Source organism: Lissotriton helveticus, chromosome 8 (genome assembly GCF_964261635.1).
Source record: "Lissotriton helveticus chromosome 8, aLisHel1.1, whole genome shotgun sequence".
NCBI classification, from domain to species: Eukaryota; Metazoa; Chordata; class Amphibia; order Caudata; family Salamandridae; genus Lissotriton; species Lissotriton helveticus.
In genome coordinates, this window is record NC_136069.1 from 730,087,041 (window position 1) to 730,231,219 (window position 144,179).

A 144,179-nucleotide genomic window follows, 5' to 3' on the forward strand; every position below is an offset into this window, starting at 1 on the left:
TCCTTTCCTAGCAATAGTTCAAAGATAGATGGGGGTAGATATTCCCAAGTGCACTATTCGTCATATCTGTGGCAGTATCCAGAAGTATTGCCATCTGACTAAAAAGAAAAGCCACCAAATAAAACCAAATATACGGGACCCCTAGTCCTCCTCTTTCTTGCGGTAAAGACAAGAATTTAAGAGATCTTCTTGTTTTCCCATACTGCCAGATACATTTTATAAAAACTGATTCAATAGATTTTACCATGCTTTCCCCCCACCATAACCGGGATCGCACAAAAGAGATATAGGGGCATCCCTGCACACATTTACTAAGCACTACTGCCTGGACAGCCAAGTCCGGAGAGACAGCTTTTTCAGCCGTTCTGTTCTCCAGCTCTTCCTGGTGTGAACGTAGTTCGCAGACCCACCTCCGGAGTTGTTATTGCTGGGGTATCTATTCTAAGGTAAGGAATCTATAAGTAATAGTCTATTTGAGATGAGCAAGTTACTTTACCTTCGGTAACGATGTATCTCTAAGAAAAATAAATTTGTTGTAGATTCATCAACGTCCCACCCATCCTTCCCATTCTGTGAACTGACTTCTAGGGATAGGGACTCCCTTACAGGGCCCTAGGTTTGTGCGCAAGTTGTCAGGGTCTTGCATGGCTCTGCGCTTCTGGTGTGGAATGTCATGTCAGAACTAACATCAGCATGCAGTGATGGCATCTAAGTAAACAACGCAATGTGATCCCGGCGACCAAGACGCCGACGACGGATGCAGAGTCAACCGACGCCACCAACTGACGCGCATGGGTACTGCTAAGATAGAATTTCTCTGGATCCAGTCTGACGTCTGGGGTAATTCTAAGGTAAGGAATCTATAACTAATAAATGACTCTTACAAACACATCGCTATTGAAAATACGATGAATAAATAATTGTGATATCAGCTTTTTGGTGGGTGACATTTTTACATTCAGAGTTATTGCCCTTTCATATTGTTTGTAGTGGGGCCTTTCGTTCTTGTGTCTCATTGTATTATTCCCTGGATTGGAATTGCCCCCAGAACCAGTGTTCTCAGTGTCCCTCTTGCGTTTTTTTCTGAGTTAGGCAAAGGGCAATCAAATAAGCCCCTGACCCTCAAGTCAGGGTCTCACCAGAGGCCAAACATGTAGGGCACAGGATATGGGTCAGGCTCGCTGTCCAACTGCAAAGCCGGTCTCCCGGAGCCCACTTATTTCAAACAATTGCAACCCCATAGTGTGGTGGCCACCACCAGGTCGGTCACCCCAAGGCCTGGACTGACTAACGGCAAAGGATCCAGCCCGCCTCACTGGCCACTAAACGTCGAAGACTGGAGGGCAGATGGATGGGGTTGGGCTCGCTGGCCGAATGCACAGCTGGTCGCCTCAGCTCCGTCTGTGCGTGGCGCAGATCCACTCCAGTCTCCACACACAGCTCGATGGATATCAGGGCCTCTGATGAGGGCCGGCATCTTTCTCTCTGATACCCATGCTGGCGGGGACTCCCCGAGCCAGGAACCTGCGGAATGGAGCACCTCCACTCGGGGGCAGCGAGATCACTCCTCTTTCCCCGCAGGGGAATGCCACAGTTCAACTCAGGCAGCACAGCTGGGGCATTTTTGCCTCTCCTCACCAGGTTAGTCACTGGGAGGAAGCCTACAAGATGGCCGCCCGATAATGGCGTCGCCGGCCTCAGATGACAGAGGCCCCTCCAGGTAACAGTCCGATCGCTTGAGGACACATCCCCACTGATGCCACCACACAGATTGGGTCCCAACGAGATCTGAGAAGGTGGGACCCGCCGGGCGCACAGCAAGCGAGGCCTGTCCGGACCCCGCCACCAGTCCAGCGATCTGCTCAGCTCCAGCCGGGTCTGGCAATCAAGCCCCCCTGAGTGGGGGCGTCGGAAGCCCATCCATGCCCTTGGAATTCAGGCACCACGCCCCGCTCACCAATAATTGTAGGCCAGGGCCCCCACATTGGGGTCCCAGGTCCCCACCAGTCTGGACTCTTCCACAAGCCCCGGGCCAAAGATGGTGAGTGAAGCCGCTCTCCGTGGTTGCCCAATATCTATCAGGCCCCAGCTCGGGCCTGGAAGACAAAGTAGGTTGCAGATAGGGGGTAGATGAGTTGGTGGAGTTTAGGAAGGGGCCCGTGCGTGCTTCCAAGGCCCCGCTGCTGCAAGTTTCTTTAGGTCGGCCGCTGGAGGAAGGAGACACTGTAAGGTGCGTCCTACTCCATCAGAGTCTACCGAAAATACGATGAATAAATAATTGTGATATCAGCTTTTTGGTGGGTGACATTTTTACATTTGGAGCTATTGCCCTTTCAAATTGTTCGTAGTGGGGTCTTTCGTTCTTGTTTCTCATTGTATTATTCCCTGGATTGGAATTGCCCCCAGAACCAGTGTTCTCAGTGTCCCTCTTGCGTTTTTTTCTGAGTTAGGCAAAGGGCAATCAAATAAGCCCCCGACCCTCAAGTCAGGGTCTCACCGGAGGCCAAACATGGAGGGCACAGGATAGGGGTCAGGCTCGCTGTCTGACTGCAAAGCCGGTTTCCCGGAGCCCACTCAGTTCAAACAATTGCAACCCCATAGTGTGGTGGCCACCACCAGGTCGGTCACCCCAAGGCCTGGACTGATTAACGGCAAAGGATCCAGCCCTGCCTCACTGGCCACTAAACGTCGAAGACTGGAGGGCAGATGGATGGGGTTGGGCTCGCTGGCCGAATGCACAGCTGGTCGCCTCAGCTCCGTCTGTGTTTGGCACAGATTCACTCCAGTCTCCAAGGTCCGCTCGATGGACATCAGGGCCTCCGATGAGGGCCAACGTCTTTCTCTCTGATACCCACGCTGGCGGGTACTCCCCGAGGAAGGAAACTGCGGAATGGAGAACCTCCACTCGGGGGGCAGTGGGATTATTCCTCTTTCCCTGCCGGGGGATGCCACAGTTCAACTCAGGCAGCACAGGTGGGGCTTTTTCGCCTCTCCTCACCCGGTTAGTCACGGGGAGGAAGCCTGCAAGATGGCCGCCCAATGATGGCGTCGCCGGCCTCAGATGACAGAGGCCCCTCAAGGTAACAGTCCAATCGCTTGAGGACACATCCTCGCTGATGCTACCACACAGATTGGGTCCCAAAGAGATCCGAGAAGGTGAGGCCCGTCCGGACCCCGCCACCAGTCCAGCGATGTGCTTAGCTCCAGCCGGGTCTGGCAATCAAGCCCCCCCAAGTGGAAGCGTTGGAGGCCCGTCCATGCCCTTGGAATTCAGGCACCACTCCCCGGTCACCAATATCCGTTGGCCAAGGCCCCCGCAATGCGGTCCCAGGTCCCCACCGGTCTGGAGGCTTCCACGAGCCCCGGGCCCAAGATGGTGGGTGAAGCAGCTCTACCCGGTTGCCCACTATGTATCAGCCCCCAGCTCGGGCCTGGAAGACAATGTGAGATGCAGATACGGGGTAGATAGGTTGGTGGAATTTAAGAAGGGGCCCATTTGTGCCCCCAAGGCCCCGCTGCTGCTAGTTTCTTTAGGTTGGCCGCTGGAGGAGGGAGACACTGCAAGGTGCGTCCTATTCCGACGGAGTCTTGGCCACGTCCCACTTGTTTCTAAATGTTTTGTGTTTGATGAAATCATGAAAGACAATGTAAGGATAGACTTCTTAGGGCATAACAATGAGAGCAAATTGCTGTAAATGAGCAAGGAAGCTGCCAGGGTAGTACACGAAGCATATGCAAAAATAGAAAGCGTCAGATAAATGCGGATTTGTTCTAACACGGAGTAGGTGGTTGAAAAAGAAGGTCAGGATGTTGGTGGGACAAGGAGTTAAAGCTGTTAAAGTTGAAGGGATTAAAGATGCATGTGAGAGAATTGATTGAGAATATTAGGCATGTAGCAAGCTGGAAAATGTTTTGGAATTGAGGTAGAAGAAAGAAGGGGTACATGCCATGAATTTCCGAACTGGAGGATGTCTGACCACATGACTCTCTACAAACAACTAATGGCCGAATAAGATTTTCAAAAATCTAAATTTTTCTTTTATCTACAACTTCGACATGCACTAGACAATTACTAGCTGCCAGCAAGGGCTCTTCCGTAGTATAGCCCCCTAGATCCAGGCTTACAATTGTGGCTGTAGAGGGGAAATGCATCTCTGGTTTATATAGCTCTGTGGTGTACAATGGCCCTAAGCTGCTGATCCGATTAAGAGAGTCTTTCATTACGAAAACCTCCTAATTTCTTATTTCTGTCTTTGGTACTCTCTTTAGTATTTCACTCTCATTTATCATTCTATTGGCCTGGCAGTTATGTCAATGAAGAGTTTAGAGCTATTGATGTCCTAAAAACTTAGCGGCATATTATCAAGGTGAAGTTTCGCTGCTTTTTCGGCGAATTGTGCCGAGAAAGCGGCGATACTTCTAGCGCCCTATCAACAAGGGCATGCTAACGCCTGCCTCAAGCCTCATACCACCCCACTTTGCATGTCAGCGATAAACATCGCTAATGACGTGCAAAGTGGGCGTTCCGACATCCAACTACATGTAAAATGTAGTTGGAGGTGGGTACGCATTATTTTCAAGGCGGCCCGTGACAGGCGTTGGGAGACAAAAACCTGCGATAAACTTGTTTATCGCTGGTCTCCCAATGCCTGCTATTTTTGGATCTTAGCCATACTTTGCATGGGGGGGTGGATTGCTATGCTGATTCTACCCCCCATATTCACAAGGTGAACATTAGCGCGTGAAAACATCGCTTGTTTTCATGCGCTAATGTTCACTATCACCGTCTATCGCCGGTTTGGACATCGCCTGTTAGCTGAGCATTGATAATATGCCGCTAACAGGCCGAGGCGAATCGGCGATAGACGGAGATAGGATATTGAGCGATAAACTTATTTATCGCAATTCATAGATAATATGCCCCTTAGCCCTTAGCTTTACAACGTGTGTTAATCATTGGAAATACAGTATGGACAGAGATGAGGATTTTTTCAATGATTATCTAGGCTCTCTAGCTACGTTGTGTTTACAAATAAAGTCAGGGTAGACGGTCTTCAGTACTGAAGTGCTAACAGAGCTAAAAGTACTGAGATAAGGTGTGAATGAGGAGGTACATATCAAAGACTCTGATGTTTGGCTATTGATTCTTGATATGTCTTTGCTACTGATGATGAAGGACACAAAATGAAGGGGCAAAATGAGACATTAACATCAAGTTACTTTATCATTGCAATGCTCTGCCAACAAGTCCAGACTTTAATCTAATCTAGCCATATCTATGGAAATAAATGAGCCGTTTAAAATATAAAATGAGGAATTCCTTACCTGTTATGTCACAATGATGTAACAGTGAAGCTATATTATAATGATGTAGGTTGAGGCCTGACAAAATCTTTAAACCAGAAACAAATTCTGTAGCATGTAACAACTTTGACAAAGATGGCGGCAAAGTCTTGACTACAGCTGCCAATGTTGACACACCAGCACCTTAGCAACCCTGAAGATTCTTTGATGTCACAAAGCCACCTCACTCTGGTAAGAACCAATGATGTCACAATCTGAGAGAGAGATGATAGCAAGGCAACACTGTTCTATTCAGTAAGCTAAGATGTTCCCGGTCTGCAGTGGCACAAAAAGCAGCACTTCCCACCAGCAGCCATTGGAGGAAAGCTAAATTATGTGAACATGTGAGGTGCTAATGAATTTAGCATAACGGTGTGAAACACAGAGGAGGCAAATGTGCCGTAGAACATTTTAATATATTAGAATGTTTCTTCCTTCCATAAGACATCATTTTGTCTTTGGATTGATATCCCAGAAAGTACCAAAAGAATCCCTTTGAAAATAATATATAAGAATAAAGATGCCTTTGTCTATTCCATGCCCCAGAATGGACAGAGAAACTTTTTTCTGTGAATTAATACACCAGACAGATTTGGTTTGTCAGCGGCATTTACACTCTTTTAGTGGGAGCATGGATGGTGAGTTCCTTGTTAGGTTTCCAGTTGCTAGTGGATAAGAATAGAGCTGATGGAACAGAGTAAGGAAGCGAGTGTTCTATGTTGATCCACAATAGGCATCATTCACTACCATTCCATCCATACCGTGACAGGGATATTTCTTTTAGTGGCAGGCTAAACACCCAGATTTTAGGGGAGTTTTAAAGCAGGACCATCTAGGCATTTTCATGAAGTTAACCAAAATTAACTTTTCTGTCTGTCACAATAGGTTGCTTGGACTTCATGAAAGTTGCACAGCTAAGAATAAAGTTAACTGAAGAATATTTATAATGATTTAAGATCCCTTTTTCACTACGACCTTTTTGAACATATGTTTTCTGTAAAGAGTGTTGGGGCTCCAGAAAGGTCTGTGCTTCCCACTGAGCGGTACTGTGCAAAGCTGGATTTCTGTTGCAGTAACGCCCCCACTTGTTGCCAGAACTACTGATGCACTTTGACTTGATGTGCCCTGGGTCCCTGCCAATCAGGTTCCCAGGGCCTATGTTCTTTCTCCAAAACTGTACCAAACCCAATTGGCACCCTGGCCACAGGTCAGCTCCTGGTAAATGGTACCCCAAGTACCCAGGGCAATGTGACCAGGGAAGGTCTCTAAGGGCTGCACCACGTATTGTGCCGCCCTTAGCTGCCCTTTACCTTTACACTCACACACTGCCTTTGCAGGCTACGTGTTTTGGTGCAGAACAAAGTGAAGAGTTGACGTGGCACACATACCTGTGCACCATGCCAACAACCCAATGCCTTGGCATAGATCATCCACCACTCTAGCTGGGTGCACTATACCGGTGGTGAGGGTACAGGTGCATGAGCCTTGTATCCCTACAGTGTCTAAGTCCTTTCTTAGACATTGTAAGTACAGTGCTGCCATTAAGAGTATATGGTACTGGGAAGTTGTCATTACAACCTCGACAGCACCGTAATGGCTACAATGAAAACCGAGAAGTTTGGTACAAAACTCCTCAGGACATTAAACCCACACTGATGTCAGTGTAGAATTCAAAGAAAAATGCACTCAGAGGGCATGTTAAAGATGCCCCCTGAAAAACGACCAGCCTCTGGTAGGTTTTCTGACTGGTACACTCCAGCCTGCCACCACAAGACACGTTTGTGGACCCGTGGGGTGGGAGTCTTCACTCCCTGAGCCCAGAAACAAAGCCTTTCCTGGGTGCAGGTGTTCACACCTCCCCCTGTTCAAGAAGAGCCATCTGTGGCAGGGGAGCTTCAAATGCCTTGCAGCCTTTATAATGCGACCCCCAGCCTCTCCTGCTATCAGGAGCAAGCCCCCTTCCTGTCTCCCCTCCTTTTCGGAGGGAAGACAGGAGGGAAAAATTAGCCAGCCCAGAAGGTGTGCCCACCTCTGCCTACCCCACCCCTCAGGTGGGGGAGGCGAGGTGAAGTCCACTCTTAAGTGCCCACCATCTTGTAGATGGCGGGCACTCCCCAATCAGGATTAGGGATTGTGGTCACTCCCCTATGTGGGGTAGGCACACCAAGGGTGTACCCACTCTAAGGTCAGTAGCCCAATGGCTACTGACCCCGAGACCCCTAAAACGCCCCTAAATACAGTATTTAGGGGGCAGCCCTGAACCAGGAAGGCAGATACCCGCAACCAAAGAAGAACAAGCATTTGCAATGCAATAGGACTCGCATTTACCCAAGACCTATTGCATTGCAAACTGGACTGGGGGGGAGGCAGGGGGCGGGAAGGCACGGCCAGCTGGAGTGCGGGCGGGGGGCAGGAGAGCGAGAAGGAATGGACTGCAGTAGGGGGGGGCATGGAAAGAAAATAGTGCTCACAATCTAAATAACACATACCATTTAACACACAAACTAAAGGGACTAGTAGCCATGGAAGGATATAAATAAGGACATGGCCGTCAAGAGGAGTGACTAACAGCCTATAAACCAATGGGAAGGCAGCGTTTAGAAAGGACAAAGACACAAGCCAATGAAAAAGATGGGCGTGGAAGTGGGCAGAGCTTCCACTCCATACTCCATGCCTCGCAAAGCGAGCAGCACATGCATTCTGCCTCTATAGGCTCGACCTAAAAATGACAAAATAATGAAGCAACAGTATAACACAAGCATTTGCAAAGCAATGGGTCACGCCAGGGCTTTAAGTTGGATGAAAAAACTAGGAGGGTCTCATAAAGAGCGTGGCCAATGTAATTAAGGGTGTGGCTTAAAACACTTAAGCTAAAAGTCTGTGTTTAGCATAGTGGGCCACCCGACTTGTATTTTGCTGTTTCTGTCATTGACGCCAGATATGATACAAGTAACATCATACGTACAAGAAGTCAGGACTATTGGCTTTGTCAATGGTTGTTAGTTGCATAAGATAAATAAGCAGCAACTATGGCTTGTATATACTATTGAAAAAGCTTCCACTTAAAGCTCTGGTTACACCAAGACAATGTTGATGCTCCTAAGTTTTAAAAGGAGAGGGGAAATCCAGAGAGAAAATTACTCTCTTTAAAGGATTTCCCTTCCTCTACAACGCTCACCTGGCATGACGTCATGCCGTACCTTTTCCAATAGTGAGTAGTGTGAGCATGCACTCTGTTGGTTGCACCCCCGATATGGTGTGTGTTCCCCAGGCTCCACTGAATCCTTCTACGTGGAAGGTTATTGAAGGGTTGTCAATAATTCTGCACAATAGTTTATCTTTTTGAAACTCGATATTTATTTACATCTTTGTGAGTAATAACAAGATGGAATAAATATCGAGTTTCAAAAACATAAACTATTGTGCAGAATTATTGACAACCCTTCAATAACCTTCCACGTAGAAGGATTCAGTGGAGCCTGGGGGGGACACCCCATATCGGGGGTGCACCGAACAGAGTTATTTCGTTACACTTTCTATCGGAGAGTGATACTTCGGAGCACCATACAACTATATAAACCAGAAACAATCGCGTAGTGCGCCCTTATTAACCCTTTGCTAGTGTTAGCATGCACACATCATTGTGTCTGCTGTCACTGCAGTCCTGAAAAAAACGGACAGCCTGTGCCAGGGCACAAAAATGAGCCCGATAGAGACCCATTTCGAGGCCCCCTTTAAAAAACTGTTGGTGCTCAGCACCGTTGATACCCGGCCCACTCAAATCTCTGGGTCTCGCCCTTGGGACCTTATATGTATTTAGCTATGCAGCACATTAGCCTGGGTGCTGAAACATCTTTTGTTCTTCAACATGGAGGGAAAGTAAGCACCAAACTGTTTGACACGCCAGGTATGGGAACATATGGAGAGAAATATTGCCTTTCAGCTGAAAATGGTATAGTCCAAAGCATTGTTTTTAATATAAAATCAGGGCCTTCGGTGGTCATATCACTGAAAATTCAAGATTTGAAAAAAATATTGACTACGTGTGCTCGTGTAAGACAATTTCTATGGACTGGAATTTAGAGAATGCTAAATCTGGTTTTTACTGACCTCTGCTGGTCGTTTTTTATCAAGACAGGTAAATAGAGGCAGTTGAACAGAAATAAAAGTCCCTAAGCGTAAGCAGACAAGTTCTAGGGCTGATCTCCAGAGCGCACAAAGCTTATGTAAGTATATAATAACTATATACTAAAGTATATACAAGAGTTCTCAAATGCGTGACCTAAAAAGGACGAAAGAAGACGGCCAGCAGAGGAGACCGCAGAACCCTGGGAGGGCTGACTGCCTTCAACAAAGACCAGATCTCCTGTGAACAGCATCTCTGTTCAAAAGAAAACTCCCAATACAGAGTCTGAGCCTGCTGAAGACAAAGAAACGCAACGCTCGGAACCACCACTGCATCCGTCGCCTACTGCCCAAGTTCGATTGGCCCACCGGTCCCAGCGAGGTCCACCAGCGCTCCAGAGATCACGTCCACATGTTGACCCCTCTAGGACTACCTGTCTTCCCCTACAGCCCCTGCACAGAGACCCCCCAACAGCGAGTGGCCTGTCGAGCTGTTGGTTCCTCCCGGAAGTCTTCCTGGACCGAGCCTGCAGCTGTAAACCAAAACAGAAAGTCCCCATTGAAAACAACAGGGAACCCAAAGCCAAAACAGCACCCTGCACCCAGCCACCCCTGCACCTCTGCGGGTGCACTTTGTATGCTAAACCGGATCCCCCTTTGCCCTGAGCCTAACACCAGGAGCTTTGCTCCCACAACCCAGTGGCCTGCTCGTAAGCACCCACCAACCGGAGGCCCACTTTCCCCCGTTGGATAACATTGGGCGTCATCACTCTGCACCCGGCCGCCCTTGTGCTGCTGAGGGTGTAACAAGAATGCTTTCTTGACCCTGGGGGAACCCTTGTTCTAACCCCAGAAGCTCAACCCCAAAGACCGATTACTTACCTGGTTACTGTTAACTTAATTTCTCTCCTTTTGAAGCAATTGACTGTTTTTCTCTGAAAAATGTTTTAAGCGTGGAGTTGATTTGTATGGAAACCTGAAAAATAACAATTGTGGAAACAGATTTTACTTACCTTTTCTCTAGGAAATGTCCCAGTGTGATATCTAGGCATATCACACTGAGCAGAAAAAGAAATCTAGAAAGTAATCTGTACAGTAATTTCAATACCTTGTCTTACATGTATTTCAAACAATTGCATTTGGACTTGCATTCACTCATAAACACTGCATAATATATTGCAAAGCATGTATTTCACTTACCTGTGTCAGGCTTGGCTTGGTTCTAGAAATAAAATACCTTGATAATATTTGTATACAAACAAAATTGGTCTGAGTTCAGTCTTTGAGTGTGTGACATCATTTGCTCATTGAGTTTGTACAACAAATGCTTAACACTAACCTCTGATAAAGCCTTACTGCTCGCCCATCCTACCACAAATAGAGATTAAGGTGCTATCTACTTTTACCTCTGCCTACCTTTGGGGTTCCACTGGACTTTGTGCACACTACACTTCATTTTGGTATAGTATATAAAGAGCCAGCTTCCTACAGGTACTTTCTGTAGAATAGAGAGTATGAGAATGAGAATGTAAGATTTGAGCCCCAAGACCAGACCCTCACACTTTGAGGCCCTAAATCTTTGGGAGCAGGTTGTCTACAAAAAGAAAAGGAAGAAGCTTTCATCCAAGGTCCTCAAAAAGGCCAACGCGAACCTTCCAGAAGCTAGTTCACACCTAAGTTACACTGAGACAGCTACTTAATCCTGTGTTCAGACCTCAAGACTTGTATTTTTTGTAAACAGATTTTATTGAAGCTTTTGTCAACTATACAGCAGACAACTTTTTGAGGCAACGTCGCCTCATCGGCCTTTTCATAAGTCAGACATCATTACATTTCATCACATATTATAATATAGACAACTGCCATAATCCCAATTCTCCCACACTCCCTACTACATACTTCGGTTCCATTTTACAAGAGATATGTAATGAGGGTAAGCATACCACTTGTCGCCTAGTCTGATGTGAACCCCGAATTGCACACAGTTGGAGAGAGATGCACATACAATGTGGGTCATCATGAATATAGCGATAAGCAAGACTCTCCAGACAGAGGGGGAGTTGGTGTTGGTGAGCCGTCCGGGATGGGGTCTCGTGTATCTCAGTCTGGGTCTCGCAATAACTCCATTAGTATCTCCGAAGCCCTCTCTATTTCAATGGAGCGATTGCTCCTCATGGCCTCCCTAAGTAACCACCCCTTTTTTCTAGCTCCTTTCGCCACCCAGCTATTCTGGGCCCTCCCAGGGCTTTCAAACTTCTCATAATCTCTCGTTTTGCTAGGATGAAAACAAGTCTTGGAATCTGCCTGTTACCTACGCCTTGGTGGTGTGGGGGAAACAGTTTGCTATGCAGTGGCCCATTTTGCAGGGGACCACCCTGGAAATTGTATTCGCTACTACTGCTGTGAGGTCTTCCCAATAGATACCAATGTTGGGCATTCTCAGATCATGTGTTTGAATTCCACTCCCACTGTTCCGCATGTCAGGCAGGCCACCTCCAATGTGTGGAAATATTTGTTGATATGGCCTTGTAACGTATTGTCTGTGTAGAGAAATGTTGCTAATCAATTTAAATCCGTCATTTCTGGAAACGTTTGGTACTCTTGCTAAAATATTACCCCAAACTGTTTCTGTAATGGAGAACCCCAGGCCCTCCTCCCAGTGAGACTTCAAAGTCTTCAGTTTCTGTAGTGTAAACTACTCTATCGCTCTATATAGGCAAGAGACTGTCTTTATAGTGCCCACCAACCTTACCATGTAATAGCAGTGTTTGGTGGTAGGGTTCAGACATTGCTGTTACCAATGCACGCAAATCACACCTGTCTGAAAGAGACTATTAGTAATAGATTCCTTGCCTTAGAAATACCCCCAAAAAGCAAACACAAGAAGATGATGGTCGGAGCGCTGAAACTTTTCAGACACTCAACCCCAGTCACAGATCTGGGTTGAATCCATCACCATTCTTTAGCTCACTTTGCCACCCCAGTTCAGACATAGCTATATGCAAATCAGTCTTGACCCCGTGCCTCATGGGAACAGTCCAGCCTGTACTGTCAAGCCTTGTCTTCCCTGGACCGGAAACAAGCATCCTGGGACCGGTTTCTGGGTGACACCCGTCATCAACCAAGCTAGCTTGAATCCAGTGACAAAGTGAGGAAGGGACCCATGTCTAGGCATACATCAGACTGGATCTGGAGATCTTTTTTCTTAGCAGTACCTCTGTGCTTCTGTAGGTGGCATTGGTCAAATCCTCATCAGTCGGCGGCGTTGTGGTCACCGGGATGACGTCGCGGTTTCTACTTAGATGCTGCCCCTGCGACGTCAGTTCTTTCTTTTTTCGTGCCAGCCAGATCCTGAGAGAGCTTGCCCCTTAGTTGCTTTTTGACTAACTTTTTCTGGTGCATAAGGGAAGTGCAGCCATCGGCCCGGTTTCAAGTCCTGTGACTCCTGTCACAAGTAGATGTCGGTCACCGATCCACACCTTGGGTGCCGTTGGTGCCTGGAGCACGACAGCGGCCCTAATTCGTTCTCCGACTGCCGGCCCTGAAGCAGAAGTCGCTGCGGGAGCAGTCCTGAAAGCTTTTGGAGGTCCTGCAGTCTGCTCCGCGCTGCTCGAGGCCCCAGTCAAGGGGAAGGTTGCGGGACCGGCCGCTGAGCCATCACCGCTCGTTATCGAAGTCTTCACAACCTTGGGTAAGCAAAAGCATCGATGATTTTTGCCTTCTACCTGTCCATCGGCCGACGCGACACTGGACCCGGAGAGTCATCACTCTCGAACTCCTTCCTCGGAGCGTGTTGGGACGGCTGCAAGATTCCCTTCCATTCCCGTAGCATCCCCTGCCCAGCTTTGTCAATTTTACGAAACGATGCACAGCATCTTAGGTCAGCTCGACACTGCATGCAGGCACAGCTTTGGGCCCTACGGACTCGGTTGGGTGCCCTGAGCCTTCGATGCCAGTGGCTCTCGCCCGGCTCCGCAGGGCCCCAAGGATTAAGGGCTGGTTCCAGATTGGTGCTGGTCAACCTCATGGTACCTACCCTGGCGCCAATTTCAGTGGAAACGCCCCGACGCCGGTTTTGTCCCAAACCGGCGTTGACTCAAGCTTCACCTCCTACGGGGATACGGTGCTGGTGGCGCCGGAGGGTACTTTTGTACCACTGTTCATCCCTGGCGTTCCCTACCACCCTGACTGGTAGCCATAGGAGGGTGAGGAGGACTGGGAGGGGTCATTGACCCTCGAGCAGACCAACTTGAGGAGCTGAACTGGAGAGAGGAGTTGGGTGATGCCAGTGATCTGGATACCTCCCCAGACCTTGGTATGCTTTCTCCCTCGACTGTGGCTATGGAGTAGAGAGCCTCCTATGCTGTTGTGTTGCGTAGGGTGGCTAATTCCCTGGGCCTCGAGCTTCCTACGGTGGCTGTCAGGACTAACTTCATGACTGAGGTGCTTCAGCTCGCAGCAGCCTCTTCATAGCCCCTGCTGCCTATTAATGAGGCCCTCACTGATGTCCTTCGGGGCACTTGGTCCAAGCCCAACACAGGGGCACCTGTGGACAGGATGATTGCCCAACTCCACCGCCTGACCCGGGTGAACCCTTTTCCTCTCTCATCACCCTACCCCTGAGAGCTTGGTGGTCCTAGGCTCGTCCTCAAGAGGTACATTCCTCTCTGCTCCACCAGATAGAGAATCCAAGATGCTGGACCATCTTGGGAAGAAGATGTTTCTTCCGCCAGCTTAGAACTGCAGTTGGTGAACACTGCATGTCTTTTGAGCCGCTACAAACAAACTGTGTGAGATAGAGTTGTGCAAGTACTGCCGCAGTGCCAGGAGGAGTCTTGGGCTGTGCTCCCCCACTCTGGTGCTGAGGGTAGAGGCGCAGCAAAGTGTACCGTCCGGTGTGGGCTGGATACCGCCAACTCACTAGGTAGAAAGGTTTTCCACGTCAGTAGCCCTGAGGCCCTATGCCTGGCTGAGAATGTTTGGCTTCCCTGGGAAAAGTCTAATCTAGTCTTTTGGACATGTCCTTTGATGGCCGTCGCTCGAGCGTTTCAAGGACTCTAGGGCTACGGTCAGATCCTTGGGCCTCGCAGCATCTTCTCACCTCATGCCGTGCCCTTTTGTCTGTACGGAAGGGGTACCCCACCATGTTCCACCCAAAGCCACAGTGCAGTGGAAGCTACCCAGCCTAACAGTGGCCCGGGACGACGTGGGACCCAGTGTCGAAGGTCTGGGAGCCAGGGGGTGGGCCAATTAACCAATGCCCTTTTGCAGCAGCCTTCAAACCTTTCTAGTCTGACCTTTCAGGGCCACCAGTTGCCAGTGGGTGGCATGATCCGCCATTAACTCCCCCACTGACACTACATCACGGTGGACGTGTGGGTTTTGCAGATAGTCCGAAGGGGCTACTCCCTCCCCTTTGAGAATCCTCCTCCCTCCATGCCACCAACACTCTATCGCATGGCGGAGGATCATTTGGCCCTTCTCCGCTAGTAAGTTGCGGCTGTCTTGGCCAAGGGAGCTATCGAACAGGTCCCTGTGCCAGAAGTAGGTTGTGGTTGCTCCCACTACTTCCTGGTACGCAGGAAGGAAAAGGGCCTCCATCTTATCTGAGACCTCAGGGACGTCATCCGCTTCCTCCAGAAGGAGAAGTTCAAAATGTTAACCTTTGCTCAGGTCTTGTCTGCCCTCGACCCTGGAGACTGGATGGTAGCATTGGACTTGCAAGATGCTTACTTTCACATCAATTTCAGTTTACTTTGCTCCCCTTTGGCCTTACCAGTGCCCCTCGGTGTTTCCAGAAGTGAGGGCGGTGGTTGCAGCTTTTCTGCGTAGATCAGGTGTTCCAGTCTTCCCTGTCTTGACGACTGGCTGTTGACGGTGGGCTCGCCCGAAGCTGTCGTCTCCCACTTCCAGACTACGCCGGACTTCCTGGACTCCCTGGGGTTCACTATCAACTTGCCGAAGTCTCACCGGATTCCCTCTCAGAATCTCCTTTTCATTGGAGCAGTTCTGGATACAGCGCAGTTTCGGGCTTATCCTCCCGAGCAGCGAGTCACGGATATTCGTGCTATGATACTGATGTTTAAGCCTCTATCCTGGATTTCGGTGAGAATGATCCTAAGGTTGCTGAGCCTCATGGTCTCCTGCATCCTTCTGGAAGATCATGCCAGATGGCATATGCGGGCTCAGCAGTGGGACCTGAAGTTCCAGTGGGTGCAGCATCAGGGGAATCTTTCCGATGTCATCCAGATCTCTGATGGGACTGCAAGTCAGTTGCAGTGGTTGCTCACGAACCAGAATTGGCTCAACGGCAGATCCCTCTCCCTTCCCCAACCAGAATCCACAGTAATGATGATGCATCACTCCTGGGATGGGGCAGCCACATGGGAGATGCGGAGATCAGAGGCCGCTGGTCTCCGGTGGAGTCCAGAGTCCACAACAACCTTTTGAAGCTCCGGACGATTCATCTTGCAGTGAAAGCATTCCTTCCTTCTGTCAAAGGAAGAGTAGAGCATGTGTTCACGGACAACACCACTTCCTTGTGGCCACTGCAACAAACAAGGCACGGTGTGGTCATGGACCCTATGTCAAGAGGCTCTTCACCTTTGGACATGGCTGGAACATCAGGGCATGTCCTAGGTGGTACAACACCTGGCAGGTTCCCTGACTGCCAGGGCGGACAAACTCAGCCGCCGGTGCATCATGGATCATGAATCGCTCCTTCACTCGGAGGTGGTGCGAGTTCTCTTTCGGCGGTGGGGAGAGCCTTGGGTAGATCTATTCACCACTGAAGAGAACACGCAGTGCGAGCAGTTCTGCGCGTTAGAGTTTCCAAGGCAGCACTCGCTCAGCGACCGTTGGTCTTAAAAAAAAAAAAAAAAAAATGAGTGGAATTGCGGCCTCCTGTACGCCTTTCCGCCTATACCACTTCTATCCAGAGTGCTGAAGAAGATCAAGTGCGACCGGGCCCGTCATTCTTGTGGCTCCGGACTGGGTACGAAGAGTCTGGTACCCCAAGCTCTTGAGCATGGCCATCGATCCTCCGATCAGACTTCCTCTTCAGGAGTATCTTCTGTCGCAGCAGCAGGGGACAGTCCTCCACCCTAACCTGTCCAGCCTCTACCTCCTTGAGTGGAGATTGGGCGGCGACAGCTGACAGCTTTCGACCTTCCTCCTGAAGTCTGTAATGTTATCTTGGCAGCCAGGTGTCCCTCCATTAAAACAGTTTACGCCTGTAGATGGAACTAATTTGTGGCATGGTGCACAGCAAAGGCTGTTGATCCCTTTTCTGCCCCTCTTTCATTCTTTCTTTGGCCCAGCAGGGCTCTGCTCTGGGCACTCCTAGAGGCTATCTTTTGGCCTTTTTGGCTTTTCTTCGCCTTTCTGATAAGCCTTCTATTTTCAAGTCCCCTATTGTTAACAGATTTCTGAAAGGCATTACTCATCTCTTTCCTCCTTCTCCTTTCGTAATGCCCCAGTGGAACTTGAATCTTGTCCTTACTCATCTTATGTGTGCTCCCTTTGAAGCATTTCATAATTGTCCTTTTCGTCTCCTTACTTTAAAGACTGCTTTTTTGCTTGCCATAACCTCTGCTCGCAGGTTGAGTGAGCTTTAAGCTTTATGTTGCAAACCACCCTTTCTTGCTGTCCATCCGGACAAAGTGGTTCTTTGCACTAGGCCCTCTTTTCTGCCCAAAGTGGTAACCTCTTTCCACATAGGTCAGACCATCACATGACCACCTTCTTCCCACCTCCGCAGCCTTCCAAAAAGGTGGAGAGACTCCACAATCTGGACCCAAAACGTGTGCTGTGTTGCTGTATTTCCACCTTGACCACACTAAAGACTTCTTGGTGGACGATCAGCTTTTTGTGGGTTATGTGGGCACCGAGAAAGGTTGGGCAGTGCATAAACGTACCATCTCTCTCTGCATTCAGATATATTATTCTTTGGCTAAAAAGGACCCTCCCGTAGGCCTCGCGCCCACTCTACCAGGGCGACGGCAGCGACTACTGCTTTGGGACATGGAGTTCCGCTGGTTGACATCTGCCAGGCAACCACAGGGGCATCCCTGCACACATTCACTAAGCACTGCTGCCTGGACAGCCAAGTCCGGAGAGACAGCTTTTTCAGCCATTCTGTTCTCCAGCTCTTCCTGGTGTGAACTTAGTTCGCAAACCTCTTCTGGGGTTGTTATTGCTGGGGTATCTATTCTAAGGTAAGGAATCTATAACTAATAGTCTCTTTCAGATGAGCAAGTTACTTACCTTTGGTAACGATGTATCTCTAAGAAAAATACATTAGTTGTAGATTCCTTACCGTCCTACCCACCCTTCCCTTTCTGCAAACTGACTTCTAGGGATAGGGACTCCCTTACAGGGCCCTAGGTTTGTGCGCAAGTGGTCAGGGTCTTGCATGGCATTGCGCTTCTGGTGTGGAAAGTCATGTCAGAACTTACACCAGCATGAAGTGGTGACATCTAAGTGGACAATGCAATGTGATACCGGCGACCACGATGCCTACAACGGATGCAGAGTCAACCGACGCCACCAACTGACGCTCATGGGTACTGCTAAGATAGAATTTCTCTGGATACAGTCTGACGTCTGGGGTAATTCTAAGGTAAGGAATCTATAACTAATAAATGTCTCTTACAAACACATCGCTACCGAAAATACGATGAATAAATATTTGTGATATCAGCTTTTTGGTGGGTGACATTTTTACATTTGGAGCTATTGCCCTTTCATATTGTTTGTAGTGGGGTATTTGGTTCTTGTTTCTCATTGTATTATTCCCTGGATTGGAATTGCCCCCAGACCAGTGTTCCCAGGGTCCCTCTTGCGTTTTTTCTGAGTTAGGCAAAGGGCACTCAAATAAGACCCCAACCCTCAAGTCAGGGTCTCACCGGAGGCCAAACTCTGAGGGCACAGGATAGGCGTCAGGCTCGCTGTCTGACTGCAAAGCCGGTCTCCCGGAGTCCCGTTAGATCAAACAATTGCAACCCCATAGCATGGTGGCCCAACCAGGTCGGTCACCCAAAGGCCTGGACAGATTAACGGCAAAGGATCCACCCCGCCTCACTGGCCACTGAACGTCGAAGACTGGAGGGCAGATGGATGGGGTTGGGCTCGCTGGCCGAATGCACAGCTGGTCGCCTCAGCTCAGTCTGTGGGTGGCGCAGATCCACTCCAGTCTCGACACACAGCTCGATGGATATCAGGGCCTCTGATGAGGGCCGGCGTCTTTCTCTCCGATACCCATGCTGGCGGGGACTCCCCGAGCCAGGTACCTGCGGAATGGAGCACCTCCACTCGGGGGTAGCGGGATCACTCCTCTTTCCCCACCGGGGAATGCCACAGTTCAACTCAGGCAGCACAGGTGGGGCATTTTTGCCTCTCCTCAACAGGTTAGTCACTGGGAGGAAGCCTACAAGATGGCCGCCCAATGATGGCGTCGCCGGCCTCAGATGACAGAGGCCCCTCCAGGTAACAGTCCAATCGCTTGAAGACACATCCCCGCTGATGCCACCACACAGATTGGGTCCCAAAGAGATCTGAGAAGGTGGGACCCGCCGGGCGCACAGCAGGCGAGGCCTGTCCGGACCCCGCCACCAGTCCAGCGTTCTGCTCAGCTCCAGCCGGGTCTGGCAATCAAGCCCCCCTGAGTGGGGGCAGCGGAAGCCCGTCCATGCCCTTGGAATTCAGGCACCACTACCCGGTCACTAATAATTGTTGGCCAGGACCCCACGTTGGGGTCCCAGGTCCCCACCGGTCTGGACTCTTCCACAAGCCCCGGGCCAAAGATGGTGAGTGAAGCCGCTCTCCGTGGTTGCCCACTATGTATCAGGCCCCAGCTCGAGCCTGGAAGACAAAGTGGGTTGCAGATAGGGGGTAGATGGGTTAGTGGAGTTTAGGAAGGGGCCCATTTGTGCTCCCAAGGCCCCGCTGCTGCTAATTTCTTTAGGTCAGCCGCTGGAGGAAGGAGACACTGCAAGGTGCGTCCTACTCCATCGTAGTCTTGGCCACGCCCCACTTGTTTCTAAATTTTTTGAGTTTGAGGAAATCATGAAAGAAAGGGATGGACTTCTTAGGGCATAACAATGAGAGCAAATTGCTTTACATGAGCAAGGGAGCAGCCAGGGTACACAAAGCATATGCAAAAATAGAAGGTGTCAGATTAATGCGGATTTGTTCTAACACAGAGTAGGTAGTTGAGAAAGAATGTCGGGATGTTGGTGGGGACAAGGAGTTAAAGCTGTTAAAGTTGAAGGGATTAAAGATGCATGTAAGAGAATTGATAGAGAATATTAGGCATAGTGCGAGCTGGGAAATGTTTTAGATTTGAGGTAGAAGAAAGAAGTGGTACCTGCCATGAATTTCCGAACTGTAAGATGTCTGACCACATGACCCTCTACGAACAACTAATGGCCGAATATTATTTGCAAAAATCATAATTTTTCTTTTATCTTCAACTTTGATATGCTGTGGTAAATAAATAATTAAATACCTGATCTATTTTTCGGAATAATTAATTAACAGATAGCTCGATAAATAAGAGTCAGGATTCGAGGTATCTTGAGTTTGCAGGTTTTAATACAGCATAAAGGACAGCAACAGGACAACCTGCATGGGAATAGGATGGCAGGGCCCGGCAGCTGCCGGGGCAGGATCTGGGATGAGCGCGCTAACTTTAATAACAGTACATAACATATATATACTAAAACAATTGCATTAGAGTTCATACAGTAGGCGTAGCAGTGGGCGTAGTTAGTAGCAGTCGCGAAAGATAAGGCATAAAGTGGGTGTAACAAGAGGCGTGTACATAGACATGTGATGTGAACGTAACAGAATATGTCATAAAAGGGGCGGAAACATGGAGGGGGCTACCTAAGGAGCCGGAACCTCTGACCTAGTGGTGCGCGCAAGCTGGCAATGACGTGTCACTAGGAGGAACTGGGGGCTATGACTTCTGTGCTAGAAGAAGAGACTATAGTCTGGAAAGTCAGAGCGACATGTACCTAAACACTATCTAGTATCTGATGTTTAGAGAACATGTTGATAGAATCCAAAAGTTATCAGGGTAAAGGCTAACAGATTCTAAGACTGGTGCATGCATTATTCTACATGTAGTGCGTGTTGAGGAATATTAAATGACCATTAATACAGTATTTCTCTTACATGGAGACGTAAAGGCTAGACCATGACGGAAACTATTGATGCGATTCAGTAGCTTAGGAATGCAGAGAAGGAGAGCTGGACTGATAACTAGAATCATAACATACTCTTGGCAGACTAAGAGGCAGAGCCAGGCCGAGCCGGGCACTGTGAGGCAGGAAGTAAGTGAAGGGTCAGGGATACAGGTGGGGGCTGTATCGTTCCTCAGCGAGGGTTCAGGAGACAGGAGCTGAATCTGAGTCCGGGCCCTTTTGAGACCTAGAAACGGGGACTTTCAATGAATTAACGTGCACACTGTGAAACGTGGCAACGTAGCTTTACATAGGCTTAATACTCGTAGCTTTCACGAGAACTGGAAACTGGCATACTAGAGTTGGACACAACTGTAATTGCGTCTTTAATCGATCATAAGGGAATACATGCATATCGATCATGCACATATAACATAAGATGGGGAACACGTAGGGACACAGAACATGGCAAAATTTACTTTTCCACATTCCCTCCTTGTCACTACGTTTCCATCAGGAAACATCAATATTCATGATACCATCTATCATTTCATACAGTATCATTTGCTCGTCTCGAATTGTCTTGGAACGGGATTTAGGACAAGGACTTGGAATACAGGATGTAGCACAAATGCCGCAAATCGCAGGGCCACATTGTAAACAGAGGCAGCAACTGAATATGATCGCTACTGCAATACCTAGGAATGACAATACTTTCCATCCCCAGGCAGATAGGATACTCCAGAACCAACCGGACCATGTCCAGGTGCCTGGATTTTGGTGTAACTGATGGGCAATTTTATGAAGTCTGGTTATAGCTGAATAAACAGACGGCGCGTTATTAGGAATGAAAATGCAGCAACTAGATCCGATGACTCTACATGCTCCTCCTCTATCGGCCAGTATGACGTCAAGAACGAGACGATTTTGGAGCACGACAAACCTCATAGCAGATTGCTCTTCGGTTAAGTTACCTAAAGCGGAGGCAGTCTCATTCACTACTGCTTCAAGGGTTCTGGTTAACCTACGTATTAGCTTACTATTCTGGATAGGGCCTATAAAGAAGAAGAATCCTTTATTGAAATCTGTATATTGTTCTAGAGCAGTTTCAGTTTGATCGACAATCGGGGACTCGATCTCCCTTCTATGTCTAATGTGTACCAGATGTGTGTTTCTATGATAATCGGATGGGGCTAGGAAAACTGGTGGCAGTAGGAAAGCAATGTAACATGTTCCATCCCAATCGAGGGGCAGACGAACATATGCGGTCTGACCACAAACAAAATAAGAATGACGTGAGGCTTTGAAAATAGATTTCCCACTGTCACTATACTCGACAGTAGTAGTACAATCACTATGTCCTACATGTGCGGAACCATTCTTTCGGACACATAATTCGCCTTTGACTGGTAGTACTGAAATAGCAGGTAAATCTGGAGTAGGATCAGACTGAACATTCAGGACCATAAAATTCGAAGAATAATTACCTAAATTATAAACTTCATTTTCTAGATCTAACCCTGTTCTATGGGGAAGACCTTGCTTGTCTGGAAAACATGTACTATTCAGAAGGGACATATCATTTGGAGATGACGTTAACATGGACCATGCTCCACACGAACCATTATGTGAAAACGGATAAGGAAACAGTGGCAGAACTCCCTTCGGTGTCTGGAAAGGGGGGAGTCGACCACACACCCAACAATTAGTGGCATTGCTGGTCTGGTGTGAATAGTGTAACATTCTTATAAATGTATTATTTCTCATAGCAAGACGATAGGACAACTCGTGAGGAGGCAGATCACTAAATGTGTGCTCTACTGTAGCATTAGAAAACTTATTTACATGAGAAATTGGGAAACATAAATGCAATGCATAACTGGTGCAGGTAACCATCAAACTCAAAAATAGAAGAAAACATAAAATAACGATACATCTGATAGAGTTTTGACTAACTCTCTCACTATGGGGGTCTATCTCATACATGTCAGATACCTGTCTAACCGTTTCACCCGAGGGGGACTTAGACAATTAAACTGGCTGACTTATTTTACTAGACCGGAGTTTCTTTTTATACTCCTGCTGCGGAGTTTCCTCTAACAGGGGAGGCTTGGAATCAAAGTTTGTAGCGGGACAGTCCTTGAGAATAGGGCAGTTTTTAGAGTTCTGGCAGTCCTTGAAAATGTTCTCTGTAAACTCTTTCTTTCGAAGTCCATGAAATTTCTTGACGTGAGACAGGTGCACCCAGCCTTTGCGGCCTTCCAACTTCACGGCCGTGCGGGTGGTCAGAAGGACTAACTTCGGTTCCTTCCAGCGAGGCTCCAGCAGACTTGAACGATCGAAATTCCGGACAAGCACTAGACTTCCTGGAACGATTTCATGCGGTTTCACCTCGGTATTGTCTGGAAATGCAGCAGCAACCTGTGAACGACAAGAGTGTAGGGCAGACATCAAGGAAGCTAGGTAATCTGTCAGCATATTACTGGAAACATCTGTAATACTGCGGGGTCTAGGTGTACCCCACATGTTCGGGGGTCGGCCGAATATGACCTCATAAGGAGACAGACCTGATCTGGAATGTGCGACCATGCGCATATAGAATAGGGCGACTGGCAGAGCTACTAGCCAGTCTACACCTTTCTCTTTACAAATTTTGGCAATACGGATTTTCAAGGTTTGATTATGTCTCTCTACGAGACCGGCTGCTTCAGGATGGCGTACACAATGGAACTTCCACTGGTACCCTAACAGAAGGGAAACATGCTTCATGAGTTCAGATGAGAATGGCTGGCCGTTGTCTGAATACACGACCCTAGGGAGTCCATAACGAGGGAAAAATTCACGAACCAGCTGCTTGGCAGTGGTCGCGGCTGTGTAATCTGGAACTGGATATGCTTCTGTCCACCTGGACAAAGCGCATACAACTACAAGGACATACTTGAAACCTCGACATCGCTCCATCTGAATATAATCCATCTGGAGGACTTCAAAAGGGTGGTCAGGAGGCTGGAATCCACCTTGTTCCACCGGGACACTTTTACCTGGATTGAACTGGCAACATATCATACAGGTACGGACTTTCTGCTTGGCTGCAGCTCGTAAATGCTTGTTGACCAAAGGTTCTGGACACTGTCTAACATAGCTTTTTCTCCTAAATGTGCAGGACTATGTGCGGTGTTAATAATGACTTGAACCATTGAGTCGGGGAGAAACCATGTGGCTTTTCCCTTCGTCAACCATCCCTGATCTGTCTGGACCCCTCCTTGTTCGGACCATTTCTTGATTTCTTCAGGAGTAGCATGTAACTGTATGTCTATGATATCTTGTGTAGGGTCCTTAACTGTCATACATGTAGTCGGATCTGGAGTGTGTGTCTGTGTCATATTAACTGGAATGTCTGGAGTCTGAGCTGTGAGCTTGGCTGTTCGATCTGCTAGATCATTACCTTGGGAAATAATGTCAGTAACTTTCGCATGTGCCTTGCACTTCATGATAGCGATAGCTGTCGGTAAATGTATTGCATCTAACAGAGCTTGAATGAGGAGACCATGCTGAATCCTGGTTCCATGAGAAGTCATAAAACCTCTTTCTTGCCAGAGCACTCCAAAGTCGTGTACGACTCCGAATGCATAACGTGAATCTGTGTATATGTTAACTTTCAGGTTCTTAGCACGTATGCAGGCTTGGGTCAGAGCGACTAGCTCTGCTGCTTGAGCGGACAGGGTGTCAATACGGTGTGTCTCTATAACTTCAGTGTCAGTAGTCACTGCATACGCGGCTACTAGTTCTCCTGTACTAGTTCTCATACATGAACCATCCACATAAAGTGTCAGGTCGGGATCTGGTAATGGAATATCTGTCAGGTCTTGTCTTGGCTTTGTCATAGTGTTAACTACTTCCACACAGTCATGTGTGGCAGGATTTGAAGTAACTGACGGTAACAGTGTAGCAGGATTTAGAACGTTGCAGCGTCTGATTTCTATGTGTGGCTGGAACAGTGTCAATTCATAACCTGTTAAACGTGCAATTGTCAAGTGCTGAGTCTGTGTTCGGTTTAAAAGAACTTCCACGGAGTGTGGAACTTGTACTGTCAGGGAATGTCCTAACACTATGGAATCACTTTGTCTGATAGCTAGTGCTGTGGCTGCACCTGACTTGAGGCACGCAGGCAGAGCCTGGGCTACTGGATCTAGTGTGCTTGAAAAATAAGCACAAGGCTTGTATTGTCCTGCTTGATCTTGTGTGAGAACAGATAATGCTGTACCTTCACGTTCTGTGACAAAAAGTGTAAAAGGCTTACTGTAGTTCGGTGTAGCTAGAACAGGAGCTTGGCATAAGGCTTTCTTTAATTCATTAAAAGCAAGTGTATGTTCAGATGTCCAAGGGAGGACAGTCGATACGGCTGCCTCCTGTGTCGTTAACTGTATCAGTGGCTTGGCTAGAAATGCATACTGAGGAATCCATTGTCTGCAATAAGAAGTGAGGCCGATAAAAGCTCGTACCTCCTTCTGGGTCTTGGGCTGAGGAAGACTCGCTATTAACTGGATACGGTCAGGCGTCAACTGCCTACCCCCCTTGGACAGTAAGTGGCCTAAGTAAATCACTTGCTGGACACAGAATTGAAGCTTCGAAGGGGACACCTTGTGCCCCATCTCGGCTAGGAAATACAGAACTGTAAGTGATGCTTGCTCGCAGTCACGTTCAGAACGGGCTGTGATCAGTAGATCATCGACATATTGGAGCAGGGCAGTGTCAGTTGGCATATGAATATTGTCTAGTTGTCTTTTAAGCGCTTGACTGTAAATACTAGGACTTTCTGTGAAGCCTTGAGGGGCTCGTGTGAATTTATAGCTCCTTCCATTTAAACAGAATCCGAAAAGGAACTGGCTGTCTGGATGAATGGGGACACTGAAAAATGCGTTCTTGAGGTCTATGACAGTGAAAAATGTAGCCTCAGAATCAATGGCTGTCAATAGGGAAGAAATATCTGGAACAACTGGGTACTGGGGAATGATACATTTATTAAGCTCTCGAAGGTCAATCACTAATCGATATACTGGAGGTGCATTTGGATCAGTACGTTTCATGACTGGAATAATAGGAGAATTACATACATTGGAGTCAGTTTCTACAACCACTCCTTGAGCAATGAGCTCGTCAATAATTTTGGATAAGGCTGCTACAGCCTCAGGTGGCAATCTGTACTGTCGGATTCGTGGTAACACTACGCCTGGTTTGAGAGTCACACGATGGGGTGTGATTTGCATAAAACCAACATCAGTTGGGCCTTGCGCCCATAGATGCTGGGGGACATTCAGTAATCTTGGATCAAAATCACGTAATACATAGTGACCCTTAAAGTCACGTAAAAACAAACGTATTCCTTCTGGGGAGCAGCAAATAACTGCACCTAATTCTTTCAGTGTCTTAATGCCTAACAAATTTTCTGGACATGATTTCGTAAGCAACAGGTCAGTAGTTCGGGACAATGGACCTACTTCTAGAGTAACTGGTTTGGAAATCTCGTTAACTATTGGCTTTCCTGAAAATCCAAGGGAAACATTTCTAGAGCCTGAGAGCGGAGCCCCTGGAACCTCGTCATGACTGATAGTAGTCCTACTTGCCCCTGTATCAATCAAAAACTTTCTGTCTTTCCCTAATACTTGACTGTGTACATAAGGACCCTCTTGATCTACAGGAATCTCGATGAGAGGCAAGCCTACCTCCCTCTCTAGGCTGTTTCATGAATACGGCTGATACTCTGGATACTCGGACTGTGCATACTGGTACATCTGCTGTGTAACATGCTGTGTTGCAGCTATAGGCTGCGGTGCTGGAACTGTCTGTGGTGCATTCTGTGGCTGAGAAGTCTGTGAAACCTGTTCTTGTCTAGGCGGACGTGGTCTTTCTTTAGTCTTACCAGTGGCTATATTGTGTTTCAGAACTGCACACTCGTTTATAAAATGACCTGGCTGTTTACAATAATTGCATGTCCCTTTAACGGGAGCTGCAGGATGACTGGCTTGATTCGTACCCCTCTTCTGACTGTCTTGAGGAACAGATTGTGCAACGAATACTTTCATTTTCGTGTCTTTCATACGTTTTCTTTCGTGATCTTGCTCTTCTCTGATTCTATTCTGGTGATACTGGAGCATCTGAAGCATTTGTGACGGAGTATTAGCTTGCCAGGTACTTTCGACTTTCAAAACTCGATTTTTAACTTGTGGACTTGAATTCTCGACTAGTTTAGTAACAAAAAGATGAGGGTATGACTCACTACTCGTCTTCAAACCACTGTTAATACTAAAACATTTCTCGAATCTAGAATAAAAATCACTAGTATCTTCGTCTTGTTTCTGTTTACAGGCTGAGATTGCATCCCAGTCCTCCTTTTTCGTGGCTAGTAACCTAGGCAAAACTTGTATCAATAACTCTGGTAATTCTTTACATTTCTCTCCTAGACCGGTACCTGGTACACGTGTATTTTCTTCAGCTTCTAGAGCTGCCCAATCCATCTTCTTCTCTCCCACCTCCCATTCTTTTTCTTTGAGTTTTTCATATATGCCCGCAGGCAACAGGACTTTTAACATTTTAATTATATCTGGATACGTGTATTCTCCCATACGGAGCATGTCTTTTAATTCACGATGGAACCCTGCTGGATCTTTGTCGTGACAGGGAATTAACTTTTTCATCTCTAAGAGTTCCATCTTTGTGATAGGGGTATAAACAAATACTCGTTGCATTTCACCATCTGGTGTCCTAACTGGATGTACTTCTCGTAACGGATGCTGTCTATCTATGTAAAACGGTTTATTTTCTGGAGGTGAGACGTGAACAAAATGCGGGTTCAGAAACGTTCTATATTTGTGGCGCTGTTCTAGAATGACACTAATTAAATCGGTACCTAGACCTCTCCATCTATACTGGAGTAACTCGTTCAGAACATCATGTAACGGACCTGGATCAGAATGTTGACCCTCATACAATGTAATGAGGTGCTGGATCATATACATACCCACCAGTCGCTGCTCGGCTGGGGGCAATTTCAGAAACATTTGTGCCACTATTTCGTCTGGAAAAGTGGTAGAATCAGTAGCCCATCGGACTGCTGATCGGGCTAGTTCTTGTTCATGCATGGTACTAAGTTCACTATAACCGATTCGTGATTTCAGAATGTGATCGGTAGCTTGAAATACTTGCTCTAGAGAACCTTGTTCTGGTGCTGGAGGAGGAACAGTTTTCTTGTAGTCTAGACGTGAATGTCGGTCGGAAAGTCTAGTTCTACCTACATACGCTATTCTGGAAGGATTCTCGTCGTCTACCTCTTCAGTAGAAGAGTCATTTTCTTTCTCGCTTACTTGTGCTGTTTTGCGTTGTTCGTGTAACCTAATTATTTCTTTACGAATTTTCTTGTACATACTTTCTATACTACTGATTGTCTTGTGTTTACCCTCGGCTATATTATCACTCCACCTTGTCAGAATTTTCATTTCGTTCGGATCTTTAGTCAGGGAATCTTGTTCCCTTATTAAACAATTGATCAGAAACTTTAATAGCATAAACTGGATCTCAGATTTCCTTAAAGACATGATTTCGCCAATACTTTCTGGGTCCTCTCCTGTACGGATGAAGCGATACATTCTGTCTAGATCTTCTTTCATATTCGGTAGGGTGGCCAAATACTCGGTCACCCGTCTTACACGTATTGAATATATAACCATACTATTCTCGCCTGGGACTGGATCATAACAGCATTCAGTAAGAGCTTGCCTGATTTCTGCGACGGACTGATATTTGGGCGTACGCTGTAACGCACGTTCATGTAACTCGACTAACGCTAAACGTTTATTTGGCGGCGGGGTACCAGGAGGACCTCCTCCCGCGGCCCCTAAACTGGAATCGTCGACTGATACTCTTCGTGCTGGCAAAGTGATCAATGTAGCGGGTACTTGTAATGTGGGCTGGACCGGGGGTACCGTAACAGGTACTGCAACAGGTGCCCCGGTGACTGGAGGAGCAGGATTTACATTACTTACAGGAGCTGGCGGAACAGGGTTTGCATATTCTGGGACTGTGTCGTCCAAATAGGACGAGAGAAAAATATCGGCTGCGGTCGGTTTGTGACGTAGCTTGGTCGGAACTAAGGGTGGCGGAAAATTACTGGATGCCTCCGGGGTTGCTTTTGGCAAGCCCTCGGCAAGAAGAGGATACATACCCTTAATGAGGGCATTTCTCTGTCTGTCTGACTGTTCAGCTTTAACTCGTTCACCTATTTCGATTAATTCCCTTTCTTGGGCTCTTTCTAAGGATTCTCTACCTAATTCTGACTTCCTGATTTCTTTTTCGGTTCTTTTATGAGATTCTTTGCGCCATAACTCGATGGCATCTTTCTGTGACTGTCTGGCTTTCTTTTTCCATAATGCTTCCTCTACTCGCATGATGCACTCGGCATCCCATGTACCTGATACAGGCCATCTATACTTTTCCTCTAACTGTTTGGTGTACTCCACCCATAAATCTAGATACAATATGGCACTTATGCCATGCTTTTGATACATAAAATGAACTGGACTGTCCCGAGGCGGGACAGGAACTGCCTCTTCTAACAGACCTTTTTTAGTTTTTAACTGACGTAACTTGGAAAACAGAGGCATGGCTGAACTGGAGTCTAGATACAATACAATACACAATGAACACGATGATTACTAAAAACACCACATTCATACCAACACATTGAAAACACATTGAAGGACATTTAAAATAACAGTTCAGACAAAATACTACCTGAAATACTGAAGACAGAACACATGAATTTCTCGAGAACAGAACTGACTAGAACAGAAACTAGAATGACTAGATGTACTGCTAAAACAGCACGAAACTTACCGGTCCCATAAAGAGACACGTCAGGACCCGCGTCCACCTAGGTGAACACTTCGTGTTGGATCTGTGTACCCAAACCCACGGACCAGAGACAAATTAATTGACCCTGTCTAGATACTACCCCAGCAACGGTACTCACCGGACAGCAAGAACGGAAGGCCTCGGACTGGACTGGACTGCTACGACGACGGACTACGAACTTCGGACTTCTGTTACGGGTGGACCTCCGGATACCTCGGACCTTGGACTCTTGGCTTGGGCTCTGGTCGGGACTCGCCGCGTTCCTCCACCGCCTCGTCTGGATGCTGGACCGCAACCTCCGTCTCCTCCGTGGGCCTGAGGGATACTTGAAGCAGAAATATCTGCACGTGCACGGTATGGTTCCGTCACGGCTGCAGAGGGTCAGGGGGCCTGTGTGGCTTCTCCGGCGCGTGGGGAAAGGGCAAGTGCCTGTTCGGGCGCCATTATGTGGTAAATAAATAATTAAATACCTGATCTATTTTTCGGAATAATTAATTAACAGATAGCTCAATAAATAAGAGTCAGGATTCGAGGTATCTTGAGTTTGCAGGTTTTAATACAGCATAAAGGACAGCAACAGGACAACCTGCATGGGAATAGGATGGCAGGGCCCGGCAGCTGCCGGGGCAGGATCTGGGATGAGCGCGCTAACTTTAATAACAGTACATAACATATATATACTAAAACAATTGCATTAGAGTTCATACAGTAGGCGTAGCAGTGGGCGTAGTTAGTAGCAGTCGCGAAAGATAAGGCATAAAGTGGGTGTAACAAGAGGCGTGTACATAGACATGTGATGTGAACGTAACAGAATATGTCATAAAAGGGGCGGAAACATGGAGGGGGCTACCTAAGGAGCCGGAACCTCTGACCTAGTGGTGCGCGCAAGCTGGCAATGACGTGTCACTAGGAGGAACTGGGGGCTATGACTTCTGTGCTAGAAGAAGAGACTATAGTCTGGAAAGTCAGAGCGACATGTACCTAAACACTATCTAGTATCTGATGTTTAGAGAACATGTTGATAGAATCCAAAAGTTATCAGGGTAAAGGCTAACAGATTCTAAGACTGGTGCATGCATTATTCTACATGTAGTGCGTGTTGAGGAATATTAAATGACCATTAATACAGTATTTCTCTTACATGGAGACGTAAAGGCTAGACCATGACGGAAACTATTGATGCGATTCAGTAGCTTAGGAATGCAGAGAAGGAGAGCTGGACTGATAACTAGAATCATAACATACTCTTGGCAGACTAAGAGGCAGAGCCAGGCCGAGCCGGGCACTGTGAGGCAGGAAGTAAGTGAAGGGTCAGGGATACAGGTGGGGGCTGTATCGTTCCTCAGCGAGGGTTCAGGAGACAGGAGCTGAATCTGAGTCCGGGCCCTTTTGAGACCTAGAAACGGGGACTTTCAATGAATTAACGTGCACACTGTGAAACGTGGCAACGTAGCTTTACATAGGCTTAATACTCGTAGCTTTCACGAGAACTGGAAACTGGCATACTAGAGTTGGACACAACTGTAATTGCGTCTTTAATCGATCATAAGGGAATACATGCATATCGATCATGCACATATAACATAAGATGGGGAACACGTAGGGACACAGAACATGGCAAAATTTACTTTTCCACAATGCACTAGACAATTACTAGCTGCCAGCCTGGGCACTTCCGTAGTGTAGCCCCCTAGGGCCAGGCTTACAATTGTGATGTAGAGGGGAAATGCATCTCTGGTTTATATAGGTCTGTGCTGTACAATGTCCCTAAGCCACTGATCAGATTAAGTGAGTCTTTCATTACGAAATCTTCCTAATTTCTTATTTCTGTCTTTGGCACTCTCTTTAGTATTTCACTCTCATTTCTCATTCTATTGGCCTGGCAATTATGTCAATGAAGAGTTTAGAGCTATTGTTGTCCTAAAAACGTAGCCCTTAGCTTTACAACGCGTGTTAATCATTGGAAACACAGTATGGACAGAGATGAGGATTTTTATGTGATTATCTAGGCTCTCTAGCTACGTTGTGTTTACAAGTCAAGTCAAGGTAGAAAGTCTTCAGTACTAAAGTGGTAACAGAGCTAAAAGTACTGAGATAAGGTGTGAATGAGACGGAACATATCAAAGACTCTGATGTTTGGCTTTTGATTCTTGATATGTGTTCGCTTCTGATGATGAAGGACACAAAATGAAGGGGCAAAATGAGACATTAACATCAAGTTACTTTATCACTGCAATGCTCTGCCAACAAGTCCAGACTTTACTCTAATCTAGCCATATGTATGGGAATAAATAAGCCATTTAAAATATAAAATGAGGAATTCCTTACCTGTCATGTCACAAAGATGTAACAGTGAAGAAATATTATAATGATGTAGGTTGAGGCCTGACAAAATCTCTAAACCAGAAACAAATTCTGTAGCATGTAACAACTTTGACAAAGATGGCAGCAAAGTCTTGACTACAGCTGCCAATGTTGACACACCGGCGCCTTAGCGACCGTGAAGATTCTTTGATGTCACAAAGCCATCTCACTCTGGTAAGAACCAATGATGTCACAGTCTGAAGATGGATGGTAGTAAGGCAACACTGTTCTATTCAGGAAGCTAAGATGTTGCTGGTCTGCAGTGGCACAAAAAGCAGCACTTCCCACCATCAGCCATTCGTGGAATGATAAATTATGTGAACATGTGAGGGGCTAGAGGATTTACAATAAGGGTGTGAAACACAGAGGAGGCAACTGTGCCTTAGAACATTTTAATATATTAGAATTTTCTTTCTTCCATACAGCATACTTTTGTCTTTGGATTGGTACCCCTGAAAGTACAAAAAGAATCCCTTTGAAAATAATATATAAGAATAAAGATGCCTTTGTCTATTCCACGCCCCAGAATGGAGAGAGAGACGTTTTTCTGTGAATTAATACACCAGACAGATTTGGTTTGTCAGGGGAATTTACTGCATTTATGTAATATTCTTTAAGTGGGAGCATGGATGGTCTGTTCCTTGTTAGGTTTCCAGTTGCTAGTGGATAAGAATACAGCTGATGGAAGAGGGTAAGGAAGCGAGTGCTCTATCTTGAACCACAATAGGCATCATTCACACCATTCCATATCTACCGTGACAGGGATATTTCTTGTAGTGGCAGGCTAAACTCCCAGCTTTAAGGGGAGTTTTAAAGCAGGGCCATCTAGGCATTTTCATGAAGTTAACTCAAACTAACTTTTCTGTCTGTCACAATATGTTGCTTGGACTTCATGAAAGTTGCACAGCTAAGAAAAAAGTTAACTGAAGGATATTTATAATGATCTATGATCCCTTTTTTACTATGAAGTTTTTGAACATATGTTTTCTGGAAAGAGTGTTGGGGCTCCAGAAAGGTATTTGCTTCCCGCTGAGCGCTACTGTGAGAAGCTGTTGCAGTAACGCCCCCACTTGTTGCCAGAACTACTGATGCACTTTGACTTGATGTGCCCCGGGTCCCTGCCAATCAGGTTCACAGGGCCTGTGTTCTTTCTCCAAAACTGTACCAAACCCAACTGACACCCTGGCCACAGGTCAGCTCCTGGTAAATAGTACCCCAAGTACCCAGGGCAATGTGACCAGGGAAGGTCTCTAAGGGCTGCACCACATATTGTGCCACCCTTAGAGGCCCTTTACCTTTACACTCACACACTGCCTTTGCAAGCTGCGTGTTTTGGTGCAAAACAAAGTGAAGAGTCAACATGGCACACATCCCTGTGTGCCATGCCTACAACCCACTGCCTTGGCATAGATCATCACATAACATAACAGGTGTATTTGTAAAGCACACAATTACCCAAAGGTGTCCTGGGGCTGAATAATAGATGTTTATTGTTACCCAACTCAATGGTAGTCATTTTATCGACCTCAAATGGATGAAAGGCTGAGTGGACCCGCCGGGATTTGATCCTGTGACCATGAGGTCGAACACAGGCCCTTGCAGTGGCTGCTTGAGTCCACTGAGCCACCAGACTAGTCCACTGAGCCACCACTCTAGCTGGGTGCACTATACCAGTGGTGAGGGTACAGGTGCATGAGCCCTGTATCCCTACAGTGTCTAAGTCCTTTCTTAGACAGTGTAAGTACAGTGCTGCCAATAAGAGTATATGGTACTGGGAGGTTGTCATTACAACCTTCACAGCACCGTAATGGCTTCAATGAAAACCAAGAAGTTTGGTATAAAAACTCCTCAGGACAATAAACCCACACTGATGTCAGTGTTGAATTCAAAGAAAAATGCACTCAACGGGCATGTTAAAGATGCCCCCTGAAAAACAACCAGCCTCTGGTGGGTTTCCTGACTGGTACACTCCAGCCTGCCACCACAAGACACGTTTGTGAACCCGTGGGGTGGGAGCCTTTGCTCCCCGAGCCCAGAAGCAATGATTTTCTTGGGTGCAGGTGTTCACACCTCCCCCAGTCCAGGAAGAGCCATCTGTGGCAGGGAAGCTTCAAAGCACTTGCAGCCTTTGTAATGAGACCCCCAGCCTCTCCTGCTATCAGGAGCAGGCCCCCTTCAGGTCTCCCCTCCTTTTCGGCGGGAAGACAGGAGGGAAAAATTAGCCAGCCCAGGACGTGTGCTCACCTCTGCCAACCCCACCCCTCAGGTGGGGGAGGCGAGGTGAAGTCCACTCTTAAGTGCCCACCATCTTGCAGATGGCAGGCACTCCCCAATCAGGATTAGGGATTGTGGTCACTCCCCCATGTGGGGTAGGCACATCAAGGGGGTACCCACCCTAAGGTCAGTAACCCAATGGCTACTGACCCCAAGACCCCTAAAAGCCCCTAAATACAGTATTTAGGGGGCAGCCCTGAACCAAGAAAGCAGATTCCCGCAACCTAAGAAGAACAAGCATTTGCAATGCAATAGTACTCGCATTCACCCAAGACCTATTGCATTGCAAACTGGAGTGGGTGGGAGGAGGGGGGGCGGGAAGGCACGGCCAGCGGGAGTGCGGGCGGAGGGCAGGTGAGCGGAAATGAATGGACTGCAGTAGGAGGGGAGAGCATGGAAAGAAAATAGTGCTCACAATCTTAATAACACATACCATTTAACACACAAAGTAAAGGGACCAGTAGCCATGGAAGGATATAAATGAGGACTAGCCGTCATGAGGAGGGACTAACAACCTATAAACCTATCGGAAGGCAGCATTTAGAAAGGACAAAGGCACAAGCCAATGAAAAAGATGGGCGTGGAAGTAGGCAGAGCATCCACTCCATACTCCATGCCTCGCAAAGCGAGTAGCACATGCTTTCTGCCGCTATAGGCTCGACCTAAAAATGACAAAATAATGAAGCAACAGAATAACACAAGCATTTGCAATGCAATCGCTCGCGCCAGATCTTTAAGTTGGACTAAAATACCAGGAGGGTCTCATAAAGGGGCGTGGCCAATGTAATTAAGGGTGTGGCTTAAAACACGTCAGCTAAAAGTCTGTGTTTAGCATAGTGGGCCACCGACTTGTATTTTGCTGTTTCTGTCATTTCCGCCAGATATGATACAAGTAACATCATACCTACAAGAAGTCAGGACTATTGGCTTTGTCAATGGTTGTTAGTTGCATAAGATACATAAGCAGCAACTATGGCTTGTATATAATATTGAAAAAGCTTCCACTTAAAGCCCTGGTGACACCACGACAATGTTGCTGCTCCTGAGTTTCAAAAGGAGAGGGCAAATCCAGAGAGAAAATGAGTCTCTTTAAAGGATTTCCCTTCCTTTACAACGCTCACCTGGCATGACGTAATGCCGTAACTTTTCCACTAGTGAGCAGTGTGAGTATGCCCACGTCATTGTGCCTGCTGTCACTTCAGTCCTCAAAAAAACGGACAGCCTGTGCCAGGGCACAAAAACGAGCCCGATAGAGACCCATTTCGAGGCCCCCTTTAAAAAACTGCTGGTGCTCAGCACCGGTGATACCAGGCCCACTTAAATCTCCGGGTCTCGCCTTTGGGTCCTTATATATATTTAGCTATGCAGCACATTAGCCTGGGTGCTGAAACATATATTGTTCTTCAACATGGAGGGAAAGTAAGCACCAAACTGTTTGACACGCCAGGTACGGGAACATATGGAGAGAAATATTGCCTTTCAGCGGAAAATGGTATAGTCCAAAGCATTGTTTTTAATATAAAATCAGGACCTTCTGTGGTCATTGTGAGAAGTTGGCCTGATAGGTGATGTTTCCAATTCTGGAACCACCTGTTATTAGACCAAACAATCCCTTATGGTGTCTGGTTGTAAGTCAACCTTATTAGACAAGCTATCCTAGGGGTAGCATGGACTAAGCAGCCTAAAGGCTTAACTTAAGAGGTCGTGTTAAGCGAGCTGTTTTACCACATACAATCCTGTAATATCAAATGAAAGGACACCACACAAGTATATATTATAAAAATATATGTGTTTATTACAAAAAACAATCCCCAGTACTCTTTATGAATAAAGGGGCACAAGCGTTAAATCAAAAGCACAGTTTAAACATACAAAGTTGCACAAATATGGATGAGGGCGAGGGGCCACTCAGACCATATACTAAACAAGTGATATAAGAGATACCAATCGAGCAGTGGTTAGGCCTAGGGCCTAGGGAATCGCTGGGAGCAGTCGGGACAAGCAGTGCTGAAGTCGGGAAAGGCCCACGGGATTCGGGTGCAGTGCAGAAAGCGCACGCATGCACCAATGTTAACCAATGATGCGTAAAAGTTGTAAAGTTAAAGTTTAAGGACACTTCCGCTGAACCTAGAGGAACAAAACTTAAGACACAGACCCTAGAGATGTGCACCAGTGTGGGAACACCGGCGGAGCAAAGTTACCTCACCCACAGGAAGCGGGTGCACAGGGTCGAAGTTGAGTCGGGTTTCGTCACGCAGGCTCTTGGTGCTTGAAGCTGAAAGGGCTGCAGGCGGGGTGAAAGAGAAGTGTCCGGTGGAGTCCAAGGGTGGACTCAAGTCGAAAAGTACCTGAAAGCAGAGGGGACAGAGTCTGGGTCACTCAGCAGTGACCAGGGTGGAACCAGGACGGAACCAGGCAATGTCGGGCGCAATCAGGTGGTCGTCGAGGAGCTTCTCTCCGCTGTCACGTGGGCTCTGGGGCATCTACGACGTCCAGGAGCAGGTCACGATCTGTCCCACGCAGGCTCTCGCCGTCGGCGCTGTCGGCTTCAAGATTGGAGCAAACAACACTTGGCAAAAGCAATCCACGCGGAACCGGGAGATTGCTTCTCACTCGAACCAGGAGGGTCAGAGTGGGGGCTCCTTTTCAGGGGAGCTGGTGCAAATCTGGAGCAACCAGAATCGCAGGTCGAATTTCAAGTTTCGTCGGCACAGGGGCCACAAGCCGGCTGGCAAGTGACCGGGCCAACGCGTTGAGCTACAAGAAGCAGAAGGGCCCCACGCAGCACTCGTCGAGTGTGGAGGGCTGAACTTCGGTGCAAGTGTGGCTCGGGGTTGGGGCTTCTCAAACCCCGGTGTACAGCTTCGAGGGTCACTCGTGGGCTGCACGGTCAGCGTCTCATGGTCTTTCCAAGATGGCGTGTCCCACGCTTCCGGTCGCCTCCACGGGTCTCAGCTCTGCAGGGACTGTGGATCGGGCTATTAGAAGGCAGGCAAGCTTGATCTCGTCGATCTCTGTCGCTCGAGTTCCGGCGGGAACTGCGACAAAGCAGACGTCGATGGCTGGATGGTGCCTGTTTGCACAGGGTGGTCACTCCCTGACCACAAGGGAGATTCTTCGGGTTTCTACGTCGAGTAGGATGTCGAAGGGTCCAGAGTTTCGTTTCTTATGTTTCATCAGGATAATCTGCCGTGCATTGGCACTGCTCCCACTCTTATTCGAATCTGGGGGGCTGGATTACCTGCTAGGTCCCCTCCTATGGGTGGGACCCAGGAAGGGGGTGGATACACCCCTTTCCTTTGATCCAGGCCGCCCTGGCACGAGGGCTGGAGTGCCCCAGAACCGGTTTGGCCGGATTATGCAAGGGGCAGCCTTGTGCTCCCCATGCAGTGTCTGGTTTCTTTCAGACCTCCCTGCTACAATCCTCTATCTCCTGTCTGGGGGGGTGTAACACCTCCCTGCGACAGGAAACCCTTTGTCCAGGCCCCATTTGGCTGAGTTTCGGTCAGCTTCAGGGGGTCAGACTCGTGTCTGTGGCAGAGGCATCCATTTTGTGGATCCAAGGTCCTTTTAGAAAATATACCGCATTTAAGTAAAGTAACATGTCTTAACCCTCTAGAGGGGTGGAATGCTATCCCCGTCGCCAGAACTGGCGAGGGGATAGTATTCCAAATCGTATGACACCTTACACGACATGTTTTGATAAAGCCAAACCAAAGTTGCTATATAACCGCGAGGATTATAATGCACTTAAGAGTATATGGTATAGCATTATCCTGAAACAGCTTAGGGAGTTGTTCCCGACAGCTGCAGACAGGCTCAGCTCATGCTAGAGCTCCATCTCACATTAAACCACGCACTCTGCCTCCAGGATTGATGAGGCCTTCCATAGGAGTGGCTCACAGGTTTATATGTGTCCAGATATAGGTTTAGATATAGGTATACTATATCTAAGCAAGGGGTGATTACACCACCTTACCCCAGCTGAGTGATCAGCCAGTTGTGTCAATTTAAGAACCAGCCAGGGGTGGCAAAAGATATGCTGCAGCCCCTGGTAGGCCTTGGTGGCCCCTATGCCCTGGGCACCTATAGTGCATTATACAGGGGCTGACAAGGAGTCCATTTCCAATTGTGGTATGTACCTAGGGTACATGGAATCCATTTTACAGAGAGAGCAGATGGCCTGTGGCCCTGATTAGCAGGGAACTAGGTCAACTAAGTCAAAAACCAGCTAAACACAAGGCAAAAAATCTGGGATAACCATCGTCAGGTAGCCACCTTCCTACACAACCCTCCCTAAACGAATTGAGATAAGGCTATCCTTGGCCAGGTAAGCCTATATTGCCTGAGTGGCCATATAAGGAAGTACCTGCACTAGCATGAGTACCCCCTGTCTCATGGTCCACTAAGCAGTCCCTCACCCTTGGGGTATTAGAGGGTCTCCACCATAGGGAATCACTACCTTGGGTGTGTTTATGCAAAGTTAAAGGCTGGTTTGGATATGAAGTATTGAAGTGAGGCTCCACTAATTTAGGGCTCAGCTTCCTCCAATTATCTTCCACCATGTGTGCCTTTCTTTCTTTAACTGAGTTGCACTGTGCTCTCAGGGTCAGCCTCTGGCTACCTAAAGCGGGAGGCTGGGTCCCTCTGTTTGGCTTGCTGGAGGGACAGTTCAGGTTTGGGCCCTTTCGGTCCCAGGTTTGGCTGTGCCCAACAGAATCCATCTGTGGGAGGTCCCTAACTGTTTTTAAGGGGGCTCCCTCAGGAGTTTTTAAAGTTTTCATCTCACTAGGGCTACTAGTTTTGGTGCCCCTAATCTGTTGATGGGGGTGCTTTATTTGACAGGGGGCCCTCTGGGTCTCACTGTCCTTCTTGTCCTCTGCAGCCCTGGGCTGAGTAAGGCAAGGTAGAGAGGGGCAGGTTACCTGCTCCAGACTGGGTCCCACCTGAGAAGGGTCCACTGACATCAGAGGCTCTGTCAGGCTAGGCCTAACCACCTCTGGGGCAGTTCCTTCATCAGGGGTAAGATCAGTTCCCTGAGGAGGCTGATCCTTTCCTAAAGTCTGGTGAGGGGGAGATTTCTCGTCCTCCTCGGTGCTCTCAGTTTGTGTGGAGATATCCATCATTTCAGGCTTCACAACACACATATCAGTTTGAGTTTGGGCTGTGGCCATCACAGCCCCACCAACCTTTTCAGGAGGAGACTCAGTTTGGGTTTCTGCTGTTATCATAACAGCTTTGCTATTCTGTTCAGGAAGAGCTTTTGCTAAAGATGGGGCAGAGAGTTGCTCAGCCCTACCAACCTTTTCAGGAAGGACATCTTCAATTGGGTGATAGGCGTCAATTCCAAGCCCCGCCCCCTTCGTACATTATGCTTATGAGTTAGCGGAATGTGTCTAACTAATTACTTGCATTTACGCATTTACATTTATGTTCTCATTATTCAGTTATTCACTTATGCGTGTGATATCGTTTCAGTGTTCTTAGCTTAGCATGTGTGCCACCATTTTGAATTATTTCTCTCTGCGTGCAAACTGTACTTGCTCATTCCCCCTCCCGTAGGAATAGGAATAATTCCTCGTGTCAGCATATATTCATTTCTTGGTTTACTGTAGCTGAAACTCCTGCTAGCGAAACTCCTTATCAGGCCGTTCTCATGTGCTGGAGATGTAGCGGCCTGGCTCTGTGTCCTTGGGAGATGATAACAAGTGTTGCTATTGCAGGTGCAGATGCCTCTTGTATGAGGCCATTGTCCACACTCTTGGTGGACCAGTACTTTTCCATTATGGGCGTGTTTACTCAGCCTTCTCGTAATATAATGTATCACCATGATGATGTGAGTCAGTCCTTCTCGGCACACTCTTAGGGGTGAGGTCGATATAGGGCCCTCTCATATGGGAGTTTGAGGCCTAATAAACTTGCTTCGTTTATTCTTCTCCACTGTCCGGCTGACTTATTTTGGGGAACTATAGGTGAGTGAGGTAAGTCACTCGGGTGGTATTTAGCCACGCTTATCAGATGGCGCCCGAACAGGGACTCCGCGATTAGGACCTTTCTCACCCGTAAGTGGGTAGCAGAAGGCCGGAGACCCCCTGGTCGGTACGGTGGGTCTGGGTACCCACTTTGATGCCGAGCTTGGTTCTCGCAGCACTGCCCCACCCTGCTGATCGGAGGAGGTCTCGGTCCAGGATCCTACGCCGGAGTCCAGAAGGCGGAACTTTGGAGCTGACCGTGTTGGTCCAGGCAGCCGGAAGTGGAGAACGGTAGAGGTCGGTACCGCGCACGGAAGGTAAGTGGTCCGACCGGTGATTGAAGGAGCCGGAGTGCTCCGTGAGACCTGTGTGTCTCTGGTGATTGGAGGAGCCGGTGTGCTTCTGGGGCTAGTGTGCTCCGGGAAACTCAGAGTGCCGATGGCGCTCTGACAGACTTGATGGAGATTGGGGAACGTTGGTTTGTAAAAAATCCGACTGGATCGTACTGCGGGTTGGTGAGCGGCTTGCTACGTGAGGATTTTGGGCTCGCCCGAACACCTAATGTGGTGGTTTGTGGGAGAGTGCCGGGTCCCGCGCGGTGTGGCGCCTGCCGATTTGTAGTGCTGCCCGGGAAACGGATTGGTTTCCCAGTCTCGGAACAGCGGGTGTGTGCTGTTCAGTCTGCGGTAGGGTCCAGGTTTCCCAGGACTTGGTCGACGGGCCTTGTCTCATTTTGGTAACACGTGTTTTGGTGCGGATTCTATTTGATAAATATATGTATATTGAAACTGTGAATTTTTGTGCTGTTGTGTGTTTGTAAGAGAACAAGATGCCGTGCTTTAGTAAATTGCGGTGTTTCGGGTGTTGTGATGAGGTTTCAGATGTGAGATTGGCTAAGAGCCAACCCGCCCCGCAGGAGGGCTCTCCGAATTTCGACATGTATGTCAAGCATGGCTTACCTCCTATTTTGTTTTCCTCTCTGTGGCATAAGTATACAATGGATAATGTGGATTTGCAGTGGCCTTTACTGGGCTCTTTTGACGCAGTAAAATTAGATTATTTACAAGACAAATTGTTTGCTAGGCGCAGCCGTCAGAGTATGTTTGATTCTTTGCGAATGTGGCAGAAGGAGGTACGAGAACTGCAGATAAGGGAGGAGAAGGAAGCTCAGAAAAGATCGGCACAGACCATGGTGCAGAAGGCTAGGGAACACACTAAGAAAGAGAATGAGCTGCGGATTGAGCGCGCAGATAGGCGTTTTAGGTTATTGGAAAACAAGTGCTATGTGGTAAAGGAAGAGGACATGGACGAGATGGAAGATATTTTGAGCGCCCGACCCCCTCCCCCATATGCTCCACAGCCGCTGTACCCCGTGCTCGGAGATTCCGCCTCACAGGCGGTGGTTTCAGTTCCCCAAGTCAGTGCCCCTCCCTTGTCCGGTACACCTGCTTCCTCTGCAGGGGGACGTACTTCCCCCTCTACCACTGCACCCTTGCTCCCTTTCTCGGCGGCGAGCCCTGCGTCTGCTGCGCTATCCCCGGTGTTCTCTGCCGGCCCCGCTATCCCCACTGTTTCTGCCAGCGCCACCCCTCAGAGCGCGTTGCGAACACCTGTTAGAGGAGCGGAAGGCGGACTATTTACTCAGGTACGGAAGTTACTTACGCGTGCTAATGTACCCCTAGATGAGAAAACCATGGTAGCTAATCAAGCTTGTCAATGGGCCAGGAATAATATTTATTCACTAGAGGACGTTTGGTCTACTATGAAGGATTATGAGCCTTTGATGCAACAGCATGCTTTGTGGCACATGTCAACGACTCTAATAGCGCTATGGGAGCAGGGATGTGGTGGTGTGGCGCCAGCGATTCTTCGCGATATTAAGACTCATGCTTACAGGGCTAATACTGGAGCAGCGGAAGTGCTCCGTAGTTTGAGGTACTTGTTGGAGTACAGGAATGAGCTAACAGCGACAGGTGAGACCCATTTCCCGGGGATACATCCGATGCGTGAAGTACACCCTATATTTCACCCTGAGGTATCTGAAATAGTAGACCCGACCACCCAGGTAGTGACTAGACCTCGTGTAGATGCCCATTTCCAAGAACAAGGGGTGTATACGCCTTGGAAAAGGAGCGAGGTATTAGCTCTGAAGGCGCAGTTACCCGACTCGAGAAAAAAATCCGACGGCTTATTACAAAGAATTAACGGAGGCAGCTTCCTCAACAGTAATGACATTAGCAGACATTGAACTATTTTTTGGATTATTGATCCCCGTGGATGTGTGGAGGCAGGTGAAGGGTTCGGAACATAGAGAGGAGTTAGGCGGTACTTGGGAAGAATTTACAGATTGGGATAAGGAACGAAAGCCAGGTGAGAAGCCGAAGCCTGAGATATTAGCATTACCCGGGCGTATAATTAAATATATGCATTCACTCATTCCTCCTAAGAAGGTAGATTGGGATAAGTTAACGGCTTGCAAACAGAAAAAGGATGAGGCAGTTTCAGATTTCTTCACTCGTTTTGAAGAAACATTTATGGATTTTAGCGGACAAGATATCTCTCAAGATGGAGGGCTCCGTCTTTTTGTCAACAGATTCGTTACGAATCTGCTGCCAGAAATATCGGCCCGACTGCAAGCGTCAGAGAGTACATGGACAACATCTACCCCCTCAGGAATTTTGAGCATGGCCCAGTATTATGAACATAGAGAGAATGAGAATAAGGACAGGCAAGAAAAGAAGGCGAAAGATTTGAAGACAAAGGTTTTGTTGCAGCAAGTAGCGAAGGGCAGAGGACGGGGAGCCCCGCCCGTGTCAAGTGGTCGAGGAAGTAGCTACGGAAGGGGAGAGAGAAGAGAGCGTTTGGGACCCAACCAGTGCGCTAACTGCAAACAGGAAGGGCACTGGTGGAAAGATTGTCCACTGCTACGGTCCCATGCTGGACCTGGCAGAGGACGAGGTCGGGGAGATGCGAATAGAGATACTAGACAGTCCGAGGAGGGCAGGAGACCGGGAGGAAATTATTTTGACGGAGGAAAGGATAGACAGCATTCTCAAAGGGAGGGCGATGACGGCAGGGATAGACAGTTCTACAGTGATGCGTACGCCATGGATGATTTCACAGGATTTTCCTATAACTAGGACAGCGTAGGGCAGAGTGTGGGACCTGTTTCTGTGGATGTTGATCAACGTGGGCCTTATGTAACGGCAGACTTGTCGGGATCCCATCAGAAATTTTTATTGGATACAGGTGCTACGAAAAGTTCGGTAGCACGTTCCCAGGTTCCAGGGGCGGCTCTGTCTGGCAAGACTAATATTTCAGTGGGGTTCTCTGGTACCCCGGTGGTTAGCCCCATCTCTAAGCCCTTGACACTTACGATTGGCCCCTTCACTGTTGACTCCTCCTTTCTCTTGACTTCGAATTGTGGTGAGAATTTACTGGGTTTGGACTTGTTAAAAAGGCTGCATGCTACGATTTACTGTTCCCCGGATGGTGTGTACCTTACGATGGGTACTTCTGTCGCGCGTGCGCAGCAATGTTTTTCAAAGGACGAGCCCCTCCCAGTTGAGTTCAGGGATGTTCCCCCGAGTCTGTGGGCCAGTAGCGATACCGATGTGGGAAAAATGGACATTGCACCGGTGTCCATAAATGTTATGGTGGGAGCGAAGCTACCTCGCATACCCCAATACAAGATCTCTAGAGATGGAGAGAAGGCTCTGTTGCAGATTATACAGGATTTGATTGGATCAGGGGTAGTCGAGGAAACGGACTCAAATATCTGTAATAGTCCAATACTTCCAATACTTAAAAGATCCTCAGGTGACGCAGGTGAGAATACACCTGATGTCTATCGTTTTGTGATTGATTTACGCCACGTTAACAAGGTCGTTGAGCCCCAGTACCCAGTGGTTTCTGACATTACTACCATTTTGACTATGATACCTCCCTCAGCTAAATATTTTTCGGTGCTGGACCTTAAGAATGCGTTCTTTAGTATACCTGTACACCCAGATAGCCGGTACCTCTTCGGATTCTCATTGGCTGGCCGCAGTTTTAGATTTTGTAGAATTCCTCAAGGCTATACAGAAAGCCCCAGTATTTACAGCCAAGCATTAAAAGCTCAGTTGGATGATTTGGAGCTCCCGCAGGGAAATGTCTTGTTGCAATACGTGGATGATATTCTCATCGCCTCCGACAATGAGGAGGGGTGCCGAGAGTCTACTGTTAAATTGTTACACCATTTGGCTTGTAAGGGACACAAGGTGTCTCTCCCTAAATTCCAGTATTGTCGACAGGAGGTCACCTACCTCGGTCATCTCCTATCGAAGGACGGGAGAAGGCTGACACCAGAGCGCGTCAAGGCGATAACTAACATGGCAGTACCTAACACACAGCGAGAGGTGCGCGCATTTTTGGGCATAACATCGTACTGTCGCCAGTGGATACCTAATTATGCTTTACTAACAAAACCCCTGCTGTATCTGACCACAAAAGAGGTGCGCGAGCCCCTACCTTGGACACCTGCATGCCAAGAAGCGTTTGAGTTACTAAAGACTGCTCTATGTTCTGCACCTGTTTTGGGAACACCTAATTACCAGAAGCCTTTTGTACTCTATGTGCAAGAGGCGGAAGGTTGCGCGTTGTCTGTCTTAACACAAGATTTTGGAGGGAAACAGAGACCGTGTGCTTACTTCTCTGCAATGCTCGACAACGTGGCAAGAGCGCTTCCGAGCTGTCTAAGGGCTACAGCGGCTGCTGCAGTCTCGATAAGACAATCGGCAGGGCTCGTACTGGGTTCAGCTCTTACGGTAATAGTACCACATGCGGTGGACATTTTGCTAAACAGAACACAGACGCAGCATTTAACTAGCGCTCGTCTGACTGGTTATGAGATGACACTATTTGCCCCTCATGTAACGATAAAAAGATGCGCTACCCTGAATCCAGCCACACTGCTGCCTCTCCCTTCAGATGAGAAAGATGGTGAAGTGCATGACTGCCTGTTCCGAACAGAGGAGGAGACAAAAGGGAGAGTAGATTTGACGGATAAGCCCCTAGATGACCCTGACGGAGAGTTGTATGTTGATGGGTCTTGTTTTAAACTAGCGGACGGTACCACAACAGCAGCATATGCAGTCACGACCTTACAAACAGTGGTGGAGACTTCTAGAGTCCCGTACAACTCAGCTCAAGCTGCAGAGATAATAGCGTTGATGCGTGCATGTGAATTGAGTGAAGGATTGGACGTGAACATTTATACTGACAGCCAATACGCCTTTGGCGTGGCTCATAGTTATGGAAGACTGTGGGCAGAGAGGGGATTTTTGACATCACACGGACAACGGATTCAACATGGCCCATTGATATTGCGACTGCTGACAGCTCTAACGCTTCCCAGACGGCTAGCAGTAATAAAGTGTAGTGCACACAAAGCGGTGGTTGATGACGTAGGGCGGGGAAATGCGTTTGCAGATCAGACAGCTAAAGAAACTGCCAGGAACAGACTCCCGCGAATGTTTGTGGCTGGACCGGCTAGATGGGTACCAGACGTTAACATGTTTGCAGATACTGTACAGAGTGTGCGGAACATACAAGAGAAAGTGACTGAGGAGGAGCTGAAAGAATGGAAGAATGGAAAGGGACAGTTGGACTCGGATGAGTGTTGGACGGATGTAACAGACAAAAGACGATGGTTGCTCCCAAATGCATATGTCCTCCCAGTGGTGACAATGGCTCATGGACCAGCCCACATAAATGCCAAGGGAATATGTAAATTATTAGACCCAGTGTGGAGTAATAAAAACATTTCCAGGGTGGCCACACGTTTGGTACAACAGTGCATGATTTGCTTACGACACAATCCTGGGAAGGGAACACCCGTCCCTGTGGGCAATTTTGCACCCCCAACATATCCCTTTGAAGTAATACAGATGGATTACATTGAAATGGAAAGAGTGAACAACCTTAAATACGTACTTGTGGTGGTGTGCGCATTCAGTAGGTGGGTGGAGGCTTTTCCAACAAAAGACTGTACAGCCATGTTGACAGCTAAGATGTTGATTAAGGAATATTTTAGCAGGTTCGGGTTACCTAGAGTGATCTGGAGTGATAACGGTACATCCTTCAATGCTGAACTGATGAAACAGATATGTAAGGGATTACAGATCTCTCAAAAATTCCACGCAGCCCTACACCCACAGGCTGCGGGTTTAGTTGAAAGATTTAACGGTACACTGAAATTAAAAATGGCCAAGATACAGGAAAGTACTGGGCTACGCTGGCCAGATGCTCTTCCCCTTGCTCTACTCTCCACACGAGTTACAGTGAATTCCAAGACAGGTGTTTCTCCCCACGAAGTTGTATTTGGCAGGCCCGCCAATGTGTGGGGAGTTCCTAGACCTAAATGTTTCTCAGAGATAGAATATCCTATGTTGACAGACTACTTGTATGGTTTGACTAAAGATCTCCATTCTGTTCACCAGCAGGTAGCAGACACACTGAAGCCGCTGCCTGAGGGGCCCGGCCACGGCATCAACCCAGGGGACTGGGTCGTCGTCAAGAAGTACCAGCGGAAGTCCTGTTTGGAGCCCAGATGGTCTGAGCCACGGTTGGTGCTGCTCACCACCCGCACCGCACTTCGAGTGGAGGGTCGAAAGGCGTGGACGCATGCTTCCCATGTCAAGAAAGTTCCACTACCTTTACCCTATGATGCATGGGTAAGAGGTGGCATTGCAGATCACGAAACAGAGTCGTTGCCTCAGTATCTTCCCTTTTCTGATGCTTTGTTGATTGGGGAGGAGCACGACGAAAAAGCACGGAAGCCAGCCCTGAGTACGAGTAGCGAGGCTTCTATTGGTCACGGTGCTCAAGCGACCGAAGCCACCTCTTTTCAAAACGACCCACCAATTCTGTTTTCAGACCCTGAAGTGCGAGGGAGCACTCGCTATAACTTGCGGCCCAGGAAAGAGAGGCAAATGCACTGAGCACTGGAAGAAGGGCTGAGATAGGGACTAAGAGTGGACTATATTCGATAGGTTACCATAGCAATAGGGATGGACTGCTGAAAGGAGCCCTGGTGCACTTCTGAGACATTGCTTCTGAGACATTGCTGAACGGAACATTAGAGTTGTATGTGGGCCCAAGTTCTGTGCTCCTGAGTCACTGCAGTTGTGTGACTCCGTCGAGGGAATAGGGTTTGCGAGGTCGAAAAGCCTGCCTATGAGGCTTTAACGGACATAGGGAGAACAGCCCATCGAAGGGTGAAGAACCCCTCTGGCCGGTTTTGGAGTGTCTGAACTTTTAGTAGTGTCCCTAGCTTTTGAACTTTTAGGATATCCCTTGCCCCGCTCTTTAGCAGACATGTATCCTTTTGGCCGTCCAATCCCAGATGAGGAACAGCCTTTCGCTGCCCCTCGCAGACCAGAACCAGATTCACCATGGCGTGCTCTATCACGAAAAAGTAAAATTGTGGTTATTGTGGTGCTCATTATTGCTTTTCTGATAATGCTTGGGATACTGTTTTTTCTGGATAAAGATTACCCCGTCCACAAACTGGTTCCTACCCCTTCTCCCTTACCAGAACACAATATGGTTACTGTTGATTATGGTGAACAATGTATGAGAAAAGGTTATCGTGATAATGTCTTCATAAAAACTCTACATCATGCACACGCTGTATACAATGTGACAGATTGCTGGGTATGTGGGTTGCTTCCTTCTACAGCATATAAGAAGGATAGGTTATTGGCACTGCAAGTGACCCCTGTGAATAGCTGCGTGGGCTGGTACACCTTGATAGGTAGGGTAAAGTTTTTTCAGCAGCCTGACTCTCTCACCCCACGACTCCCCAACAGTAAGTCTACACTGACGATGCGAGTACGTCCTTTGCCTCCCTCATCCCTTGGACGATTATTTACTGATGGACGTTTTGACCAAACATTTTTAGAGACTTGCTCGAAAAAGTTGGACAAATTCCTGATACCTAATGACACTGATAAGGTACGAGAGAGTTTTCTACAGTTGAACTCTTCTCTAGCATACCGACGCCCTCCTGCAGCAAATAGTAGTGGTCATTCCCTGGTGCCCCTAGCAGTAGTGGGACCCTCGCCTTATTTCTGTATTCAGGGTAGAGGTCCGATAAAGGTGGGTGACAGTATTTGTAATGTGACTACCTCGATTCGGCTGACCCTTAGTCCTTCGCTTGTCACTCCCCCTAATGTCTACTTTGTATGTGGAGATAGTGGGTATCTGTGGTTGCCTGAGGGTTGGGGTGGGACATGTTACCTGGCGTATTTACTCCCTCCTGTTTATGTGGCACCTTCGGATTATCATAAGACACATAGGAGGTTTGACGTGGTGCAAGGACAGCGAAAAAGGAGGGAACTTCAAGTTGATGACGTAGATCAGACGGACACCGCGGGACAGCAGTTTAGTGATTTCTCTAAAGGCCTGTTGCCATTCTGGGGTCCTATCTTTAATAGTAGGACCATCAGACGTCTTTCACGGGTAATGGAAAAGGTAGTGAATACTGAAGCTGAAATTGCAGCTAATATGTCACTGGAGATGCAGGCTATGAGATTATTCACGATTCAGAATAGGATGGTTCTTGACGTCATCCTGGCAGATAGGGGTGGAGCTTGTCGCGTCATCGGGACGTCTTGCTGCGTGTATATTCCTGACTCCGCCCCGACAGTCAACTTGGCTGTGCAGAAACTTCATAGGTTAGCTGCCGAACTTCATCAAGATACTGGTACCTGGTCCCTACAGACATGGTTGTGGGGTCTTTTCTCTTCCTGTGGTTGGAAAATATTCATGGTCATTGTAGGTGTAATAGGTTTCTTACTGTCATGCTGCCTCTGTGTTTACTGCCTCCCCCCTTGTTGCTCCATGTGTGCCAGCAATATGCGAAAGTCTACGAAAAGATTGAAACAATATCCTGTATCCAATGCTGTTGAGCTTACTGATGCTAATTGGTTGATACTCATTCATGATGATGTTCTGGTTTAAGTATGTCTTTCCAGTTTTTCCAGTCCATAGATTTTTCTGTAAAGGCCCTCCTTTTGGTTAATAAATGGAAACAAACGTGTTAGCCACAGTCCGCTAAAAGGAGGGTCTGATAGGCGTCAATTCCAAGCCCCGCCCCCTTCGTACATTATGCTTATGAGTTAGCGGAATGTGTCTAACTAATTACTTGCATTTACGCATTTACATTTATGTTCTCATTATTCAGTTATTCACTTATGCGTGTGATATCGTTTCAGTGTTCTTAGCTTAGCATGTGTGCCACCATTTTGAATTATTTCTCTCTGCGTGCAAACTGTACTTGCTCATTCCCCCTCCCGTAGGAATAGGAATAATTCCTCGTGTCAGCATATATTCATTTCTTGGTTTACTGTAGCTGAAACTCCTGCTAGCGAAACTCCTTATCAGGCCGTTCTCATGTGCTGGAGATGTAGCGGCCTGGCTCTGTGTCCTTGGGAGATGATAACAAGTGTTGCTATTGCAGGTGCAGATGCCTCTTGTATGAGGCCATTGTCCACACTCTTGGTGGACCAGTACTTTTCCATTATGGGCGTGTTTACTCTGCCTTCTCGTAATATAATGTATCACCATGATGATGTGAGTCAGTCCTTCTCGGCACACTCTTAGGGGTGAGGTCGATATAGGGCCCTCTCATATGGGAGTTTGTGGCCTAATAAACTTGCTTCGTTTATTCTTCTCCACTGTCCGGCTGACTTATTTTGGGTAACTATAGGTGAGTGAGGTAAGTCACTCGGGTGGTATTTAGCCACGCTTATCATGGGGCTGTAGCCATTACAGCCCCACTAACCTTTCCATTGGAATTTACCATTCTAGAATGGGTTTCCTGTTCAACCTCAGCCCAGGCTGAGATTTCCAAATCATTACCAAGTAGACAGTCCACAGGCAAGTTTGATGACACTGCCACTCTCTTTGGGCCAGTGACACCTCCCCAGCTGAGTCTTACTACTGCCATGGGATGATTTGTTTGGATGCCATCAATGTTTGTTACCTGGTATGTGGCACCAGGTAAAAGTTGCTTAGAGGGGACTATACAATCAGCCACCATGGTGATGCTAGCCCCTGTGTCTCTAAAAGCCTCAACTCTCAAACCATTGATGATGGGTTCTTGTCTATATTTGCTCAAAGTATTTGGGCAATCAGAGAAGTTGGCAAACCCCATGCCAGTCTCATAAACAAGATTATTTGGGGATGGGGACCTGGATAGGCCAGGGTCCTCCTGGGCTCCAAAAGTAAACCCACCCAGGTTCCTGGGTGTGCTCCCACTTCCTGGGGGATTACTGCTGACACTAACAGGAGGTGCTGGAGCTGGCTTTGGAGGTATATTCTCTTTATTGCCATTCTTGGGACAACAGTTGTCTGTTTTGTAATGCCCAACCTGCTTACAGACATGGCAATAGGGCTTTTTCTCAGTTGAAGAAGTGTCTTGGGACCCACCCCCATACTTGGAGTTTTGGGGCCCTGGGGAAGTATTTTCTTACTTTTATCCCCACCCTTTTCTTGAGGCTTGGTAGACTCCTTCTTCTGGTTACTGTCCTGATTCTTAGGCCTAATCCTGGTTCTGACCCATTTATCTGCCCTCTTTCTCAATTCTTGGGGAGAGGTCAAATCTGAGTCCACCAGGTGCTGGTGTAAGAGCTGGTTCTGACAATTACTTAGGATCTGCTCCCTCATAATCAAATTATACAATCCTGTGAAGTCATGTACTTTGCTGCCATTTAGCCAACCCTCCAGAGCCTTAGTAGCGCAATCTACAAAATCAGCCCAGTACTGTGTCTGTGTCTTCTGGGTGTCTCTGAACTTCAACCTGTACTGTTCAGTGGTTAAGCCAAACCCATCTATTAGGACACTTCTCAGGACTTTGTAATTGTTTGCATCCTCATGTCTAACAGTGAGGAGCTTATCTCTCCCTTTCTCTGAAAAGGAGTACCATAAGATTGCTGCCCACTGTTCCTCAGGAACCTGCTGTACCATGCAGGCTCTCTCAAGAGCAGTTATCCACTTGTGGATGTCATCCCCTTCTTTGTAGGGGGGCACAATCTTTGTCAGGTTTCTACTATCATAGGACCTGGGTTTCTCTTTAGGAATATTGCTGCCACCAGTGGCATCTAAGCCACACATTTTCTGTTCTCTTGCCAAGGCAAGTCTAGCTTGAGCCAGGGCTACCTCCTCCCTCTCTATCTGGAGTCTGACAGCCCTCATTCTGGCCCTATGCTCTATCTTCTGAGAGGCAGTCATACCTCTCTGAGATTCTCTTGAGGCACTAGAAATATGAGAGTCCCCTGAGGGAGATCTCACTCTTCTGTTGCCTGGGAGAATGACATGGTGGGATCTGGGGAGGTGCTGGCTCTCTCCATTTCCCAGTAGGTCTAAGTTGGCCTGGTTAAGCCTGGCAACTAGGACCTGGCTACCCCTCTGATCCTGTTTTTCTGGGTCCTCTACATCTGAGTCCTCCTCCTCCTCCTCTTCCTCCTCTTCTTCTTCCTCTGGAGGGGTATCAGTTACAGGGGGGTTCACTCCATCTCCTGACTCTAAGGGAACTGCATTCGCCTTTTCTAAGTCATCCTGTTCTAGAATGGCTATCAGGGAAGGACTGGTGGGACTTCCGCCCCTTTTTAACCCTCTTGAGATGCACAAGGCAACCAAGTCTTTGTGGGTTAGTTTGTCATAACTGGAAGTTGCCTTGGTAAGGTCAACTGTCACAGGAACAGACCCTGAGGCTTTTCCTGTGTCAGACATGACTGCTAGTGAGGTGTAAGTGGTGCACTTACCTACACTAAGTGTTTCCCTACTGTACCTTGCTAGTGAGTTGTAGTCAGGGTGTGCTAATCCCTTTAATCTACAACTACTAAGTTCAGTAGAACTTATATATGCTAAGCTTTTGATTTATATGTACCTAGAGGTACTTGATGTGATCTTTCAATTTGATAAAAGATTGCAATGGTAAAACAACAGCAAGCTCAAATCCGCACCGCTGCTCACCAATGTGAGAAGTTGGCCTGATAGGTGATGTTTCCAATTCTGGAACCACCTGTTATCAGACCAAACAATCCCTTATGGTGTCTGGTTGTAAGTCAACCTTATTAGACAAGCTATCCTAGGGGTAGCATGGACTAAGCAGCCTAAAGGCTTAACTTAAGAGGTCGTGTTAAGCGAGCTGTTTTACCACATACAATCCTGTAATATCAAATGAAAGGACACCACACAAGTATATATTATAAAAATATATGTGTTTATTACTAAAAACAATCCCCAGTACTCTTTATGAATAAAGGGGCACAAGCGTTAAATCAAAAGCACAGTTTAACCATACAAAGTTGCACAAATATGGATGAGGGCGAGGGGCCACTCAGACCATATACTAAACAAGTGGTATAAGAGATACCAATCGAGCAGTGGTTAGGCCTAGGGCCTGGGGAATCGCTGGGAGCAGTCGGGACAAGCAGTGCTGAAGTCGGGAAAGGCCCACGGGATTCGGGTGCAGTGCGGAAAGCGCACGCATGCACCAATGTTAACCAATGGTGCGTAAAAGTTGTAAAGTTAAAGTTTAAGGACACTTCCGCTGAACCTAGAGGAACAAAACTTAAGACACAGACCCTAGAGATGTGCACCAGGGTGGGAACACCGGCAGAGCAAAGTTACCTCACCCACAGGAAGCGGGTGCACAGGGTCGAAGTTGAGTCGGGTTTCGTCACGCAGGCTCTTGGTGCTTGAAGCTGAAAGGGCTGCAGGCGGGGTGAAAGAGAAGTGTCCGGTGGAGTCCAAGGGTGGACTCAAGTCGAAAAGTACCTGAAAGCAGAGGGGACAGAGTCTGGGTCACTCAGCAGTGACCAGGGTGGAACCAGGACGGAACCAGGCAATGTCGGGCGCAATCAGGTGGTCGTCGAGGAGCTTCTCTCCGCTGTCACGTGGGCTCTGGGGCATCTACGACGTCCAGGAGCAGGTCACGATCTGTCCCATGCAGGCTCTCGCCGTCGGCGCTGTCGGCTTCAAGATTGGAGCAAACAACACTTGGCAAAAGCAATCCACGCGGAACCGGGAGATTGCTTCTCACTCGAACCAGGAGGGTCAGAGTGGGGGCTCCTTTTCAGGGGAGCTGGTGCAAATCTGGAGCAACCAGAATCGCAGGTCGAATTTCAAGTTTCGTCAGCACAGGGGCCACAAGCCGGCTGGCAAGTGACCGGGCCAACGCGTTGAGCCACAAGAAGCAGAAGGGCCCCACGCAGCACTCGTCGAGTGTGGAGGGCTGAACTTCGGTGCAAGTGTGGCTCAGGGTTGGGGCTTCTCAAACCCCGGTGTACAGCTTCGAGGGTCACTCGTGGGCTGCACGGTCAGCGTCTCGTGGTCTTTCCAAGATGGCGTGTCCCACGCTTCCGGTCGCCTCCACGGGTCTCAGCTCTGCAGGGACTGTGGATCGGGCTGTTAGAAGGCAGGCAAGCTTGATCTCGTTGATCTCTGTCGCTCGAGTTCTGGCGGGAACTGCGACAAAGCAGATGTTGATGGCTGGATGGTGCCTGTTTGCACAGGGTGGTCACTCCTTGACCACAAGGGAGATTCTTCGGGTTTCTACGTCGAGTAGGATGTCGAAGGGTCCAGAGTTTCGTTTCTTATGTTTCATCAGGATAATCTGCCGTGCATTGGCACTGCTCCCACTCTTATTCGAATCTGGGGGGCTGGATTACCTGCTAGGTCCCCTCCTATGGGTGGGACCCAGGAAGGGGGTGGATACACCCCTTTCCTTTGATCCAGGCCGCCCTGGCACGAGGGCTGGAGTGCCCCAGAACCGGTTTGGCCGGATTATGCAAGGGGCAGCCTTGTGCTCCCCATGCAGTGTCTGGTTTCTTTCAAACCTCCCTGCTACAATCCACTATCTCCTGTCTGGGGGGGTGTAACACCTCCCTGCGACAGGAAACCCTTTGTCCAGGCCCCATTTGGCTGAGTTTCGGTCAGCTTCAGGGGGTCAGACTCGTGTCTGTGGCAGAGGCATCCATTTTGTGGATCCAAGGTCCTTTTAGAAATTAGCCGCATTTAAGTAAAGTAACATGTCTTACCCCTCTAGAGGGGTGGAATGCTATTCCCGTTGCCAGAACTGGTAGTATTCCAAATCGTATGACACCTTACACGACATGTTTTGATAAAGCCAAACCAAAGTTGCTATATAACCGCGAGGATTATAATGCACTTAAGAGTATATGGTATGGCATTATCCTGAAACAGCTTGGGGAGTTGTTCCCGACAGCTGCAGACAGGCTCAGCTCATGCTAGAGCTCCATCTCACATTAAACCACGCACTCTGCCTCCAGGATTGATGAGGCCTTCCATAGGAGTGGCTCACAGGTTTATATGTGTCCAGATATAGGTTTAGATATAGGTATACTATATCTAAGCAAGGGGTGATTACACCACCTTACCCCAGCTGAGTGATCAGCCAGTTGTGTCAATTTAAGAACCAGCCAGGGGTGGCAAAAGATATGCTGCAGCCCCTGGTAGGCCTTGGTGGCCCCTATGCCCTGGGCACCTATAGTGCATTATACAGGGGCTGACAAGGAGTCCATTTCCAATTGTGGTATGTACCTAGGGTACATGGAATCCATTTTACAGAGAGAGCAGATGGCCTGGGGCCCTGATTAGCAGGACCCAGGTCAACTAAGTCAAAAACCAGCTAAACACAAGGCAAAAAATCTGGGGTAACCATAGTCAGGTAGCCACCTTCCTACAGTCATATCACTGAAAATTCAAGAGTTGAAAAAAATATTATTGTCTACGTGTTCTCGTGTAAGACAATTTCTATGGACTGCAATTTAGAGAATGCTAAATATGGTATTTTACTGACCTCTGCTGGTCATTTTTTATCAAGACAGTTGAACAGAGGCAGTTGAACAGAAATAAAAGCACCTAAGTGGAAGAAGACAAATTCTAGAGCTGATCTCCAAAGTCCACAAAGTGGATGTAAGTATATAATAAGTATATACTAAAGTATATACAAGAGGTCTCAAATGCACAACCTAAAAAGGACGAAAGAAGACGCTCAGCAGAGGAGACTGCAGAACCCTGGGAGGGCTGATTGCCTTCAACAAAGACCATATCTCCTGTGAACAGCAGCTCTATTCAAAAGAAAACTCCCAAGACAGAGTCTCAATCAATCAATCAATCAATCATGCCATTTGTATAGAGCACTACTCACCCGGGAGGGTCTCAAGGCGCTTGGGGGGAGGGGTATGCTACTGCTCGAACAGCCAGGTCTTGAGTTGTTTCCTGAAGGCGAGATGGTCCTGGGTCAGCCGAAGGTGGATGGGGAGGGAGTTCCAAGTCTTGGCAGCCAGGTAAGAGAAGGATCTTCCTCCGGCGGTGGCTCTTCGGATGCGTGGTACGGCTGCGAGGGCGAGGCTGGTGGACCGTAGCTGGCGGGTGGGCGTGTAGAAGGTCAGGCGGTCGTTGAGGTACTTGGGGCCCAGGTCGTGGAGAGACTTGTGTGCGTGGGTGAGGAGCCGGAACGTGATCCTCTTGTCGATGGGGAGCCAGTGCAGGTTCCTCAGGTGGCTGGAGATGTGGCTGCGTCGGGGGACATCTGCAGGCAGGAGGCGGCAAAGGCAGGCAAAAGCGGCAGCAGTGAGTGGGGCGACCAAGCCCTGTGGAGGGCTGAGCCTGCTGAAGACAAAGAAAAGCAACGCCTAGAACCACCACTGCATCCGTTACCTACTGCCCAGGTCGAATTGGCCCATCGGTCCCAGCGAGGTCCCCCAGCGCTCCAGAGACCACGTCCACAGTGAGTTGACCCCTCTAGGACTCCTCGACTTCCCTTGCAGCCTCTGCCCGGAGACCCCACAACAGCGAGTGGCCTGGTAAGGTGAAATCGGCCCACAAAAGGCACACCTGCATCCATCCACCCCGAGCCCTGTATAAGAGAACCCGAGGTGCACCTACGTCCCGAGCCTCCAACTTACCTGTCGAGCTGTTGGTTCCTCCCGGAAGTATTCCTAGACCGAGCCTGCAGCTGTTAACCAAAATCGAAAGTCCCCATTGAAAACAACAGGGAACCCAACGCCAAAACAGCACCCTGCACCCAGCCATCCCTGCGCATCTGTGGGTGCACTTTGTATGCTAAACCGGATCCCCCTTTGCCCTGAGCCTAACACCAGGAGCTTTGCTCCCACAACCCAGTGGCCTGCTCATAAGCAGAAAAACAACAACTTTCAGAGGAGGGTCAGAGGGAATATATTTAACGACCATTCAAGTTAATACCCCCAGTGGAACTATATAAACAACAAAGAAACTTGAAGGTCTGAACTGGCTGAGTTAACTAGACTATCACTGGACTAGGCACAACACAAGTGCAATACGTCAGTTATCACTAGATGGAAAGGCACTCAACATAAGCAGCCACCAACCAACCGGAGGCCCTCTATCCCCATTGGATAACATTGGGCGTCAGCACTCTGCACCCGGCCGCCCTTGTGCCGCTGAGGGTGTAACAAGAATGCATTCTTGACGCTGGGGGAACCCTTGTTCTAACCCCAGAAGCTCAACCCCAAAGACCGATTACTTACCTGGTTACCTTTAACTTAATTTCTCTCTTTAGGAAGCAATTGACTGTTTTTCTCTGAAAAATGTTTTAAGTATGGAGTTGATTTGTATGGAAACCTGAAAACAAGCATTTACAATGCAACAGTCTCACCTTTGCAAAAGTTAGAGCTGTTGGCATTGTAAATGACAATTTTTTTATTTATGTGTTGGTTTTGAAATCAGATAAATGGCATTATCATTTACAATGCCAATAGCTTAATCTCTCGCAAATGCGAGACCTATAGCATTTGCACACACACACACAGAGCCACACACATGCATGGATGTGGTGGATGTGGAGGTGGTGGATGAAGTGGTGGTAGTGGATTTGGTGGTGGATGTGGTGGTGGTGGATGTGGTGGTTGTGGATGTGGTGGTGGTGGATTTGGTGGATTTGGTTGTGGTGTATGTGGCAGTGGATGTGGAGGTGGATGTGCTGGTGGTGTATGTGGTTGTGGTGGTGGATGTGGTGGGGGATGGGGGTGGGGTAACCTGGACGCGTCCATCCCCAGGGGCGGCCTGGGAGCCTGGGGCAGGCCGATTCAGACTGCGGAATCTCAAGTTCTTCAAAACACATTTTTAACCGCAGTTAAAACCCGGTGAGGATAATGACACACCGAAGTCGAACATCTAACCATGGGTGTGGGAGTTAGCCGCTCTACCCCTCTGGCAACGAAACTCCTTATGTTTTCACCCGACTCTCGCCCTGCTGCAAACATAACACTTCCCTGTCGGGGATGGGCCCTGCATTGCATGCTTAGTGCCATTCACGCTAGCCCGACGACCGCCACGAGATACCCCTGCTGTGCTGGACCGATGCAGAAGGGGCCGGCTGACCACGTGGGCCCGGGGGACCGAACGGATATGCTTGCTTAGCTGATAAACCCTGATGGTGTCCGAAGCAGGGGGCCAGGCAGTGTCAAAATGTCCCCCGATGCGGCACCTCCGGCCAGAGGGGCCATAAGGGCAAGGACAGTGGACTGCACTGGCAACCGACTGGCTATTCAGAGTGCGTGCATGCCAGCGGCCAAGCCTACGTCCATCCCCATTGGCCCCCTTAAAAATTGAACATTTTCCCGATTAAGCTCTTCAACCAGTGCCGAGCATCGCCGTCCCATACCTGGTGGCGACGCCCTAGGCAAGGTTGATCTCCCCTGTGCTCGGAGCTGTGAAAGCTGCTAGCGGCTGCTGCCCACAGACCCACGCCCCCTCTAGCGCCCCCCCAACTCTAACACCATGGTAATAACATAATACCATGTGGCGCCCAGGGGCCATGCATTGCTCGCTGTGGTGGGGGGGGCATCGGGCGAGAGTGGAGCTATGCACAGCATGCCCCTAACAACGGCGTCTCCCACACCGTATCCGTCCCATTAGCCAGGGAAAGCAACAACGGCATAACATGCACCATCTGTTCTTCGACATGCTGCCCGCAAACCGGTCAGGCCGGGCCCGACCCCCAACCTCGCACCATTGCTTCATCTTGGGGGAGGGGAGTTGCTTTGCTGAGGGGGATGAAGCGCCCCGGCGACCCGCTCGTTGTCCCCTATGAGGGCAATAATTCATGCCATCTATGTTCGGGCTGCCCGGGCAAGCCTCCCCTCAACCGTGGACAAAACCACCTAAAGCGGCAACCACCCGTGTTGTAACGCCTGGTGGGGGAGCGACATACCATCTCTGTGCTCCTCGGTGCACAACCTCCACATGGGACAAAAGCTCCCTTTCTCGGCACAAAACGTGCACCAAATCTCCACCGCAGGATATGGTGCTTGACACCACGACCCCGATCATGAGTTGATGCCTATACACAGCTACTCAACACAACAAAGCAGTGCGAGTAGCCCAGCGGACACAGGCATAAACCACAGGGATTCCACACGACCCATGCATGGACACCTTCCCCGCCCAGCCTTCTGTACCCGGGATCCGTCGCGACGCAAGACAACCCGTACGGTTAATCACTTCCCCTCACCATACCCCCTGCCGCCCCGTGGCCCGTTTCATACCGCTCAGGCAGGTAGCCAGAGGGGCCGGGGAGGGGGCAAGAGGTGGTGGGAGCTCACACGCCGGAGCTAGGACTAATTGCTCTCCCCGGGATCAACCCACTCCAGGCCAAAGACGGTGCTGCTCTCACGCGCCTGTGTATATGACCAAAGCAGCGAGGCTACAGTCACAACCTCTGAGACAGGGGACGCAAGTAGAGGAGGTGCAGGCCAGCCCCTCGCCGTGTACATCCGGTCAAGCCATTGGGGTACAAATCAGGGACTTCAAACGCCCGCCACCATGATCATGCCCACATTCAGGGCCACCCTCGCTCCCCCGCCCCAGGCATGCTATCTACATCACACCCATGTGGCGCTTGTGCCTGCATGAGTGCCAGGGTGCCCTGTGTGCGAGAGACAGGCATGCCCTAGATTTCTGAGGTGTGCGGGGTGGGTGGTGCTTGCGGGCCCTGGGCTGACTCAACGCATTCTCTTATAACCCGCTGATGCTGCCTGCACCCAGAATTAATAACGGAACCTGAGGACATCGTAAAATGCTACAGTCCCCTAAAATCAAAATTACCTACATTGTAGCAGGACATGAGCAGAGGATCCTATAGATCAAACCCCTAGATCTACCCCCGCGCCGTGAAGCGGAGGGAGTTAGACATTCCTGGGGGAGCTCCTCAATTCCCCACTACCCCTAAGCATCACAAGTCCCGTCTTGGCTAGGCAGCACCTACTTGAAGAGGGGGAGACATTCCTGGGGGAGCTCCTCAATTCCCCACCACTCCTAGGCATCACGAGTGCAGTCTTGGCTGGGCAGCGCCTACTTGAAGAGGGGGGGGCAGCCCAATCTCATCACTTTCAGCTGCCTCAGGCACGTGCATCTCAGCACTAGTAAAGACGCTAGTAAAAACGGCGGAAGATGAATGCCAGTGATCCCGACCATGGCAACGGCGCGCACCCAGTCACAGAGACCCATACAATCCCCGGGCTGGCTGTAGCCAGGAGGGGCGACTCACCACGCAATCAAACCGTGCTGGTTCTCTCAGCGGATGGGGCGCTTGCCCTAACCACCCTTACTTTAATGGGGAAGCATGCGGCAGGACTGTCCGCTCACGTCTTGGCGCTAAAGGCAAAATAAGGTTAATCCCAAACTCTGTGGTTTTACTCCATTACGACCTCTCGCCGCACTATCGGCCACGTGAGAGCCGGCTGTAAGGGGGGGTGCGCCTGTTGCGCTCTGGCCCCCGGTCCTGAAACCCCACGACCCAAGAACAGGAGCCCGTAAACAAGGGGAGAGATGAAGCCAAAACAGGAAGCGCGGGACGGTAAGTGTCCCTCTTACTGAGGCTCTGCATGTACTGATCAAACTGTAAGCCCCGTCCTTTTCAGATAGAGGAGCGTGTTTTTCTTTCTCCCCTCTTCTTCATTGGCTGGAGGAGAGGAGAGAAAGAAACGAAAAAAACACACTCCTCAATACGAAAAGGGCGGGGCTTACAGTGAAAAGAGAATGTCACAGAGAACTCTTATCCAATGGCTGGCCGCCGATTAGGAGGCCAGCCAATGGAGAAGAGGGGTGGGGTTTACCCTCACCACTCTAAGACATTAAGTCTCGCTGGCGAGACTGCGCATGCGCGCAGCCTACGCCAATCTCGACCTAAATAATAATTGTGGAAAACAGATTTTACTTACCTTTTCTCTAGGAAATGTCCCAGTGTGATATCTAGGCATATCACACTTAGCAGAAAAAGTAATCTAAAAAGTAACTAAAAAGTAATCTGTACAGTAATTTCAATACCTTGTCTTACTTGTATTTCAAACTACTGCATTTGGGCTTGCATTCACTTGTAAACACTGCATAATATATTGCAAAGCATGTATTTCCCTTGCCTGTGTCAGGCTTGACTTGGTTCTAGAAATAAAATACCTTGATAATACTTTTATACAAACAAAATTGGTCTGAATTCAGTCTATGAGTGTGTGAAATCATTTGCTCATTGAGTGTGTACAACAAATGCTTAACACTACCCTCTGATAAAGCCTTACTGCTCGCCCACCCTATCACAAATACAGATTAAGGTGCTATCTACTTTTACCTCTGCCTACCTTTGGGATTCCACTGTACTTTGTGCACACTACACTTCATTTTGGTATAGTATATACAGAGCCAGCTTCCTACAGATACTTTCTGCAGAATAGAGAGTATGAGAATGAGAATGTACGATTTGAGCCCCCAGACCAGACCCTCACACTTTTAGGCCCTAAATCTTTGGGAGCAGGTTGCCTACGAAAAGAAAAAGAAGAAGCTTGCATCCAAGATCCTCAAAAAGGCTTATTAGTGGATAAGCATGCAAGATGATGAGAGGCAGAAGAGAAGGAGGGAGGAAGTGATTGAAACAATAGGAGCTTACTCACTGATATAAAGCGATGACTCTGATAAGAAAAATATTTTTGAAAAAAGAAACGGAAGGATAAGGCAGAACCAGAGAGTGAAGAGGAAGACCCCTTCATAGACAAACTCCTTAGAATATGACCACCCCTGTATAAGGCATAACCAGCACAAGGCACTACATATCAGGCAGTTACTGAGAATGGAGCGGCCAGCACGAGCCTTCCAGAAGCTAGTTCACCCCTAAGTTACACTGAGATTGCTACTTAAACCTGTGTTCAGACCTCAACACGTTTTTTTGTAAACAGACTTTATTGAAGCTTTTGTCAACTATACAGCAGACTACTTTTTGAGGCAACGTCGCTTCATAGGCCTTTTCATAAGTCAGACATCTTTAATTTTCATCACATATTATAATATAGACGACTGCCATAATCCCAATTCTCCCGCACTCCCTACTACATAAGTCGGTTCCATTTTACAAGAGATCTGTAATGCGGGTAAGCATACTACTGGTCGCCTAGTTTGATGCGAACCGCGAATTGCACACAGTTGGAGAGAGATGCACATACAATGTGGGTCATCATGAATATAGCGATAAGCAAGACTCTCCAGACAGAGGGGGAGTTTGTGTTGGTGAGCCCTCCAGGATGGGTTCTTGTGTATCTCGATCTGGGTCTCTAAATACCTCTATTTCAATGGAGCGATTGCTCCTCATGGCCTCACTAAGTAACCGCCCCATTTTTCTAGCTCCTTTCGCCACCCTGCTATTTTGGCCCTCCCAGGGCTTTCCAATTTCTAATAATCTCTCGTTTTGCTAGGATGAAACAAGTCTTGTAATCTGCTTGTTACCTTCGCCTTGGTGGTGTGGGGGAAACAGTTTACTATGCAGTGGCCCATTGTGCACGGGATCGACCTGGAAATTGTATTCGCTACTGCTGCTGTGAGGTCTTCACAATAAGATACCAATGTTGGGCATTCTCAGATCATGTGTTTGAACGCCACTCCCACTGTTCCGCATGTCAGGCAGGCCACCTCCAATGTGTGGAAATATTTGTTGATATGGCCGTGTAACATGTATTATCTGTGTAGGGTAATGTTGCTAATCAAATTAAATTGTGCATTTCTGTAGACTTTTGGTACTCTTGCTAAAATATTACCCCAAACTGTTTCTGTAATGGGGATCCCCAGGTCCTCTTCCCAGTGAGACTTCAAAATCTTCAGTTGCTGTAGTGTATACGCCTGTATCGCTCTATATAGGCAAGTGATTGTATTTATAGTGTAATGTAATGTAATGTAAGCACACATTTTTATAGCGCAACTATCGCTCCGAGGAGCATCTTGGCGCTCCACACCCAACCCTGATGAAAATGAGTTGGTAGACAGAAGGCAGTAACACACTGTACAATTATTACACCAATGCTCTACAGGCTATGTCTGAGAGCGAGAAGATCCATGTTTTCAGAGATTTTCTGAAGTCAGTCTCCTTGACTATACAACGGAGCTGTGCTGGCAATTTGTTCCAGGCTTTTGATCCTAGCACAAAGAGAGACTTCCCTCCCTTAGTGGCTAATCTAAATCTGGGGACAACTAAGAGGTTTTGATTGGCAGACCTCAAACAGCGTGTTGGCATATAGCGTTGAAATCCCCTCAGAAGATATCTAGGGCCTTGAGACTGAAAGGCTCTAAAGGCGATCACAAGAATCTTAAAAAGTACCCGTTTATGGATGGGCAACCAATGTAAAGTTTTTAGTGCCGCCGAAGCAGATGATCTTTTCGGCCAGCGTAAAACCAGACGGGCTGCAGCATGTTGAACCATCTGCAGTCTATGCAGCACCGCTTTATTGGTGCCTGCATAAAGACTGTTGCAGTAGTCCAATCTAGATGTTATAAGGGCCACTGCAACAGTCTTCCTGGCCGCCAGGGGCAGCAAATCAAAAAACTTCTTCAGTGATCTGATAATCTGAAAGCACGAGCCCGCTACAGCTACTGCCTGCGGTTTAAAAGAAAGTTGGGCATCAAATTTGACTCCAAGATTTCGTGCAGAAACAATAGTGTTAGGGGGAGCTTCAGCACCCTCAGGCCACCATTGTGAAGGGGAAAACATATTTAGAGGGCCAAAGGATATTATTTCTGTCTTCCCCGAGTTACATTTGAGGTGATTGTTAGTCATCCACTCAAACGTAGCCCGGAGACAGTTCCTCAGGTTTTCTTCTGCCCCCGGCAACTCCCTATCCAGCACTAGAATCAGCTGAGTGTCGTCAGCGTACGCTATGACTTCAATCTGGTAAGACACAATCAACTCTAACAAGGGGACCATATAAAGATTGAATAAGACAGGACTCAAACTGGCGCCCTGTGGAACCCCTGAGTTGATGGTCTTTTCCTCAGATTTATAGTCACCTAGTACTATTACCTGACGACGCAGAGATAGGAAATTAGTAAGCCATGCCAGCACCGTTCCACCTACACCTGCATTCTTCAAACGGTCGGTCAAGATTGAGTGGGCGACCGTATCGAAGGCCGCCGATAGATCGAGTAAAATCAAGACGGCCTTCTTCCCCTGGTCCAATGCCATACGTAATGTCTCGGCCGAGAACAAAAGAACGGACTCAGTCGAGTGCTTGGACCGAAACCCTGATTGGTTAGAGTGGAGAATATTATTTTCCTCTAGGAAATTTGTCAACTGATGATTGACAAATTTCTCTGTCAGTTTAAAAACTGCCGGGAGTAGGGAAATTGGTCGCAGGTTAGACAGGGTGGTTGGGTCTGACAGGGCTTTTTTTTGCAATGGCATAACCGCTGCACATTTCCAATCATCTGGAATAACAGCAGTAGCCAGCGAGGAGTTAATGATACTGTTAATCATTGGGTTTAAATCCGCAGCCAAGGTTCGAAGAACTATGGGCGGGCATGGATCAAATGGAGAACCGGATTTTATAGCCAAGATGGCTTGGTATGAGTCCTCCAGGGAAACCTGTGCAAATGATTCCAAACAAGAAGTCCTGGATGTCAAGGCGTCTATCCTCATTTTGTCCGAATCAACTGGAATGGGGAAGCTCGGTGGAAAATCCCTGACAATATCCAAGATCTTCTTTTCGAAATAATTAGCTATATCATTACACAATGATTGCGAGGGGGGGATCTCCTGGGAAAGCGCGATGGGATTGGTGAAACTCTTAACTATCTTGAAGATTTCCTTCTGTCCCCCTTCAGAGGAAGAGATAGCCTCCAGATAGTAGTTTTTTTTAGCCAGCTTGATTGCCGCATGATAGTTCTTTTGTGCAGCTATATAGATGTCACGAGCAGCTGGCTCATATTTCCTTCGCCATCTGCGCTCTAGGGATCTTACTACACTCAATTCTATTCTCAGAGCTAATGTAAACCAGGGGGCGCTCTTTTTATTTGTGGAACCATGTGTGTGACCACACTTCTTCCTTACATCTAAGGATGAGCCAAATGTTGCTAACCATTCGCAGTATTGCTGGTTATCTGTTAACGTGCACCCTGTTAAACCGGGTTTGCTAGCCCTCAACTTCTCAATGAGCAGCGGGCGCGCCAGGGCATTAATCCAATCTGGCTTATAGCCGGCCATGTTCGAATCTGCCTTAGGAATCGGAGCCTTCTGTTTTACAGAAAGGTTGAATGGGATGAGTTTGTGATCTGACCATGTCAAGGTATGTGGGGCCTTAACAGACAAACCCTCCATATTAGTACAAATGCAGTCCAGGACATGGCCTGCTGCATGCGTGGGTTCCGATGTCAGCAGAGCAAGGCCGAGTGTGTTTATGATGTCCATAAAATCACTGGTTCCTGGCTCTTTGATGGAGTCCAGATGAAGGTTAAGGTCTCCCAATACTGTACAATGTGCGAACCGGAGAGTAAGCTCGCTCAGAGTATCTCCCACACTATCCAGAAAGACTGTCCGTGGGCCAGGTGGGCGATAAATTAAGGCACCAGAAAAAGAGAGGGTGTCATTGATGGTAAGACAAAAGGCCATGGCCTCAGCTTCTTTAATGTCAGGCAATTCAAATGTAGAACATTTGAAAGTGGTGCGATAAATAATAGCCAGGCCGCCTCCCCGCTGCAATGGTCTATCCAATCGTTGGATTGAAAAGGCGGGAGGCAAAGCTACAGCTAGGTCCGGATTGCACCACGGCCGAAGCCATGTTTCGGTGACAAATAAGCAATCCAGGTCCATTTCGATGATCAGATCATGGACATGCTGGGCATTTTTACATAGCGACCTGGCATTAAGAAGGCCCCCTCGAAGGACAGTAGAATGAGGATGAGCATGAGAGCTTAATACCGGAATAAGCTTAGCTCTACAGTGCAGACATACCACTGTATCCTTCCAATTATCTGGGGTCAAGAGATTGTAACAAGAGGGAGAGTGAGTATTAAAGGAACACAACCAGTCCCTGGAGTTCATTGCAGGCGTCGGTATGGGGGCGGCCTCCCTTACCCTCGCCGCGGCCTCGTCGCGGATGAGCGCAGACGAGCCGGACTCTGGCTGGACTCCGGCGTGAGTCCGGCTGTCCCGCTGCGCGTTCCCGCTGCGCGGCATCAGGCAGGTTTAAATAGGTCCTAGTTCAGCCAGGCAAAAGACTGGGACGCTCAGCAAAATGGCGCCGCGTTTTTGTCCCTGCCTACCACCAAGATGGCTGGGTGCGTGGGTGTAGGGAGCTAAGTGGTCCGCCAAACAGCGGTGACTTTTACCATTTAAGTGCAGGTAAGCGCTATGTGTGCTTTAAAAAGAGTTATTGCGGCAATTTCGTTTTTTATTTAAAAAAGATTAAGCGGTGATTTTAAAAGCGCATACTAGCGCAATTTACACAGCGAGGCAGCGCGTCGTGTACAGCAGCGCAGCGTTGCTACTAACCTTGTCCAGGACCGAGCAGGCTTTCCAAGCGTCTTAAATAGGTCCTAGTTCAGCCAGGCAAAAGACTGGGACGCTCACCAAAATGGCGCCGCGTTTTTGTCCCTGCCTACCACCAAGATGGCTGGGTGCGTGGGTGTAGGGAGCTAAGTGGTCCGCCAAACAGCGGTGACTTTTACCATTTAAGTGCAGGTAAGCGCTATGTGTGCTTTAAAAAGAGTTATTGCGTCAATTTCGTTTTTTATTTAAAAAAGATTAAGCGGCGATTTTAAAAGCGCATACTAGCGCAATTTACACAGCGAGGCAGCGCGTCGTGTACAGCAGCGCAGCGTTGCTACTAACCTTGTCCAACCGTGCCCACCAACCTTACCATGTAATGGCAGTGTTTGGTGGTAGTGTTCAGACATTACTGTTACCAATGCACGCAAATCACACCTGTCTGAAAGAGACTATTAGTTATAGATTCCGTGCCCTAGAATTACCCCCAAAAAGCAAACACCAGGAGATGATGAACGGAGCGCTGAAACTTTTCAGACACTCACCCCCAGTCACAGATCTGGGTTGAATCCATCATCATTCTTTAGCTCACTTTGCCTCCCCAGTTCAGACATAGCTATATGCAAATCAGTGTTGACCCTGTGCCTCATGGGAACAGTCCAGCCTGAACTGCCAAGCCATGTCTTCCCTGGACCGGAAACAAGCATCCTGGGACCAGTTTCTGGGTAAGACCCGTCATCAGCCAACCTAGCTTGAATCCAGTGGCAAAGTGAGGAAGGGACCCATGTCCGGGCATACATTAGACTGGATCCGGAGATCTTTTTTCTTAGCAGAACCTCTGTGCTTCATGTAGGTGGCATTGGTCGAATCAGCGTCTGTAGACGGCGTTGTGGTCACCGGGATGACGTCGCGGTTTCTACTTAGATGCCGCCCCTGCGCACTGACGTCAGTTCTTTCTTTTTCCGTGCCAACCAGTCCAGATCCCGAGAGAGCTTGCCCCTTAGTTGCTTTTTGACTAACTTTTTCTGGTGCATAAGGGAAGTGCAGCCATCGGCCGGGTTTCAAGTCCTGTGTGACTCCTGTCACAAGTAGATGTCGGTCACCGATCCACACCTTGGGTGCCGTTGGTGCCTGGAGCACGACAGCGACCCAAATTCGTTCTCCGACTGCCGGGCCCTGAAGCAGAAGTCGCTGCGGGAGCAGTCCCGAAAGCTTTTGGAGGTCCGGCAGTCTGCTCCGCGCCGCTCGAGGCCCCAGTCAAGGGGAAGGTTGCGGGACCGGCCGCTGAGCCATCACCGCTCGTTATCGAAGTCTTCACAACCTTGGGTAAGCAAAAGCATCGATGATTTTTGCCTTCTACCTGTCCATCGGCCGACGCGACACTGGACCCGGAGAGTCATCACTCTCGAACTCCTTCCTCGGAGCGTGTTGGGACGGCTGCAAGATTCCCTCCCTTTCCCGTAGCATCCCCTGCCCAGCTTTGTCAATTTTACGAAACGATGCACAGCATCTTAGGTCAGCTCGACACTGCATGCAGGCACAGCTTTGGGCCCTACGGATTTGGTTGGGTGCCCTGAGCCTTCGATGCCAGTGGCTCTCGCCCGGCTCCGCTGGGCCCCAAGGATTAAGGGCTTGTTCCAGATTGGTGCTGGTCAACCTCATGGTACCTACCCTGGCGTCAATTTCAGTGGAGACGCCCCGATGCCGGTTTTGTCCCAAAACGGCGTTGACTCAAGCTTCACCTCCTACGGAGATACGGTGCTGCTGGCGCCGGAGGGTACTTTTGTACCACTGTTCATCCCTGGCGTTCCCTACCACCCTGACTGGTAGCCATAGGAGGGTGAGGAGGACTGGAAGGGGTCTTTGACCCTCTAGCAGACCAACTTGAGGAGCTGGACTGGAGAGAGGAGTTGGGTGATGCCAGTGATCTGGATACCTCCCCAGACCTTGGTATGCTTTCTCCCTCGACTGTGGCTAGGGAGTAGAGAGCCTCCTACCCTGTTGTGTTGCGTAGGGTGGCTAATTCCCTGAACCTCGAGCTTCCTACAGTGGCTGTCAGGACTAACTTCATGACTGAGGTGCTTCAGCTAGCAGCAGCCTCTTCTGAGCCCCTGCTGCCTTTTAATGAGGCCCTCACTGATGTCCTTCGGGGCACTTGGTCCAAGCCCAACACAGGGGCACCTGTGGACAGGATGATTGCCCAACTCCACAGCCTGACCCGGGTGAACCCTTTTCCTCTCTCAACACCCTACCCCTGAGAGCTTGGTGGTCCTAGGCTCGTCCTCAAGAGGTGCATTCCCCTCTGCTCCACCAGATAGAGAATCCAAGGTGCTGGACCATCTTGGGAAGAAGATGTTTCTTCCGCCAGCTTAGAACTGCGGTTGGTGAACACTGCATGTCTTGCCGCAATGCCCGGAGGAGTCCTGGGCTGTGCTCCCCCACTCTGGTGCTGAGGGTAGAGGCGCAGCAAAGTTTACCGTTCGGTGTGGGCTGGATACCCCCAACTCACTAGGTAGAAAGGTTTTCCACGTCGGTAGCCCTGAGGCCCTATGCCTGGCTGAGAATGTCTGGCTTCCCTGCGGATGTCTAATCTAGTCTTTTGGACATGTCCTTTGATGGCCGTCGCTCGAGCGTTTCAAGGACTCTAGGGCTACGGTCAGATCCTTGGGCCTCGCAGCATCTTCTGACCTCATGCAGTGCCCTTTTGTCTGTACGGAAGGGGTACCCCACCACGTTCCACACAAAGCCACAGTGCAGTGGAAGCTACCCAGCCTAACAGTGGCCGGGGACGACGTGGGACCCGGTGTCGAAGGTCTGGGAGCCAGGGGGTGGGCCAATTAACCAATGCCCTTTTGCAGCAGCCTTCAAACCTTTCTAGTCTGACCTTTCAGGGCCACCAGTTGCCAGTGGGTGGCATGATCCGTCATTAACTCCCCCACTGACACTACATCACGGTGGACATGTGGGTTTTGCAGATAGTCCGAAGGGGCTACTCCCTCCCCTTTGAGAATCCTCATGGCGGAGGATCATTTGGCCCTTCTCCGCCAGTAATTTGCGGCTGTCTTGGCCAAGGGAGCTATCGAACAGGTCCCTGTGCCAGAAGTAGGTTGTGGGTGCTCCCACTACTTCCTGGTACCCAAGAAGGAAAAGGGCCTGCATCTTATCTTAGACCTCAGGGACGTCATCCGCTTCCTCCAGAAGGAGAAGTTTAAAATGTTAACCTTTCCTCAGGTCTTGTCTGCCCTCGACCCTGGAGACTGGATGGTAGCATTGGACTTGCAAGATGCTTATTTTCACATCCCTGTCTTGTCTGCCCACTGGCGTTACCTACGGTTCACGGTAGGCCACGAGCAATTTCAGTTTACTTTGCTCCCCTTTGACCTTACCAGTGCCCCTCGGTATTTACAGAAGTAAGGGCGGTGGTTGCAGCTCATCTGCGTAGATCAGGTGTTCCAGTCTTCCCTGTCTTGACGATTGGCTGTTGATGGTGGGCTCGCCCCAAGCTGTCGTCTCCCACCTCCAGACTACGCCGGACTTCCTGGACTCGCTGGGGTTCACTATCAACTTGCCGAAGTCTCACCTGATTCCCTCTCAGAATCTCCTGTTCATCGGAGCAGTTCTGGATACAGCGCAGTTTCGGGCTTATCCTCCCGAGCAGCGAGTCCCGGATATTCGTGCTATGATACTGATGTTTAAGCCTCTATCCTGGATTTCAGTGAGAATGATGCTAAGGTTGCTGAGCCTCATGGTCTCCTGCATCCTTCTGGATGATCATGCCAGATGGCATATGCGGGCTCAGCAGTGGGACCTGAAGTTCCAGTGGGTGCAGCATCAGGGGAATCTTTCCGATGTCATCCAGATCTCTGATGGGACTGCAAGTCAGTTGCAGTGGTGGCTCACGAACCAGGATTGGCTCAGCGGCAGATCCCTCTCCCTTCCCCAACCAGAATCCACAGTAATGACGAATGCATTACTCCTGGGATGAGGCGGCCACATGGGAGAGGCGGAGATCAGAGGTCCTGGTCTCCGGTGGAGTCCGGAGTCCACAACAACCTTTTGAAGCTCCGGACGATTCATCTTGCAGTGAAAGCATTCCTTCCTTCAGTCAAAGGAAGAGTAGTGCATGTGTTCACGAACAACACCACTTCCTTGTGGCCACTGCAACAAACAAGGCACGGTGTGGTCGTGGATCCTATGTCAAGAGGCTCTTCACCTTTGGACATGGCTGGAACATCAGGGAATGTCCTAGGTGGTACAACACCTGGCAAGTTCCCTGAATGCCAGGGCGGACAAACTCAGCCGCCGGTGCATCATGGATCACGAATCGCTCCTTCACTTGGAGGTGTGCAAGCTCTCTTTCGGTGGTGGGGAGAGCCTTGGGTAGATCTATTCACCACTGAAGAGAACACGCAGTGTCAGCAGTTCTGCGCGTTAGAGTTTCCAAGGCAGCACTCGCTCAGCGACGCTTTTCGTCATGAGTGGAATTGCGGCCTCCTGTATGCCTTTACGCCTATACCACTTCTGCCCAGAGTGCTGAAGAAGATCAAGTGCGACCGGGCCCGTCATTCTTGTGGCTCCGGACTGGGTACGAAGAGTCTGGTACCCCAAGCTCTTGAGCATGACCATCGATCCTCCGATCAGACTTCCTCTTCAGGAGGATCTTCTGTCGCAGCAGCAGGGGACAGTCCTCCACCCTAACCTGTCCAGCCTCTACCTCCTTGAGTGGAGATTGGGCGGAGACAGCTGACAGCTTTCGACCTTCCTCCTGAAGTCTGTAATGTCATCTTGGCAGCCAGGTATCCCTCCACTAAAACGGTATACGCCTGTAGATGGAACTAATTTGTTGCATGGTGCACAGCGAAGGCTGTGGATCCCCTTTCTGCCCCCTTTCATTCTTTCTTTGGCCCAGTGTTCTGCTCGATTTTTGGGCTCTATTTATGAGTGATGGTGACTTTAAGCTTGCTACCATCCTGAATCTCTATTCTTGCCTTGTGTTGGTCCTTTTAAGGCCTTTTGCCATACCTAGAAGCATAAACTAGAGGATAGCTGCTTAATATGATGATAGATCCCTTATTGTCGACTCTAATCCATCTATTGCCTATTGGCTTTGACATAATTATGTGTCCTTTCATGATTCTACCTATAGTAGAGGGTGGATCCTGTTGTCTTGACTTTATATTACATATTGGTATGGTTTGTGTAGGTACTCTGATAGAGCTAAGTGTTATTTCATCCTTCTCAGGCCTACAAGGCCCAGAACTAGAGAGACTCCATTTTGCTTTCTGTCCCTGCAGACTGAGATGCTTGCAGGGTAAAGGTGATGTTTTAGTTATGAGGTGTTGTTCGCTCTTTGCAAACCAGAGAGAACCGGCCAGAGCTGAATCTAATCAAGAAGTGTCCCTGGGCTCAAGTCTCTAGACGAAACAAGCAGCTGATCACTGTGAGAGCGTCTAGCGCAAGGAGCCTGGTGCATGAAATTGATGGGAGGAGGCTATTGATTGGAACTTTCCACTAGAGGAGAGCATTCTATATTAGCGAAGTGCAGAAGAGGAGGAGGGTCAGTTGGTGTTTTGGACCGTTCAAGTCAGTTGCAGTGGATTCTGTGAATGGAGAGAGAGAAGGCAGATGATTGCTGAAGTTAGAGAAAGCAGTCAGATGAATCTTAGAACAATGTTGGAACTGTTAGCTGGAGCTGCCGGTGTATCCGGATGCATTAAAGCATTACCAGTCAGATGGAGGAGTGGAAGTTGCCAGCCGGGGCAGCTGAGCCAGAGGAGTGAAGCTGTGGTGATGGAGGGAGAGAGAGAGAGCCCTGATTCCACCAGGAGAGAGAGAGAGAAACAGTCCTCCTAATAGGGTGAGGTGTTCTAAACTAGTTTGCTTTACACATATATATTAACCTTGCTTTGATTTCCTAGGTTAGATTCCCTACTGTAATGTTTTATTGTATTACTAATCCTTTTCCTTTCAGCAGTGTGCAGTCTATTTACAGTCCCTGTTAGTTAGATGTGGATGTGGTCTTTACAGAGACCCTGCAGAACTGTGTATGTGTCTATTATGTGTTGTAGTATGGTGTTATATGTTTGTTTATTGTAATGGGAAATAAAGTACCCCAGTTCTTAGTGAACCGACATGTGCCGTGTGTTCTTGTATGAGAGGGTAACCTATTCTTCTAGTCAGATGCTGCTATGTGAACAGATGCTAACCCTGATCAGGTAAGTGGTAACTGAATAAGGGAGAGAGGAGCCCCTTGAATTAACGACTACGCTGTACATTACCTAAATTGGCAACTATTGTGTGATCCAGAATAATGTAGTACTATACCCCTGATGAATAGTGAGACTGATCCCTTTATGTAATGGTAATCATAGGACACTGATACTGCCAGGTAATAAAGATACCCCAGTTCTTAGTGAACCGAAATGTGCTGCGTGTTCTTGTATGAGAGGGTAACCTGTTCTTCTAGTCAGATGCTGCTATGTGAACAGATGCTAACCCTGATCAGGTAAGTGGTAACTGAATAAGGGAGAGGGGAGCCCCTTGAATTAGAGAACATGTTGTACATCATCTAATTTGGCAACTATTGTGTGATCCAGAATATTGTAGTACTATACCCCTGATGAATAGTGAGACTGATCCCTTTATGTAATGGTAATCATAGGATATGCTGCCGTCTGGGTAGGTTGTCTGGGTCTGTATGAGACCACGAGATCGCCGCTGATGCTGCCGTCTGGGTAGGTTGTCTGGGTCTGTATGAGACCGCGAGATCGCCGCTGATGCTGCCGTCTGGGTAGGTTGTCTGGGTCTGTATGAGACCGCGAGATCGCCGCTGATGCTGCCGTCTGGGTAGGTTGTCTGGGTCTGTATGAGACCGCAAGATCGCCGCTGATGCTGCCGTCTGGGTAGGTTGTCTGGGTCTGTATGAGACCGCGAGATCGCCGCTGATGCTGCCGTCTGGGTAGGTTGTCTGGGTCTGTATGAGACCGCGAGATCGCCGCTGATGCTGCCGTCTGGGTAGGTTGTCTGGGTCTGTATGAGACCGCGAGATCGCCGCTGATGCTGCCGTCTGGGTAGGTTGTCTGGGTCTGTATGAGACCGCGAGATCGCCGCTGATGCTGCCGTCTGGGTAGGTTGTCTGGGTCTGTATGAGACCGCGAGATCGCCGATTCTGATGCTGCCGTCTGGGTAGGTTGTCTGGGTCTGTATGAGACCGCGAGATCGCCGATTCTGATACTGCCGTCTGGGTAGAGAGGTCTGGGTTCGAATGGGACTGCGAGGCCGCCGATTCTGATACTGCCGTCTGGGTAGAGAGGTCTGGGTTCGAATGGGACCGCGAGATCGCAAATTCTGATACTGCCGTCTGGGTAGAGAGGTCTGGGTTCGAATGGGACCGCGAGATCGCCGATTCTGATACTGCCGTCTGGGTAGAGAGGTCTGGGTTCGAATGGGACCGCGAGGCCGCCGATTCTGATACTGCCGTCTGGGTAGAGAGGTCTGGGTTTGTGTGGGACCGCGAGATCGCCGATTCTGATACTGCCGTTTGGGTAGAGAGGTCTGGGTTCGTGTGGGACCGCGAGATCGCCGATTCTGATACTGCCGTCTGGGTAGAGAGGTCTGGGTTCGAATGGGACCGCGAGATCGCCGATTCTGATACTGCCGTCTGGGTAGAGAGGTCTGGGTTCTAATTGGACCGTGAGATCGCCGATTCTGATACTGCCGTCTGGGTAGAGAGGTCTGGGTTCGAATGGGACCGCGAGGCCGCCGATTCTGATACTGCCGTCTGGGTAGAGAGGTCTGGGTTCGTGTGGGACCGCGAGATCGCCGATTCTGATACTGCCGTCTGGGTAGAGAGGTCTGGGTTCGAATGGGACCGCGAGATCGCCGATTCTGATACTGCTGTCTGGGTAGAGAGGTCTGGGTTCGAATGGGACCGCGAGGCCGCCGATTCTGATACTGCCGTCTGGGTAGAGAGGTCTGGGTTCGAATGGGACCGCGAGATCGCCGATTCTGATACTGCCGTCTGGGTAGAGAGGTCTGGGTTCGAATGGGACCGCGAGATCGCCGATTCTGATACTGCCGTCTGGGTAGAGAGGTCTGGGTTCGAATGGGACCGCGAGACCGCCGATTCTGATACTGCCGTCTGGGTAGAGAGGTCTGGGTTCGAATGGGACCGCGAGGCCACTGATTGCTAATATTATAGGAGGTACATGGTATGTATCTTAGGAATTCCCTGTCCTTAGGGGGGAGATACCTGTTGTGAATAGGTCCTAGGGAGGGGCAGAGGGTAACGTTCTGGCTGGGTTAGTGAGGCTCTGATGAGCTGGTTCTATCTAATCCGAGAACCCAAGCAGAACATTTGGCGTCACTGAACCGTGTACGTTAACCTGTGTGAAAACCCTTTGAAAATTTGACATCTGTGAACAGTCTGTGAATTTCATGGTGAGGTGTGGTCCCTGATCTTTTGGCTTGAACAGTTGGAGTATAAGGAGATTGCAGTACATCATGGCATCTGACTTATGCAGTGTAGGAGAACTGCTTTTCATCTTGGTGTTTGAACTGTCGGGCTGGAAGGGTGCCTGTGTGTGAGGGAGCCAATTACATTTTGGTGTTGATGAGATTGTAAATTTGTGTATGACAAAGGCTTGTACATTGCTTATCACATTGCTTGCTGCATTTTACTCATGCTGTGAAGTGTGTAATGTATTCTGTGATATAACTTGCTGAAATCTTGTAAATAGCGCCTTCTGACTAAGGCTTGTGTGCCTTGTGCATAGCGCTTTGTGCTTGAGATTGGTGAATAGTTTGTTGAATCCATGTGCATAGCGCTTTGTGAGTGACTAGTTGAATTATTTGTGAATTGCGCCTTGTGCTTCTGACTTGTGAGTAGCTTTTTAAGGATCTTGTGCATAGCGCCTTCTAACTAAGGCTTGTGTGCCTTGTGTGTAGCGCTTTGTGCTTACGATTTGTGAATGGCTTGTTCAATCCATGTGCATAGCGCCTTGTGAGTGACTAGTTGAATTATTTGTGAATTGCGCTTTGTGCTTACGATTTGTGAATAGCTTGTTCAATCCATGTGCATAGCGCCTTGTGATTGAGGCTTTTGAATCTTGTAAATGTGGTCTGTAGCGCCTTGTACATATGGTCTGTAGTGCCTTGCATATTTGGCCTGTGAATAGCGTGTTATCATTGTGTTTCTTGTGAATAGCGCCTTGTGCTTAAAATGTATGAGTGGCTTCTTCAGACCATGTGCATAGCGCTTTGTGCTTCACATTTGTGAGTAGCTTGTAGTTGCTGGCGGATAGCGCCTTGGGAATATGACTGATGAATGACTTTTTCCATTGAGCAGGGAAGGGCTGGATCCTTTCTGTCTGTTCGGGGAGAAAATGTGTTTTTGAAAGGAGCTCGACTGTTATGTGAGAACGTGAGAGATTAGTCCTGGGACTTTCCCTTGTGTCTGCAGCACTCGGGGAAGGCTTAGGTTTCAGCTGCTAAAGGGTTAATATCTTGAATTGAGACTGCAGTGTTCATTTTTACGTACTGTTTGGAATGCATCCACGGGTTTCTGTGTGTCTTCCCTTTGTACACATGATTTAATGAGTTTGACTCGGAGGTGTACATCAACCTGTCGGAATGCGAGGGGGTGTTTTGGTCGTTTTCAGCTGTGCACAGATGGTGCAATCTTCGGTTGTGGAAATGAACTTATTTCAATGTAGAATGTGCTTTAATTGGTGAAATGCAACCGTGTGCTTTTAAATGAAATGATGAATCTGGCCCTTTTTATAGGTAGAATGGAAAAGTTTGCACACTTAATTATGAATTCTTGGTTATGCAATGCAAAATTATATATTGCCCGTTGTTTAATTTGATGGTGTTTCACATGTTATAAAAAATGAAATGTGTCTCCATGCATTGTTGTTCTAATGTTTTTTCCCTTTCAGCAAATAGTGAACCGTTATGACAGAATTGTTTGATGTTCGTGTATACAGTCAAGGGTGGATATGAGGTTCTATTTTGATTTTGACTTTAATACACTCACATCCCTTACATCAGTTTAAAATTGCTTTAGTGCAGAATGCCGTCTTTTGAATGTTGGTTAACTTTTCATATGGCTATAGAAAAATAATAGCTTAAGAACTTGATTACATTAGTTAGAGAAATACGGTGCTTGTCTGAAAGGAGAAAGGTAAAATACCAGCTGCATGGAGTTTCATTTAAAAATGTGTGAGAAACTCCACAAAGCAGAAATTGTTGTTGTAACCTTGAACGAGATAACTCAGGCCCGTCCTCAGACCAGATGGTGGGGGCCTTGTGCGAGTATTGCAGCGAAGCTCGGCTCCTGCTTGTTATGGTTGGAGCTGGTTCAAAACTCTGAGCGTGACCATCTTTCTAGAGGGAGAGGCTGTTTCTCAAAGGAGTGAGGAGTGACTAGGCCCCAGCCCTTCTGACTTGTGTAAAAAAAAAAAATTTGGGATTTTGCCCAAACAAATTTAAAGAGAGTGTTCAAATCATCCCTTGGATTTAGAGAGTTCTTTTCAGGAATTAGGAGGTTTTCTTCTTACAGAAATGAAAAGCACTTGGGGTGCTTTTTGAATGGAAAATTTTCTTTTATAAGATGATTGATGCTTATCTCTCGTTTCAGGTTGATGGCTTGTGCGGGAGTGCATGGATGGTCTGCCCCGCCCCGTTTGTTATTTTGTTTTTTATTTTCTTGTTGTTATGTTAGTTTGTTATTTTCTGAAATGCGGAACCAGCTTGGGCCCAAACTACACCGGAGCTGATGGCGAGAAGCGGTGTCTTACGGCGGATAGCTGGAGTTCCATGGATGACAAGATCAGATGGGATTCCTTCCTGGCAAAGAACTTTGGAGCGGTGTGTCTTGCACTCTGGTGAACTGTCATACCTGCTTTCTGTTTTAGAAAGAACAGACTAACTTTTTTTGATAGAGACACTTTTAATTAAAATCCTTTTGTTGGTTCAAAAGGTAAATCTTCAGTTGGATGCCTCAGCAGTACCATTCCTGGATTTCCTAAAAGAAATTTTTTTGACAAAGCCAATAGTCTGATGTTTGAAAGAGAATTTTTTTTTTTTTTTTTACTTTTGAAAGTGATGATCTGAAAGAACCCGTTGGTATTTGGTTATAATGATGTTCCTTTATGAAAGGAGTCTATAATGTAATTCCTTGGCCTGCATTCTTGAGTCTTGCATTTTTTTCCCATGTTTCTATTTCAGATGGACATGATGCCACTTTTTGCAGTTACCACAAACAGGCCCCAATGATAATGTTAAATTTGCAGTCCTGTTTATGCTTTTGATTTTCCAGTTTGAAAGATGCAGTGCCACATTCATTATTTGGCCTTTGGTTTAATGATTATGCAAATGATTTTGTTTGAAAGTCATAGGGTGCAGTATATAATTAGTGAGCTGCTTTAGTAATCTGATGCCCTGTGATACATGATATTTTGATCTTAGTATGCTATGCTATCACAGATTGACTTTACACTTGTTTATCTTTCACCTATTGGATAGTTTTCCTGTTTTCTGTAAAACAGTTTTGCCAATGAAGGGAAAGTAGTGTTCTGCATGGTGGTGCACACATGTGTTCCACAGATTGATATAGAGGGATTAGGTGCACACTGTTTCCTGAGTTAGATGACTTATGACCTTTGCCTATTGACTCTGGCATGGTCTCCTATCACTTAGTTTTTCAAGTTTAAGTTTCTGATTCAGCTATTTTAGCTATAGGGATTTCTGGACAGACTATGTCTGAATTATCTTTTAGAAGAGTATATGCACCACACTTACATCACTGTTTCTGATTTCTTGCTTGATATGCATAGTGCTACACCAGCTATTTTGTAGGAATGGGGTTATCCTTGTTTTCCTGTTATTACACTTTTACTTTGATCCATCAACTTTTAATTGGAGCAGTGGGATTAGTTCCAAGGGTGGTCACCCTAGACTTTAAGTTGTCCCGGGAGGTGTGTCATTTAGTTAGGTCATGTCCTAGATTTACTAGTAATAGTTGCCCAGACATTGAGGACCCTTTGTTATGTTATTTGTCAGACTTTACCAAATCCTTTCTTAAGTTGACCGAAGTAGGTAGGCCTCGTTTAGGCCCTTTGTTGTTTTTACTTCATGGACATGTCCCTACATCAATAGACTTCATGAGTTATTACTAGAAGTTGAGGCACATTTAGTTCAAGGATGCTTAGGTAAGTTTCTTAAGTTGACCGAAGTAGGTAGGCCTCATTTAGGCCCTGTGTTATTTTTACTTCACAGACATGTCCCTACATTAATAGATTTCATGAGTTAGTACTAGAAGTTGAGACATATTTAGTTCAAGGGTGCTTAGGTTAGTTTCTGTGGTTATCAGATATTTTGATTTGTTCCCTATATCAAGCTTTAGGTGGTATTTCCTTGGTTGTCATTCATTTTAGGGAGTCTTTTTGTTTTTGATTTTGTTGATAGATCATGTCGATGTTTGTTTATTTGGTTGTTGTTGTTTATAGATGTTAGCAAGTTAAAGTCAAGGGTGCAATGTTCTGCTCGATTTTTGGGCTCTATTTATGAGTGATGGTGACTTTAAGCTTGCTACCATCCTGAATCTCTATTCTTGCCTTGTGTTGGTCCTTTTAAGGCCTTTTTGCCATACATAGAAGCATAAACTAGAGGATAGCTGCTTAATATGATGATAGATCCCTTATTGTCGACTCTAATCCATCTATTGCCTATTGGCTTTGACATAATTATGTGTCCTTTCATGATTCTACCTATAGTAGAGGGTGGATCCTGTTGTCTTGACTTTATATTACATATTGGTATAGTTTGTGTAGATACTCTGATAGAGCTAAGTGTTATTTCATCCTTCTCAGGCCTACAAGGCCCAGAACTAGAGAGACTCCATTTTGCTTTCTGTCCCTGCAGACTGAGATGCTTGCAGGGTAAAGGTGATGTTTTAGTTATGAGGTGTTGTTCGCTCTTTGCAAACCAGAGAGAACCGGCCAGAGCTGAATCTAATCAAGAAGTGTCCCTGGGCTCAAGTCTCTAGACGAAACAAGCAGCTGATCACTGTGAGAGCGTCTAGCGCAAGGAGCCTGGTGCATGAAATTGATGGGAGGAGGCTATTGATTGGAACTTTCCACTAGAGGAGAGCATTCTATATTAGCGAAGTGCAGAAGAGGAGGAGGGTCAGTTGGTGTTTTGGACCGTTCAAGTCAGTTGCAGTGGATTCTGTGAATGGAGAGAGAGAAGGCAGATGATTGCTGAAGTTAGAGAAAGCAGTCAGATGAATCTTAGAACAATGTTGGAACTGTTAGCTGGAGCTGCCGGTGTATCCGGATACATTAAAGCATTACCAGTCAGATGGAGGAGTGGAAGTTGCCAGCCGGGGCAGCTGAGCCAGAGGAGTGAAGCTGTGGTGATGGAGGGAGAGAGAGAGAGCCCTGATTCCACCAGGAGAGAGAGAGAGAAACAGTCCTCCTAATAGGGTGAGGTGTTCTAAACTAGTTTGCTTTACACATATATATTAACCTTGCTTTGATTTCCTAGGTTAGATTCCCTACTGTAATGTTTTATTGTATTACTAATCCTTTTCCTTTCAGCAGTGTGCAGTCTATTTACAGTCCCTGTTAGTTAGATGTGGATGTGGTCTTTACAGAGACCCTGCAGAACTGTGTATGTGTCTATTATGTGTTGTAGTATGGTGTTATATGTTTGTTTATTGTAATGGGAAATAAAGTACCCCAGTTCTTAGTGAACCGACATGTGCCGTGTGTTCTTGTATGAGAGGTTAACCTATTCTTCTAGTCAGATGCTGCTATGTGAACAGATGCTAACCCTGATCAGGTAAGTGGTAACTGAATAAGGGAGAGAGGAGCCCCTTGAATTAACGACTACGCTGTACATTACCTAAATTGGCAACTATTGTGTGATCCAGAATAATGTAGTACTATACCCCTGATGAATAGTGAGACTGATCCCTTTATGTAATGGTAATCATAGGACACTGATACTGCCAGGTAATAAAGACACCCCAGTTCTTAGTGAACCGACATGTGCTGCGTGTTCTTGTATGAGAGGGTAACCTGTTCTTCTAGTCAGATGCTGCTATGTGAACAGATGCTAACCCTGATCAGGTAAGTGGTAACTGAATAAGGGAGAGGGGAGCCCCTTGAATTAGAGAACATGTTGTACATCATCTAATTTGGCAACTATTGTGTGATCCAGAATATTGTAGTACTATACCCTTGATGAATAGTGAGACTGATCCCTTTATGTAATGGTAATCATAGGATATGCTGCCGTCTGGGTAGGTTGTCTGGGTCTGTATGAGACCGCGAGATCGCCGCTGATGCTGCCGTCTGGGTAGGTTGTCTGGGTCTGTATGAGACCGCGAGATCGCCGCTGATGCTGCCGTCTGGGTAGGTTGTCTGGGTCTGTATGAGACCGCGAGATCGCCGCTGATGCTGCCGTCTGGGTAGGATGTCTGGGTCTGTATGAGACCGCGAGATCGCCGCTGATGCTGCCGTCTGGGTAGGTTGTCTGGGTCTGTATGAGACCGCGAGATCGCCGCTGATGCTGCCGTCTGGGTAGGTTGTCTGGGTCTGTATGAGACCGCGAGATCGCCGCTGATGCTGCCGTCTGGGTAGGTTGTCTGGGTCTGTATGATACCGCGAGATCGCCGCTGATGCTGCCGTCTGGGTAGGTTGTCTGGGTCTGTATGAGACCGCGAGATCGCCGCTGATGCTGCCGTCTGGGTCGGTTGTCTGGGTCTGTATGAGACCGCGAGATCGCCGATTCTGATGCTGCCGTCTGGGTAGGTTGTCTGGGTCTGTATGAGACTGCGAGATCGCCGATTCTGATACTGCCGTCTGGGTAGAGAGGTCTGGGTTCGAATGGGACCGCGAGGCCGCCGATTCTGATACTGCCGTCTGGGTAGAGAGGTCTGGGTTCGAATGGGACCGCGAGATCGCCAATTCTGATACTGCCGTCTGGTTAGAGAGGTCTGGGTTCGAATGGGACCGCGAGATCGCCGATTCTGATACTGCCGTCTGGGTAGAGAGGTCTGGGTTCGAATGGGACCGCGAGGCCGCCGATTCTGATACTGCCGTCTGGGTAGAGAGGTCTGGGTTCGTGTGGGACCGCGAGATCGCCGATTCTGATACTGCCGTCTGGGTAGAGAGGTCTGGGTTCGTGTGGGACCGCGAGATCGCCGATTCTGATACTGCCGTCTGGGTAGAGAGGTCTGGGTTCGAATGGGACCGCGAGATCGCCGATTCTGATACTGCCGTCTGGGTAGAGAGGTCTGGGTTCGAATGGGACCGCGAGATCGCCGATTCTGATACTGCCGTCTGGGTAGAGAGGTCTGGGTTCGAATGGGACCGCGAGGCCGCCGATTCTGATACTGCCGTCTGGGTAGAGAGGTCTGGGTTCGTGTGGGACCGCGAGATCGCCGATTCTGATACTGCCGTCTGGGTAGAGAGGTCTGGGTTCGAATGGGACCGCGAGATTGCCGATTCTGATACTGCCGTCTGGGTAGAGAGGTCTGGGTTCGAATGGGACCGCGAGGCTGCCGATTCTGATACTGCCGTCTGGGTAGAGAGGTCTGGGTTCGAATGGGACCGCGAGATCGCCGATTCTGATACTGCCGTCTGGGTAGAGAGGTCTGGGTTCGAATGGGACAGCGAGATCGCCGATTCTGATACTGCCGTCTGGGTAGAGAGGTCTGGGTTCGAATGGGACCGCGAGACCGCCGATTCTGATACTGCCGTCTGGGTAGAGAGGTCTGGGTTCGAATGGGACCGCGAGGCCACTGATTGCTAATATTATAGGAGGTACATGGTATGTATCTTAGGAATTCCCTGTCCTTAGGGGGGAGATACCTGTTGTGAATAGGTCCTAGGGAGGGGCAGAGGGTAACGTTCTGGCTGGGTTAGTGAGGCTCAGATGAGCTGGTTCTATCTAATCCGAGAACCCAAGCAGAACACCCAGCAGGGCTCTGCTCTGGGCACTCCTAAAGGTTATCTTTTGGCCTTTTCGGCTTTTCTTCGCCTTACTGATCAGCCTTCTATTTGCCTCTGATGAGGGCCGGCGTCTTTCTCTCTGATACCCATGCTGGCGGGGACTCCCCGAGCCAGGAACCTGCGGAATGGAGCACCTCCGCTCGGGGGGCAGCGGGATCACTCCTCTTTCCCCGCAGGGGAATGCCACAGTTCAACTCAGGCAGCACAGCTGGGGCATTTTTGCCTCTCCTCACCAGGTTAGTCACTGGGAGGAAGCCTACAAGATGGCCGCCCGATGATGGCGTCGCCGGCCTCAGATGACAGAGGCCCCTCCAGGTAACAGTCCAATCGCTTGAGGACAAATCCCCACTGATGCCACCACACAGATTGGGTCCCAAAGAGATCTGAGAAGGTGGGACCCGCCGGGCGCACAGCAGGCGAGGCCTGTCCAGACCCCGCCACCAGTCCAGCGATCTGCTCAGCTCCAGCCGGGTCTGGCAATCAAACCACCCTGAGTGGGGGCCTTGGAAGCCCGTCCATGCCCTTGGAATTCAGGCACCACTCCCCAGTCACAAATAATTGTTGGCCAGGGCCCCCACATTGGGGTCCCAGGTCCCCACCGGTCTGGACTCTTCCACAAGCCCCGGGCCAAAGATGGTGAGTGAAGCCGCTCTCCGTGGTTGCCCAATATCTATCAGGCCCCAGATCGGGCCTGGAAGACAAAGTAGGTTGCAGATAGGGGGTAGATGGGTTGGTGGAGTTTAGGAAGGGGCCCGTTCGTGCTCCCAAGGCCCCGCTGCTGCTAGTTTCTTTAGGTCGGCCGCTGGAGGAAGGAGACACTGTAAGGTGCGTCCTACTCCATCGGAGTCTTGGCCACGCCCCACTTGTTTCTAAATTTTTTGAGTTTGAAGAAATCATAAAAGACAATTTAGGGATGGACTTCTTAGGGCATAACAATGAGAGCAAATTGCTTTACATGAGCAAGGGAGCTGCCAGGGTACACGAAGTATATGCAAAAATAGAAGGTGTCAGATTAATGCGGATTTGTTCTAACACAGAGTAGGTAGTTGAGAAAGAATGTCAGGATGTTGGTGGGGACAAGGCGTTAAAGCTGTTAAAGTTGAAGGGATTAAAGATGCATGTGAGAGAATTGATTGAGAATATTAGGCATGTAGCGAGCTGGGAAATGTTTTTGATTTGAGGTAGAAGAAAGAAGTGGTACATGCCATGAATTTCCGAACTGTAGGATGTCTGACCACATGACCCTCTACGAACAACTAATGGCCGAATATGATTTGCAAAAATCGCAATTTTTCTTTTATCTACAACTTTGACATGCACTAGACAAATACTAGCTGCTAGCCAGGGCACTTTCGTAGTGTAGCCCCCTAGGGCCAGGCTTACAATTGTGATGTAGAGGGGAAATGCATCTCTGGTTTATATAGGTCTGTGCTGTACAATGTCCCTAAGCAGCTGATCAGATTAAGTGAGTCTTTCATTACGAAATCTTCCTAATTTCTTATTTCTGTCTTTGGTACTCTCTTTAGTATTTCACTCTCATTTATCATTCTATTGGCCTAGCAGTTATGTCAATGAAGAGTTTAGAGCTATTGTTGTCCTAAAAACGTATCCCTTAGCTTTACAACGCGTGTTAATCATTGGAAACACAGTATGGACAGAGATGAGGATATTTTTGTGATTATCTAGGCTCTCTAGCTACGTTGTGTTTACAAGTCAAGTCAAGGTAGAAAGTCTTCAGTACTAAAGTGGTAACAGAGCTAAAAGTACTAAGATAAGGTGTGAATGAGAAGGAACATATCAAAGACTCTGATGTTTGGCTTTTGATTCTTGATATGTCTTCGCTTCTGATGATGAAGGACACAAAATGAAGGGGCAAAATGAGACATTAACATCAAGTTACTTTATCACTGCAATGCTCTGCCAACAAGTCCAGACTTTAATCTAATCTAGCCATATGTATAGGAATAAATGAGCCATTTAAAATATAAAATGAGGAATTCCTTACCTGTCATGTCACAAAGATGTAACAGTGAAGAAATATTATGATGATATAGGTTGAGGCCTGACAAAATCTCTAAACCAGAAACAAATTCTGTAGCATGTAACAACTTTGACAAAGATGGCAGCAAAGTCTTGACTACAGCTGCCAATGTTGACACACCAGCGCCTTAGCGACCGTGAAGATTCTTTGATGTCACAAAGCCATCTCACTCTGGTAAGAACCAATGATGTCACAGTCTGAAGATGGATGGTAGCAAGGCAACACTGCTATATTCAGGAAGCTAAGATGTTGCTGGTCTGCAGTGGCACAAAAAGCAGCTCTTCCCACAATCAGCCATTCGTGGAATGACAAATTATGTGAACATGTGAGGTGCTAAAGGATTTAGCATAAGGGTGAGAAACACAGAGGAGGCAAATGTGCCTTAGAACATTTTAATATATTACAATTTTTCTTTCTTCCATACAGCATACTTTTGTCTTTGGATTGGTACCCCAGAAAGTACAAAAAGAATCCCTTTGAAAATAATATATAAGAATAAAGATGCCTTTGTCTATCCATTTTTCTGTGAATTAATACACCAGACAGATTTGGTTTGTCAGGAGAATTTACTTCATTTATGTAATATTCTTTTAGTGGGAGCGTTGATGGTCTGTTCCTTGTTAGGTTTCCAGTTGCTAGTGGATAAGAATACAGCTGATGGAACAGGGTAAGGAAGCGAGTGCTCTATCTAGAACCACAATAGGCTTCATTCACCACCATTCCCTCTCTACCGTGACATGGATATTTCTTTTAGTGGCAGGCTAAACACCCAGCTTTAAGGGGAGTTTTAAAGCAGGGCCGTCAAGACATTTTCATAAAGTTAACCGAAACTAACTTTTCTGTCTGTCACAATATGTTGCTTGGACTTCATGAAAGTTGCACAGCTGAGAAAAAACTTAACTGAAGGACATTTATAATGATCTATGATCCCTTTTTCACTATGAAGTTTTTTAACATATGTTTTCTGGAAAGAGTGTTGGGGCTCCAAAAAGGTCTGTGCTTCCCGCTGAGCGGTACTGTGAGAAGCTGTTGCACTAACGCCCCCACTTGTTGCCAGAACTACTGATGCACTTTGACTTGATGTGCCCCAGGTCCCTACCAATCAGGTTCCCAGGGCCTGTGTTCTTTCTCCAAAACTGTACCAAACCCAATTGACACCCTGGCCACAGGTCAGCCCCTGGTAAATAGTACCCCAAGTACCCAGGGCAATGTGACCTGGGAAGGTCTCTAAGGGCTGCACCACGTATTGTGCCACCCTTAGAGGCCCTTTACACTCACACACTGCCTTTGCAGGCTGTGTGTTTTGGTGCAGAACAAAGGGAAGTGTCAACATTGCACACATCCCTGTGTGCCAGGCCTACAACCCACTGCCTTGGCATAGATCATCACATAACATAACAGGTGTATTTGTAAAGCACACGATTACCCAAAGGTGTCCTGGGGCTGAATAACAGATGTTTATTGTTACTCAACTTAATGGTACTCATTTTATCGACCTCAAATGGATGAAAGGCTAAGTGGACCCGCCGGGATTTGAACCTGTGACCATGAGGTTGAATACAGGCCCCTGCAGTGGCTGCTTGAGTCCACTGAGCCACCAGACTAGTCCACTGAGCCACCACTCTAGCTGGGTGCACTATACCAGTGGTGAAGGTACAGGCGCATGAGCACTGTATCCCTACAGTGTCTAAGTCCTTTCTTAGACATTCTAAGTACAGTGCTGCCATTAAGAGTATATGGTACTGGGAGGTTGTCATTACAACCTCCACAGCACCGTAATGGCTACAATGAAAACCAAGAAGTTTGGTATAAAACTCATCAGGACATTAAACCCACACTGATGTCAGTGTTGAATTCAAAGAAAAATGCACTCAACGGGCATGTTAAAGATGCCACCTGAAAAACAACCAGCCTCTGGTGGGTTTCCTGACTGGTACACTCCAGCCTGCCACCACAAGACATGTTTGTGGACCCGTGGGGTGGGAGCCTTTGCTCCCCGAGCCCAGAAACAAAGATTTTCTTGGGTGCAGGTGTTCACACCTCCCCCAGTCCAGGAAGAGCCATCTGTGGCAGGGGAGCTTCAAAGAACTTGCAGCCTTTGTAATGCGACCCCCAGCCTCTCCTGCTATCAGGAGTAGGCCCCCTTCCTGTCTTCCCTCCTTTTCAACGGGAAGACAGGAGGGAAAAATTAGCCAGCCCAGGACGTGTGCTCACCTCTGCCAACCCCACCCCTCAGGTGGGGGAGGCGAGGTGAAGTCCACTCTTAAGTGCCCGCCATCTTGCAGATGGCAGGCACTCCCCAATCAGGATTAGGCATTGTGGTCACTCCCCCATGTGGGGTAGGCACATCAAGGGTGTACCCACCCTTGGGTCAGTAGCCCAATGGCTACTGTCCCCGAGACCCCTAAAAGCCCCTAAATACAGTATTTAGGGGGCAGCCCTGAACCAAGAAGGCAGATTCCCGCAACCTAAGAAGAACAAGCATTTGCAATGCAATAGTACTCGCATTTACCCGAGACCTATTGCATTGCAAACTGGAGTGGGTGGGAGGAGGGGGGGCGGGAAGGCACGGCCTGCGGGAGTTCGGGCGGAGAGCCGGTGAGCAAAAAGGAATGGACTGCAGTAGGAGGGGAGAGCATGGAAAGAAAATAGTGCTCACAATCTTAATAACACATACCATTTAACACACAAAATAAAGGGACCAGTAGCCATGGAAGGATATAAATGAGGACATGGCCTTCATGAGGAGGGACTAACAACCTATAAACCTATCGGAAGGCAGCATTTAGAAAGGACAAAGACACAAGCCAATAAAAAAGATGGGCGTGGAAGTAGGCAGAGCATCCACTCCATACTCCATGCCTCGCAAAGCGAGCAGCACATGCTTTCTGCCGCTATAGGCTCGACCTAAAAATGACAAAATAATGAAGCAACAGAATAACACAAGCATTTGCAATGCAATCGCTATCGCCAGGGATTTAAGTTGGATGAAAAAACTAGGAGGGTCTCATAAAGGGGCGTGGCCAATGTAATTAAGGCTGTGGCTTAAAACACGTCAGCTAAAAGTCTGTGTTTAGCATAGTGGGCCACCGACTTGTATTTTGCTGTTTCTGTCATTGCCGCCAGATATGATACAAGTAACATCATACCTACAAGAAGTCAGGACTATTGGCTTTGTCAATGGTTGTTGGTTGCATAAGATAAATAATCAGCAACTATGGCTTGTATATAATATTGAAAAAGCTTCCACTTAAAGCCCTGGTGACACCACGACAATGTTGCTGTTCCTGAGTTTCAAAAGGAGAGGGGAAATCCAGAGAGAAAATGAGTCTCTTTAAAAGATTTCCCTTCCTTTACAACGCTCACCTGGCATGACGTAATGCCGTAACTTTTCCACTAGTGAGCAGTGTGAGCATGCACACATCATTGTCCCTGCTGTCACTGCAGTCCGCAAAAAAACGGACAGCCTGTGCCAGGGCACAAAAATGAGCCTGATAGAGACCCATTTCGAGGCCCCCTTTAAAAAACTGCTGGTGCTCAGCACCGGTGATACCAGGCCCACTTAAATCTCTGGGTCTCGCCTTTGGGACCTTATATATATTTAGCTATGCAGCACATTAGCCTGGGTGCTGAAACATCTATTGTTCTTCAACATGGAGGGAAAGTAAGCACCAAATTGTTTGACACACCTGGTATGGGAACATATGGAGAGAAATATTGCCTTTCAGCGGAAAATGGTATATTCCAAAGCATTGTTTTTAATATAAAATCAGGACCTTCTGTGGTCATATCACTGAAAATTCAAGAGTTGAAAAAAATATTATTGTCTACGTGTGCCCGTGTAAGACAATTTCTATGGACTGGAATTTAGAGAATGCTAAATCTGGTATGTTACTGACCTCTGCTGGTCGTTTTTTATCAAGACAGTTAAACAGAGGCAGTTGAACAGAAATAAAAGTACCTAAGCGGAAGAAGACAAGTTCTAGGGCTGATCTCCAGAGTCCACAAAGTGCATGTAAGTATATAATAAGTATATACTAAAGTATATACAAGAGGTCTCAAATGCGTGACCTAAAAATGACAAAAGAAGACGCTCAGCAGAGGAGACTGCAGAACCCTGGGAGGGCTGATTGCCTTCAACAAAGACCAGATCTCCTGTGAACAGCAGCTCTGTTCAAAAGAAAACTCCCAAGACAGAGTCTGAGCCTGCTGAAGACAAAGAAAAGCAACGCCTAGAACCACCACTGCATCCGTTGCCTACTGCCCAAGTCAGATTGGCCCACCGGTCCCAGCGAGGTCCCCCAGCGCTCCAGAGCCCACGTCCACAGTGAGTTGATCCCTCAAGGACTCCTCGACTTCCCTTGCAGCCTCTGCACGGAGACCCCCCAACAGCGAGTGTCCTGGTAAGGTGAAATCGGGCCACAAAAGGCACCCCCGCATCCATCCACCGCGAGCCCTGGATAAGAGAACCCGAGGTGCACCTACGTCCCGCGCCTCCAACTTACCTGTCGAGCTGTTGGTTCCTCCCGGAAGTATTCCTAGACCGAGCCTGCAGCTGTTAACCAAAATCGAAAGTCCCCATTGAAAACAACAGGGAACCCAACGCCAAAACAGCACCCTGCACCCAGCCATCCCTGCGTCTCTCTGGGTGCACTTTGTATGCAAAACTAGATCCCCCTTCGCCCTGAGCCTAACACCAGGAGCGTTGCTCCCACAACCCAGTGGCCTGCTCGTAAACAGCCACCAACCGGAGGCCCTCTATCCCCCATTGGATAACATTGAGCGTCAGCACTCTGCACCCGGCCACCCTTGTGCCGCTGAGGGTGTAACAAGAATGCATTCTTGACCCTGGGGGAACCCTTGTTCTAACCCCAGAAGCTCAACCCCAAAGACCGATTACTTACCTGGTTACCGTTAACTTAATTTCTCTCTTTAGGAAGCAATTGACTGTTTTTCTCTGAAAAATGTTTTAAGTATGGAGTTGATTTGTATGGAGACCTGAAAACAAGCATTTACAATGCAACGGTCTCGCCTTCGCAAAAGTTAGAGCTATTGGCATTGTAAATGACAATTTTTTTTATTTATGTGTTGGTTTTGAAATCAGATAAATAAATGGCATTCTCATTTACAATGCCAATAGCTTAATCTCTCGCAAATGCGAGACCTATTGCATTTGCACACACACACACACAGAGCCACACACATGCATGGATGTGGTGGATGTGGTGGTGGTGGATGAAGTGGTGGTAGTGGATTTGGTTGGGGATGTGGTGGTGGTGGATGTGGTGGTTGTGGATGTGGTGGTGGTGGATGTGGTGGATGTGGTTGCGGTGTATGTGGCGGTGGATGTGGTGGTGGATGTGGTGGTGGAAGTGGTGGTGGTGTATGTGGTGGTGGTGTATGTGGTGGTGGTGGTGGTGGACGTGGTGGTGGTGGTGCAGGTGGTTGATTTGGTGGAGGTGGTGGATTTGGTGGTGGATGTGGTAGTGGTATATGTCGATGTGGTGGTGGTGGATGCGGTGGTGGTGGATGTGGTAGTGGTGGTGGATGTGGTGGTGGATGTGGTGGTGGGGGATGTGGCGGTGTATGTGGTGGTGGTGTATGTGGTGTTGGCAGATGTGGTGGTGGTGGATGTGGTGGTGGTGGATGTGGTGGTGGATGTGGTGGAGGTGGTGGATGTGGTGGAGGTGGTGGATGGGGTGGTGGATGTGGTGGTGGTAGATGTAGATGTGGTGAATGTGGTGGTGGTGGATGTGGTGGTGGATGTGGTGGATTTGGTGGTGGATGTGCTGGGGGATCTGGTGGTGGTGGATGTGGTGGGGATGGGGGTGGGGTAACCTGGACGCGGTCCATCCCCAGGGGCGGCCTTGGAGCCTGGGGCAGGCCGAATCAGACTGCGGAATGTCAAGTTCTTCAAAACACATTTTTAACCGCAGTTAAAACCCGGTGAGGATAATGACACACCGAAGTCGTACATCTAACCATGGGAGTGGGAGTTAGCTGCTCTACCCCTCGGCCAATGAAACTCCTTATGTTTTCACCCGACTCTCGCCCTGCTGCAAACATTACACTTTCCCTGTCGGGGATGGGCCCTGCATCGCATGCTTAGTGCCAGTCACGCTGGCCCGACGACCGCCACGAGATACCCCTGCTGTGCTGGACCGATGCCGAAGGGGCCGGCTGACCACGTGGGCCCGGGGGACCGAACGGATATGCTTGCTTAGCTGATGACCCCTGATGGTGTCCGAAGCAGGGGGCCAGGCAGTGTCAAAATGGCCCCCGAGGCCCGCGGCCAGATGCGGCGCCTCCGGGCAGAGAAGCCATAAGGGCGAGGGCAGTGGACTGCACTGGCAACCGACTGGCTATTCAGAGTGCGTGCATGCCAGCGGCCAAGCCTACGTCCACCCCATTGGCCCCCTTAAAAATTGAACATTTTCCCGATTAAGCTCTTCAACCAGTGCCGAGCATCGCCGTCCCATACCTGGTGGCGACGCCCTAGGCAAGGTTGATCTCCCCTGCGCTCGGAGCTGTAAAAGCCGCTAGCGGCTGCTGCCCACAGACCCACTCCCCCTCTAGCGCCCCCCCCCAACTCTAACACCATGGTAATAACATAATAACATGTGGCGCCCAGGGGTCATGCATTGCTCGCTGTGGAGAGTGGAGCTATGCACAGCATGCCCCTAACAACGGCGTCTCCCACACCGTATCTGTCCCATTAGCCAGGGAAAGCAACAACGGCATGACATGCACCATCTGTTCTTCGGCATGCTTCCCGCAAACTGGTCAGGCCGGGCCCGACCCCCAACCTCGCACCATTGCTGCATCTTTGGGGAGGGGAGTTGCTTTGCTGAGGGGGATGAAGCGCCCCGGCGACCCGCTCGTCATCCCCTATGAGGGCAGCGGGTAATAATTCATGCCATCTATGCTCGGGCTGCCCGGGCAAGCCTCCCCTCAACCGTGGACAAAACCACCTAAAGCGGCAACCACCCGTGATGTAACGCCTGGTGGGGGAGCGACATACCATCTCTGTGCTCCTCGGTGCACAACCTCCACATGGGACAAAAGCTCCCTTTCTCGGCACAACACGTGCACCAAATCTCCACCGCAGGAAATGGGGCTTGACACCACGACCCCGATCATAAAATGATGCCTACACACAGCTACTCGACACAACAAAGCAGTGCGAGTAGCCCAGCGGACACAGGCATAAACAGCAGGGATTCCACACGACCCATGCCCGGACACCTTCCCCGCCCAGCCTTCTGTACCCGGGATCCGTTGCGACGCAAGACAACCCGTACGGTTAATCACTTCGTCCCACCATACACCCTGCTGCCCCGTGGCCCATTTCATACCACTCAGGCAGGTAGCTAGAGGGGCTGGGGAGGGGGCAAGGGGTATTGGGAGCTCACACGCCGGAGCTAGGACTAATTGCTCTCCCCGGGATTAACCCGCTCCAGGCCAAAGACGGTGCTACTCTCACGCGCCTGTGTATATGACCAAAGCAGCGAGGCTACAGTCACAGCCTCTGAGACAGGGGACGCAAGGAGAGGAGGTCCTGGCTGGCCCCTCGCCATGTACATCCTGCCAAGCCATTGGGGTACAAATCAGGGACTTCAAACGCCCGCCACCATGATCATGCTCACATTCAGGGCCACCCTCGCTCCCCTGCCCCAGGCATGCTAATTACGTCGCACCCATGTGGCCCTTGTGCCTGCATGGGTGCCAGGGTGCCCTGTGTGCGAGAGACAGGCATGCCCTAGATTTCCGAGGTATGGGGGGTGGGTGGTGCTTGCGGGCCCTGGGCTGACTCAACGCATTCTCATATAATCCGCTGACGCTGCCTGCACCCAGAATGAATAACGGAACGTGAGGACATCGTAAAATGCTACAGTCCCCTAAAATCAAAATTACCTACATTGTAGCAGGACATGAGCAGAGGATCCTATAGATCAAACCCCTAGATCTACCCCCGCGCCGCGAAGCGGAGGGAGTTAGATATTCCTGGGGGAGCTCCTCAATTCCCCACCACCCCTAGGCATCACAAGTCCAGTCTTGGCTGGGCAGCACCTACTAGAAGAGGGGGAGACATTCCTGGGGGAGCTCCTCAATTCCCCACCACCCCTAGGCATCACAAGTCCAGTCTTGGCTGGGCAGCGCCTACTTGAAGAGGGGGGGCAGCCCACTCTCATCACTTTCGCTGCCTCAGGCGCGTGCATCTCAGCGCTAGGAAGGACGGCGGAAGACGAATGCCAGTGATCCCGACCTTGGCAACGCCGCGCACCCAGTCACAGAGACCCATACGATCCCCGGCCTGGCTGTAACCAGGAGGGGCGACTCACCACGCAATCAAACCGTGCTGGTTCCCTCAGCGGATGCGGCGCTTGCCCTAACCACCCTTACTTGAATGGGGAAGCATGCAGCAGGACTGTCCGCTCGCGTCTTGGCGCTAAAGGCATAATAAGGTTAATCCCAAACTCAGTGGTTTTACTCCATTACGACCTCTCGCCGCACTATCGGCCGCGTGAGAGCCGGCTGTAAGGGGGGGGGGGGGGGTGCACCTGTTGCGCTCTGGCCCCCGGTCCTGAAACCCCACGACCCAAGAACAGGAGCCCGGAAACAAGGAGAGAGATGAAGCCAAAACAGGAAGCGCGGGACGGTAAGTGTCCCTCTTACCGAGGCTCTGCATGTACTGTAAGCCCCGTCCTTTTCGGATAGAGGAGCGTGTTTTTCTTTCTCCCCTCTTCTCCATTGGCTGGAGGAGAGGAGAGAAAGAAACGAAAAAAACACACCCCTCGATCCGAAAAGGGAGGGGCTTACAGCGAAAAGAGAATGTCACAGAGACCTCTTATCCAATGGCTGGCTGCCGTTTAGGAGGCCAGCCAATGGAGAAGAGGGGCGGGGTTTACCCTCACTACTCTAAGACATTAAGTCTCGCTGGAGAGACTGCGCATGCACGCAGCCTACGCCAATCTCGACCTAAATAACAATTGTGGAAAACAGATTTTACTTACCTTTTCTCTAGGAAATGTCCCAGTGTGATATCTAACATATCACACTGAGCAGAAAAAGTAATCTAAAAAGTAACTAAAAAGTAATCTGTACAGTAATTTCAATACCTTGTCTTACTTGTATTTCAAACTACTGCATTTGGGCTTGCATTCAATTGTAAACACTGCATAATATATTGCAAAGCATGTATTTCGCTTGCCTGTGTCAGGCTTGACTTGGTTCTAGAAATAAAATACCTTGATAATATTTTTATACAAACAAAATTGGTCTGAATTCAGTCTTTGAGTGTGTGAAATCATTTGCTCATTAAGTGTGTACAACAAATGCTTAACACTACCCTCTGATAAAGTCTTACTGCTTGCCCACCCTACCACAAATAGAGATTAAGGTGCTATCTACTTTTACCTCTGCCTACCTTTGGGATTCCACTGGACTTTGTGCACACTACACTTCATTTTGGTATAGTATATACAGAGCCAGCTTCCTACAGGTACTTTCTGCAGAATAGAGAGTATGAGAATGAGAATGTACGATTTGAGCCCCCAGACCAGACCCTCACACTTTGAGGGCCTAAATCTTTGGGAGCAGGTTGCCTACGAAAAGAAAAGGAAGAAGCTTGCATCCAAGGTCCTCAAAAAGGCTTATTAGTGGATAAGCATGCAAGATGATGAGAGGCAGAAGAGAAGGAGGGAGGAAGTGATTGAAACAATAGGAGCTTACTCACTGATATAAAGCGATGACTCTGAGAAGAAAAACATTTTTGAAAAAAGAAACGGAAGGATAAGGCAGAACCAGAGAGTGAAGAGGAAGACCCCTTCATAGACAAACTCCTTAGAATATGACCACCCCTGTATAAGGCAACACCAGCACAAGGCACTACATATCAGGCAGTTACTGAGAATGGAGCGGCCAGCACGAGCCTTCCAGAAGCTAGTTCACCCCTAAGTTACACTGAGATTGCTACTTAACCCTGTGTTCAGACCTCAACACGTTTTTTTGTAAACAGACTTTATTGAAGCTTTTGTCCACTATACAGCAGACTACTTTTTCAGGCAACGTCGCTTCATAGGCCTTTTCATAAGTCAGACATCTTTACTTTTCATCACATATTATAATATAGACAACTGCCATAATCCCAATTCTCCCGCACTCCCTACTACATAAATCGGTTCCATTTTACAAGAGATATGTAATGAGGGTAGAGAAAAGGGGGTGGTGATGAACAGAGTGTCTGAATTAAGCAGACCACTTTTACCCAGTCCAAAGATCAGGGCTTGATCCATCACTGTTATTTAGCTCACTGCCCCATCCCAGCTCAGAACCTGGCTATATGCAAATTAGTCTGTCCCTGGCCCAGTGCATCATGGGAACAGGGCAGACCAAACTACCAAGCCAATTCTTCACCAGAAAGGAGACAAGCTTCCGGGGACCGGTTTCTGCCATTTCAGGCGTCGTCGGCCCGGCTTGCTTGAATCCTGATGGAGCAGTGAGCAAGGGACTCATGTCTGAGTATACCCTGCCACACCTATAGTGGCCAAAAACAATTCAGAAAAGGGGGCGGTGATGAACAGAGTGTCTGAATTAAGCAGACCACTCTTACCCAGTCCAAAGATCAGGGCTTGATCCATCACCGTTATTTAGCTCACTGCCCCATCCCAGCTCAGAACATGGCTATATGCAAATTAGTCTGTCCCTTGCCCAGTGCATCATGGGAACAGGGCAGACCAAACTACCAAGCCAATTCTTCACCAGAAAGGAGACAAGCTTCCGGGGACCGGTTTCTGCCATTTCAGGCGGCGTCGGCCCGGCTTGCTTGAATCCTGATTGAGCAGTGAGCAAGGGACTCATGTCTGAGTATACCCTGCCACACCTATAGTGGCCAAAAACGATTCAGAAAAGGGGGTGGTGATGAACAGAGTGTCTGAATTAAGCAGACCACTCTTACCCAGTCCAAAGATCAGGGCTTGATCCATCACCGTTATTTAGCTCACTGCCCATCCCAGCTCAGAACCTGGCTATATGCAAATTAGTCTGTCCCTGGCCCAGTGCATCATGGGAACAGGGCAGAGCAAACTACCAAGCCAATTCTTCACCAGAAAGGAGACAAGCTTCCGGGGACCGGTTTCTTCCATTTCAGGCATCGTCGGCCCGGCTTGCTTAAATCCTGATGGAGCAGTGAGCAAGGGACTCATGTCTGAGTATACCCTGCCACACCTATAGTGGCCGGAAGCTTGCTTCCTTCCCAGTACAAGAATTGGCTTGGTAGTTTGGTTTGCCCTGTTCCCATCATGCACTGGGACAGGAACAGACTAATTTGCATATAGCCAAGTTCTGAGCTGGGATGGTGCAGTGAGCTAAAAAACGGTGATGGATCAAGCCCTGATCTTTGGACTGGGTAAGAGTGGTCTGCTTAATTCAGGCACTCTGTTCATCACCACCCCCTTTTCTGAATCATTTTGTCCACCATAAGCGTGGAAGGGTATACTCAGATGTGAGTCCCTTGCTCATTGCACCATCAGGATTCAAGCAAGCCGGGCCGACGACGCCTGAAATGGCAGAAACCGGCCCCCGGAAGCTTGTTTCCTTCCCAGTACAAGAATTGGCTTGGTAGTTTGGTTTGCCCTGTTCCCATCATGCACTGGGACAGGAACAGACTAATTTGCATATAGCCAAGTTCTGAGCTGGGATGGTGCAGTGAGCTAAAAAAACGGTGATGGATCAAGCCCTGATCTTTGGACTGGGTAAGAGTGGTCTGCTTAATTCAGGCACTCTGTTCATCCCCACCCCCTTTTCTGAATCATTTTGTCCACCATAAGCGTGGAAGGGTATACTCAGATGTGAGTCCCTTGCTCATTGCACCATCAGGATTCAAGCAAGCCGGGCCGACGACGCCTGAAATGGCAGAAACCGGTCCCCGGAAGCTTGTTTCCTTCCCAGTACAAGAATTGGCTTGGTAGTTTGGTTTGCCCTGTTCCCATCATGCACTGGGACAGGAACAGACTAATTTGCATATAGCCAAGTTCTGAGCTAGGATGGTGCAGTGAGCTAAAAAACGGTGATGGATCAAGCCCTGATCTTTGGACTGGGTAAGAGTGGTCTGCTTAATTAAGGCACTCTGTTCATCACCACCCCCTTTTCTGAATCATTTTGTTCACCATAAGCGTGGAAGGGTATACTCAGATGTGAGTCCCTTGCTCATTGCACCATCAGGATTCAAGCAAGCCGGGCCGACGACGCCTGAAATGGCAGAAACCGGTCCCCGGAAGCTTGTTTCCTTCCCAGTACAAGAATTGGCTTGGTAGTTTGGTTTGCCCTGTTCCCATCATGCACTAAGACAGGAACAGACTAATTTGCATATAGCAAAGTTCTGAGCTGGGATGGTGCAGTGAGCTAAAAAACGGTGATGGATTAACCCCTGATCTTTGGACTGGGTAAGAGTGGTCTGCTTAATTCAGGCACTTTGTTCATCACCACCCCCTTTTCTGAATCATTTTGTCCACCATAAGCGTGGAAGGGTATACTCAGATGTGAGTCCCTTGCTCATTGCACCATCAGGATTCAAGCAAGCCGGGCCGACGACGCCTGAAATGGCAGAAACCCGTCCCCGGAAGCTTGTTTCCTTCCCAGTACAAGAATTGGCTTGGTAGTTTGGTTTGCCCTGTTCCCATCATGCACTGGGACAGGAGCAGACTAATTTGCATATAGCCAAGTTCTGAGCTGGGATGGTGCAGTGAGCTAAAAAACGGTGATGGATCAAGCCCTGATTTTTGGACTTGGTAAGAGTGGTCTGCTTAATTCAGGCACTCTGTTCATCACCACCCCCTTTTCTGAATCATTTTGTCCACCATAAGCGTGAAAGGGTATACTCAGATGTGAGTCCCTTGCTCATTGCACCATCAGGATTCAAGCAAGCCGGGCCGACGACGCCTGAAATGGCAGAAAACGGTCCCCGGAAGCTTGTTTCCTTCCCAGTACAAGAATTGGCTTGGTAGTTTGGTTTGCCCTGTTCCCATCATGCACTGGGACAGGAACAGACTAATTTGCATATAGCCAAGTTCTGAGCTGGGATGGTGCAGTGAGCTAAAAAACGGTGATGGATCAAGCCCTGATCTTTGGACTGGGTAAGAGTGGTCTGCTTAATTCAGGCACTCTGTTCATCACCACCCCCTTTTCTGAATAATTTTGCCCACCATAAGCTTGGAAGGGCATACTCAGATGTGAGTCCCTTGCTCATTGCACCATCAGGATTCAAGCAAGCCGGGCCGACGACGCCTGAAATGGCAGAAACCGGTCCCCGGAAGCTTGTTTCCTTCCCAGTACAAGAATTGGCTTGGTAGTTTGGTTTGCCCTGTTCCCATCATGCACTGGGACAGGAACAGACTAATTTGCATATAGCCAAGTTCTGAGCTGGGATGGTGCAGTGAGCTAAAAAACGGTGATGGATCAAGCCCTGATCTTTGGACTGGGTAAGAGTTGTCTGCTTAATTCAGGCACTCTGTTCATCACCACCCCCTTTTCTGAATCATTTTGTCCACCATAAGCGTGGAAGTGTATACTCAGATGTGAGAGTCCCTTGCTCATTGCACCATCAGGATTCAAGCAAGCTGGGCCGACGACGCCTGAAATGGCAGAAACCGGTCCCCGGAAGCTTGTTTCCTTCCCAGTACAAGAATTGGCTTGGTAGTTTGGTTTGCCCTGTTCCCATCATGCACTGGGACAGGAACAGACTAATTTGCATATAGCCAAGTTCTGAGCTGGGATGGTGCAGTGAGCTAAAAAACCGTGATGGATCAAGCCCTGATCTTTGGACTGGGTAAGAGTTGTCTGCTTAATTCAGGCACTCTGTTCATCACCACCCCCTTTTCTGAATCATTTTGTCCACCATAAGCGTGGAAGTGTATACTCAGATGTGAGTCCCTTGCTCATTGCACCATCAGGATTCAAGCAAGCTGGGCCGACGACGCCTGAAATGGCAGAAACCGGTCCCCGGAAGCTTGTTTCCTTCCCAGTACAAGAATTGGCTTGGTAGTTTGGTTTGCCCTGTTCCCATCATGCACTGGGACAGGAACAGACTAATTTGCATATAGCCAAGTTCTGAGCTGGGATGGTGCAGTGAGCTAAAAAACGGTGATGGATCAAGCCCTGATCTTTGGACTGGGTAAGAGTGGTCTGCTTAATTCAGGCACTCTGTTCATCACCACCCCCTTTTCTGAATAATTTTGTCCACCATAAGCTTGGAAGGGCATACTCAGATGTGAGTCCCTTGCTCATTGCACCATCAGGATTCAAGCAAGCCGGGCCGACGACGCCTGAAATGGCAGAAACCGGTCCCCGGAAGCTTGTTTCCTTCCCAGTACAAGAATTGGCTTGGTAGTTTGGTTTGCCCTGTTCCCATCATGCACTGGGACAGGAACAGACTAATTTGCATATAGCCAAGTTCTGAGCTGGGATGGTGCAGTGAGCTAAAAAACGGTGATGGATCAAGCCCTGATCTTTGGACTGGGTAAGAGTTGTCTGCTTAATTCAGGCACTCTGTTCATCACCACCCCCTTTTCTGAATCATTTTGTCCACCATAAGCGTGGAAGTGTATACTCAGATGTGAGTCCCTTGCTCATTGCACCATCAAGATTCAAGCAAGCCGGGCCGACGATGCCTGAAATGGCAGAAACCGGTCCCCGGAAGCTTGTTTCCTTCCCAGTACAAGAATTGGCTTGGTAGTTTGGTTTGCCCTGTTCCCATCATGCACTGGGACAGGAACAGACTAATTTGCATATAGCCAAGTTCTGAGCTGGGATGGTGCAGTGAGCTAAAAAACGGTGATGGATCAAGCCCTGATCTTTGGACTGGGTAAAAGTGGTCTGCTTAATTCAGGCACTCTGTTCATCACCACCCCCTTTTCTGAATCATTTTGTCCACCATAAGCGTGGAAGGGTATACTCAGATGTGAGTCCCTTGCTCATTGCACCATCAGGATTCAAGCAAGCCGGGCCGACGACGCCTGAAATGGCAGAAACCGGTCCCCGGAAGCTTGTTTCCTTCCCAGTACAAGAATTGGCTTGGTAGTTTGGTTTGCCCTGTTCCCATCATGCACTGGGACAGGAACAGACTAATTTGCATATAGCCAAGTTCTGAGCTGGGATGGTGCAGTGAGCTAAAAAACGGTGATGGATCAAGCCCTGATCTTTGGACTGGGTAAGAGTGGTCTGCTTAATTAAGGCACTCTGTTCATCACCACCCCCTTTTCTGAATCATTTTGTCCACCATAAGCGTGGAAGGGTATACTCAGATGTGAGTCCCTTGCTCATTGCACCATCAGGATTCAAGCAAGCCGGGCCGACGACGCCTGAAATGGCAGAAACCGGTCCCCGGAAGCTTGTTTCCTTCCCAGCTCAAGAATTGGCTTGGTAGTTTGGTTTGCCCTGTTCCCATCATGCACTGGGACAGGAACAGACTAATTTGCATATAGCCAAGTTCTGAGCTGGGATGGTGCAGTGAGCTAAAAAACGGTAATGGATCAAGCCCTGATCTTTGGACTGGGTAAGAGTGGTCTGCTTAATTCAGGCACTCTGTTCATCACCACCCCCTTTTCTGAATCATTTTGTCCACCATAAGCGTGGAAGGGTATACTCAGATGTGAGTCCCTTGCTCATTGCACCATCAGGATTCAAGCAAACCGGGCCGACGACGCCTGAAATGGCAGAAACCGGTCCCCGGAAGCTTGTTTCCTTCCCAGTACAAGAATTGGCTTGGTAGTTTGGTTTGCCCTGTTCCCATCATGCACTGGGACAGGAGCAGACTAATTTGCATATAGCCAAGTTCTGAGCTGGGATGGTGCAGTGAGCTAAAAAACGGTGATGGATCAAGCCCTGATCTTTGGACTGGGTAAGAGTGGTCTGCTTAATTCAAGCACTCTGTTCATCACCACCCCCTTTTCTGAATCATTTTGTCCACCATAAGCGTGAAAGGGTATACTCAGATGTGAGTCCCTTGCTCATTGCACCATCAGGATTCAAGCAAGCCGGGCCGACGACGCCTGAAATGGCAGAAACCGGTCCCCGGAAGCTTGTTTCCTTCCCAGTACAAGAATTGGCTTGGTAGTTTGGTTTGCCCTGTTCCCATCATGCACTGGGACAGGAACAGACTAATTTGCATATAGCCAAGTTCTGAGCTGGGATGGTGCAGTGAGCTAAAAAACGGTGATGGATCAAGCCCTGATCTTTGGACTGGGTAAGAGTGGTCTGCTTAATTAAGGCACTCTGTTCATCACCACCCCCTTTTCTGAATCATTTTGTCCACCATAAGCTTGGAAGGGCATACTCAGATGTGAGTCCCTTGCTCATTGCACCATCAGGATTCAAGCAAGCCGGGCCGACGACGCCTGAAATGGCAGAACCGGTCCCCGGAAGCTTGTTTCCTTCCCAGTACAAGAATTGGCTTGGTAGTTTGGTTTGCCCTGTTCCCATCATGCACTGGGACAGGAACAGACTAATTTGCATATAGCCAAGTTCTGAGCTGGGTTGGTGCAGTGAGCTAAAAAACGGTGATGGATCAAGCCCTGATCTTTGGACTGGGTAAAAGTGGTCTGCTTAATTCAGGCACTCTGTTCATCACCACCCCCTTTTCTGAATCATTTTGTCCACCATAAGCGTGGAAGGGTATACTCAGATGTGAGTCCCTTGCTCATTGCACCATCAGGATTCAAGCAAGCCGGGCCGACGACGCCTGAAATGGCAGAAACCGGTCCCCGGAAGCTTGTTTCCTTCCCAGTACAAGAATTGGCTTGGTAGTTTGGTTTGCCCTGTTCCCATCATGCACTGGGACAGGAACAGACTAATTTGCATATAGCCAAGTTCTGAGCTGGGATGGTGCAGTGAGCTAAAAAACGGTGATGGATCAAGCCCTGATCTTTGGACTGGGTAAGAGTGGTCTGCTTAATTAAGGCACTCTGTTCATCACCACCCCCTTTTCTGAATCATTTTGTCCACCATAAGCGTGGAAGGATATACTCAGATGTGAGTCCCTTGCTCATTGCACCATCAGGATTCAAGCAAGCCGGGCCGACGACGCCTGAAATGGCAGAAACCGGTCCCCGGAAGCTTGTTTCCTTCCCAGTACAAGAATTGGCTTGGTAGTTTTGTTTGCCCTGTTCCCATCATGCACTGGGACAGGAACAGACTAATTTGCATATAGCCAAGTTCTGAGCTGGGATGGTGCAGTGAGCTAAAAAACGGTAATGGATCAAGCCCTGATCTTTGGACTGGGTAAGAGTGGTCTGCTTAATTCAGGCACTCTGTTCATCACCACCCCCTTTTCTGAATCATTTTGTCCACCATAAGCGTGGAAGGGTATACTCAGATGTGAGTCCCTTGCTCATTGCACCATCAGGATTCAAGCAAGCCGGGCCGACGACGCCTGAAATGGCAGAAACCGGTCCCCGGAAGCTTGTTTCCTTCCCAGTACAAGAATTGGCTTGGTAGTTTGGTTTGCCCTGTTCCCATCATGCACTGGGACAGGAGCAGACTAATTTGCATATAGCCAAGTTCTGAGCTGGGATGGTGCAGTGAGCTAAAAAACGGTGATGGATCAAGCCCTGATCTTTGGACTGGGTAAGAGTGGTCTGCTTAATTCAGGCACTCTGTTCATCACCACCCCCTTTTCTGAATCATTTTGTCCACCATAAGCGTGAAAGGGTATACTCAGATGTGAGTCCCTTGCTCATTGCACCATCAGGATTCAAGCAAGCCGGGCCGACGACGCCTGAAATGGCAGAAACCGGTCCCCGGAAGCTTGTTTCCTTCCCAGTACAAGAATTGGCTTGGTAGTTTGGTTTGCCCTGTTCCCATCATGCACTGGGACAGGAACAGACTAATTTGCATATAGCCAAGTTCTGAGCTGGGATGGTGCAGTGAGCTAAAAAACGGTGATAGATCAAGCCCTGATCTTTGGACTGGGTAAGAGTGGTCTGCTTAATTAAGGCACTCTGTTCATCACCACCCCCTTTTCTGAATCATTTTGTCCACCATAAGCTTGGAAGGGCATACTCAGATGTGAGTCCCTTGCTCATTGCACCATCAGGATTCAAGCAAGCCGGGCCGACGACGCCTGAAATGGCAGAACCGGTCCCCGGAAGCTTGTTTCCTTCCCAGTACAAGAATTGGCTTGGTAGTTTGGTTTGCCCTGTTCCCATCATGCACTGGGACAGGAACAGACTAATTTGCATATAGCCAAGTTCTGAGCTGGGATGGTGCAGTGAGCTAAAAAACGGTGATGGATCAAGCCCTGATCTTTGGACTGGGTAAGAGTGGTCTGCTTAATTCAGGCACTCTGTTCATCACCACCCCCTTTTCTGAATCATTTTGTCCACCATAAGCGTGGAAGGGTATACTCAGATGTGAGTCCCTTGCTCATTGCACCATCAGGATTCAAGCAAGCCGGGCCGACGACGCCTGAAATGGCAGAAACCGGTCCCCGGAAGCTTGTTTCCTTCCCAGTACAAGAATTGGCTTGGTAGTTTGGTTTGCCCTGTTCCCATCATGCACTGGGACAGGAACAGACTAATTTGCATATAGCCAAGTTCTGAGCTGGGATGGTGCAGTGAGCTAAAAAACGGTGATGGATCAAGCCCTGATCTTTGGACTGGGTAAGAGTGGTCTGCTTAATTCAGGCACTCTGTTCATCACCACCCCCTTTTCTGAATCATTTTGTCCACCATAAGCGTGGAAGGGTATACTCAGATGTGAGTCCCTTGCTCATTGCACCATCAGGATTCAAGCAAGCCGTGCCGACGACACCTGAAATGGCAGAAACCGGTCCCCGGAAGCTTGTTTCCTTCCCAGTACAAGAATTGGCTTGGTAGTTTGGTTTGCCCTGTTCCCATCATGCACTGGGACAGGAACAGACTAATTTGCATATAGCCAAGTTCTGAGCTGGGATGGTGCAGTGAGCTAAAAAACGGTGATGGATCAAGCCCTGATCTTTGGACTGGGTAAGAGTGGTCTGCTTAATTCAGGCACTCTGTTCATCACCACCCCCTTTTCTGAATCATTTTGTCCACCATAAGCGTGGAAGGATATACTCAGATGTGAGTCCCTTGCTCATTGCACCATCAGGATTCAAGCAAGCCGGGCCGACGACGCCTGAAATGGCAGAAACCGGTCCCCGGAAGATTGTTTCCTTCCCAGTACAAGAATTGGCTTGGTAGTTTGGTTTGCCCTGTTCCCATCATGCACTGGGACAGGAACAGACTAATTTGCATATAGCCAAGTTCTGAGCTGGGATGGTGCAGTGAGCTAAAAAACGGTGATGGATCAAGCCCTGATCTTTGGACTGGGTAAGAGTGGTCTGCTTAATTAAGGCACTCTGTTCATCACCACCCCCTTTTCTGAATCATTTTGTCCACCATAAGCGTGGAAGGGTATACTCAGATGTGAGTCCCTTGCTCATTGCACCATCAGGATTCAAGCAAGCCGGGCCGACGACGCCTGAAATGGCAGAAACCGGTCCCCGGAAGCTTGTTTCCTTCCCAGTACAAGAATTGGCTTGGTAGTTTGGTTTGCCCTGTTCCCATCATGCACTGGGACAGGAACAGACTAATTTGCATATAGCCAAGTTCTGAGCTGGGATGGTGCAGTGAGCTAAAAAACGGTGATGGATCAAGCCCTGATCTTTGGACTGGGTAAGAGTGGTCTGCTTAATTCAGGCACTCTGTTCATCACCACCCCCTTTTCTGAATCATTTTGTCCACCATAAGCGTGGAAGGGTATACTCAGATGTGAGTCCCTTGCTCATTGCACCATCAGGATTCAAGCAAGCCGGGCCGACGACGCCTGAAATGGCAGAAACCGGTCCCCGGAAGCTTGTTTCCTTCCCAGTACAAGAATTGGCTTGGTAGTTTGGTTTGCCCTGTTCCCATCATGCACTGGGACAGGAGCAGACTAATTTGCATATAGCCAAGTTCTGAGCTGGGATGGTGCAGTGAGCTAAAAAACGGTGATGGATCAAGCCCTGATCTTTGGACTGGGTAAGAGTGGTCTGCTTAATTCAGGCACTCTGTTCATCACCACCCCCTTTTCTGAATCATTTTGTCCACCATAAGCGTGAAAGGGTATACTCAGATGTGAGTCCCTTGCTCATTGCACCATCAGGATTCAAGCAAGCCGGGCCGACGACGCCTGAAATGGCAGAAACCGGTCCCCGGAAGCTTGTTTCCTTCCCAGTACAAGAATTGGCTTGGTAGTTTGGTTTGCCCTGTTCCCATCATGCACTGGGACAGGAACAGACTAATTTGCATATAGCCAAGTTCTGAGCTGGGATGGTGCAGTGAGCTAAAAAACGGTGATGGATCAAGCCCTGATCTTTGGACTGGGTAAGAGTGGTCTGCTTAATTCAAGCACTCTGTTCATCACCACCCCCTTTTCTGAATCATTTTGTCCACCATAAGCGTGAAAGGGTATACTCAGATGTGAGTCCCTTGCTCATTGCACCATCAGGATTCAAGCAAGCCGGGCCGACGACGCCTGAAATGGCAGAAACCGGTCCCCGGAAGCTTGTTTCCTTCCCAGTACAAGAATTGGCTTGGTAGTTTGGTTTGCCCTGTTCCCATCATGCACTGGGACAGGAACAGACTAATTTGCATATAGCCAAGTTCTGAGCTGGGATGGTGCAGTGAGCTAAAAAACGGTGATGGATCAAGCCCTGATCTTTGGACTGGGTAAGAGTGGTCTGCTTAATTAAGGCACTCTGTTCATCACCACCCCCTTTTCTGAATCATTTTGTCCACCATAAGCTTGGAAGGGCATACTCAGATGTGAGTCCCTTGCTCATTGCACCATCAGGATTCAAGCAAGCCGGGCCGACGACGCCTGAAATGGCAGAACCGGTCCCCGGAAGCTTGTTTCCTTCCCAGTACAAGAATTGGCTTGGTAGTTTGGTTTGCCCTGTTCCCATCATGCACTGGGACAGGAACAGACTAATTTGCATATAGCCAAGTTCTGAGCTGGGATGGTGCAGTGAGCTAAAAAACGGTGATGGATCAAGCCCTGATCTTTGGACTGGGTAAAAGTGGTCTGCTTAATTCAGGCACTCTGTTCATCACCACCCCCTTTTCTGAATCATTTTGTCCACCATAAGCGTGGAAGGGTATACTCAGATGTGAGTCCCTTGCTCATTGCACCATCAGGATTCAAGCAAGCCGGGCCGACGACGCCTGAAATGGCAGAAACCGGTCCCCGGAAGCTTGTTTCCTTCCCAGTACAAGAATTGGCTTGGTAGTTTGGTTTGCCCTGTTCCCATCATGCACTGGGACAGGAACAGACTAATTTGCATATAGCCAAGTTCTGAGCTGGGATGGTGCAGTGAGCTAAAAAACGGTGATGGATCAAGCCCTGATCTTTGGACTGGGTAAGAGTGGTCTGCTTAATTAAGGCACTCTGTTCATCACCACCCCCTTTTCTGAATCATTTTGTCCACCATAAGCGTGGAAGGATATACTCAGATGTGAGTCCCTTGCTCATTGCACCATCAGGATTCAAGCAAGCCGGGCCGACGACGCCTGAAATGGCAGAAACCGGTCCCCGGAAGCTTGTTTCCTTCCCAGTACAAGAATTGGCTTGGTAGTTTTGTTTGCCCTGTTCCCATCATGCACTGGGACAGGAACAGACTAATTTGCATATAGCCAAGTTCTGAGCTGGGATGGTGCAGTGAGCTAAAAAACGGTAATGGATCAAGCCCTGATCTTTGGACTGGGTAAGAGTGGTCTGCTTAATTCAGGCACTCTGTTCATCACCACCCCCTTTTCTGAATCATTTTGTCCACCATAAGCGTGGAAGGGTATACTCAGATGTGAGTCCCTTGCTCATTGCACCATCAGGATTCAAGCAAGCCGGGCCGACGACGCCTGAAATGGCAGAAACCGGTCCCCGGAAGCTTGTTTCCTTCCCAGTACAAGAATTGGCTTGGTAGTTTGGTTTGCCCTGTTCCCATCATGCACTGGGACAGGAGCAGACTAATTTGCATATAGCCAAGTTCTGAGCTGGGATGGTGCAGTGAGCTAAAAAACGGTGATGGATCAAGCCCTGATCTTTGGACTGGGTAAGAGTGGTCTGCTTAATTCAGGCACTCTGTTCATCACCACCCCCTTTTCTGAATCATTTTGTCCACCATAAGCGTGAAAGGGTATACTCAGATGTGAGTCCCTTGCTCATTGCACCATCAGGATTCAAGCAAGCCGGGCCGACGACGCCTGAAATGGCAGAAACCGGTCCCCGGAAGCTTGTTTCCTTCCCAGTACAAGAATTGGCTTGGTAGTTTGGTTTGCCCTGTTCCCATCATGCACTGGGACAGGAACAGACTAATTTGCATATAGCCAAGTTCTGAGCTGGGATGGTGCAGTGAGCTAAAAAACGGTGATAGATCAAGCCCTGATCTTTGGACTGGGTAAGAGTGGTCTGCTTAATTAAGGCACTCTGTTCATCACCACCCCCTTTTCTGAATCATTTTGTCCACCATAAGCTTGGAAGGGCATACTCAGATGTGAGTCCCTTGCTCATTGCACCATCAGGATTCAAGCAAGCCGGGCCGACGACGCCTGAAATGGCAGAACCGGTCCCCGGAAGCTTGTTTCCTTCCCAGTACAAGAATTGGCTTGGTAGTTTGGTTTGCCCTGTTCCCATCATGCACTGGGACAGGAACAGACTAATTTGCATATAGCCAAGTTCTGAGCTGGGATGGTGCAGTGAGCTAAAAAACGGTGATGGATCAAGCCCTGATCTTTGGACTGGGTAAGAGTGGTCTGCTTAATTCAGGCACTCTGTTCATCACCACCCCCTTTTCTGAATCATTTTGTCCACCATAAGCGTGGAAGGGTATACTCAGATGTGAGTCCCTTGCTCATTGCACCATCAGGATTCAAGCAAGCCGGGCCGACGACGCCTGAAATGGCAGAAACCGGTCCCCGGAAGCTTGTTTCCTTCCCAGTACAAGAATTGGCTTGGTAGTTTGGTTTGCCCTGTTCCCATCATGCACTGGGACAGGAACAGACTAATTTGCATATAGCCAAGTTCTGAGCTGGGATGGTGCAGTGAGCTAAAAAACGGTGATGGATCAAGCCCTGATCTTTGGACTGGGTAAGAGTGGTCTGCTTAATTCAGGCACTCTGTTCATCACCACCCCCTTTTCTGAATCATTTTGTCCACCATAAGCGTGGAAGGGTATACTCAGATGTGAGTCCCTTGCTCATTGCACCATCAGGATTCAAGCAAGCCGTGCCGACGACACCTGAAATGGCAGAAACCGGTCCCCGGAAGCTTGTTTCCTTCCCAGTACAAGAATTGGCTTGGTAGTTTGGTTTGCCCTGTTCCCATCATGCACTGGGACAGGAACAGACTAATTTGCATATAGCCAAGTTCTGAGCTGGGATGGTGCAGTGAGCTAAAAAACGGTGATGGATCAAGCCCTGATCTTTGGACTGGGTAAGAGTGGTCTGCTTAATTCAGGCACTCTGTTCATCACCACCCCCTTTTCTGAATCATTTTGTCCACCATAAGCGTGGAAGGATATACTCAGATGTGAGTCCCTTGCTCATTGCACCATCAGGATTCAAGCAAGCCGGGCCGACGACGCCTGAAATGGCAGAAACCGGTCCCCGGAAGATTGTTTCCTTCCCAGTACAAGAATTGGCTTGGTAGTTTGGTTTGCCCTGTTCCCATCATGCACTGGGACAGGAACAGACTAATTTGCATATAGCCAAGTTCTGAGCTGGGATGGTGCAGTGAGCTAAAAAACGGTGATGGATCAAGCCCTGATCTTTGGACTGGGTAAGAGTGGTCTGCTTAATTAAGGCACTCTGTTCATCACCACCCCCTTTTCTGAATCATTTTGTCCACCATAAGCGTGGAAGGGTATACTCAGATGTGAGTCCCTTGCTCATTGCACCATCAGGATTCAAGCAAGCCGGGCCGACGACGCCTGAAATGGCAGAAACCGGTCCCCGGAAGCTTGTTTCCTTCCCAGTACAAGAATTGGCTTGGTAGTTTGGTTTGCCCTGTTCCCATCATGCACTGGGACAGGAACAGACTAATTTGCATATAGCCAAGTTCTGAGCTGGGATGGTGCAGTGAGCTAAAAAACGGTGATGGATCAAGCCCTGATCTTTGGACTGGGTAAGAGTGGTCTGCTTAATTCAGGCACTCTGTTCATCACCACCCCCTTTTCTGAATCATTTTGTCCACCATAAGCGTGGAAGGGTATACTCAGATGTGAGTCCCTTGCTCATTGCACCATCAGGATTCAAGCAAGCCGGGCCGACGACGCCTGAAATGGCAGAAACCGGTCCCCGGAAGCTTGTTTCCTTCCCAGTACAAGAATTGGCTTGGTAGTTTGGTTTGCCCTGTTCCCATCATGCACTGGGACAGGAGCAGACTAATTTGCATATAGCCAAGTTCTGAGCTGGGATGGTGCAGTGAGCTAAAAAACGGTGATGGATCAAGCCCTGATCTTTGGACTGGGTAAGAGTGGTCTGCTTAATTCAGGCACTCTGTTCATCACCACCCCCTTTTCTGAATCATTTTGTCCACCATAAGCGTGAAAGGGTATACTCAGATGTGAGTCCCTTGCTCATTGCACCATCAGGATTCAAGCAAGCCGGGCCGACGACGCCTGAAATGGCAGAAACCGGTCCCCGGAAGCTTGTTTCCTTCCCAGTACAAGAATTGGCTTGGTAGTTTGGTTTGCCCTGTTCCCATCATGCACTGGGACAGGAACAGACTAATTTGCATATAGCCAAGTTCTGAGCTGGGATGGTGCAGTGAGCTAAAAAACGGTGATGGATCAAGCCCTGATCTTTGGACTGGGTAAGAGTGGTCTGCTTAATTAAGGCACTCTGTTCATCACCACCCCCTTTTCTGAATCATTTTGTCCACCATAAGCTTGGAAGGGCATACTCAGATGTGAGTCCCTTGCTCATTGCACCATCAGGATTCAAGCAAGCCGGGGCGACGACGCCTGAAATGGCAGAACCGGTCCCCGGAAGCTTGTTTCCTTCCCAGTACAAGAATTGGCTTGGTAGTTTGGTTTGCCCTGTTCCCATCATGCACTGGGACAGGAACAGACTAATTTGCATATAGCCAAGTTCTGAGCTGGGATGGTGCAGTGAGCTAAAAAACGGTGATGGATCAAGCCCTGATCTTTGGACTGGGTAAGAGTGGTCTGCTTAATTCAGGCACTCTGTTCATCACCACCCCCTTTTCTGAATCATTTTGTCCACCATAAGCGTGGAAGGGTATACTCAGATGTGAGTCCCTTGCTCATTGCACCATCAGGATTCAAGCAAGCCGGGCCGACGACGCCTGAAATGGCAGAAACCGGTCCCCGGAAGCTTGTTTCCTTCCCAGTACAAGAATTGGCTTGGTAGTTTGGTTTGCCCTGTTCCCATCATGCACTGGGACTGGAACAGACTAATTTGCATATAGCCAAGTTCTGAGCTGGGATGGTGCAGTGGGCTAAAAAACGGTGATGGATCAAGCCCTGATCTTTGGACTGGGTAAGAGTGGTCTGCTTAATTCAGGCACTCTGTTCATCACCACCCCCTTTTCTGAATCATTTTGTCCACCATAAGCGTGGAAGGGTATACTCAGATGTGAGTCCCTTGCTCATTGCACCATCAGGATTCAAGCAAGCCGGGCCGACGACGCCTGAAATGTCAGAAACGGGTCCCCGGAAGCTTGTTTCCTTCCCAGTACAAGAATTGGCTTGGTTGTTTGGTTTGCCCTGTTCCCATCATGCACTGGGACAGGAACAGACTAATTTGCATATAGCCAAGTTCTGAGCTGGGATGGTGCAGTGAGCTAAAAAACGGTGATGGATCAAGCCCTGATCTTTGGACTGGGTAAGAGTGGTCTGCTTAATTCAGGCACTCTGTTCATCACCACCCCCTTTTCTGAATCATTTTGTCCACCATAAGCGTGGAAGGGTATACTCAGATGTGAGTCCCTTGCTCATTGCACCATCAGGATTCAAGCAAGCCGGGCCGACGACGCCTGAAATGGCAGAAACCGGTCCCCGGAAGCTTGTTTCCTTCCCAGTACAAGAATTGGCTTGGTAGTTTGGTTTACCCTGTTCCCATCATGCACTGGGACAGGAACAGACTAATTTGCATATAGCCAAGTTCTGAGCTGGGATGGTGCAGTGAGCTAAAAAACGGTGATGGATCAAGCCCTGATCTTTGGACTGGGTAAGAGTGGTCTGCTTAATTCAGGCACTCTGTTCATCACCACCCCCTTTTCTGAATCATGTAATGAGGGTAAGCATACTACTGGTCGCCTAGTTTGATGCGAACTGAGAATCGCACACAGTTGGAGAGACCTGCACATACAATGTGGGTCATCATGAATATAGCGATAAGCAAGACTCTCCAGACAGAGGGGGAGTTGGTGTTGGTGAGCCCTCCAAGATGGGTTCTGGTGTATCTCGGTCTGGGTCTCTCAATAACTCTATTTCAATGGAGCGATTGCTCCTCATGGCCTCACTATTTTCTAGCTCCTTTCGCCAACCTGCTATTCTGGGCCCTTCCAGGGCTTTCCAGTTTCTCATAATCTCTCGTTTTGCTAGGATGAAACAAGTCTTGTAATCTGCTTGTTACCTTCGCCTTGGTGGTGTGGGGGAAACAGTTTACTATGCAGTGGCCCATTGTGCACGAGATAGACCTGGAAATTGTATTCGCTACTACTGCTGTGAGGTCTTCCCAATAAGATACCAATGTTGGGCATTCTCAGATCATTTGTTTGAACGCCAATCCCACTGTTCCGCATGCCAGGCAGGCCACCTCCAATGTGTGGAAATATTTGTTGATATGGCCTTGTAACATGTATTGTCTGTGTAGGAAAATGTTGCTAATCAATTTAAATTGTATATTTCTGGAGACTTTTGGTACTATTGCTAAAATATTACCCCAAACTGTTTCTGTAATGGGGATCCCCAGGTCCTCCTCCCAGTGAGACTTCAAAGTCTTCAGTTGCTGTAGTGTATACGCCTGTATCGCTCTATATAGGCAAGTGATTGTCTTTATAGTGCCCTCCAACCTTACCATGTAATGGCAGTGTTTGGTGGTAGGGTTCAGACATTACTGTTACCAATGCACGCAAATCACACCTGTCTGAAAGAGACTATTAGTTATAGATTCCTTGCCTTAGAATTACCCCCAAAAAGCAAACACCAGGAGATGATGAACGGTCAAATCCGCGTCTGTAGACGGCGTTATGGTCACCAGGATGACGTCGCGGATTCTACTTAGATGCCGCCCCTGCTCACTGACGTCAGTTCCTTCTTTTTTCGTGCTAACCAGTCCAGATCCCGAGAGAGCTTCCCCCTTAGTTGCTTTTTGACTAACTTTTTTTGACTTTTTGTTGACGTCTTTTGAGTCTTCAACTCCTAGTGCATAATGAATGTCCAGCCTTCGGCCAGGTTTTAAGCTCTGTGTGACTCCTGGTCACAAGTTGATGCTGGGCCCTGAAGCAGAAGTCGGTGCTGGAGCAGTCCCGAAAGCTTTTGGAGGCCCGGCAGTCTGCTCTGCGCCGCTCGAGGCCCCAGTCAAGGGGAAGCTTGCAGGGCCGGCCGCTGAGCCATCACCGCTCGTTATCGAAGTCTTCACAACCTTGGGTAAGTAAAAGCATCGACGATCTTTGCCTTCTCTCCGTCCATCGGCCGACGTGACACGGGACCTGGAGAGTCATCCCTCTCTGACTCATGCCTCGGAGCCTGTTGGGACGGCTGCAAGATTCCCTCCCTTTTCCTGTAGCATCCCCTACCCAGCTTTGTCAATTTTACGAAACGTTGCACAGCATCTTAGGTCAGCCAGACACCGCATGCAGGCACAGCTTTGGGCCCTACGGACTCGGTTGGGTGCCCTGAGCATTCGATGCCAGTGGCTCTCGCCCGGCTCCGCAGGGCCCCAAGGATTCAGGCCTGGTTCCATATTGGTGCTGGTCAACCTCATGGTACCTACCCCGGCGCCAATTTCAGTGGCGACACCCCGAGGCCAGTTTTGTCCCAAACCGGCGTTGACTCAAGCTTCACCTCCTACAGGGACACCGTGCTGCTGGCGCCAGAGGGTACTTTTGTACCACTGTTCATCCCTGGTGTTCCCTACCGCCCTGACTGGTAGCCATAGGAGGGTGAGGAGGACTGGAAGGTGTCTTTGACCCTCTAACAGACCAACTTGAGGAGCTGGACTGGAGAGAGGAGTTGGGTGATGCCAGTGATCTGGATACCTCCCCAGACCTTGGTATGTTTTCTCCCCCGACTGTGGCTGTGGAGTAGAGAGCCTACTACCCTGTTGTGTTGCATTGGTGGCTCAGTCCCTAGGCCTCGAGGTTGCTATGGTGGCTGTCAGGACTAGCCTCATGACTGAGGTGCTTCAGCCAGCAGCAGCCTCTTCGTAGCCCATGCTGCCTTTTAATTAGGCCCTCACTGATGTCCTTCGGGGCACTTGGTCCAAGCCCAATACAGGGGCTCCTGTGGACAGGGTGATTGCCCAACTCCACCGCCTGGCCCGGGTGAACCCTTTTCCTCTCTCAACACCCTGAGAGCTTGGTGGTCCTAGGCTCGTCCTCAAGAGGCGCATTCCCTACTGCTCCACCAGATAGGGAATCCAAGGTGCTGGACCATCTTGGGAAGAAGATGTCAGCTCAAGTGGTGGCTGTTCCTGATTCCCGCTGGGGGTACTGTGACAGCGTGGGGCATTATTATTTTCTGTCTTTACGATATTTTATGCACTGTTGGAATTCCGCTGACTGCTCCTGCATGACTAATATGTAGGCACCGATTTCTTTTAAATAATTGCGATTTGCACTTTAAGAAGCTCCGTTTTTAAAATACAATTTGCCATCTTATTTTTTACCTCTCTTCTGTGGTCTCCCCTGCCCCGGTCCACCGCAGCTGTTTGTGCTGATTGTGTGGAGGGCGGGGCACCATCTTTGGTGTGTCACGAAGCGCGGTTGGACCGAAGTTAGCGGTCAGCTGGTCGTGCGCGCAGTGGGCGCGCCAAAGGTAAGCCCGTCTGCACCCGTCCGTGCCCCGGAAGCGCACCGCGCCAGAAATACTGGCCGCATTACGAGCAGGGATGGGACAGATAGAAAATCTTTTAACCGGGAGATACTATTAAGGCTTGACACAACTCAATGTAATAATGATAGGCATTGGGAGGTCCTACATAGTATGTCGAGGACCTGTCCCTCCTGTCACTTTCGCTTCCAGACATGCAGCCCGCTCTCCCTTCTCACACAGCACGAAAGACTAATATTCGGGCGGCTCTTATCAATGCGCTGTCTTTGGCTAAGCATGCCTCGGACGTGCGTGAGTTGATCATAGATGAACAACTAGATCTCCTGTTTATCACGGAGACATGGCTGAACGATTCCTGCTCTCCAGTGGTTGAATTAGCTATTCCACGGGGTTACAAAATAGCCAGAGATCGCAAGTCAGGCAGAGGGGGAGGTGTCGCTGTGGTTTTTAGGGATATATGGTCTCTTTCCAAGGAGCTCTACGGGGAGCTTGTGGACGGCGAAGCTCTGGAGTTCTCGCTGGCCATGTCCCCCCCACTTCACGCTTGACGGCATCTTGGTTTACCGCCCCCCAGGCCCACCGGGCACTTTCCTCAAATCTCTTGACGATGTTATTGCCTCGCGGGCGCTTCGTTTCTCAAAGTTTCTGTTGTTAGGTGACTTCAATATTCATTTGGAGAATCTGGAAGCTCCAGGGACGAGAGACCTGTTGGACATATGTAATCTCACCCACCTGACCCAGCGGGTCAGTGGTGCTACACACAAATGTAGTCATTTGATCGACATAGTCTGTTCCAACTTTGATCACTCCGGGTCGGATCCCTGGCCTGTCACATGGTCGGACCATTTTTTGATCAGGTTCTAATGGGACATTGGCAATCCTCTTCCACCCTCTGGCCCGGCAATGGGACATCCCCCAAAGAAGATGAATATTCCGGCTTTGTCTAAAGCTCTGTCATCAGCCCCCTCCCCGGGAGAGGCCCACGATCTTGATGGAGCCGTGGAGAGGTTCTCAGCCTGGATCAGCCAGGGGGTCAACTCTTTGCCTAAGTCCTCGTCGAGATGCCAACCGCGCTGCTCTCCCTCTAAACCTTAGTTTACGGACTCCCTAAAAGCACTTAAGCTGGGATGTAAAAAACTTGAGAGGTGTTGGTGTCGCGGGTACTGCCCTCGCGCCAAGGCGGCGCTTCACGCCGCCCAGAGGGATTACTACGCAGCCATTAAAGAAGCTAAAGGCAACTTCTTTGCAGAAAGAATCTCCAAAGCTAATAACAACAGCAAAGAAATATTCTCCATCGTCCGTAGCTTTCTGTCACCTGCTGCAGAACAAACCACCCTCCCTATCTCCTCTCAATGGTGCGAAGATCTTGCCACTTTCTTCATTGCTAAGATCCAAAGGATCCAAGATAGTCTAGGAGCCCCACCACATGATCAGTGTTCTCTGCTTTTGCCCCCTCTCCCGAGCACTATTACACCCAGCCAGCTAATTTCGCACTTTAAGGCGGTAGAGGGGAGGGACGTTTTAGCCATCCTGAAATCTTTGAAATCAGGCTCCCCTGCGGACCCTTGTCCGGCGAGAGTTCTAGGCGGGGTAGCCGAGATAGTTTTTCTTGAGGTAGCAGCGCTTGTTAATGGTTCACTTCAATCAGGCATAGTATCCCTGCAATGGAAGCACGCCAAACTCCTCCCTCTCTTTAAGAAGCCTTCTGCTGATTCCTCTATATTTATAACTATCGCCCCATTTCCCTTTTACCGGCCGTGGCTAAGGTGTGCAAAAAGCTGGCCTTTAGGCAACTGGAGGGATTCGTGGAATCTTCCGGTGCTCTCCACCCGGCCCAATCTGGGTTTATGACATCTTTCAGCACCGAGACAGTGCTGGTGGAGATTACGGAGGCAATTAGGGAGTGCCTGGACGCGGGCGGCAGGGTGGCTCTGATGTTATTGGACCTCTCTGCCGCCTTCGACATGGTACCCCATCACCAGCTTCTCTCCAGTCTGTCTGCCATCGGCATCACGGGCGTGGCCTGGGACTGGGTCAATCCTTCTTGGACAACCGCACCCAACAGGTGTGGATGCTGCCTTTTTCCATCACCTATCATCAAATTGTCCACAGGGGTCCCTCAGGGGTCCACACTGAGCCCTCAACTTTTCAATATTTACCTGACACCCCTGATTTATGTGGCAGAGGAGCTGGGTGCCAAAATAATGGCTTACGCAGATGACACTCAGCTCCTTTTCACTTGGAAGGGCTCTGATCTCCAAACTGACACTGCCCATCAGTGCCTGTCTTCAGTATTTTCCTGGCTGGCGCAGGCCAGCCTTAAGTGCAATGAAGACAAGTCTGAGGTGCTCCTCTATGGCCAGTTTCCCCCCACTTTTAGAAAATCTCTCTGGCCGCCTGATTATCCGTGCCCTAAGGCAGATGGTGGCGCTGCCAAGAACATAGGAATATGGTTCGGGGAAGACTTGGGATTCCATGAGCAGATCAAAAGACTCTCAGGGGTTTGCTTTGGCTTGCTCAAAGCCTTGAGGATGTTTTTTCCTCTGCTCCCCCGCACTGCCAGGGAGACAGTCGCTCGGGCCCTCATTCTATCGCGCCTCGACTATGCTAAGGCCCCCTACATTGGCACGCCGGGGTATCTCCTAGGAAAACTGCAGGTTATTCAAAACGCAGTTACCAAACTCCTGTTTAATATCCCGAGGAGAATGAGCGTACGTCAGCAGCTAAGCGATTTGCATTGGCTTCCCGTCGCCCAGCGAGTTCGCTTCAAAGTTTTGACCATGACTCACAAGGCACTTCACGGCCCTGGCCCTGCCTACATTAGTTCGCTGTTCGCTTTCTATCTACCCAGGCGACCTCTTCGCTCCGCCCTCCAACGTCGGCTGGTGGTCCCTAGGTTCCGCCACTCGCGGATTGGGGAGCAGTCCTTTGTGGTAAAAGCAACCACACTGTGGAACACTCTGCCAGCTGACCTCCGGCATACCAAGGAGCTTCCTATTTTTAAAAAACGTCTTAAAACTTTCCTGTTCAAACAGCTGATCTACTTCTTTTGCTCACCTCTGTCACTGTTCTCCTACGCGCCAGGACACTCTTGAGTATCAGTGCGCGGTATAAATCTCTTTATAACACAACATATAACATAACAGCTTAGAACTGCGGTCGGTGAACACTGCATGTCTTTTGAGCCGCTACACACAAACGGTGTGGGATACAGTTGTGCAAGTACTGCCACAGTGGGCTGGATACCGCCAACTCACTAGGTAGAAAGGTTTTTCACGTCGGTAGCCCTGAGGCCCTACGCCTGGCTGAGAATTTCTGGCTTCTCTGGGGATGTCTAATCTAGTCTTTTGGATATGGCCTTTGATGGCCGTCGCTCGAGCATTTCAAGGACTCTAGGGCTACGGTCAGATCCTTGGGCCTCGCAGCATCTTCTCACCTCATGCAGTGCGTCTTTTGGCCCTTTTGTGGCTACGGAAGGGGTACACCACCACGTTCCACCCAGAGCCACAGTGCCGTGGAAGCTACCCAGCCTATGTGTGGCCCAGGACGACGTGGGAACCAGTGTCTCAGGTCTGAGGGCCAGTGGGTGGGCCATTTAATCAATGCCCTTTTGCAGCAGCCTTCAAACCTTACTAGTCCAACCTTTCAGGGCCACCAGTTGCCAGTGGGTGGAATGATCCGCCATCAACTCCCCCACTGGCACAACATCACGTCGGACAGGTGGGTTTTGCAGATAGTCCGAAGGGGCTACTCCCTCCCCTTTGAAACTCCTCCTCCCTCCATGCCACCAACACTCCATCGCATGTTGGAGGATCATTTGGCCCTTTTCCGCCAGGAAGTTGTGGCTGTCTTGGCCAAGGGAGCTATCGAGCAGGTCTCTGTGCCAGAAGTAGGTCGTGGTTGCTCCCACTACTTCCTAGTACCCTACTTCCAAAGTCCTGCATCCTATCTTAGACCTCAGGGACGTCATCCGCTTCCACTGGAAGGAGACGTTCAAAATGTTAACCTTTGCTCAGGTCTTGTCTGCTTTCGACCCTGGAGACTGGATGGTAGCATTAGACTTGCAAGACGCTTATTTTCACATCCCTGTCTTGTCTGCCCACTGGCGTTACCTACGGTTCATGGTAGGCCACGAGCATTTTCAGTTTACTGTGTTCCCCTTTGGCCTTACCAGCGCCCCTCTGAGTTTACAGAAGTGATGGCGGTGGTGGCAGCTCATCTGCATAGATCAGGGGTTCCATTCTTCCCTGTCTCGACAACTGGCTGTTGATGGTGGGCTCGCCCCAGGTTGTCGTCTCCCACCTCCAGACTACGACGGACTTCCTGGACTCGCTGGGGTTCACTATCAACTTGCCGAAGTCACACCTGATTCCCTCGCAGAAGCTCTTTTTCATCTGAGCAGTTCTGGATACAGCACAGTTTCGGGCTCATCCCCCGAGCAGCGAGTCCGGGATATTCGGGCAATGATACAGATGTTTCAGCCTCTATCCTGGATTTCGGTGAGAATGATCCTGAGGCTGCTGGCCCTCATGGTCTCCTGCATCCTTCTGGAAGATCATACCAGATGGCATCAGCGGGCTCTGCAGTGGGACCTGAAGTTCCAGTAGGTGCAGCATCAGGGGAATCTTTCCGATGTCATCCAGATCTCGGATGGGACTGCAAGTCAGTTGCAGTGGTGGCTCACGAACCAGGATTGGCTCAATGGCAGATCCCTCTCCCTTCCCCAACCAGAATTCACAGTAGTGACGGATGCATCACTCCTGGGATGGGGCGGCCACATGGATGAGGCTGAGATCAGAGGCCGCTTGTCTCCGGTGGAGTCTGGGCTCCACAACAACCTTTTGAAGCTCTGGACGATTCCTCTTGCAGTGAAAGCATTCCTTCCTTCTGTCAAAGGGAGAGTAGTGCAGGTGTTAACGGAAAACACCACTTCCTTGTGGCCACTGCAACAAACAAGGCTCAGTGCAGTCATGGACCCTATGTCAAGCGGCTCTGCACCTTTGGACATGTCCGGAATATCAGGGCATGACCTTGGTGGTACGACACCTGGCAAGTACCCTGACTGCCAGGGCGGACGAACTCAGCCGCCGGTGAATCATGGATCACGAATGGCTCCTTCACTCGGAGGTGGTGCAAGCTCTCTTTCGGTGGTGTTTAGAGCCTTGGGTAGATCTATTCACCACTGAAGAGAACACACAGTGTCAGCCGTTCTGCGTGTTAGAGTTTCCAAGGCAGCACTCCCTCCGCGATGCTTATCGTCATGAGTGGAATTGCGGCCTCCTGTACGTCTTTCCGCCTATACCACTTCTGCCCAAAGTGCTGAAGAAGATCAAGCGCAACCGGGCCCATCATTCTTGTGGCTCCGGACTCGGTACAAAGAGTCTGGTACCCCCCGAGCTCTTGAGCATGGCCATCGATCCTCCAATCAGACTGCCTCTTCAGGAGGATCTTCTGTCGCAGCAGCAGGGGACGGTCCTCCACCTAACCTGTCCAGCCTCTACCTCCTTGAGTGGATGTTGGGCGGCGACAGCTGACTGCTTTCGACCTTCCTCCTGAAGTCTGTAATATCATCTAAGCAGCCAGGTGTCCCTCCACTAAAATGGTATACGCCTGTAGATGGAACTCATTTTTGACATGGTGCACAGCAAAGGCTGTGGATCCCCTTTCTGCCCCTCTTTCATTCTTTCTTTGGCCCAGCAGGGCTCTGCTCTGGGCACTCCTAAAGGCTATCTTTTGGCCTTTTCTGCTTTTCTTCGCCTTCCTGATCAGCCTTCTCTTTTCAAGTCCCTATTGTTAACATATTTCTGAAAGGCATTACTCATCTCTTTCCTCCTTCCCCTTTCGTAACACCCCAGTGTTGTCCTTATTTATCTTATGTGTGCTCCCTTTGAGGCACTATATAATTGTCCTCTTCTTCTCCTTACTTTAAAGACTGCTTTCTTGCTTACCATCACCTCTGCTCGCAGGGTGAGTGAGCTTTATGCTTTATGTTCCAAACCAGCCTTTCTTGCTGTCCATCCGGACAAAGTGGTTCTTTGCACGAGGCCCTCTTTTCTGCCCAAAGTGGTAACCTTTTTCCACATTGGTCAGACCATCACATGACCACCTTCTTCCCGCAGCATTCCAAAAAGGAGGAGAGTCTCCACCATCTGGACGCAAAATGTGTGCAGTATTGCTGTATTTCCACCTTGACCGCACTAAAGACTTCTGGATGGACGATCAGCTCTTTGTGGGTGTTAGACCTGTCGGCCCTTTGGGTGGCCCTCCTTTTATTTATTTATTTTTGTCCCCTTTTGCCTCCTAACACTTTCCATTTTTTTCCTTTTTCATGTCCACTGGGATTTTTTTGATGTTGTCCCGGGGGCTAGGTGCTGCTGGGTCCCTATGATTTTCTGAGGCTGGCGCCCTTTTTGGAAGTGCCTTTTTGACTAAATGTGTAAACTCACAAAATGGTGGCTTATAACTGCCATGATTTTTACCTCAGGGTCTAGGGCCATAGGGAGCTATGGGGAGGTTCTATAACCGTCTGGCTTGTTCTGGACACAGGGGACTAGGAGTATATAAGGCCAACACCCGGGAAGCCATTTTGTCATTCTGGGGCCAGTTGGAGTTTAGGCTGTGGCAGTAGGAGGTCAGCGCAGAGTGGGAAGCTTGACCGCCTTTTGGGGCTGCTCTTCCTGTTTCCTGACGTTACCACACATCCACCGATCTAGCCCAATCAGTGTACCAGCCTTCAGCCCTGGTATCACCCAGGGTGTGTGAGACCCCAGAAGTGATCGCGACATCACTGGACTGAACTTCCTTGACCCACCCCCATCTTCCTCCCTCACGACAAGTAAAACAGAATGTAGCCGCTGTGTGACTTCGGGGCAAGAACTACTTTGCCTACAGCCTCGTTCTGCCTGAGGTGGCTCTACCAACCCCAAGAACCTACCAGAGTGGTGGGTGGTTCGGCGACTCTTCAGGGCTTTGCTGCAGTGGTGGACCTTCACGCGACAGGTGATAGAGGTGAGGTGTGTCGCGCGAAGTTGGCGGAACATCCAAGCCACGTAACAGTACCGGTGATGGGAGGCGGAAGCTGCTGAAGGAGGCCGCCGCTAAGAAAGGTGGGAGTGACGTCCCCGCCCTCCTAAGCATTGGCGGCAGCGCAAGGGGAGGGGAGAAGCCAGTGGAGGCCGGACTTTGGCGGGAACTACCCCGGGTGAAGCCTGTCATGGGGAGGAACCCCGAGGCACCCAGGTAGTACTGTCAGAGCCGGCGTGGGAAGAACCGTAGGAGCGCTCAAGCACAGCGCGATATTTGCTGACAGGAATTCATCCAGGAATCAGCGCTGAGGTGGGCCGTCTCCATTTAACTTTTGTGAATAATAAGGAAGCAAGGTCAATAGGAGAGAACCGTGACTGAGATTTTGGGCCCAAGCTGCGGGTAGTGACTGCGAACCTTGACAGATTGTAATCCCCTCGCAGCTTAATGCCCCGATTTCTATTCTGTCTAAATTAGACACTTTCCCCGTTTGTGAAGAGACTTTCTCGGAGGGCGGAGGGGAGATTCTTGTGCTATTAATTGAGGGGACTCTCGAGTGTGGACAAACAAAAGCACACAGGAGGTCCTGGTACACGTTCACATGGATAAGAGTGAATGTATTGCAGACATATGTACTTAATTCGAGGTTAGAGAAATTCATGTTGGGAACTAGACAGGTCAGGCGATTGCAGCAGGAATTTAAAAGGCTAACTGTGATAAATGTGTAATTTGCCTATTCCATTTCTAGATTTGGTTGCTCAGAGGTATTTATGAATACAACCGAATCACCTACGGAGCTATAAGTTGAACCCTGAACTTCAAAAGTGAAATAGCCAATGAACCGTGAGGGGTAAAGTACATACTAAATTTCTCATAGGGAAGTGTTGTCTTTATTACTTACCTCATCTATTTTTGGGAACAAAAAGCTAAAAGGTGAAATAACAGGGTGAAGACGGAAAGTCTTTCAACTTGTGGAAAAAGTATTTATTTATGTAAAGTAAAGTCTTAAGAATGTCAGAAATTGGATGTGGAGACATTTTACTGTTTTGTATGTAATTCCTGCTGAGTCCAGAAGATACCAAACAGAGTTTTATAAAGTAAGCCGTATTTTTCGAAACCGGTGTGGCGTCCTTATTTTCAGTGGTGGAACGCTGGGTTACTGTGAGTGAGTTTTGTAAGCACAACACATTTGCCTTGGAGATTAGCTGTCCCCGCTCTGTGCCAGGCTACCCTATGTAGACTGGTAACCCCAGGTCTAACATAATTGGTGTTCAGTGGTGGGATTAGAGCGTGTGCTTGCATCCACTTAATAGTAACGCAGTGTGCACCACAGGCCTACACCTGGAGTTTTCTCCTAGCGGACTCCCTAATTACCGTTTTGCTTTTCCAAATTCTTTCCTGGTGGTGGGTGGAGGAAGCCCTCACGTGATACCCTTCCTTGAATTCTTCCAAGTGGCTGTTTGATACCCTGTTGGCAAAATGGAATTTGATTTGGAAGAGTTGGAGACTTATACTGCGGCACAACTCAGGGAATTCTGCCAAGAAAAGGGGGTGTTTTTCAAGCGAGGTGCTAAAAGGGGGAGCTCCAAACCAGCTTGAGAGTGTGAGTGGACGCTCACGCAGATGGGGAGGAGGAAGAGGGGGATCGGGACACTGTCATCGGAGTGGATGGACTGTACCAACCTGAAGAGGGGAACCTACTAGCAGGTCCTAGGACGCTTTCCAGGGAGGGCAGTAGTGTCTCTTTAAGGAGCTTGACCGAAGCCGAATTAGCTGACCGGAGAGAGAAAAGACAGTTGAAGTGGGAGCTAGCTAGGTTGGAGAAGGAGAGGGAGGAAAGGAGGCTGGCTCATTAATTGAGTCTCAGAGAGTTAGACCTCAAGGCCCTGCAAATAGGGACTCCCAGTACTCCTAATGGTGGCAGCGAATCCAAAGACCTGACCAGGGAACCCAGACCCTATGTACCCAAGGACGTAGTCTCCAGCTACAGCGCAGGGGATGACATTGCAAAGTGGCTGGCTGCCTATGAGGTCTCCTTAAGAGCCCATGGGATATTGGAAAAACACTGGGGGGTGGCTTGTATAAATACATGCCTCCTGCAGGAAGGGATACCCTTTTGGCCCTAGAGCAGGAAGAGCAGACCCACTACCCCACCATGAAAGTGGCGCTGATAAAAAAGTTTGGGCTGACACCAGAAAAGTACCGACAGAAGTTTAGGAGTAGCCACAAACTAGGCACACAGAATTGGGTGGATTTCCTAGACTATGCAAAGAAGGCCCTCGAGGGTTGGGTGCAAGGCAGCGAAGTGGGGGACTACAAGGGGTTATATAATCTTATCCTCAAGGAGCACCTACTCGAGAAATGTTTTCCCGAGCTGCGACAACACCTGGTGGATAGCAAGCTGACCAGCCCCCGGAAGCTTGCTGAGGAGACGGACATCTGGGCTAGTACCCGGGTGTCCTCAAAGGGGACTGGAGGGGATTCCCAAAGGACCGGACAGGGCGCCCCCCAGAAGAAAGAGGGGGGAGATAAAAAGAGGGAGTTCTCAAGAGGCCCCCAAAACAGTTTCCAGGGAAAGGGAACAGGATTCATTCCCAAGGCTAACCCGCCAAGAAACCCTCATCCTGACCATAGTCAGCAGCCAAGGGTTGTCCGCTGCTATGAGTGTGGTGGGGTTGGGCACTATAAAGGTGATGTCAAGTGCCCAAAGAGACCACCCCCTCCCACTGGAGGAAAAGCCCCGGGAGTAGCTAGTGTAGTGCTCGGGGAGGAGTTGCCCTTAGATAAGGGGGGGAGTGGGCGGGTGTCACCTTAGTGTCCCTGGGAGATCGGGAGATGGTTCCTAAGATCCAGGTGCCCCCAAATACTACCAAGTATGGGCAGTGGGTCACCATCAATGGCCAAAGAGGGGAAGCTCTGAGAGACACGGGAGCCAGTATGACTATGGTAAGGAGTCATCTGGGGTCTCCAGAGCAGGTGATTCCACATGTACTCCACCCCGCCGCGATGGCTGATGGCAGAATGGGTCACTACCCGGTGGCCGAGGTTCCGTTTGAGTGGGAAGGGGTTGCAGGTCTACTTCGAGTTGCCGTAAGCCCTGCCGTGCCAGTTGATTGTCTGTTGGGGAATGATATGGAGCACAATGCTTGGAAGGAGGTGGAATACCGGACTCATACTGAGATGCTGGGTACACCTGACTGGGCCTGTGCCAGCACAAGGTCCGCGACTACCCGGAGGGGGAGTTCGCTTACGCTGGAGCCTGGAACAAAGGCACAGCCAGCTGCCAGAAAGGGAACGAACCGGGGACAGGAGAAGCCTGCCTCGACATCCAAGCCTCGTGAGATGGATAGGCCACCTGTGGTGGTGGACCTGGAGTCCACAGAGGGGGATGTTGTCTTACTGGAGAACCTACCAATCCCTGCCGAATGGCATGTGGAGGGAGGGCCTACCAGGGAGGAGTTTTGTAAGGGCCAGAGGGAGTGCCCTACCCTTGAGGGACTAAGGCGACAGGTCGAAGCCCAGGCAGCAGGTAACGTTAATGGGAACTACCACATTTACTGGGAGGATGGACTCCTCTACAGTGAACCCAAGGCACCAGTGCACGGTTCGTCAAGGGCCTTGGTTGTCCCACAACGTTACCGAGCCTTTCTTTTAGAACTGGCTCATGAGATACCCTTGGCAGGACACTTGGGTCAGGACAAGACCTTTGCCCGGCTTGTCCCCCACTTTTATTGGCCTCAGATGAAGGTGGCGTCTGACACTTACTGTAGGACATGTGTGTCTTGCCAAGCCAGTGGGAAAACAGGGGTGAAGCTGAAAGCTCCCCTGGAACCACTTCCTGTCGTTAGCACCCCCTTTGAAAGGGTGGGCATCGACATTGTGGGGCCATTGGATCCACCAACTTCTGCTGGTCACAGGTTTATCCTGGTTCTGGTGGATCACGCCACACGGTACCCAGAGGCAATTCCTCTGAGAACCATCACTGCACCTGCAGTGGCTAGGGCCCTGATGGGGATCTTTACCCAAGGAAGTTGTGTCCGACAAGGGGACCAACTTCATGTCAGCATATATGCAGGCTATGTGGAAGGAGTGGGGGGTTACCTACCGGTTTACCACTCCTTACCATCCACAGACCAATGGTCTAGTGGAAAGGTTCAACAAAACCTTGAAAGGTATGATAGGAAGTCTACCTGAGAGCCTGCGGAGGAAATGGGACGTCCTCCTACCCTGCCTGTTGTTTTCCTACAGGGAAGTGCCACAGAAGGGAGTGGGTTTCAGCCCCTTCGAACTTTTGTATGGGCACCCTGTGCGCGGACCTCTCAGCTTGGTGAAAGTCGGATGGGAAAAGACTCCCAGGAAGCTTCCCCAGGATGTGGTGAGCTATATGCTGGCCTTCCGGAGCCAAATGGCTAAGTTGTGGAAGCAAGCTTCTGACAACTTGGAAGCCAGCCAAGCAGTGATGAAGGAGTGGTATGACCACAATGCTCACCCTGTGGAATTGGAGCCTGGCCAGAAAGTGTGGGTGATGGAACCTGGAGAGCTCAGTGCCATTCAGGATCGCTGGACAGGCCCCTTTGAGGTGATTGAGAAGAAGAGTAAGGCCACTTACCTAGTGGATCTTAAGACCCCCCGGCAGCCCCATCGGGTGCTCCATGTCAATCACCTCAAACCACACCATGAGAGGCCCGAGGTCATCTTGATGATGGTGACTCATGGAGCAGAGGAAGAGGAAAGTGTGCCTCTCCCTGATCTCTTTTCGTCTCAGGAAAAGGATGGGTCGGTGGAGGGGGTGATTTTATCACCATCCCTGACTCCTGAACAGCAGAGGGACTGCCGCCAGGTCCTGGAGCAATATTCCTCGCCGTTCTCCCTTGTCCCGGGATGGACCCACCTGTGCACCCACGATGTGGACACAGGAGACAGCCCACCTGGGAAGTCTAAGATCTACCGGCTATCAGACAAGGTGAAGGCCAGCATCCACAGTGAAGTCACTAAGATGCTGGAGCTAGGAGTAATTGAACCTTCAAGTAGCCCCTGGTCCAGTCCGGTGGTTCTAGTACCAAAAGCTGCCCCACCGGGCACCACTCCAGAACTAAGGTTCTGTGTGGATTACCGGGGACTGAATTCAGTGACCAAAACTGATGCACATCCGATCCCTAGGGCGGATGAACTCATTGACCGGCTGGGAGCTGCCCAATACTTGAGTACCTTTGACCTCACTGAAAGAAGAACTACCCTGCCAAATAATATTCAAGAGCTAACTGTGTTAACCTAACGTTAAATTACTAACACTAATGTCTTAGATTAAGTCCAGGAAAGCCCCGCCATTACTCTGAGCCAAACAGTATCAATGTATTTAACCTTATGCACCTTGAAATATGTGATTGAATAAATGTTTAGATGTATGACATGTACATTTTGTATTTTAGTTGTCCTGTCCCCCACCCCATGGTACATTGTCGCCCTGACGAAGGTGTGGTCCCTGAGGACCCCGACACCGAAACGCGCGTCGGCGCTACTTGCTCCTTGGCAGAGTGGATTGGTTATTTTGCCATCAACCCCATTGTCTGACTTCTGTTTCCGCCTTTACATCTTTTAGTCTTTTTTAATAATTTACCATCTTTTTATTCGATGGGAGGTGCTTTGAACCTATGATTTGATGTATGGAAGATTGAGTGAATGACTTTCCCTGAATATATGATGAGATAAATGTGAATGACATGGTGTGGGTGGGACTGGATCATTGGTTGTACATGCCCTATTGTTGATGTTTGATTAACTTGTGTGTTTTTTATATCCTTATCATTGGAAACAAATTTATGAAATTGTGAAAATCATGTGTGTACAGATCCATATGTATTTTTTTATATATAAGAAATGAAGAATAAACAACAAATTATAAAAAATAAAGAAAACATAAATATCATGGAATGAGGTTTGTGTTTTGGCTCTTAGTGGTGGGTGGTGCTCCCTATCTGTTGTTCAGGATCCTCGCCTAGGACCGCCCCGTGAATATTATTTGGCAGGGTAGTTCTTCTTTCAGTGTACCTCCTACCCCCTTGTTCCTGCCTATAATCAGAATCCCCTGGGGAGCCTCCTTCTATTTTGTTGTTACCTTTGACCTCACTTCAGGGTACTGGCAGATCTCCCTTACAAATGGAGCTAAGGAAAGGTCAGCCTTCTCAACGCCTGAGGGCCACTACCAGTTCTGTGTAATGCCTTTCGGGCTCAAGAACGCTCCTGCCACCTTTCAGCGGCTGGTGAACGAGGTCCTCTCCGGGATGGAAGCCTTCTCCGCTGCTTATCTGGATGACATTGCCGTCTTCAGCAGTAGCTGGGAGGACCATTTGTGTCATCTACAAGCTGTTCTCCAGGCCCTGAAACAGGCTGGCTTGACAATCAAGGCCAGCAAATGTCAGATCGGGCAGGGGTCGGTGGGGTACCTAGGCCACTTGGTGGGCAGGGGAACAGTGCAGCTCCACCAGGCGAAGATTGAGGCTATCGTGGCCTGGGAGCCCCCCAAGACCCAAACAGAGGTCCGAGCTTTCCTGGGCCTCACAGGTCACTACCGTCGCTTTGTGAAGGGGTATGGCACCATTGTGGCACCCCTAACTGAACTTACATCCAAGAAGCAACCCCGACGGGTAGTTTGGACGGAGCCTTGTCAGCGATCCTTTGACACCTTGAAACAAGCAATGTGTGCTGCTCCTGTCCTCAGGGCCCCTGATTTCTCCAAGGAATTCATTGTCCAAACAGACGCATCAGAACATGGCATTGGGGCAGTGTTATCACAACTCAACGAAGAGGGTCTGGATCAACCTGTTGTCTTCCTTTCCAGGAGACTGCTTCCCCGGGAACAGAGGTGGAGTGCAATTGAGCGGGAAGCATTTGCGGTGGTATGGGCTCTGAAGAAGCTGTGGCCATACTTGTTTGGCTCCACTTCCTGGTGCAGAACGACCACCGACCCCTTTGTTGGCTGATGCAAATGAAGGGAGAAAATCCCAAGCTGTTGAGATGGTCCATCTCCCTACAGGGAATGGACTTCCGGGTGGAACATCGGCCTGGAGTGGACCACGCCAATGCAGACGGTCTCTCTAGGTATTTCCGCCTTAGTGATGAGAACTCCCATGGGGTTGGGTAGCTCTCCCCACTTTCAGCTGGGGGGAACGCGTGTTAGACCTGTCGGCCCTTTGGGTGGTCCCTCCTTTTATTTATTTATTTTTGTCCCCTTTTGCCTCCTAACACTTTCCATTTTTTTCCTTTTTAATGTCCACTGGGATTTTTTTGATGTTGTCCCGGGGGCTAGGTGCTGTTGGGTCCCTATGATTTTCTGAGGCCTTTGCGCCCTTTTTGGAATTGCCTTTTTGACTAAGGGCTAGATGTAGGTAATTCCCATTTACAGACTCTTAAATACCGAATTTTACCGATTTGGTATTTAAGAGTCTGTAAATGGGAAGGGGGCAGATTTAGGTAATTCCGATTTCAGGAATACAGAATCTGTAAGATTCTGTATTTACTCATTCGGTAAATACTGAATCGGTATTGCCCATTTTAATCCTTATGGGCGTTGAAGCCCATAGGAATCAATGGGCAATACCGATTCTGTATTTACCGATTCGGTAAATACCGAATCCTGCAAGGGTGCAGGGGGTGTCACTTTGACACCCTCTAGCACCCCAAGTACAGGCTTGTGTGACATGTGGCACACAGACATGCCCTAAGGGCATGTCTGTGTGTCACATGGCACAGGTGTGCATGCACAGATGTGCATGCACACCTGAATTCGGTATTTTACCACACAATAGGATTGTGTGGTAAAATACCGACTCTTAAGGGCCTGTGGCACTCTTAGAAGTGCCAGCTAAATCTGGAATTACAGAATCGGTATATTTACCGAATCGGTAATTTACCGAATCGGTAATTTTACCGAATCGGTAAATATACCGATTCTGTCATTTTCAGCCCCCTACATCGCAAAACCCAAATACCGGTCGGTAATGGCCGAAATCGGCCATTACCGGTCGGTATTAGGGCTCCTACATCAGGCCCTCAATGTGTAAACTCACAAAATGGTGGCTTATAACTGCCATGATTTTTACCTCAGGGTCTAGGGCCATAGGGAGCTATGGGGAGGTTCTAGAACCTTCTGGCTTGTTCTGGACACAGGGGACTAGGAGTATATAAGGCCAACACCTGGGAAGCCATTTTGTCATTCTGGGGCCAGTTGGAGTTTAGGCTGTGGCAGTAGGAGGTCAGCACAGAGTGGGAAGCTTGACCGCCTTTTGGGGCTGCTCTTCCTGTTTCCTGACGTTACCCCACATCCACTGATCTAGCCCAATCAGTGTACCAGCCTTCAGCCCTGGTATCACCCAGGGTGTGTGAGCCCCCAGAAGTGATTGTGACGTAACTGGACTGAACTTCCTTGACCCCCCCCCCTCTTCCTCCCTCACGACAAGTAAAACGGAACGTAGCCGCTGTGTGACTTCGGGGCAAGTACTACTTTGCCTACAGCCGCGTTCTGCCTGAGGTGGCCCTACCAACCCCAAGAACCTACCAGAGTGGTGGGTGGTTCGGCGACTCTTCAGGGCTTTGCTGCAGTGGCAGGCCTTCACGCGACAGGTGATAGAGGTGAGGTGTGTCGCGCGAAGTCGGCGGAACATCCAAGCCGCGTAACAGTGCCGGTGAGGGGAGGCGGAAGCTGCTGAAGGAGTCCGCCGGGAAGAAAGGTGGGAGTGACGTCCCCGCCCTCCTAAGCATTGGCGGCAGCGCAAGGGGAGGGAAGAAGCCAGTGGAGGCCGTACTTGGGCGGGAACTACCCCGGGTGATGCCCGTCAGGGGGAGGAACCCCGAGGCACCAAGGTAGTACTGTCAGAGCCGGCATGGGAAGAACCGTAGGAGCACTCAAGCACAGCGCGATATTTGCTGACAAGAATTCAGTCAGGAATCAGCGCTGAGGTGGGCCGTCTCCATTTAACTTTTGTGAATAATAAGGAAGCAAGGTCATTAGGAGAAAACCGTGACTGAGATTTTGGGCCCAAGCTGCGGGTAGTGACTGCGAACCTTGACAGATTGTAATCCCCTCGCAGCTTAATGTCCCAATTTCTATTCTGTCTAAGTTAGACACTTTCCCCGTTTGTGAAGAGACTTTCTCGGAAGGCGGAGGGGAGATTCTTGTGCTATTAATCGAGGGGACTCTCGAGTGTGGACAAACAAAAGCACATAGGAGATCCTGGTACACGTTCACATGGATAAGAGTGAATGTATTGCAGACGTATGTACTTAATTCGAGGTTAGAGAAATTCATGTTGGGAACAAGACAGGTCAGGCGATTGCAGCAGGAATTTAAAAGGCTAACTGTGATAAATGTGTAATATGCCTATTCCATTTCTAGATTTGGTTGCTCAGAGGTATTTATGAATACAACCGAATCACCTACAGAGCTATAAGTTGAACCCTGAACTTCAAAATTGAAATAGCCAATGAACCGTGAGGGGTAAAGTACATACTAAATTCCTCATAGGGAAGTGTTGTCTTTATTACTTACCTCATCTATTTTTGGGAACAAAAAGCTAAAAGGTGAAATAACAGGGTGAATACGGAAAGTCTTTCAACTTGTGGAAAAAGTATTTATTATGTAAAGTAAAGACTTAAGAATGTCAGAAATTGAAAGTGGAGACATTTTACTGTTTTGTATGTAATTCCTGCTAAGAGTCCAGAAGATACCAAACAGAATTTTATAAAGTAAGCCATATTTTTCTAAACCGGTGTGGCGTCCTTATTTTCAGTGGTGGAATGCTGGGTTACTGTGAGTGAGTTTTGTAAGCACAACACATTTGCCTTGGAGATTAGCTGTCCCCGCTCTGTGCCAGGCTACGCTATGTATACTGGTAACCAGAGGTCTAACAGTGGGTTATTTGGGTGCCAAGAAAGATTGGGCAGTGCACAAACGTACCATCTCTCTATGAGGTGCCCTATGCATTCAGATATATTATTCTTTGCCTAAAAAGGAACCTCCCGTAGGCCTCGCACCCACTTTACCAGGGCGACGGCAGCGACTACTGCTTTGGGACATTGAGTTCCGCTGGTTGACATCTGCCAGGCAGCCACAGGGGCATCCCTGCACTCATTTACTAAGCACTACTGCCTGGACAGCCAAGTCCGGAGAGACAGCTTTTTCAGCCGTTCTGTTTTCCAGCTCTTCCTGGTGTGAACTTAGTTCGCAGACTCACCACCGGGGTTGTTATTGCTGGTGTATATATTCTAAGGTAAGGAATCTATAACTAATAGTCTCTTTCAGATGAGCAAGTTACTTACCTTCCATAACGATGTTTCTCTAAGAAAAATACCTTGTTGTAGATTCCTTAACGTCCCACTCATCCTTCCCGTTCTGTGAACTGACTTCTAGGGATAGGGAGTCCCATACAGGGCCCTAGGTTTGTGCGCAAGTGGTCAAGGTCTTGTATGGCTCTGCGCTTCTGGTCTGGAAAGTCATGTCAGAGCTGACATCAGCATGCAGTGATGACATCTAAGTAGACAATGCAATGTGATCCCGGTGACCACGATGTTGACGACTTATGCAGATACAACCGACGCCACAAACTGACGCGCATGGGTACTGCTAAGATAGAATTTCTCTGGATCCAGTCTGACGTCTGGGGTAATTCTAAGGTAAGGAATCTATAACTAATAAATGTCTCTTACAAATACATTTCTACCAAAGGTTAGTAACTTGTTCGTCACCACTCTATTCAGTAAGAAATGACCCTGGGGTAGATCAAATTAATCGCAAAATTGCTCAAATGAGAGAAGCTTGCCTTCACGAAACAGGTCACCCATCTTCTCCACTCCGCCTCCACCCACCTTTTCATGCCCTTCCAATGCCTGCCATAAGGTAAGCAGTGCATCATCTTCAAGGGGATGGCTGCGCAGTGGGGGTCCGTGTGTCTGTTTTTTGTCAGCAACAGGTCCAACACAGCAGCACCACTTTGATTTATTGCATATCTTCATCTGAGGGTTGCAGAATTCTTACAAATGCTCCCATTATCCTGGGGAGTTCTGGGACAAATTGTCCTACTAGACGATCTGAGGACTGCCTGCTCACTAGCCATTGAGTGGACTGTTGGAGTTGGGCCGCCAAGTAATAGGATTCGAATTCTAGCACTGCCAGCCCTCCATTGTTAAATGGGCGATGAAATGTAGCTTGTGCCACCCTTCTGTGACCTGAGCCCCAGAGGAATGACATTACTAAAGAGTCCAGCTCACAGAAGACTGCTCTGGGAATCCCGATCGGTACCACCATGAAGTAGTACAATAGACTGGGAGGGCCACCATTTTCGGAAGCACCATTCCTTAACAGAGAGTGGGAGCATTCGCAAGAACTCAATGCAGGCGTGTAAGGATCTGATAGCGAGTCCTGTGCTACCATCCAGAAGGATCTGTCTGTCATGGTATATCTTTACCCCCAGATATTATAGGCAGTTAGGCTCCCAGCAAAGGTCCTTCAGCCCCTCTGGTAGAAGAGCCGCTGTGATTTATGCCAGTTCACTCTAAGCTAGACCAGACTCCAAATGCTTCTAGCATAGTCCTAGCTCCCTCCAGGTGCACTCCCATGCTTCTGATAAATAATATGAGGTCATCCATATACAGAGCTATTTGCTGTCCGTTGTTGCCAACTTGGATGCTCCTGTACTTGTTCCCTTCTCACGCTAGACAGGCTAGGACCTCCATCGCCAGGACAAACAGCAAGGGTGACAATAGGCACCCTTGTCGAGCCCCCTGGCCTACTCTGTAACCCTCCAAGATAGTCTGCCCTGTTCGTAGCCTACCTATTTGGTGTGTGTACAGCAGCTTAGTCCATGCCAGAAAGTCCCATCCCAGTTTCATCTTGGGCATCATTGCATATGGGAACTTCCATTCTAGGCTATCGAAGGCCTTTTAGAAATCAGTCACAAAGACTGCTGCAGACTTTTATAGTCATAGACCTCAGATTCTAGAGAGGAGATAAGTTGCCTGATAATAAGTGCTGTGTTCCAGCCAGGTATAAATCCTGCCTGGTCAGGGTGCAGTAATTTGGGCATGGATTAGATTAACCTATAGGCTAGTATTTTACTTAATATTTTATAGTTGAGGTTGACCATCAATCGCGGTCTATAAGTCTTGCAGTCTTGCTCAGGCTTCCTCGGCTTCAACAAGGGGATCACAAATACTTCACTCATGTTTTCCGGTAAGTGGCCAATGATTCTTGTCAACTGATAAACGGCTTCCAATTTTGGGGCCAGGTCGGCGGCATATGCAACATTAAATGCAGCCAGGAATCCGTCAGATCCCGTCTTTTTTTTCATGCCCCAAATCCCTTTAATGCCACCCTGATGTCTTGTACTGTGATCAGGCTCCCTAGTTCATCCGCTTCCTAATGGGTGAAGGCTGCAAGTAGTAATGATTCACAGTAAGCACACAATTCATCATCCAGATATTGAGCGAGGCTCGTACGCAATCTTGAAGAGTATTGCAGCAAATGCGCTTTACTTTCTTCCAGTCGATAGTCGACCAGCATCTTCTGAATCAAGCTCAATAACAGTCGAGCCGCTCTTTGCCGGATTGGCCAGCAAGCCTAGAATGGAAACTGTACAGTCGCGCTGTGCCTGGGCTATCACCATATATTGCCTAAACTCAAAGCATCATAGTCTTTGTACCAGTCCTGCCAGTTTTTCCTTAGTATCTAATAGTGCCTGGTGGACCTCTGGATGTAGCGGTCTGGGCTTCTCTTATACCTGCAATTCTTGTTCTGATTGTGTGGCCTCGCGCAACAGCATGCTCCTGTCTCCCACCGGCACTGGAATGCATCGTTCTCTTATTACAGATTTAAAGGCGAGCCATTCCACTAATGGAGAAGATGCAGATCCATTGTTGTCCTTGGAATAGTGTCGGAGACTAGCCCCGATTTCTTCTTAGAACACTGTATCCTCTAATGACTCTGGGTTCAAATGACAGGCGGGGATACTCGTGATGGGGCCCTCCCATCTTAGATGTAATAGAACCGCATTGTGATCGGAGATGGTGCGTGCTAAGTATTCCACATAATTTACCTGACAATCTCAGTCAGGGGTACGCAGGAATGTGTCCAGCTGCATATAAAGTTCAAGCAGGCTGAAGAAGAAGGAATAATTTCTCAATCATGACTATAGTCTCCGCCAGGAATCCAGAAGCCCCCACTGCACCTGTGAATCTGCAAAGCACCTGGCCATTGTAATTATTGTGGAATCCCTCAGTGGAGGATGGAAGCAAGGGTCCACTACACAATTGAAGTTCCCTCCAATCACAACTGATTGCACTAGGTAGAGGGCCAGTGTGCCCGAAAGGCGTCCCAAAAAACTTGCCTGATCATCATTCAGGGCATATATGTTAATGAGCACTACGTGTCTGCCAGCCATCTGGCCCTTCACCACCACATACCTCCCGTGGTGTCTACCAGGTTTCCTGTGTGTTGGAAATGGACCCCAGAACAAATCCAAACCAGTGTACCTCTTGCAAAGGCCAAATATGTGGTGTAGGAGGCCTGGCTTCCGCTTGGGTCTCCCCCATCTAGCAAACATCAGACATAGACCAAGTATGTTCTCGGTGACCAGGCTTGTGCACCAAACTCCCAGGCAACTCTCAGCAAAAACATTCTTTCACATAATCAGCCTTAAACAACAATAGCAGTAGGGTGATGGGTTCAGATTAACTCATCCGATGTTCCTGGTGTCATGTTCAGCAATGGAATGTCCGATTTGCTGCAGGAGGTATGTCTGTGGTTCGAGTCTTGGCTTTGGGTTCCTTCATCCTCCTTGGACTGGGGGCTGCTCCTGCCACTGCTCAAAGATGCCACCACCTCCACTGCCCTCCCTTGTTTTTGCTGCACTGTTGCCTGGGATGGGACTGCCATGTTGCGTTTTTTATACTTCGCAATGACCTGGTTCTATCAGGGTTAGGGCCCCTGGGTCGATAATCCGGACCCTGCCGCAATTGCTATTTAATCTAGCTCCATACCTCCTCCGGAGTCTGAAAAAACTGAGTTCCACCCTTGTCACTACTCGGAGCCAAGCCGGGAACAACGTTGTGTCTGGCACATTCATCTGCTGGAGTTGGCCCTAGCTTCCTAAAATGTTGATCAGCATCGTTGTACCTCCCTTGAATAATTTGGGAAATCCGGACCACTCTATTCTCCACTGTGAGTTTGCCATTCAGCCTGGCTCTGTGCTGAATAAAGTCCTGATCTTTATAGTGAAGCAATGTGGCTACCTCTAGGCACTGTGGGGCTCCCGGGAGCGGAGGCCTCATCGGGACCCAGTGTGCCTGTTGTAGGGCAAAGTGCTGGGAGAGACCCTCTGCTGCGACTGCTTCTCAGATCTACATTTCCAAGTAGTCTACCGTGCTTCTCCCCTCCATGCGCTCTGGAACACCCATGATGCATATAGTGTTGCACCGTGATTTATTTTCAGCATCCTCCGCACGGGCCTCCAGCATCCGAACATTGGCCTCCATTATAGCCACTCGCCCAGTCATGTCGGCCAATGCCAGCAGCATCTCCGTCCGTGTATTCTCTGTTGTGACGACCCGCACTGCCAAGCGACGATGATCTGCTCTCAGTAGACACAAATCTGAAACCAACATGTCTATTTTGGCTTCCAGTGCTTCTCAAGAGGTGGTTATTGCATTCACAATGTCTTGTAGAGAGGGGAACGCTTGGGAACTAGTCTTCCCTAGCACACCATGTTGCTTATTCTTGAGGTCAATTCCCTTTTCTGTCATTGGCCCTCATGCTTCGGGATCTCTCCGTCTGGTGGTCTTCACCATCGCAGACACTAGATAATCTAAGGTATTTCCCACAGTTCACTCTATGCAGAGCTATGTAGAGGCCGGAAGGCCAATAGACCCAATTATGTGCTGGCAGTCAGGAGTCAGATGACCAGCTGTCAATGGGCCGTCACAGGCAGCATTTCTCCTTTCAAGGGCACGAGGGGGTCACAAGTTTGGTTGTATGGCGAATACTAGCTACCCACAGCCTACCAGATGGGGCCCTCCAGCTCCGTCATTCTCTGGGTGATTGTGCCAGTTGGGTTTGTACTCACGGCTTGTGCGCAGTCTGTACTTCATGATGTCCCTCAAAGCTCTCTCCACTCCAGTCAATACTTCCTCATGAGAACTTCTACAAATTTCCCACAAGCCCTTCACATGTAGGGCAGGAGACGATGGGGGGGACAAATACTTAAGGGCCCTACCAGGAAGTCCCTGGCTCAGCCTGCAGTGCCCCACAAGGTCTAAGCCCTATCTTGCAGCTTGCATCCGGTCGGCAGTGGAGGTGTTTGGGGGCTGTTGTTTTCTCTGCTTATTCTCCCCCGTGTCTATAGCTGCTCTTCTATGCCCCAAATTAATCAGTGTCCATGAGGGGTCTCCTGATTTACTGTATGTGGGCCCTGTTCTTATGCAGCTACTTTCGGGCACCCTTGCCTCTCCACAGGGGCCGCAACAGTTTCCCACGCTCCCACTGCAATCTCACCATCGGCTTGCCACTCATGGGGGAGTGTGGTGTTCAGTGGCATCCCTGGCCCAGCAGCACCAAGTATCTCATACAGCATGGCCCTGCCCCCAGTGGTCTCCGCTGTCTCTGCCCATCTCTGCCATCTCCCCGGGGTCAGGTCTATGCTCCACCCGGTCACTGCCGGTGTACCGCTATGGACGTCTTGCTCTCAGTTGCAGCTGAAGCAGTTCTCCTTACCAGCTCTCCGAGGCGGCAGAACTATGGAGTTCACTCTCCAAGACCACATATCAATGTCTTTGTCGGCCCAGCAGTCTCCGCCTTTCCCTGGCCCCTTGTAATGCAGCAGAAACAACCCAGTTCTTGGGGTCTCAGCAAGAGTCTCGATCACACTAGGAGTCTACCTATATAGAGCTCAGGGGCTCTATGCCTAGTTTCTCAAGCCTCCGCCCCATTGTCGGCAGGTGCAGCCCACTACTTTGCCACCGTTTTGTGTTAGCAGCCTCACCACTCCACTCAGGGCAAGTTATGGGCCAAAGTTACAATGCCTGGGCGCTCAGCAGGTTGAAATTAGGATACCTAGGGGTTCATGTTCTCATCTTATCACTCTGCTGGTCCCAGGACCAGGATTTTGGGTAGGATGGCACTGGATGGGGTTATTTCCCGCAGGAGTGCCAGAGATTGCTATTTACTCTATGGGCCTTTAGCCATGACCCCCAAGACCTAAGTACAACAAGTGTTGTGTTGGGTAAATCACATTCATCAAATACTATAGTTATTTTCTCAATTTGAGTGTCTCACAGAACCTGTCAGAAATATCCTGTACAGTAGCTCCATGCAACCCACAGGGAGAGACTTCCACAACTCCTGTTGCAGAATGGGCCATGACTAATATGACTCTACACATCACCTTAAAAGGCAAAGGACTGAACCAGCAGAGACTTATTGCTCAATTTGAACAGAGTTTGAGGAAATCAAGAAACACAGTGTAGGGATGGACTTCTTCAGGCATAACAATAAGAGCAAATTACTTTACATGAGCAAGGAGGATGCAAGCGTGGTACGCGAGGCATAGGCGAAAATAGAACGAGTGTCAGATTAATGCTGATTTGTCTAACAGAATGAGAAGTTGAGAAAGAATGTCAGGATATTGATGGGGACAAGGAGTTAAAGCTGTTAAAGTTGAAGGGATTAAAGATGCATGTGATAGAATCGATTGAGAATATTGGGGATTCGAGCGAGATGACAAATGTTTGGGAATTGTGGTACAAGACAGAAGTGGTGAAGTTGGATTCTGCAGCAATCAGCCCCATCCAGGTGGAGTATTGATTGAGAATATTAGGTATTGGAGCGAGCTGGAAAATGTTTGGGAATTGTGGTACAAGAAAGAAGTGGTGAAGGTGGATCCTGCACATCCAGGCCCATCGAGGAGGAGACAGCCCATGGGGGACTGTCTGCTTGTTCCCAGTGCTTGGCACCTCCTCCTGATGCTCGACCTGCCTCTCAAAGGACACTGGGATGTCCTATTTGGCTGTGGCAGCTACTGAACCATTTCAAAAAAACGAATTGATGGACAGAATTTTGAACAATTTCAATCATTCTCCCCAGTACAGAGATCTGGACCTAAATCCATCGTTTTTGTTTCTCCTCATGCCATTCAAGTTTAAACACAGCCATATGCAAATCAGTCTTTACCCTGTTCCCAATGGGAACAACCCAGCCCAAACTGCCAGGCCAGGTCCTACCTGGACTGGAAACAAGCATCCTAGGACCGGTTTTGGGGTTTTACCCCTCATCAGCCACGATAGCTTGACTCCAGTGGCATGGAGAGCATGGGACCCACATCTGGACATACCAGTCCCACTCGGGGTGACAAATGCAAAAAAACGAAAATTGATGGGCAGCATGTTAAACAATGTCAAACATTCCCCCCTTTACAGAGATATGGGCCTAAATCCATTGTTCATTCAGCTGTTACCCTGAGGTGGTGCAAGACCGGGAGCCATCAATAGGAGCTGCAGCACAGACAAAGTGCCACAAAGTGAGGAGTGGCTGGGGTGAGGCCCGGTACAGGTGACAGGTCTCTAGAAATTGTAATGTGACATTGAGAGTTGAACCGAGTGTAAGGGCCCTCCCACTACCCACCCTCACTATCACCTTCCATACTGACTGAACCATGCTATAGGACTGCAGAAGATCACAGTGGGGAATTAAAATGAGGCTTTTAGACTGGTCCCTGGGGAAGACCAAGCTAGGGAAGCGACCCAACATAGGGGACTTACATCTTGGAGTCTGTGACCCTGCCTTACTCTGCAATAACTATACCTTCCTGCCCTGGAGAAACGGGAGTGAAGAGGTACTCTGCCTGGACCGCCAAAATGGTGAAAGACAAGGTGACAGGCTAAGGCTGAATAGCCAAGTATGTCAAACATTGGCATGTCCGGGATGGCAGGGGATGGGGAATAGGAATCGGTTCCCAACCTGCAAGAAGAGCCAATTTCCCCAGCCATTCTACTGCAGGCGATTAAGCACTCTCATAAAGATCTCAAAGATAACATTGGTAGGGTGGGGTTGGAGGTCTCCCTCATCTTCCAGGACTTATGAGATTTATCAGTGAGAACTACTGGGGCAGCGAGTGCATCTCCTGTCTGGAAGATGTGTCACGCACCACCAGTAAGGAGCTTCAAATACTGAAAAAACTAACTGCACTCCTCGAACACCAAGGGCCAGATGTAGGTAGCCAAATACCGGTCAGTAACGGCCGAATTCGGCCGTTACCGACCGGTATTTGGAGATTGAGATGTAGGGGCCTTTATTTTACAGAATCGGTAAATTTACCGATTCGGTAAATTTACCGATTCTGTAAAATACTGAATCGGTAATTTTACCGATTCTGAAAATCCAGATGTAGGTGACACTTCTCAGAGTGTCACAGGTCCTTAAGAATCGGTATTTTACCACCCAATCCTATTGGGTGGTAAAATACTGAATTCAGGTGTGCATGCACATCTGTGCATGCACACCTGTGCCATGTGACACACAGACATGCCCTTAGGGCATGTATGTGTGCCACATGGCACACATGCCTGTATTTTGGGTGCTAGAGGGTGTCAAAGTGACACTCCCTGCACCCTTGCAGGATTCGGTATTTCTCGATTCTGTAAATACAGAATCGGTATTTCCCATTGATTCCTATGGGCTTCAAAGCCCATAGGAATCAATGGGATATACCAATTCTGTATTTACAGAATCGGTAAATACCGAATGTTAACGATTCGGTAATTCAAAGTAGGAAATTACCTACATCTCCCTCTTTCATATTTACCGATTCATAAATACCGAATCGGTAAAATTCGGTATTTATGAATCGGTATATTAGAATTACCTACATCTGGCCCCTAATGGAGAATACGGAGAGCCGATCATGCAGAAATAACCTGTTTGTTGGTGGGTCTGCTCAAGGGCATAGAGGAATAGCAACCAGAAAAATTATTTACAGACAGGTTTAGGGTATGAATCCCGGACGGGGTGCTTTTCTCCTGCATCATACTAGCCATGGTTGACCTCACAGAGCACTCTCCCCTAGACCGCTGCCTGGTGCTACGCCCAGATCCATCATCATGCGGCTACTGAACTATGCGGATAGTGATGCTGCACTGCAGCTGGATCGCTGCCTACATTATATTCACTGTACAGATTCTAAGGTGATTCTATTCCCTGACTACACTGCCAAGGGAGAGCATACAGGTAAATATCTCTTTGAAGGTAAAAAGGAAGCTCATGGCCATAAACATTCAGTATGTGCTTATCTACCCTGCTAAACTCAAAGTGATGTTCCAAGTCAAATCACTATTCTTTGAAAGTCCACAAACAGGACTGGGCAGCTGAGAGGAAGCAATTGCCAAAAAGGCAGGCGGATCCATTGATGCTCTGGGGGCAGATGGACCGCACCAGAAGAAAAGGCCAGTAGAGGAGAGATGGAAGGCCACCTCATCAGATGGATCCTACCAAGGCCAGAGAGCAGACTACCCCGCCGCTGGGCTTCAGTTACCCACAGGGGAAGTCATGATGCTTTTTCCAGTGCTCCTCACCCCATACCGCCCCAAACCCCAATTTTCTTCACTACTGATATCAGTTTTTGATATGGCTGTCTGGGGTCCATTGCTCTTGCAACAAGTGGCTGGCACAGGGAAGGTTAACCCCGCGAAATCAAACTTTAGTATTTGTCTTTTATGTTAGGTTACCATAATTGAAGTATTGGGTGGAGGGTGGAGAGGGGTTTGTTGGTCATTACGTTGTTTTTGATTGTGTCACACACAAGTGCTGTACACAGCACTCTTGCCCTATGTTTCAAACATATATGACTGCCTACCTGCCTGAACATACTATTAATTGACATACACTGTAAGCGGGCCCGCTGGAGCCAACCTATGCACATATTTAAGGATTGCCGTCCTCTTGACTATATCTAGCATACCATTTACATTGCATGGCACTATCTTACAGTGCATTTCGCTTTCTAGTACTACTGCAGAAGACTCATCTGCTTGGGGCCAAATGTACCTTCTCAGCCCGATATGGCTTCAACCGGGTGTCTCATGCTGGATTTACTGAGTATCAAGAGCAGTGGATACCCTTCTTCATAAAAAACTCCCCTTAGTGGTAAACAAAAACATCCAGTATACAGTGGGTTGGTACACATGGGTACCGGGCCCCTGTTTCGGAGACTGTAGCCAAGAGCAAATTAGAATTATTGCATCATCCCACATAGGGAGTAGGTATCTTATAGTTGGAGGTTTAATTCCACGATGATATGCACCACATATGGACATAGAAGATGGGGTAAGAGAGGGATGACAACCGACCCTGGCATCTTGGACCTCTTAACTCAGCAAACTATGGAGCATCCATAACATACACATTACTCTTATCCTCACAAATCACATTCATGGTTAGACTACATTATTTTCCTCCCTTCCTTGGATATCCTTAAGGTGTCAAGGGATAGGATTCGCCCAAGGGCACTGTTCCTTTTAAGCTGCGTGCATGTGTGTGCGCACTCCTATGTGAATCTGGGCGCGCACTCTCCTCTTTAAAGCGCACACACACCACAAGAGGCAAGTATTCATGTTAATCGCAGCGCCGTTTCAAAGCATGATGGGCGCTGCGATTAACTTGAATTCATGACGGAAAGCAGACAATCCGCCCCCCTCTGCTCTGTCTTAAGCAAAGTCATGCAGCAAGCCTAAAAGCGCAACGTGTGCTTTCACAATCATTAACATACATTAGTGATTGTGCACGCACACGTGGTCGGTGCTGTTGGGCTTGTTGCGCTGCAGTTTGCGTGCCTTTTTGAAAGTTTTCATGCTAAATGCAGCCCCGTGTGTAAGCATGCCGGGAGCTGCTTCACCCCGCTGTGTAGGATAGGAAACACCTGAAGATAAACATGAAAAAATTGGAACCGCTGTATTTTTTTCTTTTTTTTCTCCAGGATCTATTTGTGTGCTTTTTAACATCTTTCATAAACTACATTAATGTTTTCGCATTATTTATTTTTCGGTGGGAGCCTAGGGCAAAGGAAGTTCATTTTATTTCACCCCTGCTTCGCAAATATATAAGGGATGCAATTTTTAAACTTAGTTAATTAAGAAAATGTGACATTTTAGTTATGCGTTGACTTGCTCGATACACTACTGGATCACGCCTCCTTCGCGCAGTCAACGGGGGCCCCACTGCGACTGTACTTCCTACATGCTACAGTGACACACTATGTGAGACGCACTTGGGCCCCACAGCGCAGCAAACCAGAGCAACATGAACTAGTGCATCTCCTTCATTATATGGGGACCGGGGGCCACTTAGTACGATGGCTCTACACAGGCATTAGAGAGCACGCCGCTCTGCCTCTTACCACACTCAGACACCTGGACTTTAGATACAGGAGAGGCTATGACAGACGGGGCTTGGAAGATAGTCCTAGAACACCACAGAAGGGTGTCTAGAAACGTCAAGTTCAAATTCATACAGGCTATGGTGTTGCATAGAGCATACCTCACCCCACAGAGGCTCCATAGTATGTTCCCTGCTTCCTCCCATAATTGTCCCCGATGTCAGATGGACGAGGCTGGTCTCCTTCACATGCTGTGGTCATGCCCACGGCTGTGTAGCTACTGGGGGAGTCTCTGCCATACACTAAACACTGTCACAACCCTGCAGATACCGGAGGGGGCATTGCCTTGTTTGATAGGACACAGAAAAAGACCCAAGACCCAAAAAGCCCAGCTGCAGTTCTTGGATTTGGCATTATTGTTGGCAATTAGGGTCATAACTATGAGGTGGAAATCAGCCAGGCCCCCGGGTGTGGAAGTGTGGCGGTCAGATTTTCTGAAATGGGGCTGGGCGGAGGGTGTCATTCTGCGTAGAGAGGAGGAGAGGGGGCTCCGGAAACATCCAATTGCGCAGGAATGGGAGCGGATGTTGCTGGAGATAGAGGAAGTGGATCTGGTGCCCTCGCAGGCGAATACCCCATAGCCGGACCTACAGGGTGGAGAGCAGAGGAATACAGAGCAGGGATAGGTCTGCCAAGTGCACAGGTTAGCCAGCACCATGCGAATACAGTTTTCTGGATGGAATGGGGTCTATATGCTGACGAACACAGTGCCTAACCACTGGAGGAGCCAGGAGACGTAAGGGGAAGGGTGGGAGTTGGGTGGGAAGGGGTCAAGTTAAGAGGCGACAATGTAATGTTAATGCAACGTGACCACTGAAATAATGAGGATAGTCAATTATTGGATTTACTGTAAAACTGAAAAAAATTACTTGTCAAATAGCCGAAAGTTATAAGAGAAAACGAGAAAAGACTGTTTAATGCTAACGTATATAACAGTAACGTGATAATTGATACAGGCGTGAATAAAGTGTTTAAAAAAATGCGTTGACTTGCTCTTCTCTTAAATTTTGGGACAGGGTGACTGAAGGATGTTGCTGAACATAAAGTCAAGTGGCTCGAGGCTGCTGTGGTCGTGTTCCGTGATGCACCCAGTGTATTAAGTATTGTGTATAATTTTGTACCCTGAGCTTTGAATTAAGCAGTTTTGTTTTTTTTTGCGTTTTGGTGGTTAAGAAAGCTTTCTTTTCAGAGGACATGTGAGGGATAACCGGCCTCAAAAGTTTGCGATTTTTATATTTTTGACCATCACACCCATAACACGTTTTTTAGGTCTCGCCTGAGCCAATGCGCTTGCGCAGTGATCCGGCGAGATTATAGTAAGCGGAAAAGAACAGTCTACCAAAACGGCTGCGGATCGCATACAGTTCATGTGATCTATGTGCGTGCACAGAGCCAGACACATAACACACCACCATTTGTCTGTGTCTGGGCATCAGACTTCAAAGGCTGCCGCTCCCCCGCCCACCCCCCCTCCACAGCAATGCCAAGAGCTTGTTTCTGGATGAAAGTGAAAGCCTACCGTGCTTGTTTACAGTAGCCTTGCTCCTTGTGCGCGTCGGCGCTGTTCTCAGACTCAAATAATGTATTTTTGTGAATTGTATATGATTATTGTTCTTGTATAATGTCTATACAATAGCTGTGTCTTTTGTTAGTCATTGTGGTATTTCCATTGTTTTTTGTTTAGGTGGGTCGTGTATGGAATGATTGAATGTTGTATGATGTGTGGTGTTATTTTGTAGTTGATTCTTGTTATTTTTTGAATTTGTGTATTCTATTTTGGGGTCTCGCTGTGCTTATTTTCAGAATGATAGTTGCTTGTATATAATATATTCACGATTATTTTAATAAAATGATACCTATTGATACAATAAGAATAAAAAAAAATAACCTCATAAATACCAAACTGTGGGACAATGATACTGTTTTTCCATCTAGGATCTATGACCTATCTAGTGATTTATGGTTAGGGAGAGGTTTTTGTGTTTGTCCTTGGTTTTTTCCTTGCTTCCTCTCCCTCCATCTAGTATCCGAGGAACCCTCTTGAGTTTCTTGTAGTTGTATTCCACCGGACACTTTATCTTCCCAGCAGCAGCACTTTTGCGCATCACGCCATTAAACACGACGAAGATTACCGACATCACTTAACACCTTGGCACCCGGCTTCCCTGGGTTAGGTAACACTGGTACTCTGGTTCTCACAAGAGTGCTGGCTTTAGAACCTTCTATGTTTGAAAGGGTTTGCTCGAAGTCCTCTCCGAAGTGTCCTTAATCTTTAAAATTCCAACCGCGACTTTCCCATTGAGTTGTATGGAGCTCGCGCCTGTTTTCTCACACTGCACCTGTCCTCCGTGGGTCCCATGTGTCACTACTTTGTGTGTTTCCTTGGGGTTCCAGTGATTCTACTTGCTCTAGGCACTGTATCTAGTCAAGATGTGGTTGTTATACCACTTTCTTAGTATATGGTTCGGTCTCCTCCTGGAGACCCGCTGTGTATTGTGCTGTTTACTATCGTTCTAGTGATTTAATATTGTGTGC